The 144179-nt window shown below is 44.4% G+C and overlaps 2 protein-coding genes across 6 annotated transcripts; one reads left to right on the forward strand and one right to left on the reverse strand.

The window, feature by feature from the left end:
- Nucleotides 1-32254: 32254 nt before the first annotated feature.
- Nucleotides 32255-113655, forward strand: LOC124041684 (EMILIN-3-like). 5 transcript variants are annotated; one of them, XM_046359554.1, is made up of 8 exons: nt 32255-32367; nt 71197-71694; nt 96798-96920; nt 98523-98836; nt 98951-99255; nt 99473-99823; nt 100093-102289; nt 102767-103298. In XM_046359554.1, the coding sequence occupies exons 2-7, from the start codon at nt 71495-71497 to the stop codon at nt 101236-101238; spliced, it is 2439 nt and encodes an 812-aa protein (XP_046215510.1). In that variant the 5' UTR covers nt 32255-32367; nt 71197-71494; the 3' UTR covers nt 101239-102289; nt 102767-103298. The 5 variants fall into 5 exon arrangements, with proteins under 5 accessions (XP_046215510.1, XP_046215513.1, XP_046215511.1 ...); XM_046359555.1 differs by lacking the exons at nt 32255-32367; nt 102767-103298 and adding exons at nt 105916-106032; nt 112147-113655 and having other exon boundaries at nt 70990-71694; XM_046359557.1 differs by lacking the exon at nt 71197-71694 and having other exon boundaries at nt 32276-32367.
- A 19899-nt stretch (nt 113656-133554) lies between these two features.
- Nucleotides 133555-139148, reverse strand: LOC124041685 (spermatogenesis-associated protein 2-like). Its single transcript, XM_046359558.1, has 3 exons — nt 138971-139148; nt 135932-136778; nt 133555-135756 (listed from the first exon to the last, which is right to left on the reverse strand). Exons 2-3 carry the CDS (start codon nt 136265-136267, stop codon nt 134416-134418), a joined length of 1677 nt encoding a protein of 558 aa, XP_046215514.1. The 5' UTR covers nt 136268-136778; nt 138971-139148; the 3' UTR covers nt 133555-134415.
- Nucleotides 139149-144179: the final 5031 nt, after the last annotated feature.

A 144179-nucleotide genomic window follows, 5' to 3' on the forward strand; every position in this document is an offset into this window, starting at 1 on the left:
GTGTCTCATGGCTTTGGGCCACCACTAGGACTGTAACTGTAACAGAGGTACTGGTAACTGCCAGAGTAAAATAAACACCAACATAAAGTGTCTCATGGCTTTGGGCCACCACTAGGACTGTAACTGTAACATAGAGGTACAGGTAACTGCCAGAATAAAATAGACACCAACATAAAGTGTCTCATGGCTTTGGGCCACCACTAGGACTGTAACTGTAACATAGAGGTACTGGTAACTGCCAGAATAAAAGAAACACCAACATAAAGTGTCTCATGGCTTTGGGCCACCACTAGGACTGTAACATAGAGGTACAGGTAACTGCCAGAATAAAAGAAACACCAACATAAAGTGTTTCATGGCTTTGGGCCACCACTGGGACTGTAACATAGAGGTACAGGTAACTGCCAGAATAAAAGAAACACCAACATAAAGTGTTTCATGGCTTTGGGCCACCACTTGGACTGCAACTGTAACATAGAGGTACAGGTAACTGCCAGAATAAAAGAAACACCAACATAAAGTGTCTCATGGTTTGGGCCACCACTAGGACTGTAACATAGAGGTACAGGTAACTGCCAGAATAAAAGAAACACCAACATAAAGTGTCTCATGGCTTTGGGCCACCACTAGGACTGTAACATTGAGGTACAGGTAACAGCCAGCATAAAAGAAACACCAACATAAAGTGTTTCATGGCTTTGGGCCATCGCTTGGATTGTAACTGTAACATAGAGGTACAGGTAACTGCCAGAATAAAAGAAACACCAACATAAAGTGTCTCATGGCTTTGGGCCACCACTAGGACTGTAACATAGGGGTACAGGTAACTGCCAGAATAAAAGAAACACCAACATAAAGTGTCTCATGGCTTTGGGCCACCACTAGGACTGTAACATAGGGGTACAGGTAACTGCCAGAATAAAAGAAACACCAACATAAAGTGTTTCATGGCTTTGGGCCACCACTAGGACTGTAACTGTAACAGAGGTACTGGTAACTGCCAGAGTAAAATAAACACCAACATAAAGTGTCTCATGGCTTTGGGCCACCACTAGGACTGTAACTGTAACATAGAGGTACAGGTAACTGCCAGAATAAAATAGACACCAACATAAAGTGTCTCATGGCTTTGGGCCACCACTAGGACTGTAACTGTAACATAGAGGTACTGGTAACTGCCAGAATAAAAGAAACACCAACATAAAGTGTCTCATGGCTTTGGGCCACCACTAGGACTGTAACATAGAGGTACAGGTAACTGCCAGAATAAAAGAAACACCAACATAAAGTGTTTCATGGCTTTGGGCCACCACTGGGACTGTAACATAGAGGTACAGGTACCTGCCAGAATAAAAGAAACACCAACATAAAGTGTTTCATGGCTTTGGGCCACCGCTTGGACTGTAACTGTAACATAGAGGTACAGGTAACTGCCAGAATAAAAGAAACACCAACATAAAGTGTCTCATGGTTTGGGCCACCACTAGGACTGTAACATTGAGGTACAGGTAACAGCCAGCATAAAAGAAACACCAACATAAAGTGTTTCATGGCTTTGGGCCACCGCTTGGATTGTAACTGTAACATAGAGGTACAGGTAACTGCCAGAATAAAAGAAACACCAACATAAAGTGTCTCATGGCTTTGGGCCACCACTAGGACTGTAACAGGGGTACAGGTAACTGCCAGAATAAAAGAAACACCAACATAAAGTGTCTCATGGCTTTGGGCCACCACTAGGACTGTAACATAGGGGTACAGGTAACTGCCAGAATAAAAGAAACACCAACATAAAGTGTTTCATGGCTTTGGGCCACCACTAGGACTGTAACATAGAGGTACAGGTAATAGCCAGAATAAAAGAAACACCAACATAAAGTGACTCATGGCTTTGGGCCACCACTAGGACTGTAACATAGAGGTACAGGTAACTGCCAGAATAAAAGAAACACCAACATAAAGTGACTCATGGCTTTGGGCCACCACTAGGACTGTAACATAGATGTACAGGTAACTGCCAGAATAAAAGAAACACCAACATAAAGTGTCTCATGGTTTGGGCCACCACTAGGACTGTAACTGTAACATAGAGGTACAGGTAACTGCCAGAATAAAAGAAACACCAACATAAAGTGTCTCATGGCTTTGGGCCACCACTAGGACTGTAACTGTAACAGAGGTACTGGTAACTGCCAGAGTAAAATAAACACCAACATAAAGTGTCTCATGGCTTTGGGCCACCACTAGGACTGTAACTGTAATATAGAGGTACAGGTAACTGCCAGAATAAAATAGACACCAACATAAAGTGTCTCATGGCTTTGGGCCACCACTAGGACTGTAACTGTAACATAGAGGTACTGGTAACTGCCAGAATAAAAGAAACACCAACATAAAGTGTTTCATGGTGTTGGGCCACCGCTTGGATTGTAACTGTAACATAGAGGTACAGGTAACTGCCAGAATAAAAGAAACACCAACATAAAGTGTTTCATGGTGTTGGGCCACCGCTTGGACTGTAACTGTAACATAGAGGTACTGGTAACTGCCAGAATAAAAGAAACACCAACATAAAGTGTCTCATGGCTTTGGGCCACCTCTAGGACTGTAACATAGAGGTACAGGTAACTGCCAGAATAAAAGAAACACCAACATAAAGTGTTTCATGGCTTTGGGCCACCACTAGGACTGTAACTGTAACATAGAGGTACAGGTAACTGCCAGAATAAAAGAAACACCAACATAAAGTGTCTCATGGCTTTGGGCCACCACTAGGACTGTAACATTGAGGTACAGGTAACAGCCAGCATAAAAGAAACACCAACATAAAGTGTTTCATGGCTTTGGGCCACCACTTGGATTGTAACTGTAACATAGAGGTACAGGTAACTGCCAGAATAAAAGAAACACCAACATAAAGTGTCTCATGGCTTTGGGCCACCACTAGGACTGTAACATAGGGGTACAGGTAACTGCCAGAATAAAAGAAACACCAACATAAAGTGTCTCATGGCTTTGGGCCACCACTAGGACTGTAACATAGGGGTACAGGTAACTGCCAGAATAAAAGAAACACCAACATAAAGTGTCTCATGGCTTTGGGCCACCACTAGGACTGTAACATAGGGGTACAGGTAACTGCCAGAATAAAAGAAACACCAACATAAAGTGTTTCATGGCTTTGGGCCACCACTAGGACTGTAACTGTAACAGAGGTACTGGTAACTGCCAGAGTAAAATAAACACCAACATAAAGTGTCTCATGGCTTTGGGCCACCACTAGGACTGTAACTGTAACATAGAGGTACAGGTAACTGCCAGAATAAAATAGACACCAACATAAAGTGTCTCATGGCTTTGGGCCACCACTAGGACTGTAACTGTAACATAGAGGTACTGGTAACTGCCAGAATAAAAGAAACACCAACATAAAGTGTCTCATGGCTTTGGGCCACCACTAGGACTGTAACATAGAGGTACAGGTAACTGCCAGAATAAAAGAAACACCAACATAAAGTGTTTCATGGCTTTGGGCCACCACTGGGACTGTAACATAGAGGTACAGGTAACTGCCAGAATAAAAGAAACACCAACATAAAGTGTTTCATGGCTTTGGGCCACCGCTTGGACTGTAACTGTAACATAGAGGTACAGGTAACTGCCAGAATAAAAGAAACACCAACATAAAGTGTCTCATGGTTTGGGCCACCACTAGGACTGTAACATAGAGGTACAGGTAACTGCCAGAATAAAAGAAACACCAACATAAAGTGTCTCATGGCTTTGGGCCACCACTAGGACTGTAACATTGAGGTACAGGTAACAGCCAGCATAAAAGAAACACCAACATAAAGTGTTTCATGGCTTTGGGCCACCGCTTGGATTGTAACTGTAACATAGAGGTACAGGTAACTGCCAGAATAAAAGAAACACCAACATAAAGTGTCTCATGGCTTTGGGCCACCACTAGGACTGTAACATAGGGGTACAGGTAACTGCCAGAATAAAAGAAACACCAACATAAAGTGTCTCATGGCTTTGGGCCACCACTAGGACTGTAACATAGGGGTACAGGTAACTGCCAGAATAAAAGAAACACCAACATAAAGTGTCTCATGGCTTTGGGCCACCACTAGGACTGTAACATAGGGGTACAGGTAACTGCCAGAATAAAAGAAACACCAACATAAAGTGTTTCATGGCTTTGGGCCACCACTAGGACTGTAACATAGAGGTACAGGTAATAGCCAGAATAAAAGAAACACCAACATAAAGTGACTCATGGCTTTGGGCCACCACTAGGACTGTAACATAGAGGTACAGGTAACTGCCAGAATAAAAGAAACACCAACATAAAGTGACTCATGGCTTTGGGCCACCACTAGGACTGTAACATAGATGTACAGGTAACTGCCAGAATAAAAGAAACACCAACATAAAGTGTCTCATGGCTTTGGGCCACCACTAGGACTGTAACATTGAGGTACAGGTAACAGCCAGCATAAAAGAAACACCAACATAAAGTGTTTCATGGCTTTGGGCCACCGCTTGGATTGTAACTGTAACATAGAGGTACAGGTAACTGCCAGAATAAAAGAAACACCAACATAAAGTGTCTCATGGCTTTGGGCCACCACTAGGACTGTAACATAGGGGTACAGGTAACTGCCAGAATAAAAGAAACACCAACATAAAGTGTCTCATGGCTTTGGGCCACCACTAGGACTGTAACATAGGGGTACAGGTAACTGCCAGAATAAAAGAAACACCAACATAAAGTGTTTCATGGCTTTGAGCCACCACTAGGACTGTAACATAGAGGTACAGGTAATAGCCAGAATAAAAGAAACACCAACATAAAGTGTTTCATGGCTTTGGGCCACCACTAGGACTGTAACATAGAGGTACAGGTAATAGCCAGAATAAAAGAAACACCAACATAAAGTGACTCATGGCTTTGGGCCACCACTAGGACTGTAACATAGAGGTACAGGTAATAGCCAGAATAAAAGAAACACCAACATAAAGTGACTCATGGCTTTGGGCCACCACTAGGACTGTAACATAGAGGTACAGGTAACTGCCAGAATAAAAGAAACACCAACATAAAGTGACTCATGGCTTTGGGCCACCACTAGGACTGTAACATCGAGGTACAGGTAACAGCCAGCATAAAAGAAACACCAACATAAAGTGTCTCATGGCTTTGGGCCACCACTAGGACTGTAACTGTAACAGAGGTACTGGTAACTGCCAGAGTAAAATAAACACCAACATAAAGTGTCTCATGGCTTTGGGCCACCACTAGGACTGTAACTGTAACATAGAGGTACAGGTAACTGCCAGAATAAAATAGACACCAACATAAAGTGTCTCATGGCTTTGGGCCACCACTAGGACTGTAACTGTAACATAGAGGTACTGGTAACTGCCAGAATAAAAGAAACACCAACATAAAGTGTCTCATGGCTTTGGGCCACCACTAGGACTGTAACATAGAGGTACAGGTAACTGCCAGAATAAAAGAAACACCAACATAAAGTGTTTCATGGCTTTGGGCCACCACTGGGACTGTAACATAGAGGTACAGGTAACTGCCAGAATAAAAGAAACACCAACATAAAGTGTTTCATGGCTTTGGGCCACCGCTTGGACTGCAACTGTAACATAGAGGTACAGGTAACTGCCAGAATAAAAGAAACACCAACATAAAGTGTCTCATGGTTTGGGCCACCACTAGGACTGTAACATAGAGGTACAGGTAACTGCCAGAATAAAAGAAACACCAACATAAAGTGTCTCATGGCTTTGGGCCACCACTAGGACTGTAACATTGAGGTACAGGTAACAGCCAGCATAAAAGAAACACCAACATAAAGTGTTTCATGGCTTTGGGCCACCGCTTGGATTGTAACTGTAACATAGAGGTACAGGTAACTGCCAGAATAAAAGAAACACCAACATAAAGTGTCTCATGGCTTTGGGCCACCACTAGGACTGTAACATAGGGGTACAGGTAACTGCCAGAATAAAAGAAACACCAACATAAAGTGTCTCATGGCTTTGGGCCACCACTAGGACTGTAACATAGGGGTACAGGTAACTGCCAGAATAAAAGAAACACCAACATAAAGTGTTTCATGGCTTTGGGCCACCACTAGGACTGTAACTGTAACAGAGGTACTGGTAACTGCCAGAGTAAAATAAACACCAACATAAAGTGTCTCATGGCTTTGGGCCACCACTAGGACTGTAACTGTAACATAGAGGTACAGGTAACTGCCAGAATAAAAAGACACCAACATAAAGTGTCTCATGGCTTTGGGCCACCACTAGGACTGTAACTGTAACATAGAGGTACTGGTAACTGCCAGAATAAAAGAAACACCAACATAAAGTGTCTCATGGCTTTGGGCCACCTCTAGGACTGTAACATAGAGGTACAGGTAACTGCCAGAATAAAAGAAACACCAACATAAAGTGTTTCATGGCTTTGGGCCACCACTGGGACTGTAACATAGAGGTACAGGTAACTGCCAGAATAAAAGAAACACCAACATAAAGTGTTTCATGGCTTTGGGCCACCGCTTGGACTGTAACTGTAACATAGAGGTACAGGTAACTGCCAGAATAAAAGAAACACCAACATAAAGTGTCTCATGGCTTTGGGCCACCACTAGGACTGTAACATTGAGGTACAGGTAACAGCCAGCATAAAAGAAACACCAACATAAAGTGTTTCATGGCTTTGGGCCACCACTTGGATTGTAACTGTAACATAGAGGTACAGGTAACTGCCAGAATAAAAGAAACACCAACATAAAGTGTCTCATGGCTTTGGGCCACCACTAGGACTGTAACATAGGGGTACAGGTAACTGCCAGAATAAAAGAAACACCAACATAAAGTGTCTCATGGCTTTGGGCCACCACTAGGACTGTAACATAGAGGTACAGGTAACTGCCAGAATAAAAGAAACACCAACATAAAGTGTTTCATGGCTTTGGGCCACCACTAGGACTGTAACATAGAGGTACAGGTAATAGCCAGAATAAAAGAAACACCAACATAAAGTGACTCATGGCTTTGGGCCACCACTAGGACTGTAACATAGAGGTACAGGTAACTGCCAGAATAAAAGAAACACCAACATAAAGTGACTCATGGCTTTGGGCCACCACTAGGACTGTAACATAGATGTACAGGTAACTGCCAGAATAAAAGAAACACCAACATAAAGTGTCTCATGGTTTGGGCCACCACTAGGACTGTAACTGTAACATAGAGGTACAGGTAACTGCCAGAATAAAAGAAACACCAACATAAAGTGTCTCATGGCTTTGGGCCACCACTAGGACTGTAACTGTAACAGAGGTACTGGTAACTGCCAGAGTAAAATAAACACCAACATAAAGTGTCTCATGGCTTTGGGCCACCACTAGGACTGTAACTGTAATATAGAGGTACAGGTAACTGCCAGAATAAAATAGACACCAACATAAAGTGTCTCATGGCTTTGGGCCACCACTAGGACTGTAACTGTAACATAGAGGTACTGGTAACTGCCAGAATAAAAGAAACACCAACATAAAGTGTTTCATGGTGTTGGGCTACCGCTTGGATTGTAACTGTAACATAGAGGTACAGGTAACTGCCAGAATAAAAGAAACACCAACATAAAGTGTTTCATGGTGTTGGGCCACCGCTTGGACTGTAACTGTAACATAGAGGTACTGGTAACTGCCAGAATAAAAGAAACACCAACATAAAGTGTCTCATGGCTTTGGGCCACCTCTAGGACTGTAACATAGAGGTACAGGTAACTGCCAGAATAAAAGAAACACCAACATAAAGTGTTTCATGGCTTTGGGCCACCACTAGGACTGTAACTGTAACATAGAGGTACAGGTAACTGCCAGAATAAAAGAAACACCAACATAAAGTGTCTCATGGCTTTGGGCCACCACTAGGACTGTAACATTGAGGTACAGGTAACAGCCAGCATAAAAGAAACACCAACATAAAGTGTTTCATGGCTTTGGGCCACCGCTTGGATTGTAACTGTAACATAGAGGTACAGGTAACTGCCAGAATAAAAGAAACACCAACATAAAGTGTCTCATGGCTTTGGGCCACCACTAGGACTGTAACATAGGGGTACAGGTAACTGCCAGAATAAAAGAAACACCAACATAAAGTGTCTCATGGCTTTGGGCCACCACTAGGACTGTAACATAGGGGTACAGGTAACTGCCAGAATAAAAGAAACACCAACATAAAGTGTCTCATGGCTTTGGGCCACCACTAGGACTGTAACATAGGGGTACAGGTAACTGCCAGAATAAAAGAAACACCAACATAAAGTGTTTCATGGCTTTGGGCCACCACTAGGACTGTAACTGTAACAGAGGTACTGGTAACTGCCAGAGTAAAATAAACACCAACATAAAGTGTCTCATGGCTTTGGGCCACCACTAGGACTGTAACTGTAACATAGAGGTACAGGTAACTGCCAGAATAAAATAGACACCAACATAAAGTGTCTCATGGCTTTGGGCCACCACTAGGACTGTAACTGTAACATAGAGGTACTGGTAACTGCCAGAATAAAAGAAACACCAACATAAAGTGTCTCATGGCTTTGGGCCACCACTAGGACTGTAACATAGAGGTACAGGTAACTGCCAGAATAAAAGAAACACCAACATAAAGTGTTTCATGGCTTTGGGCCACCACTGGGACTGTAACATAGAGGTACAGGTAACTGCCAGAATAAAAGAAACACCAACATAAAGTGTTTCATGGCTTTGGGCCACCGCTTGGACTGTAACTGTAACATAGAGGTACAGGTAACTGCCAGAATAAAAGAAACACCAACATAAAGTGTCTCATGGTTTGGGCCACCACTAGGACTGTAACATAGAGGTACAGGTAACTGCCAGAATAAAAGAAACACCAACATAAAGTGTCTCATGGCTTTGGGCCACCACTAGGACTGTAACATAGAGGTACAGGTAACAGCCAGAATAAAAGAAACACCAACATAAAGTGTTTCATGGCTTTGGGCCACCGCTTGGATTGTAACTGTAACATAGAGGTACAGGTAACTGCCAGAATAAAAGAAACACCAACATAAAGTGTCTCATGGCTTTGGGCCACCACTAGGACTGTAACATAGGGGTACAGGTAACTGCCAGAATAAAAGAAACACCAACATAAAGTGTCTCATGGCTTTGGGCCACCACTAGGACTGTAACATAGGGGTACAGGTAACTGCCAGAATAAAAGAAACACCAACATAAAGTGTCTCATGGCTTTGGGCCACCACTAGGACTGTAACATAGGGTACAGGTAACTGCCAGAATAAAAGAAACACCAACATAAAGTGTTTCATGGCTTTGGGCCACCACTAGGACTGTAACATAGAGGTACAGGTAATAGCCAGAATAAAAGAAACACCAACATAAAGTGACTCATGGCTTTGGGCCACCACTAGGACTGTAACATAGAGGTACAGGTAACTGCCAGAATAAAAGAAACACCAACATAAAGTGACTCATGGCTTTGGGCCACCACTAGGACTGTAACATAGATGTACAGGTAACTGCCAGAATAAAAGAAACACCAACATAAAGTGTCTCATGGTTTGGGCCACCACTAGGACTGTAACTGTAACATAGAGGTACAGGTAACTGCCAGAATAAAAGAAACACCAACATAAAGTGTCTCATGGCTTTGGGCCACCACTAGGACTGTAACTGTAACAGAGGTACTGGTAACTGCCAGAGTAAAATAAACACCAACATAAAGTGTCTCATGGCTTTGGGCCACCACTAGGACTGTAACTGTAACATAGAGGTACAGGTAACTGCCAGAATAAAATAGACACCAACATAAAGTGTCTCATGGCTTTGGGCCACCACTAGGACTGTAACTGTAACATAGAGGTACAGGTAACTGCCAGAATAAAAGAAACACCAACATAAAGTGTTTCATGGTGTTGGGCCACCACTGGATTGTAACTGTAACATAGAGGTACAGGTAACTGCCAGAATAAAAGAAACACCAACATAAAGTGTTTCATGGTGTTGGGCCACCGCTTGGATTGTAACTGTAACATAGAGGTACAGGTAACTGCCAGAATAAAAGAAACACCAACATAAAGTGTTTCATGGCTTTGGGCCACCGCTTGGATTGTAACTGTAACATAGAGGTACAGGTAACTGCCAGAATAAAAGAAACACCAACATAAAGTGTTTCATGGCTTTGGGCCACCACTTGGACTGTAACATAGAGGTACAGGTAATAGCCAGAATAAAAGAAACACCAACATAAAGTGACTCATGGCTTTGGGCCACCACTAGGACTGTAACATAGAGGTACAGGTAATAGCCAGAATAAAAGAAACACCAACATAAAGTGACTCATGGCTTTGGGCCACCACTAGGACTGTAACATAGAGGTACAGGTAACTGCCAGAATAAAAGAAACACCAACATAAAGTGACTCATGGCTTTGGGCCACCACTAGGACTATCCTCTTAGGCCGCCCCATCCCGGATCCGGGATCGTGACTACAGCCTCAAGCTCATTACCATAACGCAAAATTAGCGATATCTGAAAATTGCAAATGAAATGAAATAAATATGCCTGTCCTCAAGCTTATCCTTTTCTTAACAATCCTGTCGTCTCAGATTTTCAAAATATGCTTTAGAACCAGAGAAAATCAATAATTTGTGTAAGAGTGGTGATAGCTAGCTTAGCATTTAGTGTTAGCATTTAGCACGCAACATTCACAAAAACCAGCAAAGGGATCAAATAAAATAATTTACCTTTGAAGAACTTCAGATGTTTCAATGAGGAGACTCTCAGTTACATAGCAGATGTCCAGTTTTTCCTGAAAGATGCTTGTGTAGGACACAACATTCCGTTTTGTCACTATGCATTTGGCTACCGAAACTAACCGAAAATTCAGTCACCTAAACGTCAAACTTTTTCCGAATTAACTCCATAATATCGACTGAAACATGGAAAACGTTGTTTGAATCAATCCTCAAGGTGTTTTGTCATATATCTCTTCATTGAAATGCCTTCCCTGGAAGCGTGCATTCTTCTCTGATTCGGATGGAAAAATACTGGTACCTGACTTTTGCGCACCAATTTCCATGCAGACACCGTGCGGGACACTTGGTAATTGTAGGCTCTTATGGTCAATCTTCCAATGATATGCCTACAAATACGTCACAATGCTGCAGACACCTGGGGGAAACGATAGGAAGTGTCCGTTCATTCCTGTCGCATTCACAGCCATATAAGGAGATCATGGAAAACGTGCCTCCAGAAATGCTGTTGATTTCCTGGTCACTCAAACATCTTGGTTTTGCCTGTAGATTTTGTTCTATGGCACTCACAGTGAAAATCTTTGCAGTTCTGGAAACGTCAGAGTGTCTTCTTTCCAAAACTATCAATTCCAAGCATAGTCGAGCATCTTTTCGTGACAAAATATTGCGCTTAAAACGGGCATGTCTTTTTATCCAAAAATGAAATACTGCCCCTAGAGTCTTAGGTACAGGTAACTGCCAGAATAAAAGAAACACCAACATAAAGTGTTTCATGGCTTTGGGCCACCACTAGGACTGTAACATAGAGGTACAGGTAATAGCCAGAATAAAAGAAACACCAACATAAAGTGACTCATGGCTTTGGGCCACCACTAGGACTATAACATAGAGGTACAGGTAATAGCCAGAATAAAAGAAACACCAACATAAAGTGTCTCATGGTTTTGGGCCACCACTAGGACTGTAACTGTAACATAGAGATACAGGTGACTGCCAGAATAAAAGAAACACCAACATAAAGTGTCTCATGGCTTTGGGCCACCACTAGGACTGTAACTGTAACATAGAGGTACTGGTAACTGCCAGAATAAAAGAAACACCAACATAATGTGTCTCATGGCTTTGGGCCACCACTAGGACTGTAACATAGAGGTACAGGTAACAGCCAGAATAAAAGAAACACCAACATAAAGTGTCTCATGGCTTTCAGCCACCACTAGGACTGTGACATAGAGGTACAGGTAACTGCCAGAATAAAAGAAACACAAACATAAAGTGTCTCATGGCTTTGGGCCACCACTAGGACTGTAACATCGAGGTACAGGTAACTGCCAGAATAAAAGAAACACCAACATAAAGTGTCTCATGGCTTTGGGCCACCACTAGGACTGTAACATCGAGGTACAGGTAACTGCCAGAATAAAAGAAACACCAACATAAAGTGTCTCATGGCTTTGGGCCACCACTAGGACTGTAACATCGAGGTACAGGTAACTGCCAGAATAAAAGAAACACAAACATAAAGTGTCTCATGGCTTTGGGCCACCACTAGGACTGTAACATAGAGGTACAGGTAACTGCCAGAATAAAAGAAACACCAACATAAAGTGTTTCATGGCTTTGGGCCACCGCTTGGACTGTAACATAGAGGTACAGGTAACTGCCAGAATAAAAGAAACACCAACATAAAGTGACTCATGGCTTTGGGCCACCACTAGGACTGTAACATAGAGGTACAGGTAATAGCCAGAATAAAAGAAACACCAACATAAAGTGTCTCATGGCTTTGGGCCACCACTAGGACTGTAACATCGAGGTACAGGTAACTGCCAGAATAAAAGAAACACCAACATAAAGTGTCTCATGGCTTTGGGCCACCACTAGGACTGTAACATCGAGGTACAGGTAACTGCCAGAATAAAAGAAACACCAACATAAAGTGTCTCATGGCTTTGGGCCACCACTAGGACTGTAACATAGAGGTACAGGTAACTGCCAGAATAAAAGAAACACCAACATAAAGTGTTTCATGGCTTTGGGCCACCACTAGGACTGTAACATAGAGGTACAGGTAATAGCCAGAATAAAAGAAACACCAACATAAAGTGACTCATGGCTTTGGGCCACCACTAGGACTGTAACATAGAGGTACAGGTAATAGCCAGAATAAAAGAAACACCAACATAAAGTGTCTCATGGCTTTGGTCCACCACTAGGACTGTAACATAGAGGTACAGGTAACTGCCAGAATAAAAGAAACACCAACATAAAGTGTCTCATGGCTTTGAGCCACCACTAGGACTATAACTGTAACATAGAGGTACAGGTAACTGCCGGAATAAAAGAAACACCAACATAAAGTGTCTCATGGCTTTGGGTCACCACTAGGACTATAACTGTAACATAGAGGTACAGGTAACTGCCAGAATAAAAGAAACACCAACATAAAGTGTCTCATGGCTTTGGGCCACCACTAGGACTGTAACATCGAGGTACAGGTAACTGCCAGAATAAAAGAAACACCAACATAAAGTGTCTCATGGCTTTGGGCCACCACTAGGACTGTAACATCGAGGTACAGGTAACTGCCAGAATAAAAGAAACACCAACATAAAGTGTCTCATGGCTTTGGGCCACCACTAGGACTGTAACATAGAGGTACAGGTAACTGCCAGAATAAAAGAAACACCAACATAAAGTGTTTCATGGCTTTGGGCCACCACTAGGACTGTAACATAGAGGTACAGGTAATAGCCAGAATAAAAGAAACACCAACATAAAGTGACTCATGGCTTTGGGCCACCACTAGGACTGTAACATAGAGGTACAGGTAATAGCCAGAATAAAAGAAACACCAACATAAAGTGTCTCATGGCTTTGGTCCACCACTAGGACTGTAACATAGAGGTACAGGTAACTGCCAGAATAAAAGAAACACCAACATAAAGTGTCTCATGGCTTTGAGCCACCACTAGGACTATAACTGTAACATAGAGGTACAGGTAACTGCCGGAATAAAAGAAACACCAACATAAAGTGTCTCATGGCTTTGGGTCACCACTAGGACTATAACTGTAACATAGAGGTACAGGTAACTGCCAGAATAAAAGAAACACCAACATAAAGTGTCTCATGGCTTTGGGCCACCACTAGGACGTTAACTGTAACATAGAGGTACTGGTAACTGCCAGAGTAAAATAAACACCAACATAAAGTGTCTCATGGCTTTGGGCCACCACTAGGACTGTAACTGTAACATAGAGATACAGGTAACTGCCAGAATAAAAGAAACACCAACATAAAGTGTTTCATGGCGTTGGGCCACCGCTTGGACTGTAACTGTAACATAGAGGTACTGGTAACTGCCAGAGTAAAATAAACACCAACATAAAGTGTCTCATGGCTTTGGGCCACCACTAGGACTGTAACTGTAACATAGAGATACAGGTAACTGCCAGAATAAAAGAAACACCAACATAAAGTGTTTCATGGCGTTGGGCCACCGCTTGGACTGTAACTGTAACATAGAGGTACAGGTAACTGCCAGAATAAAAGAAACACCAACATAAAGTGACTCATGGCTTTGGGTAACTGTAACATAGAGGTACAGGTAACTGCCAGAATAAAAGAAACACCAACATAAAGTGTGTCATGGCTTTGGGCCACCACTAGGACTGTGACATAGAGATACAGGTAACTGCCAGAATAAAAGAAACACAAACATAAAGTGTCTCATGGCTTTGGGCCACCACTAGGACTGTGACATAGAGATACATGTAACTGCCAGAATAAAATAAACACCAACATAAAGTGTCTCATGGCTTTGGGCCACCACTAGGACTGTAACTGTAACATAGAGGTACAGGTAACTGCCAGAATAAAAGAAACACCAACATAATGTGTCTCATGGCTTTGGGCCACCACTAGGACTGTAACATCGAGGTACAGGTAACAGCCAGCATAAAAGAAACACCAACATAAAGTGACTCATGGCTTTGGGCCACCACTAGGACTGTAACATAGAGGTACAGGTAATAGCCAGAATAAAAGAAACACCAACATAAAGTGACTCATGGCTTTGGGCCACCACTAGGACTGTAACATAGAGGTACAGGTAACTGCCAGAATAAAAGAAACACCAACATAAAGTGACTCATGGCTTTGGGCCACCACTAGGACTATCCTCTTAGGCCGCCCCATCCCGGATCCGGGATCGTGACTACAGCCTCAAGCTCATTACCATAACGCAAAATTAGCGATATCTGAAAATTGCAAATGAAATGAAATAAATATGCCTGTCCTCAAGCTTATCCTTTTCTTAACAATCCTGTCGTCTCAGATTTTCAAAATATGCTTTAGAACCAGAGAAAATCAATAATTTGTGTAAGAGTGGTGATAGCTAGCTTAGCATTTAGTGTTAGCATTTAGCACGCAACATTCACAAAAACCAGCAAAGGGATCAAATAAAATAATTTACCTTTGAAGAACTTCAGATGTTTCAATGAGGAGACTCTCAGTTACATAGCAGATGTCCAGTTTTTCCTGAAAGATGCTTGTGTAGGACACAACATTCCGTTTTGTCACTATGCATTTGGCTACCGAAACTAACCGAAAATTCAGTCACCTAAACGTCAAACTTTTTTCCGAATTAACTCCATAATATCGACTGAAACATGGAAAACGTTGTTTGAATCAATCCTCAAGGTGTTTTGTCATATATCTCTTCATTGAAATGCCTTCCCTGGAAGCGTGCATTCTTCTCTGATTCGGATGGAAAAATACTGGTACCTGACTTTTGCGCACCAATTTCCATGCAGACACCGTGCGGGACACTTGGTAATTGTAGGCTCTTATGGTCAATCTTCCAATGATATGCCTACAAATACGTCACAATGCTGCAGACACCTGGGGGAAACGATAGGAAGTGTCCGTTCATTCCTGTCGCATTCACAGCCATATAAGGAGATCATGGAAAACGTGCCTCCAGAAATGCTGTTGATTTCCTGGTCACTCAAACATCTTGGTTTTGCCTGTAGATTTTGTTCTATGGCACTCACAGTGAAAATCTTTGCAGTTCTGGAAACGTCAGAGTGTCTTCTTTCCAAAACTATCAATTCCAAGCATAGTCGAGCATCTTTTCGTGACAAAATATTGCGCTTAAAACGGGCATGTCTTTTTATCCAAAAATGAAATACTGCCCCTAGAGTCTTAGGTACAGGTAACTGCCAGAATAAAAGAAACACCAACATAAAGTGTTTCATGGCTTTGGGCCACCACTAGGACTGTAACATAGAGGTACAGGTAATAGCCAGAATAAAAGAAACACCAACATAAAGTGACTCATGGCTTTGGGCCACCACTAGGACTATAACATAGAGGTACAGGTAATAGCCAGAATAAAAGAAACACCAACATAAAGTGTCTCATGGTTTTGGGCCACCACTAGGACTGTAACTGTAACATAGAGATACAGGTGACTGCCAGAATAAAAGAAACACCAACATAAAGTGTCTCATGGCTTTGGGCCACCACTAGGACTGTAACTGTAACATAGAGGTACTGGTAACTGCCAGAATAAAAGAAACACCAACATAATGTGTCTCATGGCTTTGGGCCACCACTAGGACTGTAACATAGAGGTACAGGTAACAGCCAGAATAAAAGAAACACCAACATAAAGTGTCTCATGGCTTTCAGCCACCACTAGGACTGTGACATAGAGGTACAGGTAACTGCCAGAATAAAAGAAACACAAACATAAAGTGTCTCATGGCTTTGGGCCACCACTAGGACTGTAACATCGAGGTACAGGTAACTGCCAGAATAAAAGAAACACCAACATAAAGTGTCTCATGGCTTTGGGCCACCACTAGGACTGTAACATCGAGGTACAGGTAACTGCCAGAATAAAAGAAACACCAACATAAAGTGTCTCATGGCTTTGGGCCACCACTAGGACTGTAACATCGAGGTACAGGTAACTGCCAGAATAAAAGAAACACAAACATAAAGTGTCTCATGGCTTTGGGCCACCACTAGGACTGTAACATAGAGGTACAGGTAACTGCCAGAATAAAAGAAACACCAACATAAAGTGTTTCATGGCTTTGGGCCACCGCTTGGACTGTAACATAGAGGTACAGGTAACTGCCAGAATAAAAGAAACACCAACATAAAGTGACTCATGGCTTTGGGCCACCACTAGGACTGTAACATAGAGGTACAGGTAATAGCCAGAATAAAAGAAACACCAACATAAAGTGTCTCATGGCTTTGGGCCACCACTAGGACTGTAACATCGAGGTACAGGTAACTGCCAGAATAAAAGAAACACCAACATAAAGTGTCTCATGGCTTTGGGCCACCACTAGGACTGTAACATCGAGGTACAGGTAACTGCCAGAATAAAATAAACACCAACATAAAGTGTCTCATGGCTTTGGGCCACCACTAGGACTGTAACATAGAGGTACAGGTAACTGCCAGAATAAAAGAAACACCAACATAAAGTGTTTCATGGCTTTGGGCCACCACTAGGACTGTAACATAGAGGTACAGGTAATAGCCAGAATAAAAGAAACACCAACATAAAGTGACTCATGGCTTTGGGCCACCACTAGGACTGTAACATAGAGGTACAGGTAATAGCCAGAATAAAAGAAACACCAACATAAAGTGTCTCATGGCTTTGGGCCACCACTAGGACTGTAACATAGAGGTACAGGTAACTGCCAGAATAAAAGAAACACCAACATAAAGTGTCTCATGGCTTTGAGCCACCACTAGGACTATAACTGTAACATAGAGGTACAGGTAACTGCCGGAATAAAAGAAACACCAACATAAAGTGTCTCATGGCTTTGGGTCACCACTAGGACTATAACTGTAACATAGAGGTACAGGTAACTGCCAGAATAAAAGAAACACCAACATAAAGTGTCTCATGGCTTTGGGCCACCACTAGGACTTTAACTGTAACATAGAGGTACTGGTAACTGCCAGAGTAAAATAAACACCAACATAAAGTGTCTCATGGCTTTGGGCCACCACTAGGACTGTAACTGTAACATAGAGATACAGGTAACTGCCAGAATAAAAGAAACACCAACATAAAGTGTTTCATGGCGTTGGGCCACCGCTTGGACTGTAACTGTAACATAGAGGTACAGGTAACTGCCAGAATAAAAGAAACACCAACATAAAGTGACTCATGGCTTTGGGTAACTGTAACATAGAGGTACAGGTAACTGCCAGAATAAAAGAAACACCAACATAAAGTGTGTCATGGCTTTGGGCCACCACTAGGACTGTGACATAGAGATACAGGTAACTGCCAGAATAAAAGAAACACAAACATAAAGTGTCTCATGGCTTTGGGCCACCACTAGGACTGTGACATAGAGATACATGTAACTGCCAGAATAAAATAAACACCAACATAAAGTGTCTCATGGCTTTGGGCCACCACTAGGACTGTAACTGTAACATAGAGGTACAGGTAACTGCCAGAATAAAAGAAACACCAACATAAAGTGTCTCATGGCTTTGGGCCACCACTAGGACTGTAACATCGAGGTACAGGTAACAGCCAGCATAAAAGAAACACCAACATAAAGTGACTCATGGCTTTGGGCCACCACTAGGACTGTAACATAGAGGTACAGGTAACTGCCAGAATAAAATAAACACCAACATAAAGTGTTTCATGGCGTTGGGCCACCGCTTGGACTGTAACTGTAACATAGAGGTACAGGTAACTGCCAGAATAAAAGAAACACCAACATAAAGTGTCTCATTGCTTTGGGCCACCACTAGGACTGTAACATCGAGGTACAGGTAACTGCCAGAATAAAAGAAACACAAACATAAAGTGTCTCATGGCTTTGGGCCACCACTAGGACTGTAACATCGAGGTACAGGTAACTGCCAGAATAAAAGAAACACCAACATAAAGTGTCTCATGGCTTTGGGCCACCACTAGGACTGTAACATCGAGGTACAGGTAACTGCCAGAATAAAAGAAACACCAACATAAAGTGTCTCATGGCTTTGGGCCACCACTAGGACTGTAACATAGAGGTACAGGTAACTGCCAGAATAAAAGAAACACCAACATAAAGTGTTTCATGGCTTTGGGCCACCGCTTGGACTGTAACATAGAGGTACAGGTAACTGCCAGAATAAAAGAAACACCAACATAAAGTGACTCATGGCTTTGGGCCACCACTAGGACTGTAACATAGAGGTACAGGTAATAGCCAGAATAAAAGAAACACCAACATAAAGTGTCTCATGGCTTTGGGCCACCACTAGGACTGTAACATAGAGGTACAGGTAACTGCCAGAATAAAAGAAACACCAACATAAAGTGTCTCATGGCTTTGAGCCACCACTAGGACTATAACTGTAACATAGAGGTACAGGTAACTGCCGGAATAAAAGAAACACCAACATAAAGTGTCTCATGGCTTTGGGTCACCACTAGGACTATAACTGTAACATAGAGGTACAGGTAACTGCCAGAATAAAAGAAACACCAACATAAAGTGTCTCATGGCTTTGGGCCACCACTAGGACTTTAACTGTAACATAGAGGTACTGGTAACTGCCAGAGTAAAATAAACACCAACATAAAGTGTCTCATGGCTTTGGGCCACCACTAGGACTGTAACGGTAACATAGAGGTACAGGTAACTGCCAGAATAAAAGAAACACCAACATAAAGTGACTCATGGCTTTGGGTAACTGTAACATAGAGGTACAGGTAACTGCCAGAATAAAAGAAACACCAACATAAAGTGTGTCATGGCTTTGGGCCACCACTAGGACTGTGACATAGAGATACAGGTAACTGCCAGAATAAAAGAAACACAAACATAAAGTGTCTCATGGCTTTGGGCCACCACTAGGACTGTGACATAGAGATACAGGTAACTGCCAGAATAAAATAAACACCAACATAAAGTGTCTCATGGCTTTGGGCCACCACTAGGACTGTAACTGTAACATAGAGGTACAGGTAACTGCCAGAATAAAAGAAACACCAACATAAAGTGTCTCATGGCTTTGGGCCACCACTAGGACTGTAACATCGAGGTACAGGTAACAGCCAGCATAAAAGAAACACCAACATAAAGTGACTCATGGCTTTGGGCCACCACTAGGACTGTAACATAGAGGTACAGGTAACTGCCAGAATAAAATAAACACCAACATAAAGTGTTTCATGGCGTTGGGCCACCGCTTGGACTGTAACTGTAACATAGAGGTACAGGTAACTGCCAGAATAAAAGAAACACCAACATAAAGTGTCTCATTGCTTTGGGCCACCACTAGGACTGTAACATCGAGGTACAGGTAACTGCCAGAATAAAAGAAACACAAACATAAAGTGTCTCATGGCTTTGGGCCACCACTAGGACTGTAACATCGAGGTACAGGTAACTGCCAGAATAAAAGAAACACCAACATAAAGTGTCTCATGGCTTTGGGCCACCACTAGGACTGTAACATCGAGGTACAGGTAACTGCCAGAATAAAAGAAACACCAACATAAAGTGTCTCATGGCTTTGGGCCACCACTAGGACTGTAACATAGAGGTACAGGTAACTGCCAGAATAAAAGAAACACCAACATAAAGTGTTTCATGGCTTTGGGCCACCGCTTGGACTGTAACATAGAGGTACAGGTAACTGCCAGAATAAAAGAAACACCAACATAAAGTGACTCATGGCTTTGGGCCACCACTAGGACTGTAATATAGAGGTACAGGTAATAGCCAGAATAAAAGAAACACCAACATAAAGTGTCTCATGGCTTTGGGCCACCACTAGGACTGTAACATAGAGGTACAGGTAACTGCCAGAATAAAAGAAACACCAACATAAAGTGTCTCATGGCTTTGAGCCACCACTAGGACTATAACTGTAACATAGAGGTACAGGTAACTGCCGGAATGAAAGAAACACCAACATAAAGTGTCTCATGGCTTTGGGTCACCACTAGGACTATAACTGTAACATAGAGGTACAGGTAACTGCCAGAATAAAAGAAACACCAACATAAAGTGTCTCATGGCTTTTGGCCACCACTAGGACTTTAACTGTAACATAGAGGTACTGGTAACTGCCAGAGTAAAATAAACACCAACATAAAGTGTCTCATGGCTTTGGGCCACCACTAGGACTGTAACTGTAACATAGAGATACAGGTAACTGCCAGAATAAAAGAAACACCAACATAAAGTGTTTCATGGCGTTGGGCCACCGCTTGGACTGTAACTGTAACATAGAGGTACAGGTAATTGCCAGAATAAAAGAAACACCAACATAAAGTGACTCATGGCTTTGGGTAACTGTAACATAGAGGTACAGGTAACTGCCAGAATAAAAGAAACACCAACATAAAGTGTGTCATGGCTTTGGGCCACCACTAGGACTGTGACATAGAGATACAGGTAAATGCCAGAATAAAAGAAACACAAACATAAAGTGTCTCATGGCTTTGGGCCACCACTAGGACTGTGACATAGAGATACAGGTAACTGCCAGAATAAAATAAACACCAACATAAAGTGTCTCATGGCTTTGGGCCACCACTAGGACTGTAACTGTAACATAGAGGTACAGGTAACTGCCAGAATAAAAGAAACACCAACATAAAGTGTTTCATGGCTTTGGGCCACCGCTTGGACTGTAACATAGAGGTACAGGTAACTGCCAGAATAAAAGAAACACCAACATAAAGTGACTCATGGCTTTGGGCCACCACTAGGACTGTAATATAGAGGTACAGGTAATAGCCAGAATAAAAGAAACACCAACATAAAGTGTCTCATGGCTTTGGGCCACCACTAGGACTGTAACATAGAGGTACAGGTAACTGCCAGAATAAAAGAAACACCAACATAAAGTGTCTCATGGCTTTGAGCCACCACTAGGACTATAACTGTAACATAGAGGTACAGGTAACTGCCGGAATGAAAGAAACACCAACATAAAGTGTCTCATGGCTTTGGGTCACCACTAGGACTATAACTGTAACATAGAGGTACAGGTAACTGCCAGAATAAAAGAAACACCAACATAAAGTGTCTCATGGCTTTTGGCCACCACTAGGACTTTAACTGTAACATAGAGGTACTGGTAACTGCCAGAGTAAAATAAACACCAACATAAAGTGTCTCATGGCTTTGGGCCACCACTAGGACTGTAACTGTAACATAGAGATACAGGTAACTGCCAGAATAAAAGAAACACCAACATAAAGTGTTTCATGGCGTTGGCCACCGCTTGGACTGTAACTGTAACATAGAGGTACAGGTAACTGCCAGAATAAAAGAAACACCAACATAAAGTGACTCATGGCTTTGGGTAACTGTAACATAGAGGTACAGGTAACTGCCAGAATAAAAGAAACACCAACATAAAGTGTGTCATGGCTTTGGGCCACCACTAGGACTGTGACATAGAGATACAGGTAACTGCCAGAATAAAAGAAACACAAACATAAAGTGTCTCATGGCTTTGGGCCACCACTAGGACTGTGACATAGAGATACAGGTAACTGCCAGAATAAAATAAACACCAACATAAAGTGTCTCATGGCTTTGGGCCACCACTAGGACTGTAACTGTAACATAGAGGTACAGGTAACTGCCAGAATAAAAGAAACACCAACACAAAGTGTCTCATGGCTTTGGGCCACCACTAGGACTGTAACATCAAGGTACAGGTAACAGCCAGCATAAAAGAAACACCAACATAAAGTGACTCATGGCTTTGGGCCACCACTAGGACTGTAACATAGAGGTACAGGTAACTGCCAGAATAAAAGAAACACCAACATAAAGTGTTTCATGGCGTTGGGCCACCGCTTGGACTGTAACTGTAACATAGAGGTACAGGTAACTGCCAGAATAAAAGAAACACCAACATAAAGTGTCTCGTGGTTTTGGGCCATCACTAGGACTGTAACTGTAACATAGAGATACAGGTGACTGCCAGAATAAAAGAAACACCAACATAAAGTGTCTCATGGCTTTGGGCCACCAGTAGGACTGTGGCAGTCATGACATTTTGTCATCTGGTTATTGTCATGCAAAAGACTGCCGGTCTCACGGTAATTCCGTTAATAAACATAAACACGTTTAGGAACTCCAGTCCTCCAAGCATACAAGCCGCATATAAGCCGCTTATGCATGCCTTTGGAACATCTACATTTTAAAAAAGTATAAAATCTAAACTCAGCAAAAACAAAGAAATATCCCTTCAGGACCCTGTTTTTCAAAGATAATTCATAAAAATCCCAATAACTTCACAGATCTTCATTGTAAAGTGTTTCAACACTGTTTCCCATGCTTGTTCAATGAACCATAAACAATTAATGAACATGCACCTGTGGAATGGTCGTTAAGACACTAACAGCTTAAAGACGGTAGGCATTTTAGGCCACAGTTATGAAAACTTAGGACACTAAAGGCCTTTCTAGTGACTTTAAAAAATACCAAAAGAAAGATGCCTAGGTTCCCGGCTCATCTGCGTGAACGTGCCTTAGGCCTGCTGCAAGGAGGCATGAGGACTGCATATGTGTCCAGGGTAATAAATTGTAATGTCTGTACTGTGAGACGCCTAAGACAGCACTACAGGAAGGACAGATGATCGTCCTAGCAGTGGCAGACCACGTGTAACAACACCTGCACCTGGGACAGGTTCAGGATAGCAACAACAACTGCCCAAGTTACACCAGGAATACACAATCCCTCCATCAGTGCTCCTACTGTCCGCAATAGGCTTAGAGAGGCTGGACTGAGGGCTTGTAGGCCTGTTGTAAGGCAGGTCCTGACTAGACATCACTGGCAACAACGTTGCCTATGGGCACAAACCCACCATCGCTAAACCAGACAGGACTGGCAAAAACTGCTCTTTCATTGAGGGGTGATGGTCGGATTCATGTTTATCGTCAAAGGAATGAGCATTACACCGAGGCCTGTACTCGATTTGGAGGTGGAGGGTCCGTCATGATCTGGGGTGGTGTGTCACAGCATCATCGGACTGAGCTTGTTGTCATTGCAGGCAATCTCAACACTGTGAGTTACAGGGAAGACATCCTCCTCCCTCATGTGGTACCCTTCCTGCAGGCTCATCCTGACATGACCCTCCAGCATGACTATGCCACCAGCCATACTGCTCGTTCTCGCGTGATTTCCTGCAAGATGTTTCGGCACTGTTGAAGCTAGGAACACAAGCATTTTGCTTCTCAAGCAATAACATCTGAAAAATATGTGTGGGTGACCAATCAAATTGGATTAGATTTGATGGGAAATACAGCGAGATCCTTGATGAAAACCTGCTCCAGAACGCTCAGGACCTCAGACTGGGGCGAAGGTTACCTTCCAAAAGGACAAGGAATCTAAGCACACAGCCAAGACAATGCAGGAGTGGACAAGTATCTGAATGTCCTTGAGTGGCCTAGCTAGAACCCGATCGGACAACTCTGGAGAGACCTGGAAATAGCTGTGCAGCGGAGCTCCCCATACAACCTGACAGAGCTTGAGGGGATCTGCAGAGAAGAATGCGAGAAACTCCTCAAATACAGGTGTGACAAGCTTGTAGAGTCATACCCAAGAACACTCAAGGCTGTAATCGCTGCCGAAGGTGCTTCAACAAAGTACTGAGTAAAGGAACTGAATACTTTGGAAATTTGATATTACATTTTTTCTATTTTTATAAATTTGCAAACATTTCTAAAAAAACTGTTTTTACTTTCTGAATGCACTGTATGGACTGGTTACTTTCAGCTACGCTCAAATCTTTCTATCCATGAGTCTGGGAGAGAACGTGTAGGCCTAGGCGATGCTGTTGGTTCATTGATTGTGCATGTCATGTTTTGTCATTGGTTATCATGTCTTGTCTCTGTTCTTCCCTTCTATTCGTTTCCCTCTGCTGGTCTTATTAGGTTCTTTCCCTCTTTCTATCCCTCTCTTCCCCTCCCTCTCTCGCTCTCTCTCCCTATCGTTCCGTTCCTGCTCCCAGCTGTTCCTCATTCTCCTAACTACCTCATTTACTCTTTTCACACCTGTCCCCTATTTTGCCCTCTGATTAGAGCCACTATTTCTCCCTCTGTTTTCCGCTTCTGTCCTTGTCGGATCCTTGTATGATGTTCGCTGTTCTGTGTCCTTGTCTCGCCCTGTCGTGTTTTACCTTCTTCAGATGCTGCGTGTGAGCAGGTGTCTTAGTCTGCTACGGTCGGTGCCTTCCCGAAGCAACCTGCAGTCTATGGTCGAGTCTCCAGTCAGTCCTCGCTACTGACGAGTGGATTTCAGTTTTCCTGTTTTGTTTTCTCCTTGATATTTCCAGGATTATTACTTTTGTCAAATACTGGAATAAAGACTCTGTTTTCGTTAAGTCGCTTTTGGGTCCTCATTCACCAGCATAACAGAAGGATCCGACCAAGAATGGACCCAGCGACTACGGATTCTCGTAACACTGCCGTCGAGATCCAGGGAGCAATGCTCGGCAGACACGAGCAGGAATTGTCTGCTGCTCGTCATGCCGTTGAGACCCTGGCCGCTCAGGTTTCCGACCTCTCAGGACAGTTTCAGAGTCTTCGTCTCGTGCCACCAGCTACTTCCTGGTCTTCCGAGTCTCCGGAACCTAGGGTTAATAACCCACCATGTTACTCTGGGCAGCCCACTGAGTGCCGCTCCTTTCTCACCCAGTGTGATATTGTGTTCTCTCTCCAACCCAACACATACTCAAGAGAGAGAGCTCGGATTGCTTACGTCATTTCACTCCTTACTGGTCGGGCTCGAGAGTGGGGCACAGCTATCTGGGAAGCAAGGGCTGAGTGTTCTAACAATTATCTGAACTTTAAAGAGGAGATAATACGGGTTTTTGATCGTTCAGTTTTTGGTAGGGAGGCTTCTAGGGCCCTGGCTTCCCTATGTCAAGGTGATCGATCCATAACGGATTACTCTATAGAGTTTCGCACTCTTGCTGCCTCTAGTGACTGGAACGAGCCGGCGTTGCTCGCTCGTTTTCTGGAGGGACTCCACGCTGAGGTTAAGGATGAGATTCTCTCCCGGGAGGTTCCTTCCAGCGTGGACTCTTTGATTGCACTCGCCATCCGCATAGAATGACGGGTAGATCTTCGTCACCGAGCTCGTGGAAGAGAGCTCGCGTTAACGGTGTTCCCCCTCTCCGCATCGCAACCATCTCCTCCCTCCGGCTCAGAGACTGAGCCCATGCAGCTGGGAGGTATTCGCATCTCGACTAAGGAGAGGGAACGGAGGATCACCAACCGCCTTTGCCTCTATTGCGGTTCTGCTGGACATTTTGTCATTTCATGTCCAGTAAAAGCCAGAGCTCATCAGTAAGCGGAGGGCTACTGGTGAGCGCTACTACTCAGGTCTCTCCATCAAGATCCTGTACTACCTTGTCGGTCCATCTACGCTGGACCGGTTCAGCTGCTTCATGCAGTGCCTTGATAGACTCTGGGGCTGAGGGTTGTTTTATGGACGAAGCATGGGCTCGGAAACATGACATTCCTCTCAGACAGTTAGGGAAGCCCACGCCCATGTTCGCCTTAGATGGTAGTCTTCTCCCCAGTATCAGATATGAGGCACTACCTTTAACCCTCACAGTATCTGGTAACCACAGTGAGACCATTTCCTTTTTGATTTTTCGTTCACCTTTTACACCTGTTGTTTTGGGTCATCCCTGGCTAGTATGTCATAATCCTTCTATTAATTGGTCTAGTAATTCTATCCTATCCTGGAACGTTTCTTGTCATGTGAAGTGTTTAATGTTTGCTATCCCTCCTGTTTCTTCTGTCCCCTCTTCTCAGGAGGAACCTGGTGATTTGACAGGAGTGCCGGAGGAATATCATGATCTGCGCACGGTCTTCAGTCGGTCCAGAGCCAACTCCATTCCTCCTTTTCGTTAAGTCGCTTTTGGGTCCTCATTCACCAGCATAACAGTGCAGGGCGGCTTACAGATTAACCTCTCTGGGATATGTAGGATGCTAGCGTCCCACCTGGCCAAAAGCCAGGGCAAATGCAGAGCACCAAAAACAAATATATTACTATAAGAATCTAACTTTCATTAAATCACTCGTGTAAGATACCCAATTAAAGCTACACGTGTTGTGAATCCAGCCAACATGTCAGATTTCAAAAAGGCTTTTTGAAAGCAAACGATGCTATTATCTGAGGCTAGCACCTCCGTAAACAAAAGAGAGAAAGCATATTTCAACCCTGCAGGCGCGACACAAAACGCAGAAATAAATATATAATTCATGACTTTACCTATGACGAGCTTCTTTTGTTGGCACTCCAATATGTCCCATAAACATCACAAATGGTCCTTTTGTTTGATCAATTCCGTCGATATACACTTCTCAAAAAAATAAAGGGAATACTAAAATAACACATCCTAGATCTGAATGAATGAAATATTCTTATTAAATACCTTTTTCTTTACGTAGTTGAATGTGCTGACAACAAAATCACAAAAAATGTATCAATGGAAATCAAATGTATAAACCCATGGAGGTCTGGATTTGGAGAATGACATGCTGATCCAACTTTGATGTAATGTCCTTAAAACAAGTCAAAATGAGGCTCAGTAGTGTGTGTGGCCTCCACGTGCCTGTATGACCTGCCTACAATGCCTAGGCATGCTCCTAATGAGGTGGCGGATGGTCACCTGAGGGATCTCCTCCCAGACCTGGACTAAAGCATGGATGGAGCGAGACATGATGTCCCAGATGTGCTCAATTGGATTCAGGTCTGGGGAACATGTGGGCCAGTCCATAGCATCAATGCCTTCCTCTTGCAGGAACTGCTGACACACTCCAGCCACATGAGGTCTAGCATTGTCTTGCATTAGGAGGAACCCAGGGCCAACCGCACCAGCATATGGTCTCACAAGGGGTCTGAGGATCTCATCTTGGTACCTAATGGCAGTCAGGCTACCTCTGGCGAGCACATGGAGGTTGTGCTGTGCGGCCCCCCAAAGAAATGCCACCCCACACCATGACTGACACACTGCCAAACCTGTCATGCTGGAGGATGTTGCAGGCAGCAGAACATTCTCCACGGCATCTCCAGACTCTGTCACGTCTGTCACATGCTCAGTGTGAACCTGCTTTCATCTGTGAAGAGCACAGGGCGCCAGTGGCGAATTTGCTAATCTTGGTGTTCTCTGGCAAATGTCAAATGTCCTGCACGGTGTTGGGCTATAAGCACAACCCCCACCTGTGGCCGTCGGGCCCTCATACCACCCTCATGGAGTCTGTATCTGACCATTTGAGCAGACACATGCACATTTGTGGCCTGCTGGAGGTCATTTTGGAGGGCTCTGGCAGTGCTCCTCCTGCTCCTCCTTGCACAAAGGCGGAGGTAACTGGCCTGTCTCCTGGTAGCGCCTCCATGCTCTGTACACTACGCTGACAGCAAACCTTCTTGCCACAGCTTGCATTGCCACTTGCCACAGCTTGCATTGATGTTCCATCCTGGATGAGCCGCACTACCTGAGCCACTTGTGTGAGTTGTAGACTCCGTCTCATGCTACCACTAGAGTGAAAGCACCGCTAATTGCCTATAATTTCTACCTGTCGTCTATTCCATTTGCACAACAGCATGTGGAATTTATTGTCAATCAGTGTTGCTTCCTAAGTGGACAGTTTGATTTCACAGAAGTTTGATTGACTTGGAGTTACATTGTGTTGTTTAAGTGTTCCCTTTATTTTTTTGAGCAGTGTATATCCAAAATGTCTATTTATTTGGCGCGTTTGATCCAGAAAAACACTGGTTCCAACTTGAGCAACGTGACTACAAAATATCTCAAAGGTTACCTGTAAACTTCGCCAAAACATTTCAAACTACTTTTGTAATACAACTTTAGGTATTTTTTAACATATATCATCGATAAAATTTAAGACGGGATGATCTGTGTTCAATACAGGAAGAATACAAACTGAAGCATGCTTTCTGGTCATGCGTCTCTATCTAACACTAACACTTGAAGTGACCCTCGTTCAAGTACTTCTACAAGTACTTCTACATTACACAAAGGAATAACCTCAAACAATTTCTAGACTGTTGACATCCAGTGGAAGCGATAGGAACTGCAAGAAGGTCCCTTAGAAATCTGGATTCCCAATGAAATCCCATTGAGTCCCATCCAAAATTTATTTTTGATACTGTCCAAAGCTAACTAAAAAGCAGCATTCCACAAGTGAGAATGGCTTTCACTTCAGCAGTAATAAATTCATAAACTTCTTTGAGGAAAAGATCATGATTATTAGAAAGCAAATTACGTACTCCTCTTTAAATCTGCGTATTCCTTCAATGCTCAGTTGTCCTGAGTCTGCACAACTCTGCCAGGACATAGGATCAAGAGAGACACTCAAGTTTTTTAGTACTATATCTCTTGACACAATGATAATAATAATCATGGCCTCTAAACCTTCAAGCTGCATACAGGACCCTATTCCAACTAAACTACTGAAAGAGATGCTTCCCTTGGCCCTCCTATGTTGAACATAATAAACGGCTCTCTATCCACCGGATGTGTACCAAACTCACTAAAAGTGGCAGTAATAAAGCCTCTCTTGAAAAAGGCAAACCTTGACCCAGAAAATATTTAAAAACTATCAGGCTATATCGAATATTCCATTCCTCTCAAATATTTTTGGAAAAAGCTATTGCGCAGCAACTCACTGCCTTCCTGAAGACAAACAATGTATAAAAAGTGCTTCAGTCTGGTTTTAGACTCCATCATAGCACTGAGACTGCACTTGTGAAGGTGGTAAATTACCTTTTAATGGCATCAGACCAAGGCTCTGCATCTGTCCTCGTGCTCCTAGACCTTAGTGCTGCTTTTGATACCATCGATCACCACATTGCTTTTGGAGAAATTGGAAACCCAAATTGGCCTACACGGAAAAGTTCTGGCCTGGTTTAGATCGTATCTGTCGGAAATATATCAGTTTGTCTCTGTGAATGGTTTGTCCTCTGAGAAATCAACTGTAAATTTCGGTGTTCCTCAAGGTTCCGTTTTAGGACCATTATGGTTTTCACTATATATTTACCTCTTGGGGATGGAATTTGAAAACATAATGTTAACTTCCACTGCTTATGCGGATGACACACAGCTGTACATTTCAATGAAACATGGTGAAGCCCCAAAATTGCCCTCGCTAGAAGCCTGTGTTTCAGACATAAGGAAGTGGATGGCTGTAAACGTTCTACTTTTAAACTCGGACAAAACAGAGATGCTTGTTCTAGGTCCCAAGAAAGAAAGAGGACTTCTGTTGAATCTGACAATTAATCTTAATGGTTGTACAGTCGTCTCAAATAAAACTGTGAAGGACCTCTGCATACAAGACTGTTTCAAGGACAGCTTTTTTCCATCTACGTAACATTGCAAAAATCAGAAAAGTTCTGTCCAAAAATGATGCAGAAAAAAACTAGGTTAGACTACTGCAATGCTCTACTTTCCGGCTACCCGGATAAAGCACTAAATAAACTTCAGTTAGTGCTAAATACGGCTGCTAGAATCCTGACTAGAACCCAAAAATTTGATCATATTACTCCAGTGCTAGCCTCCCTACATTGGATTCCTGTTAAGGCTAGGGCTGATTTCAAAGGTTTTACTGCTAACCTACAAAGCATTACATGGGCTTGCTCCTACCTATATCTTTGATTTGGTCCTGCCGTACATACCTACACGGTCACAAGACGCAGGCCTCCTAATTGTCCCTAGAATTTCAAATTTCTCCTATAGAGCTCAATTTTTATGAAATGGTCTGCCTCCCCATGTGAGAGATGCAGACTCGGTCTCAACCTTTAAGTCTTTACTGAAGACTCCTCTCTTCAGTGGGTCATATGATTGAGTGTAGTCTGGCCCAGGAGTGTGAAGGTGAACAGAAAGGCTCTGGAGCAACGAACCGCCCTTGCTGTCTCTGCCTGGCCGGTTCCCCTCTTTCCACTAGATTTCTCTGCCTCTAACCCTATTACAAGGGCTGAGTCACTGGCTTACTGGTGCTCTTTCATTTTTTTTTTTTACCTTTATTTAACCAGGCAAGTCAGTTAAGAACATATTCCATATTCTTATTTTCAATGACGGCCTGGGAACAGTGGGTTAACTGCCTAGGCTGTCATTGAAAATAAGAATTTGTTCTTAACTTCTTACGTCGAGCCATGCCGGATCCGGGATCGTGAATACAGCCTCAAGCTCATTACCATAACGCAACGTTAACTATTCATGAAAATCGCAAATGAAATGAAATTAATCTATTTGCTCTCAAGCTTAGCCTTTTGTTAACAACACTGTCATCTCAGATTTTCAAAATATGCTTCTCAACCATAGCAAACTAGCATTTAGCATTTAGCGTTTAGCGTTAGCATTTAGCGTTAGCATTTAGCATTAGCATTTAGCATTTAGCATTTAGCGTTAGCATTAGCAGGCAACATTTTCTCAAAAACCAGCAAAAACATTCAATAAATCATTTACCTTTGAAGAACTTCGGATGTTTTCAATGAGGAGACTCTCAGTTAGATAGCAAATGTTCAGTTTTCCTGAAAGATTAGTTGTGCAGGAGAAATCGGTCCGTTTTCTGCATCATGTTTGGCTACCAAAAAAAAACGAAAACCTAAACAGATAGGGCTGTTTAGGTTTTTCACGGTACGTTTATTGTTTTGTATTGTGTCATCTTTATTAAAGATGTATGAAGATAACCACGCTGCATTTTGGTCCTCCTCTCTTTCGACACAAGAAAACCTTAACAATACCAGTACGTCAGATTAGCACAATTGCCAATTTCTCAACCTCTGAGTATTAAAGCAACACAACACTTTGATTGAATAATTTTGATAATAATAATTTCTATGGATGAAATGTATCTAAATAACTGTTAAAAACATAAAAAACAGCCCAAAACGTATATTTCTAATAATAAAATGTGACTATAAATGTGTGAAAATAACTGTTAAAAACATTTAAAAAATAGCCCAAAATGTACATTTCTAATAATAAAATGTGACTATAAATGTGTGAAAATGTTCTAATATATGTTATTTTGGGGGAAATAAAACCAATAACTTGTGTTACAAAAACGTAATTGAAGGAAAAGTCTTACTGCTTGACAGACAGCCTCTCTTTGCAATCATTACCGATGTAGGGTAAAAAAAATAACCCCTGTGGTGCTTTTAAGACAAAGTACAGTAGGTTTGCACTTTTAGGGTTAAAATACAGGCTCCCAATCCTACACACTCACACACAAATACGCACGCTCCCTTGCACACACCAGACACACACACACACACGCACGCACGCACACACACACACACACACACACACACACACACACACACACACACACACTCGTTTTGGTCCGATAGCTTACAGCCAGCTCTTTGCCCAGCATGGCGAGGGGATAGAGGTACATAGCTTGGTTCTGTCCTTGGATAATAGGAGACATTGCTTGGGTGTTTCAGGGCACTGGGGAGCTGTATAATGAGGTATGGAATATGGATGAGATGATGGCTGTGTTTCTGTGTGAATGTCTTGCTGTTGGCGAGGTTGTGGTAGTCTGGTAATCAAAGCCAGATGCTGAGTAGACTATCGTCCCCCCGGAGAGAGAAGGACTGTACGTGTCTCTGTGTGGAAGTGTGTGTGTGTGTCTAAAATATAATCTAATCTCATATTTTTCCAAACCACAATGGAAGACCAGGGATGTCATGCAAGCTGGAATGAGCTCATGCCTCGTATGGTTTGATCCTATGGAATATGAGGGATTAACTCTCCCGACAAGTACAGCTTCGTATGGTTTGATCCATAAATCATATGGATTACATAGAATAACTCTCCCGACAAGTACAGCTTCGCAAAAAAACATAAATCTATTGATCAATGACTTATTCAGACCTCATATATGCATTAAATCTATTTAGACAAGTTAAATTAACAAGTGACCTGGATTTATTTAATCTATTGGCCCATTTAGATGTAATTTAGCTTAGAGTAGTCCATTTAGATTTTTGGAAAGGGCATTTATTTTTGTACAAATGGTTTTGTGTACCTTTCTTTGTTCACAATGCCACCAGTGTTGCATAGACTGACCTAGAAATCCCCATATCATTTGGTTCGGTATTTAAACTACAAGTAAGTTGAACTCAAAGTTAGTGGAACTGAAAATAAAAATAAAACTATGTGAAAAGTCATCAACATTTTTTTTGAAAGTAGATTAAAAAAAAAACATGTTTTTAATATCTGTGTTTTTGCATTTACATTGAGAGATTGATTGATAATTGTATGCTACACAATGATAAATAACAATTTATTTATCATATACATATGTACTAACTCAATGAAGATTTCTTTTGCACCCATTACTTGTCACGACTTCCGCCGAAGTTGGTTCCTCTCCATGTTCTGGAGACGTTCGGCGGTCGGCGTCGCCGGTCTTCTAGCCATCATCGATCCACTTTTAATTTTCCATTTGTTTTGTCTGGTCTTTCCACACACCTGCTTTCAATTCCATCATTACATGTTGTGTATTTAACCCTCTGTTACCCCCATGTCCTTGTCCGGAATTGCTTATTGTAAGTGCTTGTGCACGTTATTCTGGTGTGCAAAGGGGTTTGTACCCATTGTATTGATTGTTCCTCTTTACGGTGATTTTTATTATTAACTTCTCTAGGGTAGGGGGCAGCATTTGGAATTTTGGATGAAAAGCTTGCCCAAATTAAGCTGCCTTATAGTCAGGGCCAGAAGATAGGATATGCCTATAATTGGTAGATTTGGATAGAAAACACTCTAAACTGTTAAAATAGTGTCTGTGAGTATAACAGAACTGATATTGCAGGCGAAATCCTGAGAAAAATCCATTCAGGAATTAGGATTTTTCTTTTTTTGTAGTTTTCTATTCAATGCCATTACAATATCCATTGACTTAGGATTCAAATGGTTAGTTCCTATGCCTTCTAATAGATGTCAACAGTCTTTAGAAATTGTTTCAGGCTTGTATTCTGAAAAATGAGGGAGTAAGAGTAGTCTGAATGAGTGGACCCTAACATGTCACAGAGCTTTTTCATGAGGGCGACCGAGAGAGTAACTTTCTTGTTTACCTTTTATACGTTATTGTCCGGTTGAAATATTATCGATTATTTAGGCTAAAATTATTTAGCAATTTAGGCTAAAATTTATATTATTGATTATTTAGGCTAAAAACAACCTGAGGATTGAATATAAACATCGTTTGACATGTTTCTATGAACTTTACGGATACAATTTGGATTTTTTGTCTGCCTGTTGTGACTGCGTTTGAGCCTGTGGATTACTGAAGAAAGGTTTTTGGATATAAAGAGAAACTTTATCGAACAAATGGAACATTTATTGAATAAATTAATATCTTCTGAGTGCAACCATATGAAGATCATCAAAGGTAAATTACTAATTTTATCTCTATTTCTATCTTGTGTAACTCTTCTACTTGGCTGGTTACTGTTTGTAATGATTTGTCTGCTGGGCGATGTTCTCATATAATCGTAAGTTATGCTTTCGCCGTAAAGCATTTTTGAAATCTGACATTGTGGTTGGATTCACAAGAAGTTAATCTTTCAACCGCACGTGTCCCACGTACCCTAGAGAGGTTAAACTATGTCATTGAAACACAGTTTTTGCTCTCCTGCACCTGACTTCTTTGCCGCCAGTACGCAACCTTTACAGAATTCCGGACCAAATTTATGGAGTCAGCAGGAGCAGGTACCCCGGGTATAGGGGTGGAGGAGCACATCTAGGTGCACGCAGCAATGCTCCACCATCTTGTCACCGCCATGGACCGCACTGTCCAGACAAAGGCAAACTGGGAGAGTCAGGGAGTTTTACCAGCACCTCCACCAGCACAACCGGGGTCTCCACTACGCGACCCTCCTTCTCCTGGTCTCGGTGGGATTAATCTCTCCCTTCCTCAGGAATACGATGGGATGGCTGCAAACTGCCAGGAGTTCCTGTTGCAGCTAGACATTTACCTGACAACCGTCCACCCAGTTCCTTCAGTCTGTGAGAGAGTGTCCACCCTCATCTCGTGCCTCACAGGGAAAGCTCTGGAGTTGGTCAATACCACGTGGAGAGAGGGAGATGCGATGTTGTACCAGTTTGAGGAGTTCACCCACCGTTTCCGGGCAAACTTTGACCACCCACCTGAGGGTAGAGTGGCAGGTGAATGCCTCATCCATCTGAGGCAGGGGACAAGGAGCGCCCAGGAGTTCGCCCTGGAATTTCGTACCCTGGCTGACGGCGCAAGATGAAAACGACAGGGCCCTGATCGACCATTATCGCTGCAGTCTGCTCGAAGAAGTCCGTCGGGAGTTGGCATGCAGAGACACCACCCTCACATTCGACCAGCTGGTGGACCTGTCCATCTGGCTGGATAACCTGCTGGCTACCCACGGATGTTAAGATCGGGGTCTGTTGGTTCCATCCCCCCGCACCCCCTCACAGGAGGAGGTTCCAGCTCGTGCACCATCTGTGGCTGCAGAGGTCACACTGGAGGTCGGTGCCGGGTTGGTTCCTCTGGGTATCAAGACAGCAGGGAGGGCTTTCTGGCGTCAACCCAGGGGAGTCGACACCATTCTTACCCAAAGCCCTCTGTTTCACATATGTTTTTGTATGTCACCTTTCCTGAGTTTTCCCCGCATTCCCAGCATAAGGCGCTTGTCAATTCAGGTGCGGCTGGGAATTTTATAGAATTTTTATCGTTCGCCCATGGTTTAAGGATCGCCACTGTTCCCGTGGTTGTGCCTTTCCCCGTTGACGCCTTAGATAGTCAACCATTAGGGTCAGGGTTGATTAGGGAGGCCACCGCTCCTCTGGGCATGGTGACGCAGCGAGGTCACAATGAGAGAATTAGTCTCTTCCTTATTGACTCTCCTGCGTTTCCCATGGTGCTAGGCCTACCCTGGTTAGCTTGTCATGACCCCACTATGTCTTGGCAACAGAGGGCTCTCACAGGGTGGTCGCGAGAGTGCTCAGGTAGGTGTTTAGGGGTTTCCGTTGGTGCTACTATGGTGGAAAGTCCAGACCAGGTCTCCATCATGCGCATTCCCCCTGAATATGCCGATTTACCTCTCGCCTTCTCCAAAAAGAAGGCAACTCAATTACCACCCCATCGATGGGGCGATTGTGCGATAGATCTCCTGGTAGACGCTGCACTTCCCAGGAGTCCCCTCTCACAGGCAGAGATGGCGGCTATGGAAACATATTTCTCCAAATTCCTGCGTCAGGGGTACATTCGGTCCTCCACTTCACCCGCCTCCTCAAGTTTATTTTTGTGAAGAAGAAAGGAGGTGTGTTCCCATGTTTAGACTATAAAGGTCTGAACCAGATCACTGTGAGGTTTTGTTACCCGCTACCACTCATAGCCACAGCGATTGAGTCAATGCACGGGCCGCGCTTCTTCACCAAACTAGATCTCAGGAGCACTTACAACCTGGTGCGTATCCGGGAGGGAGGCGAGTGGAAGTCGGTTTTCAGTACCACCTCAGGGCACTATGAGGCCCTCATCATGCCGTATGGGTTGATGAATGCGCTGTCAGTCTTCCAAACCTTTGTAGATTAGATTTTCAGGGACCTGCACGGGTATCGTGTAGTGGTGTATATTGATGACATTCTGACATACTCCGCTACACGCGCCGAGCATGTGTCCCTGGTGCGCAGTGTGCTTGGTCGCCTGTTGGAGCATGACCTGTACGTCAAGGCTGAGAAACGCCTGTTCTTCCAGCAGTCCTTCTCCTTCCTAGGGTAATGCATTTCCACCTCGGTGGTGGAGATGGAGAGTGAACGCATTTCAGCCGTGCATAATTGACCGACTCCCACCAGGGTAAAGGAGGTGCAGCGGTTCTTAGAGTTTGCCAACTACTACCGGAGATTTATCCGGGTTTTTGGTCAGGTACCTCACTGCCGAATGGGGGCCCGGTACATTTGTAGTGGTCGGCTGAGGCGGACAGGACTTTTGGTCACCTGAGGGGTCTGTTTACCTCGACTCCCGCGCTGGCCCATCCGGATCCCTCTTTGGCATTCATAGTGGAAGTGGATGCGTCCGAGGCTTGGATAGGAGCTGTGCTCTCCCGGCGCTCGGGTACGCCACCTAAGCTCCGCCCCTGTGCCTTCTTCTCGAAGAAGCTCAGCCCGGGACCTGGAGCTGTTGGTTGTTATCCAGGCCTTGAAGGCGTAGAGACATTGGCTTGAGGGGGCTAAACACCCTTTTCTCATCTGGACTGACCACCGCAATCTGGAGTACATCCGGGCTGGGAGGAGACAGAAACCTTGCCAGGCAAGGTGGGCCATGTTTTTCACCCATTTTGTGTCCATCCTTTCCTACAGACCAGGCTCCCAGAACTTGAAGGCAGACACATTGTCCCGGCAGTATGACACAGAGGAGTGACCCATGGATCTCACTCGCATACTCCCCGCCTCCTGCCTGGTGGCACCGGTAATGTGGGAACTAGACGCGGACATTGAGCAGGCGTTACGTGCAGATCCCGCTACCGTCCTGTGTCCCATTGGGCATCTGTGCGTCCTGTCTGCTGTTCGTGACCGGTTGATCTATTGGGTTCACACGTCACCCTCCTCTGGTCATCCTGGGATCGGTCGGACAGTGCGCTGTTTGAGCGGGAGGTACTGGTGGCCTACCTTGGCTAAGGACGTGAGGGTTAATGTTTCCTCCTGCTCGGTGTGCACCCAGTGCAAGGCTCCTAGACACCTGCCCAGAGGGAAGCTACACCCCTAGAACCCGTTCCACAATGGCTTTGGTCGCACCTGTCGGTGGATTTTCTTACCGATCTCTCCTCTCACAGGGTAACACCACGATCCTGGTCATTGTGGATCGGTTATCTAAGTCCTGTCATCTCCTCCCTCTGCCTTGTCTCCCTACGGCCCTGCTGACTGCCTTGTTTGCGCAAGTCTTCCGGCCCTACGGGGAGCCTGAGGATATAGTGTCTCATCGAGGTCGCAAGTTCATATCTAGTGTCTGGAAGGCGTTCATGGAACATCTGGGGGTCTCAATCAGCCTTACTTTGGGGTTTCACCCCGAGAGTAACGGGCAGGTGGAGAGAGTAAACCAGGATGTGGGCAGGTTTTATTGCCAGGACCGGCCAGGGGAGTGGGCGTCACCCTGTTCCGAGATGGCACAGAGCTCGCTTCGCCACTCCTCCACTAACCTCTCTCCCTTCCAGTGCGTACTGGGGTACCAGCTGGAGGCTCCTGCGGTGGACAACTGGAGGCTCCTGCGGTGGACAACTGGTTCAGGCACGCGGATGAGACATGGGAAGCTGCCCGTGTTCACCTTCAGCGGATTGTGCTGCGTCAAAAGCAGAACGCAGTGAGCCCCCGGTGTTCGGACTGGATCTGGCTCTCGACCCAAATCCTGCCCCTCCGCCTGCCCTGCCGGAAGCTGGGTCTGCGGTTTGTGGGGCCATTTACAGTCCTGAGGAGAGTGAACGAGGTTTGTTATAGGTTACAGCTTCCACCCGATTACCGTATTAACCCCCCGTTCCATGCGTCTCTCCTCAGGCCGGTGGTGGCTGGCCCGCTCCAGGAGTCTGAGGTGCGGGAGGTTCCTCCGCCCCCTCTGGACATCGAGGGGCCCCAGCGTAGTCCGTTTGCTCCATATTGGATTCGAGGCATCGGGCGAGGGGCCTTCAGTATCTTGTGGAGTGGGAGGGCTATGGTTCGAAAGAAAAAGAAAGGTGCTGGTTTCCGGTCGAGGAGGTGTTGGACCCTTCAATGCTGCAGGAGTTCCACAGTCTTCGTACGGATCTCCCTGCGCCTCTCCTTCCGGGTCGACCCCGAGGCCGGTGTCGGCGTCCTGCTAGAGCCGCGCTTTATTTCTCTGAAATAACTTGAAACTGACAAAAGTAATTAGCATCCACCATTGTTTATTCCATATTTGATAGAAATCACACTTTGCTTTTGATTTTTTATTCAACATAATTTTGAAAATAATAAAACAAATAAATGGCATGGACAAAAATGACTATACCCATAACCTAATATTTTGTTGCACAACCTTGAGAGGCAATCACTGCAATCAAAAGTTTTCTGCAGCTCTCAATGAGACTTCGGCACCTGTTAACAGGTAGTTTGGCCCACTCTTCCTGAGCAAACTGCTCCAGCTGTCTCAGGTTTAATGGGTGCCTTCTCCAGACTGCAAGCTTCAGCTCTTTCCAAAAATGTTAGATATGATTCAGATTAGGACTCATAGAACGTCACTTTAGAATAGTCCATGTTTTGTTCTTATCCATCCTTGAGTGTTTTGGGTCATTATCCTGTTGGAGGATACATGACCTGGGCAGTACGTTTCACTCCAGAATGCCTTGATAGTCTTGAGATTTCATTGTGCCCTGGATAGATTCAAGGCACCCTGTGCCAGGCGCAGCAAAGCAGCCCCGGAATAGAACCGAGCCTCCTCCATGTTTCACTGTAGGTATGTTGTTCTCTTCTTTGAAAACTTGAAAAAAAAATATTTGTCTGTGAACATAGAACAGATGTGACTTGCCAAAAAGTTCCAGATTTGACACATCTGTCCAAAGGACACTCTCCCAGAAGGATTGTCAATATGCGTTTATGCAAATTCCAGTTTGGCTTTTTATGTTTTCCTTTTGAAAGTTGTGTCATCCTGGGTCTTCTTCCATGGAGCGCACATTCACTCAAAAAGCGATGGATGGTGCGATCAGAAACTGACGTACCTTCATCTTGGGGTTCAGCTTGTATCTCTTTGGCAGTTAACCTTGGTTCTTTTTCTACCATTCACACTATCCTTCTTGTCACGTTCTGACCTTAGTTCCTTTGTTATGTCTTTGTTTTAGTGTGGTCAGGGCGTGAGTTGGGTGGGTTGTCTATGTTCATTTTTCTATAATTTGGGATTTCTGTGTTTGGCCTAGTATGGTTCTCAATCAGAGGCAGCTGTCAATCGTTGTCTCTGATTTAGAATCATACTTAGGTAGCCTGGTTTCACTTTTGAGTTGTGGGTGTTTGTCTTCCGTGTCAGTGCTTGTTGCCACACGGGACTGTTTCGTTAATTTACGTTTATTGTTTTGTTCCAGTGTTCTGTTGCGTTTTGATTAAAACTTGTTATGGCTAGGAGTCCCTCGAAAGGAACACCCCCCATTCAGCTGAAAAGGTGGCACGGGAAATATTTTGGGGAAATATTTAACTTTCACACTTTAACAAGTCCAAACATCTTGTTAATCTACCCATCGTGTCCAATTTTTTTATGTTTTACAGTGAAAACACAACATATATTTATGTTAGATCACCACCAAATCCAAAAACACACACAGCTATTTTTCACAGCCAAAGATAGTCAAAAAAGCAGAAATATAGATAAAGTTCATCACAAACCTTTGATTATCTCCATCAGATGACACTCATAGGACATCATGTTATACATGTATTGTGTGTTTTGTTCGATAATGTGCATATATATATATATATATATATATATATAAAGTTTACATTGGTGCGTTACGTGCAGTAATGTTTTGATTCCAAAACATCCGGTAATTTAGCAGAAATTAAAAGATGCAAGTGTTATTCACAGAATTAAAGATAAATGTATCCGCTATGCAACCGCTGTGTCAGATTTCAAAAAACTTTACCGAAAAAGAATAATCTGAGAACGGTGCTCAGAACCCAAATTAGCCCAAGAAATAGCCGCCATTTTGGCGTCAACAGAAGCTACAAAAAACACTATAAATATTCACTTACCTTTGAATATCTTCATCAGAAGGCAGTCCCAGGAATCCCACTCAGTAAAAGAGCTCCTATGAGCCCCTCCTTTATAGTAGAATCATACAACCAGAATCTAAAGATGGTGCATGCACATCCATAACTAACATGGACTTCAAATGGCACTGTTTTGAAAATCGAGTTCTCACTTCCTGTTTGGATTTCTTCTCAGGTTTTTGTCTGCCATATGAATTCTGTTATACTCGCAGACATAATGCAAACAGTTTTAGAAACTTCAGGCTGTTTTCTTTCCACCAGTAATAATAATATGCATATTTTCCCATCTGAGACAGAGTAGGAGACAGTTAAGTTTGGGCACGCAATTCATCCAAAGTGGAAATGCTGCCCCCTATCTCTAACAGGTTTTAAACATTATGCGCATTGGTCCTCCGATCCTTCTCGCTACTCCTCCTCAGAAGAGGAGGACGAGATCCGTTACACTTCTGTTCAATCTGTTTTACTCTTGCGGCCGCGCCCAGGGAGGTTGGCTACAGTTCCATGGACCTTAAACTTCATAATAATATTTACAACTGTTGTCACAGGAACACCAAGCTGCTTGGAGATGGTCTTGTAGCCTTTACCTTTACCATGCTTGTCTATTATTTTCTTTCTGATCTCCTCAGACAAATCTCTCCTCAGCTTTCTCTGGTCCATGTTCAGTGTGGTGACCACAATGATCCCAAACAGCACAGTGACTACTTTTCTCAATTTAAATAGGCTGAATGACTGATTACAAGATTGGAGATGTGTGATACTAATTAAAGAAAATGTTTGTTTGAAATATCACCATAATCTAATTAATAATCTAATGTGTCCAGGCCTTTGTAGAATTAGCAATAATTCATCTCTTTTCACAGCTTCTTTGCTTTATTCTATGACATACCAAAGGCATGCAAGTATACATGATCAAATATCTTTTAATTTACTCACTTTTCAGGAGGAATGAAGCATTATTTCAATGAGCTGTAAGGGTACCAACTAATTTGAGTATGTCTGTACATAACTATGGAGAACATACACAAATTGTATGACAATAAAAATATAAGTTTACACACTCCCAGGAATCTCATATATGAAGGATAATTAGCTTCCCTACAGAAAATACATTAACCTTCACACATCTAGATGGCTGAGCGGGGTGGTTGTGGAGCCAGAGACAGCAGTGGGGTCAAACTGTAGAACCCAGTTCCTACATATGAATGTGTGGGGGATGGAGGACTTAAATGTGGTGCTTTTGAAGATGTCACCCACAGCCACTATTCAGGATAAAATATATATATATACATATTACTATTACTTATTTTTATTTAACCTTTATTTTAGCAGGGGGTGAGCACTACATCAATACATCAAATCCACAACACTTAAATAGTATATATATATATATATATATATATATAGAGAGAGAGAGAGAGAGAGAGAGAGAGAGAGAGAGAGAGAGAGAGAGAGAGAGTATAGGGAACACAATCACTGTACTGAAAAATGTGGATCAATAGGGAATAAGACAAATAGACTATACTAAAATATTGTATGCCTCAGGCATTATAGATACATATATAGAAATTAAATACAAATATCATGAATGAATATGCAATCATGTAAACAACTGGATTAGCAAGAGAAGCAAAAACGTATTTTACTTACTGATCTGGAAAAGTAACGTTACTATCTTCTCCTTCTCTCTTGCGAGCAGGACTCCTCGCGTCTCAATTTCTGCATTAATCTCATTCAAATGTGTATACTTGAAGTTCGATTTAGTGTTTATACTCTTAGTAGACATGTTATACTTCTTACAGTTGCAGAAAACGTTGTATTACTCATCAAGCTGTGCGTAATGCAAACTCTTCTTTCTCTCGATTTTCAATGGACAATTAATCTTGTTGGGTTTAGTACAATGGCTTTTACTTATACAAAGGACTCATGAAAAGCCCTTTTGGCTATCTAGCTAGCTATGCTTCAAAATGATAGGTGGTTGGACCAAGTACAGTCAACAAAGTGAACACCGCCCGTCTCATTGGTTCGTAATGATTTCTGTGGGCTTAAAGAGGTGTTGTGTAGCCAATACATAATGTAAAATGATGCAGGACATTTTGGTTGCCTTCTAGGGTGTCTAAGGATTGCACAGAAACCAAACTTGACTGGGTGAAACAAGGTTTAGTGTTTAAATTACATCGATTATTTTGTTGCAAGTTGAAAGTGATGGAATTCATGAGAAATGCTGTATACAACATGGATCATGTTAGGATATAAAAATTGATTTTATTAAACAAAACTATGCTACATTTCATCTCTGGGACCCTGAGGATGACAGATCAGAGCAAGAATACTGAATGTCAGTACATTATTTACCTTCAGAGGTAAATGTATCAAAGCAGTGGCCATGATAAAAGTGTTTTGCTGTTGTGCATTCTCCTCAAACAATAGATATGGTTATTCTCTCACTGTAATAGCTACTGTAAATTGAACAGTGCAGTTAGATTAACAAGAATTTAAGCTTCTGCCCATATAAGACATGTCTATGTCCTGGAAAGTTGGCTTTTGTTTCCAACATCATTCCTGTCACATTATCGCATATTGAGCAACAAATGTCCTGATTTCGGGACACCGATCCTTAATGCATTTATTGTGTGCACACACACACATACACTATGAACGCAAGAACAAACACCCTCCTCCTTCTCCCTCACACACCATGAGGTGTCAATGGCCCATGTCCATTGGAAAAAGCATGGCAAAAGTAACTCAACATACTGTGTCTCCATCTAATAGGGCTGATTGTGTACACACCTAACCCAGGCCAATTGCTTTCCTCTGGCAGCAGCTGCTAAACTGGAGAGAAATCCACATGCATATGAAATCCACAATAAGTGAAAGAAATACTTCCTTTTCCACCTCCCTCTCTTTATAGAGGCGGGTAATTTCCCAGGTCACTACTGAGAGAATGGATAAGGTGTCTTAACTCTGGGATACATTGCTGATGTCACAACTCAGGGATGTAAACTCTCTCTCTCTCTCTCTCTCTCTCTCTCTCTCTCTCTCTCTCTCTCTCTCTCTCTCTCTCTCTCTCTCTCTCTCTCTCTCTCTCTCTCTCTCTCTCTCTCTCTCTCTCTCTCTCTCTCTCTCGAGTAGCTTTATGGCTGCATCTAATAAGATCATGTCCAGTAAAAGTGCCTAAGAAAGAGCCAGTGACGGGTCACAGCAGGGTTAAAGTAATGAAACTAACTGAGTGGTATGCTGTTTCGCTAAAGTGCTTTCATTAAGTCAGTCTCTGGTGGCTCTATCAGCAAAGGACTGCAGTGTGGGTCACATAGTCTACTGTATTGTGGGACCATAGCTGACAGTTGTGCTCAGGGAGTTCTCTAGGCTGAGAAGTCTTAAGTCTGGAAAGCATTTCACATTAACAGTACAGTAGAAGGCAATACATGGATACAATCGTTTTGTTTTTTTCTCTCCCCAGGGAATTGGTCCCAGATGTTTTAATGATCTATGAAGCTACAAGGAATCTGAGCACCATATTTAACTTCTTTCGGCTCATTGGGATGCCAGTGCCCCACCTCAACAACATCCGGTGAAATTGCAGAGCGCCAAATTCAAATTACAAAAATAGTAATAATAAACAATCATGAAAATACAAGTGTTATATATTGGTTAAAAGATTCACTTCTTGTTAACAAACAGAAGACACAACCGATGCCTTGTTTATACTATGGATTCCAAGATGTTTCATGTCACGGTTATTTGTTTCTCTTTATGTCATTTTTTTTACAACAATTTACCAATTAGATGACTCCACATAGCTCAAGGAAATGTTATAAAAATGTCCTTCAAATAGGAGAGTCTGTATGCACACCTGCAATGATTAAAGAATAAAGCCCGCATTTAGTAGAAAGCTCTGCTACAGAACACATTCACAAATGTATTCCTCTACTATTTTATCTACAATACCCCATAATGACAAGGCAAAAAAATCATTTCTTTGCAAGTGTATAAAAAAAACAGAACTATCACTTATACATAAGTATTCAGATCCTTCACTCAGTACTTTGTTGAAGCACCTTTGGCAGCGATTACAGTGTCGAGTCTTGGGTATTATGCTACAAGCTTGACACACACTTATTTGGGAAGTTTCTCACATTCTTCTCTGTAAATCCTCTCAAACTCTGTCACGGTGGATGGGGAGTGTCACTGCAGAGCTATTTTCAGGTCTCTCCAGAGATTGCATCTTGCCTATATATTCATATTCCATTAATTTACATAGATTTGTGTGTATTAGGTAGTTGTTGTGGAATTGTTAGATTACATGTTAGATATTGCTGCACTGTCGGAACTAGAAGCACAAGCATTTCGCTACACTCGCAATAACATCTGCTAACCATGTGTATGTGACCAATAAAATTTGATTTGAGTTGAGATGTTCGATCGGTTTAAGTCCGGACTCTGGCTGGGCCACTCAAGGATATTCAGACTTGTCCCGAAGCCACTACTGCATTGTCTTGGCTGTGTGCTTAGGGTCATTGTCCGGTTGGAAGGGGAAACTTCACCCCAGTCTGAGGTCCTAAGCACTCTGAGGCAGGTTTTCATCAAGGATCTCTCTGTACTTTACTCTGTACATCTTTCCCTTGATCCTGACTAGTCTCCCAGTCCCTGCCGCTGAAAAACATCCCCACAGCATGATGCTGCCACCACCATGCATCACTGTAGGGCGGTAGCGTGCCGTGGTTCTGGGGCCTGGGCCTTCAGTGAAGTCCTACACAGTCCCACCCGAATTAATCCACCTCTTATTACCATCATTATGATGCCATGGCTCTAGACACTATACATTTAGACAGAAACGCAGTATAACCAGGCGTTGCGTCACCTTGAAATTGACATTTTTATTCAGAGAATTGCAGGGGAAGAGTACAATACCTTTCATTGTGCAGCTTCGTTGCCCTGCGTGCTTGTTCGTTGAGCTGTAGATCCACTCGGGTGTCCCCAAAAGTTTTCAAAAGCACCATTGCTTGTAAGTGCCCAGCCGTACGTTGGTGTCTCGTTGCTGCCTTGGTAAGACAACTCAGGTTTGCAAAGCCAGTGTGGCTCCAAACACCAAATCGATCACTTGCAAATAATAGGCATTCCCAGCAGTACAGTTTGCAATGCTTCTCGGAGCCTGTGAGTCATTCATAGTTGAAAGTGGCGAACGAACCCCTTTCCCGCCTGTGACAGGCTTTGTAGCGTCGGCGTCTACCTCTCCTGACAATGTCTAACTTTTCTTGAAAAGGCATTTTAATTATATCCTCGACCAAATCGATATCTTCTCCTTCCGCCATTGTGGGTTGAAAAAACAGCTTAGTAGTACGCAAATTAATTCGTTGATCAATTTCAGTTTCCTAGTTCTGAGACCTGCCCATATAGGACCTGCCTCTCAATATTGGTAATCCAATCAAAAGACGTGCACGCACTACGCCTGCTAGCTGGCTCCTGTGTAACACTGGAGCCAGCCAGCAGGCGTACAATAGCCAACTCTAAAGCTGATTGGTTGACACTAAATTTTAATTCCCATTCACTTTAAGCTACAAGCGCCCGCACTGTTGATTCTGAAGGCCTGAGCAACACATGATGGCTGAATATGATTGGATAAAAGATCTAATATAAAGATCAGCCCTCCAAATCTCAACCTGGGCATGGAAGCAGTGCAACCAAGAGGAACGCTATGAAATGAAGAGTGTAACTCTTACTCTGGGGAATAATTTAATACATATTTGTGGGAATATATATATATATTTTTTTAAATTATATTCTGATAATGTTTAGGCCAGCAGAGAAGACCTTGCTGGCCCTGACGGCCCACCACTGCTGTAGGGATGCTGCCAAGATTCCTCCAGACATGACAATTGGCATTCAGGCTAAAGAGTTCAATCTTGGTTTCATCAGACCAGAGAATCTTGTTTCTCATGGTCTGAGAGTCTTTAGGTGCTGTTAGGCATAATCCAAGCGGGCTGTCAAGTGTCATTTACCGAGGAATGGCTTCAGTCTGGCCACTCTACCATAAAGGCCTGATTGGTGGTGCTGTAGAGATAGTTGTCCTTCTGGAATGTTCTCCCATCTCCACAGAGGAACTCTGGAGCTCTGTCAGAGTGACCATCAGGTTCTTGGTCACCTCCCTGGCCAAGGTTCTTCTTCCCCGATTGATCAGTTTGGCTGGGTGAACAGCTCTAGGAAGAGTCTTGGTGGTTCCAAACTTCTCCCATTTAAGAACGATGGAAGCCACTGTGCTCTTGGGGACCTTCAATGGTGCAGATATGTTTTAGTACCCTTCCCCAGGTCTGTGCCTCGACACAATCCTGTCTCTGAGCTCTAAGAACAATTCTGTTGACCTCATGGCTTGGTTTTTGCTCTGACATGCACTGTCAACTGTGGGACATTATATAGACAGGTGTGTGCCTTTCCACCTTTTCCACAGGTGGACTCCAATCAAGTTGTAGAAACATCTCAAGGATGATCATGGGAAACAGGATGCACCTGAGCTCAATTTCGAGACTCTTAGCAAAGGGTCTGAATACTTATTATTATTATTATATACTTATGTAACCAAGGCATCTCTGTTTTCCATGTTTAATTAAATTTGCAAACATCTCTAAAAACCTGTTTTCACTTTGTCATTATGGGGTTTTGTGTGTAGTTTAATGAGGGAAAATGTATTTTATCCATTTTTAGATAAGCCTGTAACGTAACAAAATGAAAGGGTCTGAATACTTTCCAAATGCATTGTACTTTTAATCTACGATCTCAGAAGCAGCAGAGACGTGAAAATTAATTAGTGAGTTACTGTCACGCCCTGACCTGAGATATCTCTGTTTCTTTATATTTTGGTTAGGTCAGGGTATGACTAGGGTGGGTACGCTAGTTTTTGTATTGTCTAGGGGGTTTGTATTGTCTAGTGTTTTGTATGTCAAATCAAATCAAATCAAATGTATTTATATAGCCCTTCGTACATCAGCTGATATCTCAAAGTGCTGTACAGAAACCCAGCCTAAAACCCCAAACAGCAAGCAATGCAGGTGTAGAAGCACGGTGGCTAGGAAAAACTCCCTAGAAAGGCCAAAACCTAGGAAGAAACCTAGAGAGGAACCAGGCTATGTGGGGTGGCCAGTCCTCTTCTGGCTGTGCCGGGTGGAGATTATAACAGAACATGGCCAAGATGTTCAAATGTTCATAAATGACCAGCATGGTCGAATAATAATAAGGCAGAACAGTTGAAACTGGAGCAGCAGCACGGTCAGGTGGACTGGGGACAGCAAGGAGTCATCATGTCAGGTAGTCCTGGGGCACGGTCCTAGGGCTCAGGTCCTTCGAGAGAGAGAAAGAAAGATAGTATTAGAGAGAGCATATGTGGGGTGGCCAGTCCTCTTCTGGCTGTGCCAGGTGGAGATTATAACAGAACATGGCCAAGATGTTCAAATGTTCATAAATTACCAGTATGGTCCAATAATAATAAGGCTGAACAGTTGAAACTGGAGCAGCAGCACGGCCAGGTTGACTGGGGACAGCAAGGAATCATCATGTCAGGTAGTCCTGGGGCATGGTCCAAGGGCTCAAGTCCTCCGAGAGAGAGAAAGAAAGAGAGAAGGGGAGAATTAGAGAAAGCACACTGAGATTCACACAGGACACCGAATAGGACAGGAGAAGTGCTCCAGATATAACAAACTGACCCTAACCCCCCGACACATAAACTACTGCAGCATAAATACTGGAGGCTGAGACAGGAGGGGTCAGGATACACTGTGGCCCCATCCGAGGACACCCCCGGACAGGGCCAAACAGGAAGGATATAACCCCACCCACTTTGCCAAAGCACAGCCCCCACACCACTAGAGGGATATCTTCAACCACCAACTTACCATCCTGAGACAAGGCTGAGTATAGCCCACAAAGATCTCTGCCACGGCACAACCCAAGGGGGTGGCGCCAACCCAGACAGGATGACCACATCAGTGAATCAACCCACTCAGGTGACGCACCCCTTCCAGGGACCGCATGAGAGAGCCCCAGTAAGCCAGTGACTAAGCCCCTGTAATAGGGTTAGAGGCAGAGAATCCCAGTGGAAAGAGGGGAACCGGCCAGGCAGAGACTGCAAGGGCGGTTCGTTGCTCCAGAGCCTTTCCGTTCACCTTCCCACTCCTGGGCCAGACTACACTCAATCATATGACCCAGTGAAGAGATGAGTCTTCAGTAAAGACTTAAAGGTTGAGACCGAGTTTGCGTCTCTGACATGGGTAGGCAGACCGTTCCATAAAAATGGAGCTCTATAGGAGAAAGCCCTGCCTCCAGCTGTTTGCTTAGAAATTCTAGCGACAATTAGGAGGCCTGCGTCTTGTGACCGTAGCGTATGTGTAGGTATGTACGGCAGGACCAAATCAGAGATATAGGTAGGAGCAAGCCCATGTAATGCTTTGGAGGTTAGCAGTAAAAACCTTGAAATCAGCCCTTGCTTTAACAGGAAGCCATTGTAGAGAGGCTAGCGATGGAGTAATATGATGGAAAAAAGATGTCCTTGAAATGGTCTTGATATGTTCTTTAAAAGAGAGATCAAGGTCCAGAGTAACGCAGAGGTCCTTCACAGTTTTATTTGAGACGACTGTACAACCATTAAGATTTTATTTTTTATTTTATTTTATTTGTATGTTTATGGTGGCCTGATATGGTTCCCAATCAGAGGTAGCTGTTTATCGTTGTCTCTGATTGGGGATCATACCCTGCTCAAAAAAATAAAGGGAACACTAAAATAACACATCCTAGATCCGAAAGAATGAAATATTCTTATTAAATACTTTTTTCTTTACATAGTTGAATGTGCTGAAAACAAAATCACACAAAAATGATCAATGGAAATCAAATGTATAAACCCATGGAGGTCTGGATTTGGAGTCACACTCAAAATTAAAGTGGAAAACCACACTACATGCTGATCCAACTTTTATGTAATTTCCTTAAAACAAGTCAAAATGAGGCTCAGTAGTGTGTGTGGCCTCCACGTGCCTGTATGACCTCCCTACAACGCCTGGGCGGTCTCCTGAGGGATCTCCTCCCAGACCTGGACTAAAGCATCCGCCAACTCCTGGACAGTCTGTGGTGCAACGTGGCGTTGGTGGATGGAGCGAGACATGATGTCCCAGATGTGCTCAATTGGATTCAGGCCTGGGGAATGGGCGGGCCAGTCCATAGCATCAATGCCTTCCTCTTGCAGGAACTGCTGACACACTCCAGCCACATGAGGTCTAGCTTTGTCTTGCATTAGGAGGAACCCAGGGCCAACCGCACCAGCATATGGTTTCACAAGGGGTCTGAGGATATCATCTCGGTACCTAATGGCAGCCAGGCTACTTCTGGCGAGCACATGGAGGGCTGTGCGGCCCCCCAAAGAAATGCCACCCCACACCATGACTGACCCACTGCCAAACCGGTCATGCTGGAGGATGTTGCAGGCAGAAGAACGTTCTCCACGGCGTCTCCAGACTCTGTTACATATGCTCAGTATGAACCTGCATTCATCTGTGAAGAGCACAGGGCGCAAGTGGCGAATTTGCCAATCTTGGTGTTCTCTGGCAAATGCCAAACGTCCTGCACGGTGTTGGGCTGTAAGCACAACCCCCACCTGTGGACGTCGGGCCCTCATACCACCCTCATGGAGTCTGTTTCTGACCGTTTGAGCAGACACATGCACATTTGTGGCCTGCTGGAGGTCATTTTGCAGGGCTCTGGCAGTGCTCCTCCTGCTCCTCCTTGCACAAAGGTGGAGGTAGTGGTCCTGCTGCTGGGATTTTGCCCTCCTACGGCCTCCTCCACGTCTCCTGATGTACTGGCCTGTCTCCTGGTAGCGCCTCCATGCTCTGGACACTAAGCTGACAGACACAGCAAACCTTCTTGCCACAGCTCGCATTGATGATCCATCCTGGATGAGCTGCACTACCTGAGCCACTTGTGTGGGTTGTAGACTCCGTCTCATGCTCCACTAGAGTGAAAGCACCGCCAGCATTCAAAAGTGACCAAAACATCCGTCAGGAAGCATAGGAACTGAGAAGTGTTCTGTGGTCACCACCTGCAGAACCACTCCTTTATTGGGGGTGTCTTGCTAATTGCCTGCTAATTTCCACCTGTTGTCTATTCCATTTGCACAACAGCATGTGAAATGTATTGTCAATCAGTGTTGCTTTCTAAGTGGACAGTTTGATTTCACAGAAGTGTGATTGACTTGGAGTTACATTGTGTTGTTTAAGTGTTCAGACGGCATCCCCAGCCGCGCCCTCAGAGCATGCGCAGACCAGCTGGCCGGTGTGTTTACGGACATATTCAATCAATCCCTATACCAGTCTGCTGTTCCCACATGCTTCTAGAGGGCCACCATTGTTCCTGTTCCCAAAAAAGCTATGGTAACTGAGCTAAAGGACTACCGCCCCGTAGCACTCACTTCCGTCATCATGAAGTGCTTTGAGAGACTAGTCAAGGACCATGTCACCTCCACCCTACCTGACACCCTAGACCCACTCCAATTTGCTTACCGCCCAAATAGGTCCACAGACGATGCAATCTCAACCACACTGAACACTGCCCTACCCCATCTGGACAAGAGAAATACCTATGTGAGAATGCTGTGCACGACTGCGTGGCCATGCACACCTCCAACTCAATCATCAAGTTTGCGGACGACACAACAGTGGTAGGCTTGATTACCAACAACGACGAGATGGCCTACAGGGAGGAGGTGAGGGCCCTCGGAGTGTGGTGTCAGGAAAATAACCTCACACTCAACATCAACAAAACTAAGGAGATGATTGTGGACTTCAGGAAACAGCAGAGGGAACACCCCCCTATCCACATCGATGGAACAGTAGTGGAGAGGGTAGTAAGTTTTAAGTTCCTCGGCATACACATCACAGACAAACTGAATTGGTCCACTCACACAGACAGCATCGTGAAGAAGGCGCAGCAGCGCCTCTTCAACCTCAGGAGGCTGAAGAAATTTGGCTTGTCACCAAAAGCACTCACAAACTTCTACAGATGCACAATCGAGAGCATCCTGGCGGGCTGTATCACCGCCTGGTACGGCAACTGCTCCGCCCTCTGCTTCGCCCCTGGGTCTCGACCCCGCCCTGTGCAACTGGGTACTGGACTTCCTGACGGGCCGCCCCCAGATGGTGAGGGTAGGCAACAACATCTTGTTATGCAGGTGAATGAGGACCCAAAAGCGACTTAACAGAAACAGAGTTTATTCCAGTCTTAACAGAAAACGACTAATCCTGAATTCTTTCACAGGTAATGTCCAAACAGGAATAACTGAAATCCTCTAGTCTGTAGAGGGGAACAACAGGAGAAGCGGCCACAGACTGCAGGTCGCTTCGGGTTGGCGCAGGCCGTAGCTGATAGAGACACCTGCTCACACGCAGCATCTGATGAAGGCAAAAACACGACAGGACGGAACAAGAACACAGTACAGCAAACAAGGATCCGACAAGGACAGAAGCGGAAACAGAGGGAGAAATAGGGACTCTAATCAGAGGGCAAAATAGGGGACAGGTGTGAAAGAGTAAACGAGGTAGTTAGGAGAATGAGGAACAGCTGGGAGCAGGAACGGAACGAGAGAGAGAGAGAGAGAGAGAGAGAGAGAGAGAGAGAGAGAGAGAGAGAGAGAGAGAGAGGGAAAGAACCTAATAAGACCAGCAGGGGGAAACGAATAGAAGAGAAAGCACAGGGACAAGACATGACAATCTATGACAAAACATGACAGTACCCCCCCCACTCACCGAGCGCCTCCTGGCGCACTCGAGGAGGAACCCTGGCGGCAACGGAGGAAATCATCGATCAACGAACGGTCCAGCACGTCCCGAGATGGAACCCAACTCCTCTCCTCAGGACCGTACCCCTCCCAATACACTAAGTACTGGTGACCACGTCCCAGAGAACGCATGTCCATGATCTTCCGTACCCTGTAAATAGGAGCGCCTCGACAAGGACGGGGGGAGGGAAGACGAACGGGGCGCGAAGAAAAGGCTTGACACAGGAGACATGGAAGACTGGGTGGACGCGCGAAGATGTCGCGGAAGAAGAAGTCGCACTGCGACAGGATTAACGACCTGAGAAATACGGAACGGACCAATGAACCGCGGAGTCAACTTGCGAGAAGCTGTCGTAAGGGGAAGGTTACGAGTGGAAAGCCACACTCTCTGACCGCGACAATACCTAGGTCTCTTAATCCTACATTTATTGGCGGCTCTCACAGTCTGCGCCCTATAACGGCAAAGTGCAGACCTGACCCTCCTCCAGGTGCGCTCACAACGTTGGACAAAAGCCTGAGCGGAGGGAATGCTGGACTCGGCGAGCTGGGACGAGAACAGAGGAGGCTGGTACCCAAGACTACTCTGAAAAGGAGATAGCCCGGTAGCAGACGAAGGAAGCGAGTTGTGAGCGTATTCTGCCCAGGGGAGCTGTTCTGCCCAAGACGCAGGGTTTCGAAAAGAAAGACTGCGTAATATGCGACCAATCGTCTGATTGGCCCGTTCTGCTTGACCGTTAGACTGGGGATGAAAACCGGAAGAGAGACTGACGGAAGCACCAATCAAACGACAGAACTCCCTCCAAAACTGAGACGTGAATTGCGGACCTCTGTCCGAAACGGCGTCTAACGGGAGGCCATGAATTCTGAACACATTCTCAATGATGATTTGTGCCGTCTCCTTAGCGGAAGGAAGCTTAGCGAGGGGAATAAAATGAGCTGCTTTAGAGAACCTATCGACAACCGTTAGAATCACAGTCTTCCCCGCTGACGAAGGCAGACCGGTAATAAAGTCTAAGGCGATGTGAGACCATGGTCGAGAAGGAATGGGAAGCGGTCTGAGACGACCGGCAGAAGGAGAGTTACCTGACTTAGTCTGCGCGCAGTCCGAACAAGCAGCCACGAAACGGCGCGTGTCACGCTCCTGAGTAGGCCACCAAAACCGCTGGCGAATAGAAGCAAGCGTACCCCGAACGCCGGGGTGGCCAGCTAACTGGGCAGAGTGAGCCCACTGAAGAACAGCCAGACGAGTAGAAACAGGAACGAAAAGAAGGTTACTAGGACAAGCGCGCGGCGACGGAGTGTGAGTGAGTGCTTGCTTTACCTGTCTCTCAATTCCCCAGACAGTCAACCCGACCACACGCCCTTCAGGGAGAATCCCCTCGGGGTCGGTAGAAGCTACAGAAGAACTGAAGAGACGGGATAAGGCATCAGGCTTGGTGTTCTTAGTACCCGGGCGATAAGAAATCACGAACTCAAAATGAGCGAAAAACAACGCCCAACGAGCTTGACGCGCATTGAGTCGTTTGGCAGAACGGATGTACTCCAGGTTCTTATGGTCAGTCCAAACGACAAAAGGAACGGTCGCCCCCTCCAACCACTGTCGCCATTCGCCTAGGGCTAAGCGGATGGCGAGCAGTTCGCGGTTACCCACATCATAGTTGCGTTCCGACGGCGACAGGCGATGAGAAAAATACGCGCAAGGATGGACCTTATCGTCAGAATGGGAGCGCTGGGACAGAATGGCTCCCACGCCCACCTCTGATGAGTCAACCTCGACAATGAATTGTTTAGTGACGTCAGGAGTAACAAGGATAACAATTCTTAACCGTTATGTCATTCAGCCCTCGATAATCCACGCAGGGGCGCAGGGTACCGTCCTTCTTCTTAACAAAAAAAAACCCCGCTCCGGCGGGAGAGGAAGAAGGCACAACGGTACCGGCGTCGAGAGAAACAGACAGATAATCTTCGAGAGCCTTACGTTCGGGAGCCGACAGAGAGTATAGTCTACCCCGGGGGGGAGTGGTCCCCGGAAGGAGATCAATACAACAATCATACGACCGGTGAGGAGGAAGGGAGGTGGCTCTGGACTGACTGAAGACCGTGCGCAGATCATGATATTCCTCCGGCACCCCTGTCAAATCACCAGGTTCCTCCTGAGAAGAGGGGACAGAAGAATCAGGAGGGATAGCAGACATTAAACATTTCACATGACAAGAAACGTTCCAGGATAGGATAGAATTACTAGACCAATTAATAGAAGGATTATGACATACTAGCCAGGGATGACCCAAAACAACAGGTGTAAAAGGTGAACGAAAAATCAAAAAGGAAATGGTCTCACTGTGGTTACCAGATACTGTGAGGGTTAAAGGTAGTGTCTCACATATGATACTGGGGAGGAGACTACCATCCAAGGCGAACATGGGCGTGGGCTCCCCTAACTGTCTGAGAGGAATGTCATGTTTCCGAGCCCATGCTTCGTCCATAAAACAGCCCTCAGCCCCAGAGTCTATCAAGGCACTGCAGGAAGCTGCCGAACCGGTCCAGCGTAGATGGACCGACAAGGTAGTACAGGATCTTGATGGAGAGACCTGAGTAGTAGCGCTCACCAGTAGCCCTCCGCTTCCTGATGAGCTCTGGCTTTTACTGGACATGAAATGACAAAATGTCCATCAGAACCGCAATAGAGGCAGAGGCGGTTGGTGATTCTCCGTTCCCTCTCCTTAGTCGAGATGCGAATACCTCCCAGCTGCATGGGCTCAATACCTGAGCCAGTGGGAGGAGATGGTTGAGATGCGGAGAGGGGAGACACCGTTAATGCGAGCTCTCTTCCACGAGCTCGGTGACGAAGATCTACCCGTCGTTCTATGCGGATGGCGAGTTCAATCAAAGAATCCACGCTGGAAGGAACCTCCCGGGAGAGAATCTCATCCTGAACCTCAGCGTGGAGTCCCTCCAGAAAACGAGTGAGCAACGCCGGCTCGTTCCAGTCACTGGAGGCAGCAAGAGTGCGAAACTCTATAGAGTAATCTGTTATGGATCGATCACCTTGACATAGGGAAGCCAGGGCCCTGGAAGCCTCCTTCCCAAAAACTGAACGATCAAAAACCCGTATCATCTCCTCTTTAAAGTTTTGATACTCGTTAGTACACTCAGCCCTTGCCTCCCAGATAGCTGTGCCCCACTCCCGAGCCCGTCCAGTAAGGAGTGATATGACGTAGGCGATACAAGCTCTATCTCTTGAGTATGTGTTGGGCTGGAGAGAGAACACAATATCACACTGGGTGAGAAAGGAGCGGCACTCAGTGGGCTGCCCAGAGTAACACGGTGGGTTATTAACTCTTGGTTCCGGAGACTCGGAAGACCAGGAAGTAGCTGGTGGCTCGAGACGGAGATTCTGAAACTGTCTTGAGAGGTCGGAGACCTGAGCGGCCAGGGTCTCAACGGCATGACGAGCAGCAGACAATTCCTGCTCGTGTCTGCCGAGCATCGCTCCCTGGATCTCGACGGCTGAGTTGCAAGGATCCGTAGACGCTGGGTCTATTCTTGGTCGGATCCTTCTGTTATGCAGGTGAATGAGGACCCAAAAGCGACTTAACAGAAACAGAGTTTATTCCAGTCTTAACAGAAAACGACTAATCCTGAATTCTTTCACAGGTAATGTCCAAACAGGAATAACTGAAATCCTCTAGTCTGTAGAGGGGAACAACAGGAGAAGCGGCCACAGACTGCAGGTCGCTCCGGGTTGGCGCAGGCCGTAGCTGATAGAGACACCTGCTCACACGCAACATCTGATGAAGGCAAAAACACGACAGGACGGAACAAGAACACAGTACAGCAAACAAGGATCCGACAAGGACAGAAGCGGAAACAGAGGGAGAAATAGGGACTCTAATCAGAGGGCAAAATAGGGGACAGGTGTGAAAGAGTAAACGAGGTAGTTAGGAGAATGAGGAACAGCTGGGAGCAGGAACGGAATGATAGAGAGAGAGAGAGAGAGAGAGAGAGATAGAGAGATGGAAAGAACCTAATAAGACCAGCAGGGGGAAACGAATAGAAGAGAAAGCACAGGGACAAGACATGACAATCTATGACAAAACATGACACATCTCCTCCCCGCTGATCCTCAACACGGGGGCCCCACAAGGGTGCGTTCTGAGCCCTCTCCTGTACTCCCTGTTCACCCACGACTGCGTGGCCACGCACGCCTCCAACTCAATCATCAAGTTTGCGGACGACACAACAGTGGTAGGCTTGATTACCAACAACGACGAGACGGCCTACAGGGAGGAGGTGAGGGCCCTCGGAGTGTGGTGTCAGGAAAATAACCTCACACTCAACGTCAACAAAACTAAGGAGATGATTGTGGACTTCAGGAAACAGCAGAGGGAACACCCCCCAATCCACATCGATGGGACAGTAGTGGAGAGGGTAGTAAGTTTTAAGTACCTCGGCGTACACATCACAGACAAACTGAATTGGTCCACCCACACAGACAGCATCGTGAAGAAGGTGCAGCAGCGCCTCTTCAACCTCAGGAGGCTGAAGAAATTCGGCTTGTCACCAAAAGCACTCACAAACTTCTACAGATGCACAATCGAGAGCATCCTGGCGGGCTGTATCACCGCCTGGTACGGCAACTGCTCCGCCCTCAACCGTAAGGCTCTCCAGAGGGTAGTGAGGTCTGCACAACGCATCACCGGGGGCAAACTACCTGCCCTCCAGGACACCTACACCACCCGATGTTACAGGAAGGCCATAAAGATCATCAAGGACATCAACCACCCGAACCACTGCCTGTTCAGCCCGCTATCATCCAGAAGGCGAGGTCAGTACAGGTGCATCAAAGCTGGGACCGAGAGACTGAAAAACAGCTTCTATCTCAAGGCCATCAGACTGTTAAACAGCCACCACTAACATTGAGTGGCTGCTGCCAACACACTGTCATTGACACTGACCCAACTCCAGCCACTTTAATAATGGGAATTGATGGGAAATTATGTAAATATATCACTAGCCACTTTAAACAATGCTACCCTATATAATGTTATTTACCCTACATTATTCATCTCATATGCATACGTATATACTGTACTCTACATCATCGACTGCATCCTTATGTAATACATGTATCACTAGCCACTTTGTGCCACTTTTGTTAACTATGCCACTTTGTTTACTTTGTCTACATACTCATCTCATATGTATATACTGTACTCGATACCATCTACTGTATGCTGCTCTGTACCATCACTCATTCATATATCCTTATGTACATATTCCTTATCCCCTTACACTGTGTATAAGACAGTAGTTTTGGAATTGTTAGTTAGATTACTTGTTGGTTATCACTGCATTGTCGGAACTAGAAGCACAAGCATTTTGCTACACTCGCATTTACATCTGCTAACCATGTGTATGTGACAAATAAAATTTGATTTGATTGGATTTGTTCCCTTTATTTTTTTGAGCAGTGTATTTAGGTAGCCATTTCCCTTTGGTGTTTGTGGGATCTTGTTCTATGTTTAGTTGCCTGTCTGCACTTTTCGTATAGCGTCACGTTTCGTTCGTTTTGTTGTTTTGTTAGTTTGTTCAGTGTTCTTTTTTTAATGAAAGAAGAATGTACGAATACACGCTGCACCTTGGTCTCCTTCGTATAACGAACGTGACAGAAGATTCCAAAAAAGGACCAAGCAGTGTGTTCAGGAGGAATGAACCTGGGAGGAGATCCTGGATGGAGCAGGACCCTGGACGCAGGCTGGGGAGTATCGCCTTCCGAAGGAGGAAATAGAGACAGTGAAAGCGGAACGGCGACGTTACGAGGAGTTTTACCAACGAGATAGGCCACAGAAACCGCATGGAACATGGGACAGTAGGCGGAGCCGAGGAGCGAACCAGAGCCAGGGTGAGGAGCGGTTTTAGTGCCAGAATACGTTTTTGTGGTGGTAAATAGACAGCTACGAAAAATAGAGATGAAAACTCTCATGGTTAATAGTAAACAGTATTATCTAACAGCTTATCATTAGGTATTCTAACTTAGATGAGCAGAACTTTGAGACTTCCCTAATATAAGAGATCGCCCACCAGTCTTTGTTGACAAAGAAACACTCCCCACCCCCACGGATCTTACCGGACGATGCTGATCTTTCCTGCTTATACATGGACAACCCAGCTAACTGTACATTATCCTTGTCCTTGTTCAACCATGTCTCCATATAATATATAATACTTTATAGATAATATATAATGTATAATACAGTTCTTTATGTCATGAAAAACAATATCGGATTTTTGATTTAGCGGTCACCAAAATGTCTTTAAACCATTTAAAAGCACAGCAATATTCAAATGGGAAAACAAATAAATAACATTTCTACATGTACCACATGAATCTGTTGATCAGTTCCATCATTCATTGAATCAGATGGCTCATTCATCACAAAACCCACTGGCACGATAAGCAAATTCAAGCATGACATGCCAGCAACAAACGCTGACAACACACATCCAAGTATAACTGATCAAATTATGAAGGACAAGCATTGTCATTTTGAATTCAGTGAAGTGAGTGAGTAAAAGGTGAAAAAATATTGAAAGTAATGATAAAAAAGATTGTGGGGGCTGTTTTGTTAGACTTCAGTGTGGCTTTGACATGATTGATGATAGTCTGCTGCTGGAAAAATGTAGGTGTTATGGCTTTATACCCCCTGCTATATTATGGATAAAGAGTTACCTGTCTAACAGAACACAGAGGGTGTTTAATGGAAGCCTCTCCAACATAATCCAGGTGGATTCAGGAATTCCCCAGGACAGCTGTCTTGGCCACTTATTTTTTTCAATCTTTACTAATGACATGCCACTGGCTTTGAGTAAAGCCAATGTGTCAAATCAAATCAATTCAAATTGTATTAGTCACATGCGCCGAATACAACAAGAACTCACTGCAGCCCTTTCATATTACATTGCAAAGGACATGATGCCATTTCATATTGATGCCTTACAGAGAAACGCTTACTTTCGAGCCCCTAACCGATGCTGCAGAGTCGCTCTGGATAAGAGCGTCTGCTAAATGACTTAAATGTAAATGTAATGTAAATGTAAAAAAAGACAGATAAGAATAAGAGATAAAAGTAACAAGTAATTAAAAAGCTGCAATAAAAATAACAATTTATATAGGGGGGTGCCGGTACAGAGTCAATGTGCAGGGGCACCGGTTAGTTGAGGTAGTATGTACATGTAGGTAGGTACTTAAAGTGACTGGATAGATGACAACAGAGTGTGGCAGTGTTGTGGCGAAGGGGGGAGGCAATGTGAATAGTCTGGGTAGCCATTTGACTAGATGTTCAGGAGTCTTATGGCTTGGGGGTAGAAGCTGTTTAGAAGCCTCTTGGACCAAGACTTGGCGCTCCAGTACCACTTGCCGTGTGTTATTAGGGAGAACAGTCTGTGACTTGGATGGCTGGAGTCTTTGACAATTTTTAGGGCCTTCCTCTGACACCGCCTGGTATAGAGGTACTGGATGGCAGGAAGCTTAGCCCCAGTGATGTACTGGGCCATTCTCACTACCCTCTGTAGTGCCTTGCGGTCAGAGGTCGAGCAGTTGCCATACCAGACAGTGATGCAACCAGTCAGGATGCTCTCAATGGTGCAGCTGTTGAACCTTTTGAGGATCTGAGAACCCATGAAAATCTTTTCAGTCTCTTGAGGGGGAATAGGTTTTGTCATGCCCGCTTCACGACTGTCATGGTGTGCTTGGACCATGTTAGTTTATTGGTGATGTGAACACCAAGAAACTTGAAGCTCTCAACCTGCTCCACTGCAGCCCCCGTCGATGAGAATGGGGGCATAATCGGGCATATTTTTCCTGTAGTCCACAATCATCTCATTTGTCTTGATCACGTTGAGGGAGAGGTTGTTGTCCTGGCACCACACGGCCAGGTCTCTGACTTCTTTCCTATAGGCTGTCTCATTGTTGTCAATGATCAGGCCTACCACTGTTACTTCGGAAAATGTAAAATTGGTGTTGGAGTTGTGCCTGGCCGTGCAGTCATGAGTGAACAGGGAGTACAGGAGGGAGCTGAGCACGCACCCCTGAGGGGCCCCTGTGTTGAGGATCAGCATGGCAGATGTGTTGTTACCTACCCTTATCACTTGGGGGCGCCCTGTCAGGAAGTCCAGGAACAAGTTGAAGAGGGAGGGGTTTAGTCCCAGGATCCTTAGCTTATTGATGAGCTTTGAGTGCACTATTTGTTGAACGCAGAGCTGTAGTCAATGAATAGCATTCTCACATAGGTGTTCCTTTTGTCCGGGTGGGAAAGGGAAAGTGTGGAGTGCAATGGAGACTGCATCATCTGTGGATCTTTTGGGGCTGTATGCAAATTGTAGTGGGTCGAGGGTTTCTGGGATGATAGCGTTAATGTGAGCCATGACCAGCATTTCAAAGCACTTCATTTTTTTAAATATATTTTTTTATTTCACCTTTATTTAACCAGGTAGGCTAGTTGAGAACAAGTTCTCATTTGCAACTGCGACCTGGCCAAGATAAAGCATAGCAGTGTGAACAGACAACACAGAGTTACACATGGAGTAATCAATTAACAAGTCAATAACACAGTAGAAAAAAAGAGGAAAAAAAAGAGAGTCTATATACATTGTGTGCAAAAGGCATGAGTAGGTAGGCGAATAATTACAATTTTGCAGATTAACACTGGAGTGATAAATGATCAGATGGTCATGTACAAGTAGAGATATTGGTGTGCAAAAGAGCAGAAGTAAATAAATATAAACATTATGGGATGAGGTAGGTAAAATTGGGTGGGCTATTTACCGATAGACTATGTACAACTGCAGCGATCGGTTAGCTGCTCAGATAGCAGATGTTTGAAGTTGGTGAGGGAGATAAAAGTCTCCAGCTTCAGCGATTTTTGCAATTCGTTCCAGTCACAGGCAGCAGAGAACTGGAATGAAAGGTGGCCAAATGAGGTGTTGGCTTTAGGGATGATGAGTGAGATACACCTGCTGGAGCGCGTGCTACGGGTGGGTGTTGCCATCGTGACCAGTGAACTGAGATAAGGCGGAGCTTTACCTAGCATGGACTTGTAGATGACCTGGAGCCAGTGGGTCTGGTGACGAACATGTAGCGAGGGCCAGCCGACTAGAGCATACAGGTTGCAGTGGTGGGTGGTATAAGGTGCTTTAGTAACAAAACGGATGGCACTGTGATAAACTGCATGCAGTTTGCTGAGTAGAGTATTGGAAGCTATTTTGTAGATGACATCGCTGAAGTCGAGGATCGGTAGGATAGTCAGATTTACTAGGGTAACTTTGGCGGCGTGAGTGAAGGAGGCTTTGTTGCGGAATAGAAAGACGATTCTAGATTTGATTTTAGATTGGAGATGTTTGATATGAGTCTGGAAGGAGAGTTTACAGTCTAGCCAGACACCTAGGTACTTATAGATGTCCACATATTCTAGGTCGGAACCATCCAGGGTGGTGATGCTAGTCGGGCGTACGGGTGCAGGCAGCGAACGGTTGAAAAGCATGCATTTGGTTTTACTAGCGTTTAAGAGCAGTTGGAGGCCACGGAAGGAGTGTTGTATGGCATTGAAGCTCGTTTGGAGGTTAGATAGCACAGTGTCCAAGGACGGGCCGGAAGTATACAAAATGGTGTCGTCTGCGTAAGGGTGGATCAGGGAATCGCCCGCAGCAAGAGCAACATCATTGATATATACAGAGTAAAGAGTTGGCCCGAGAATTGAACCCTGTGGCACCCCCATAGAGACTGCCAGAGGACCGGACAGCATGCCCTCCGATTTGACACACTGAACTCTGTCTGCAAAGTAGTTGGTGAACCAGGCAAGGCAGTCATCAGAAAAACCGAGGCTACTGAGTCTGCCGATAAGAATATGGTGATTGATATATGGTGAATCGAAAGCCTTGGCATGGTCGATGAAGACGGCTGCACAGTACTGTCTTTTATCGATGGCGGTTATGATATCGTTTAGTACCTTGAGCGTGGCTGAGGTGCACCCGTGACCGGCTCGGAAACCAGATTGCATAGCGGAGAAGGTACGGTGGGATTCGAGATGGTCAGTGACCTGTTTGTTGACTTGGCTTTCGAAGACCTTAGATAGGCAGGGCAGGATGGATATAGGTCTGTAACAGTTTGGGTCCAGGGTGTCTCCCCCTTTGAAGAGGGGGATGACTGCGGCAGCTTTCCATTCCTTGGGGATCTCAGATGATATGAAAGAGAGGTTGAACAGGCTGGTAATAGGGGTTGCGACAATGGCGGCGGATAGTTTCATGGCTACAGACATGAGTGCTACAGGTCAGTTGACATTTAGGCAGGTTACCTTCATGTTCTTGGGCACAGGCACGGTGGTGGTCTGCTTAAAACATGTTGGTATTACAGACATGGACAGGGAGAGGTTGAAAATGTCAGTGAAGACACTTGCTAGTTGGTCAGCATTTGCTCGCAGTACATGTCCTGTTAATCCGTCTGGCCTTGAGGCCTTGTGAATGTTGACCTGTCTAAAGGTCTTACTCACATCAGCTGCGGAGAGTGTGATCACACAGTGGTACAGCTGGTGCTCTCATGCCTGTTTCAGTGTTATTTGCCTCAAAACGAGCATAGAAGTAGGTTAGCTCGTCCAGTAGGCTTGTGTCACTGGGCAGCTCTTGGCTGTGCTTCCCTTTATAGTCTGTAATAGTTTGCAAGCCCTGACACATCCCACGAGCATCAGAGCTGATGTAGTACGACTCAATCTTAGTCCTGTATTGATGCTTTGCCTGTTTGATGGTTCGTGAGAGGGCATGGCGGGATTTCTTTTAAGCTCCCGGTTAGAGTCCCGCTCCTTGAAAGCAGCAGCTGTAGCCTTTATCTCAGTGTGGATGCTGCCTGTAATCCATGTCTTCTGGTTGGGGTATGTACGTACGGTCACTGTGGGGATGACACCATCGATGCACTTTATGATGAAGCCAGTGCCTGATGTGATGTACTCCTCAATGCCATCGGAGGAATCCCGGAACATATTCCAGTCTGTGATAGCAAAACAGTCCTGTAGCTTAGCATCTACTTCATCTGGCCACTTTTTTATTGATCTAGTCACTGGTGCTTCCTGCTTTAATTTTTGCCTGTAAGGAGGAATAAGGAGGATGGAATTATGGTCAGATTTGCCAAATGGAGGTCAAGAGAGAGCTTTGTATGTATCTCTGTGTGTGGAGTAGAGGTGTTCAATAGTTATTTTCCCTCTGGTTGCACGTTTAACATGCCGATAGAAATGTGGTAAATCAAATGTAAGTTTCCCTGCATTAAAGTCCCTGGCTACTAGGAGCTCTGGGTGAGCGTTTTCTTGTTTGCTTATGGCGGAGTACAGCTCATTCAATGCTATCTTAGTGCCAGCCTCTGACTGTGGTGGTATGTAAACAGCTACAAAGAATATAGATGAAAACTCTCTCGGTAGGTAATGTGGTCTGCAGCTTATCATGAGAAACTCTACCTCACGCGAGCAATAGCTCGAGACTTCCTTAGATATCGTGCACCAGCTGTTGTTTACAAAAATACATAGACTGCCGCCCCTTGTCTTACCAGACGTCGCTGTTCTATCCTGCCGGTACATCATATAACCAGCCAGCTGTATGTTGATATTGTCGTCGTTCAGCCACGACTTCGTGAAACATAAAATGTTACATTTTTTAATGTCCCATTGGTAGTTTAATCTTCCCAATAACTCGTCCATTTCAATGTCCAAAGATTGCATGTTTGCTAGCAGAATTGAGGGTAGTGGGGGTTTATTCAATCGCCTCCGACTCCTCAGAAGGCAGCCCGCCGTCTAGCCTCTCTCCACCTCATCACGCAGATCTACAGTGAGTGAAATAACTGCTGCAATTAGTTTCAGTATGGGTGACAAGGAATAAGTTATTTCTAAATATTGAAAAAAAAGCATTGTATTTGGGACAAATCATTCAAAAAACCCTAAACTAAATATTGTAATGGATAATGTGGAAATTGAGCAAGTTAAGGTGAATACACAGCTTGGAATAAGCCTGGATTGTAAACTGTCATGGTCATAACATGTTGATACAACAGTAGCTAAGATGGGGAGAAGTCCATAATAAAGCGCTGCTCTGCCTTCTTAACAGCACTATCAACAAGGCAGGTCCTACAGGCCCTAGTTTTGTCACACCTGGACTACTGTTCAGTCATGTGGTCAGGTGCCACAAAGAGAGACCTCAATTACAATAGGCTCAGAACAGGGCAGCACAGCTGGCCCTTAAATGTACACTGAGAGATAACATTAACAACATGCATGTAAATATCTCATGGCTCAAAGTGAAGTGTTGACATACTGAATGCACCGAGGTGTCTGTTTAAACTACTAGCAGACAGCTCGGACACCCATGCTACACTATTCCACCCATGCTACACTATTCCACATCAGGTAAGCCATGTATACCATACACCCACACATACCCCACAAGATATGCCACGAGGTCTCTTGACAGTCCCCAAGTCCAGAACAGACTATGGGAGACGCACAGTACTACATAGAGCCATGACTACATGGAACTCTATTCCACATCAGGCAACTGATGCAAGCAGTAGAATCAGATTTTAAAAAACAGCTTATGGAACAGTGGAGACTGTGAAGCAACACAAACATAGGCTCAGACACATTCATGCATACACACATGATAACATACGCATTATACACACACGTACACATTGATTTTGTGTTGTAGATATTTGGTAGTGGAGCAGGGCACACACCTAGTGTGTTGTGACATTTGTTGTAAACGTATTGCAAAGATTTTTAAATTGTGTAACTGCCTTAATTTCGACAGACCCCAGGAATAGTAGCTGATGCCAAGGGGATCCATAATAAATACAACATGATTACTTTACAGGTAAGACCCAGATGTAGACGACATTGAATTAACAGTTTATTAAAAGGCTAGGCATCACGTCAGCGGGACAACTTCCAGGGAAACTGGAGGGTGCGCAATTTAAATAAATAATCATACATTTTGGGGATATTAAACATTTATGAACATACAAGTGTCTTATATCGATTCAAATATTAAATTCTTGTTAATCTAACTGCACTGTCCAATTTACAGTAGGCTTTACAGTGAAAGCATGCCATGCGGTTGTTTGAGGACGGCGCCCCACATCAAAATATTTTTCCTCCAGCACAGGTTTCATAAATTCACAAATAGCGATGAAATATTCACTTACTTTTTGAAAATCATCGTCTGATTTGTCATCCAACGGGTCCCAGCTATAACATGTAGTGTATTTTTGTTCGATAAAATCCTTATTTTTATCCCAAAAATCTGTTGAGTTGGCGCCATCGATTTGAGTAATCGACTCTTAACAAATCTTCCCCTAAACTTTGTTTCAACAAGTCAAAATATGTTTCTATTTAATCCTCAGATACCCTAAAATGTAATTAAACTATAATATTTCATACGGAAAATAAGTATGTTCAATAGAAAAATGATATTAGCAGGTGCGTGTCCTCTTCCTCGCTCTCGCATACACAAATTTCCAAGTCTGTGTCCCTGTGGTAAAAATCATTATTCTTACTCGTTTTGGAATAAACAAGCCTGAAACCTTGAAATTTGAGTGCTGACACCCAGTGGAAGCCATAGGGATTGCATCCTGAGAGCTAGATTTCAGAATGCCCATATTCTTTCCAGTGAAAGAGCATAGGCTCTAAAAAAAAAAAAATTCAGGTTGGTTTTTCTTTGGATTTTTTCCTACCATATCTATTGTGTTATAGTCTCCTACATTATTTTAACATTCATACAAACTACCAAGTGTCGTCTGTCCAATGGTACAAATTACATGCATATTCTGACTTCAGGGCCTGAGCAACAGGTAGTTTACTTTGGGCACGTCAGTCAGGCGGAAATTGAGAAAAAAGCCTTATTACTTATTAATCCAACAGGGGCAAGCGAAAGACAGGTCAAGGGCAGGCAGGGATCAGTAATCCAGATAGGAGGGGCAAAGGTTCAGGACTGCAGGTAGGATCAGGGTAGGCAAGAGGTCAGTATTATAGGTGGGCAAAGGTACAGGACGGCAGGCAGGCTCAGGGTCAGGGCAGGCAGAAAAGGTAAAAACCGTGAAAACTCGAATACAGGAACAATCAAGAGACAGGAATAGAGGGAAAAATGCTGGTAGGCTTGACGAAACAACACGGACTGGCAACAGAAAAACAAAGAACACAGGTATAAACACACAGGGGATAATGGGGAAGATAGCCAACACCTTGAGGGGGGTGGAGACAATCAAAAAGACACGTGAAACAGATCATTTTGTGACAGTACCCCCCCTCTAGGGGGCGCTACCTGGCGTCCTTCCTGGGCGCATACCTGGTTGACCGGGGTGCCGGCATTGGAAATACGCCATTAGGCCTGGGTCCAGGATGTCCCTGGCAGGGACCCAGTACCTCTCCTCTGGGACATAGGACATAACCCTCCCAGTCAACCAGGTACTGGAACCCCCTGCTCCGATGTCGAACCTTCAAGAGAAGATAACAGGAGGCAAAGGGGTGTGAGACATGGGTTTAACTCTGAACACATGAACGGTAGGATGTATACGAAGGGTACGGGGCAACAGAAGATGAACAGCAGAGGCGCTAATGATGTTGGAATTTGGGAAAGGGCTGATAAACCAGGGGGAGAGTTTACGGGATTGCACCCGGAGAGGAAGATCCCAGGTGGATAGCCATACCTTCTGCCTGAGACGATACAGGCCAGCCGGCATCCGATGGCAATCCACTTGTCATTGATACCTGGAGGTGGTCTTTAGGAGGGCCAACCAGGCTCTCCTCCAGTGGCAGACAAACATCTGGGCTGTAGCCAACGTTTTCTTCATGCTCTGGGAAGAGCTGGGGCTGATACCCTAGGGAACACTAAAATGGCGATAGGCTCGTGGCAGTGCAGAGAAGTGTTGCGGGCGTATTCCACCCACACAAGCTGCTGGCTCCAGGTGGTGGATTTTACGGAGACCAAGCAGCGCAGAGTAGTCTCGAGGTCCTGGATGATCACTCCGACTGGCCATTGGACAGGCCGGCCGGCGCCAAATGAGGGTGCAGTACGCCTTCCAAAACTGAGTAAGACGTGCTCCGGATCTGGAAGATGTGCTGCACCAGGAGCTGGGGAGTCTCCTTGACCGAGTGTAGTTTGGGGAGAGGAATGAAGTGGGTGACTTTGGAAAACCGGTCGACCACAGTCAGGATGGCAGTGTTTCCCTCAAAAGGGACCCATGATGAAATCCAGGGATATGTCGGAAAAGGGACAATGAGGGCCAGGCAGTGGTTGAAGAAGACCAGCCGGAGCTAGCAACGAATCATGTTCTGAGCACAGACCATGCAGGCGGCGACACGCAGCGATATCAGGAACCATAGTAGGCCACCGCGTTGTCACATGAAGGCCAGGGCAGGCCAGCCTGGACAAATGGGCCCACTACAGGACTGAGGACAGCGTCAGGCACAAACAACCTGTCATCTGCCCCCCCCCAGGGTTCAGCTGGGACTGCTGCGCCTCCCAGACCTGTTTCCCTATACCCCAGCTGAGTGCCATCACCAGGCAAGCAGTGGGAGGATGGTTTCGGGCTACGGGGTAGTAACCGTGGGGCTATAGCGGCGAGACAGGGAATCCGGTTTGACGTTCTTGGACACCCGGCCAGGTTCCGTCCATTCCAGCTAGTGCCTCCATTCCTCCAATGGCATCTTCAACGCTAGAAGGTCTCAATTCTACACCTCTACAACCAAAGTTGCGCCCCTGCTCTAAATAGACATCAAGGAATACATCAAATAACATGTAAGACAATCATACACTTATCCATACACACCCTTATGCACTCACACATACATACACTGCTGACAAATGCATACATTCCATATATAACCTCGTTGTATCTCACCTATTTAATGTTGTTACATGTATACAATGATCTCACTGTACGTCTTCTTTTTGATGTTTTGTTTACTTATCAAAATGCTTTTTTAGATCATCACATTATCATTAATAATAGATCATTTAATTTATTGTATTTCTATTCATAAAGAAATATACAGTACCAGTCAAAAGTTTGGACACCTTCTCATTCAAGCGTTTTTCTTTATGTTTACTATTTCCTACATTGTAGAATAATAGTGAAGACATCAAATTCTATGAAATAGCACATATGGAATCATGTAGTAACCAAAAAAGGGTTAAACAAATCAAAACATATTTTATATTTGAAATTCTTCAAAGTAGCCACCCTTTGCCTTGATGACAGCTTAGCACACTCTTGGCATTCTCTCAACCAGTTTCATGAGTTGGTCACCTGGAATGCATTTCAATTAACAGGTGTGGCATGTTAAAAGTTAATTTGTGGAATTTCTTTCCTTCTTAATGTGTTTGAGCCAATCAGTTGTGTTGTGACAAGGTAGGGATGGTATACAGAAAATCGCCCTGTTTAGTAAAATATCAAGTTCATGTTATGACAAGAACAGCTCAAATAAGCAAAGAGAAACAACAATTCCATTATTACTTTAAAATACATAAATGTCAGTCAATGCGGAAAGTGCAGTCGCATAAACCATCAAGCGTTGTGATGAAACTGGCTCTCGAGGACCGCCACATGAAAGGAAGACCCAGAGTTACCTCTGCTGCAGAGGATAAGTTCATTAGAGTTAACTGCACCTCAGATTGCAGCCCAAATAAATGCTTCACAGAGTTCAAATAGCAGACACATCTCAACATCAACTGTTCAGAGGAGACTGTGTGAATCTGGCCTTCATGGTTGAATTGCTGCAAAGAAACCACTACTAAAGGACAACAATGACAAGAAGAGACTTTCTTGGGCCAAGAAACACGAGCAATGGGCATTAGACCGGTGGAAATCTGTCCTTTGGTCTGATGAGGTAAATTTTTATATTTTTGGTTCCAACCGCTGTGTCTTTGTGAGATGCAAAATAGGTGAACGGATGATCTCTGAATGTGTGGTTCCCACCGTGAAGCATGGAGCGGGAGGTGTGATGGAGAGGGGTTGCTTTGCTGGTGACACTGTCAATGATTAATTTAGATTTCAAGGCGCACTTAACCAGCATGGCTACCACAGCATTCTGCAGCGATACACCATCCCTTCTGGTTTGCTTGGTGGGAATATCATTTGATTTTTAACCGGATAATAACCCAACACATCTCCAGGCTGTAAGGGCCATTTGACCAAGAAGGAGAGAGATGGAGTGCTCCATCAGATGCCCTAGCCTCCACAATAAAAATACATTTTAAAAAGTAACCTTTATTTAACTAGGCAGTCACCCGACTTAAACCCAATTTAGATGGTTTGGGATAAGTTGGACTGCAGAGTGAATGAAAAGCAGCCAACAAGTGCTCAGCATATGTGGGAACTCCTACAAGACAGTAGGGAAAACATTCCTCATGAAGCTGGTTGAGAGAATGCCAATAGTGTGTAAAGCTGTCATCAAGGCAAGTGTCACACCCTGATCTGTTTCACCTGTCCTTGTGCTCGTCTCCACGCCCCTCCAGGTGTAGCCCATCTCCTACTTATCTCCTGGGTATTTATACCTGTTTTTTCTGTCTGTCTGTGCCACTTCATCTTGTTTGTTCAAGTCTACCAGCGGTTTGTCTCAGCTGCTGCTCTTTCTCTTTTTCTCTCCCTCCTGGTTTTGACCCTTGCCTGTACTTACTCCGCGCCTGCCTGCCGTCCTGTACCTTGGTCCCACTACTCTGGATTATCGACCCCTGCCTGACTTGACCTGTCGTTCGCCTGCCCCTGTTGTTGCAATAAACATTGTTACTTCAACACAGTCTGCACTTGGGTCTTACCTGAAACCTGATACAAAGATTGGCTACTTTGAAGAATCTCAAATATAAAATATATTTTGATTTGTTTAACACTTTTTTGGTTATTACATAATTGGGGCAGCAGCGTAGCCTAGTGGTTAGAGTGATGGACTAGTAACCGGAAGGTTGCGAGTTCAAACCCCCGAGCTGACAAGGTACAAATCTGTCGTTCTGTCCCTGAACAGGCAGTTAACCCGCTGTTCCCAGGCCGTCATTGAAAATAAGAATGTGTTCTTAACTGACTTGCCTGGTTAAATAAAGGTAAAATAAAAAATCCATATCTGTTATTTCATAGTTTTGATGTCTTCACTATTGTTCACAATGTACAAACATGGAAAAGGAAAAACCCTTGAATGAGTAGGTGTGTCCAAAATTTGGACTGGTACTATATATATATATATATATTCCCCTTTCTCTAATCACCAATTGTATTGTTATTTTTTTACTGTTATTGTTGATGTCATATAGCATTAGCAACAGTGGCCTTGCCATTCATGCTAATAAATCTTATCTGAATTTGAGAGAAAGTATGGGGTTGTTCCCCTGTGTCTGGGCTGGGTAGCATTTCAGGGCAGGGCTAAGGATAGGGGTAGGGCCTGGGGAGGGACAGGGGATATACAAATGGCTACTGCCTGTCAGCCTGCCCCCTCATAGTCAGTAGTAGAGCACGCTGCTCCACACACACACCGTCATACACACACAGAGCACAGAAGACGGAAGAAGCTGAGTCAGAAACGTCCACACTTTCACACACACACACTTGCATGTGTATATGGATATGTGGCATTCCTAGACACCATCTCTATCTCTCCCTCTCTCCTTTAGTTTACCGTTGGTTGTGCTCTCTCCCTCCCTCTTTCCCTCTTCCCTTCTCCTTCTCTAGTTTTCCTTCTGCTCTGCCTGTCGCTGGCAGTTGTCTGAGAGAGTGTGTGTTGAAGAAAACAGAAGAGAAGAGGTGCAGGACGGGTCAGGATGCTGTGGACTCTGCAGATGTATGCGTCTACAGGTTTCCCTCAGGGCTGACTGAAGACAAGACAAAAACACTCGAGGCACCAGGATCCTAACACACAGCTGTCTGTTTTTTTCTCCTTTGGTTCTCAATCGGTCCATCAGTTGTTCATCTTTGTCCTCCTTTTTGGTGCTTTTCCACGTGTTATTTTGGAAGCCACCCAGAAGAGAAAATGAGGTCCAGGTTGCCTCAAGCCGCTTTGCAGCCCTTTTTTCTAGGACTGTTGCTGTCACTGGTGGACGCCAAAGGAACCTTCTATGGAACAGGCCATGGGAACCCGCTCTATGGAGGAGGCCATGGCAACAGATACAACCTGTACAAGTCTGGAGCCAACTCACACTACAGCCCGGGCAAACCCTTGGGCCGTCACAAGTAAGTGCACCTCCTGAAACTGTCTCTAGCCTCACCTGTACAAGGAATACTTTGGAATGACTTGGATTCATACAGCACCTCGCCAAGTGCTCAAAGTGATTTACATGGCAATAGGGATTTCCATTGATTTCCATCTTATCCAAAGCCATTTACAATACTACAGGGGATCAAATGTTTTTATTGTTAACGTTTAGACAAGTACACGTGAACAAAGAAACAACCTCCTCCCCCCACAGGACTTCCTAACCCATAGTTAGATTCCTGGGTCACAATAGCAGTCTTGCAGAGATACGCTGATGTAAGAACCATTATGTGTCTTTCACTTGCTCCATGCGTATATGCTACAGATATTTCCATGTTTATAATATCCATGAGTTACAGAAGCCACTGCTGTCTGTTAAAAGAATGAGGAGCCTGCCAACACGAGGCTCTCGTTTTTCTGGCCCTTGAATGTTTTGGTACACCTACTGGAGAGCTCTTCTTTATCTACACCCATTCAGCATCGTTCAGACCCTCATAAGCCTTAGTGGTAAAAGTAGTAGGTTACAATAAGGAAGAACTCCAGGTAAAACTACCCAATCCTTGGCCTATATCCTAATCTGACAATGGTGCATGTCATGTTGTTTATCACATTACTGTCTCTGGTAAGCACACACTATCAACAAATAGCTACGTTGATTTGACTCATGCACAAAGATATAAAGTGTCCAAATAAAAATATTGTATAAATATTTTGTAATTATTAGATGACACATGCCCAACATGCTTGTCTAAATTGATAAATCATGTGAAGGAAATGCTATACCCACCCCTAGACATGTACACATGTTCATGAAATACAATAGATGGCCGTAATCACCCGCAGACACACCTGGCTAACTTGACGTGTCATGTAATCATCTGGCGAAGTGGAGTTTGTTTAGACATGTAGCTAAACGATGAGCCGGCATAATCCCAACTCATTCTACTACTAATACAAACTGTAAGGGATTTCCTTCTTTTCTTCCGAAGAAGAGAGGCGAAAAGGATTAGAGGACCAATGTGCGGCGTGGTAAGTGTCCATGGTTCTTTTTAATAAGAAATAGTACACATGAACAACTAAATACAAAAACAATAAACGGGGAATGAACGAAACCCAAAACAGTACCGTGTGGTGAAAAACACAGACACGGAAACAAACACACAGTGAAACCCAGGCTACCTAAGTATGATTCTCAATCAGAGACAACTAATGACACCTGCCTCTGAGAAGCATACTAGGCCGAAACATAGAAATAACCAAATCATAGAACAAACATAGACTGCCCACCCCAACTCACGCCCTGACCATACTAAATAATGACATAAGAAAGGAAATAAAAAGGTCAGAACGTGACACAAACATTGTCATAGATTTAGTATTAATCTGCAGGTAGCTACAGAGCTAACCAGCTAGGTTCAACGTTAGCGAGCTAACATTAAGCTATAACTGTAAAATATACACAGGGAGTCAGGAAGCAGGTGCAGAAGGTGAGTTTAATAATAGTAAACATGAAGATCATACAAAACAAGAGATGCTAAATTAAGGGTATAAATATTGATGAGAAAAATAAAAGGTTTTAGTTTTTTTGCCCTCATCAATCTACACACAGTACCCCATAAAGACTAAGCAAAAGCTGTTTTTTATACATTTTTGCCAATGTATTACAAATAAAAAACATAAATATTACATTTACTTAAATATTCAGACCCTTTACTCAGTACTTTGTTGAAGCACCTTGGCAGCGATTACACCCTTGAGTCTTCTTGGGTATGCTGCTGCAAGCTTGGCACACCTGTATTTGGGGAGTTCTCCCATTCTTCTCTGCATATCCTCTCAAGCTCTGTCAGGTTGGATGGGGAGCGTCGCTGCACAGATATTTTCAAATGGGTTTAGGTCTGACTCTGGCTGGGCCACTCAAGGACATTCAGAGACCTCTCCTGAAGCCACTCCTCGTTGTCTTGGCTGTGGGCTTAGGGTCGTTGGTTTTTTGGAAGGTAAACCTTCGTCGCAGTCTAAGTTCCTAAGTGCTCTGGAGCAGGATTTCAGAATCTCTCTGTATTTTGCTCCTTTCATCTTTCCTTCAACTCTGACTGGTCTCCCAGTCCGTGCCGCTGAAAAAAATCCCCAAAGCATGATACTGCCACCACCATGCTTCACGATAGGGATGGTGCCAGGTTTCCTCCAGATGTGACGAATGGCATTCAGGCCAAAGAGTTCAATATTGGAGTCTGAGAGTCTTTAGCTATCTTTTGGCAAACTCCAAGTGAGCTGTCATGGGCCTTTTACTGAGGAGTGGATTCCGTCTGTCCTCTCTACCATAATGGACAGATTGGTGTACTCCTGCAGAGATGGTTGTCCTTCTGGAAGGTTCTCCCATCTCCACAGTGAAACTATGGTGCTCTGTCAGAGTGACCATCGTCTTCGCGGTCACCTCCCTGCCCAAGGCCCTTCTCCTCTGATTGCTTAGTTTGGCCGGGTGAACAGCTCTAGGAAGACGCTCTGTGGTTCAAAACTTCTTCCACTTAAGAATGATGGAGGCCACTGTGTTCTTGGGGACCTTCAATGCTGCAGAAATGTTTTGGTGCTCTTCCCCAGATCTGTGCCTCGACAATAGCCTGTCTCAGAGCTCTACGGACAATTGCTTCAACCTCATGGCCTGGTTTTTGCTCTGACATGCATTGTCAACTGTGGGACCTCATATAGACAGGTGTGTGCCTTTCCAAATCATGTCCAATCAACTGAATTTACCACAGGTGGACTCCAATCAAGATGTAGAAACATCTCAAGCATAATCAATGGAAACAGGATGCAAATGAGCTCAATTTCGTGTCTCATAGCAAAGGGTCTGAATACCTATGTAAATAAGGTTATTTTTATTTAAATTTGCAAAAATGCTCTGTTTTACAGAGAATGCTGCGACAAACAAAAAACATTCATTCAGCGGCAGTCCTGTGGGTCGAAAACACCTCGTTGATGAGAGGTCAAAGGAGAATGGCAAGAATCGTGCAAACTAACAGGCTTTCTGACCACCAACAGGAATATAACAGCGCATTACAACAGTGGTGTGCAGAACAGCATCTCGGAATGCATAACTCGTTGGTCCTTTTCACGGATGGGCTATTAGAGCAGACGACCACTCTGGGTTCCACTCCTATCAGCTAAATACAAGAAGTAGTGGCTGCAGTGGGTACGAAATCACCAACACTGAACAATTTAGGATTGGAAAAACATTGCCGGTTCCTGTTACGTCGTGCAGGGTCAGGATTTGGCGTAAGCAACATAAGTCCATGGCTCTATCCTGTCAGGTGCCAACAGTATAGGCTGGTGCTGGTGGTGTAATGGTGTGGGGTATGTTTTCCTGGCACACGTTAGGTCCCTTCATACCAATTGAGCAATGTTTCCATGCCCAGAAGAATTTATGCTGTTCTGGAGGCAAAGGGAGGTTTGACCAGGTACTAGATGGGTGTAACTAATAAACTGGCCACTGATTGTATTTTGGGTAGGTTAAAACCTTACTACTACCAGGCAGGATCTCCTCAACGTCAGCCTTGAGGCTTGTGACAAAATAACAACCCACCGGGAAAACTACGTAATTTCAAACGTGGATAATTGGGTCATATTTGGCTGAGACCGATCGTTGTAATCGATGAGATTACAACATGGGAGACCAAAGGGTAGCTGTAGATAGATTTGATTCTCCATTAGGCGTTGCTGCCCAACCTATTGTATTTTTTCTAATAGTGGATATAATGCTGAAGATCTGACCAAACATTAGATACCCCCCACCCCCCCCCCCCTTGTCTTCAAAACAGCCTTAGTTTGTCAGGGCATGGACTCTACAAGATGTCGAAAGCGTTCCACAGGGTTGCTGGCCCATGTTAACTGCAATGCTTCCTTCAGTTGTGTCAAGTTGGCTGGATGCCCTTTGGATGGTGGACCAAAAGACACACATGGGAAACTGCTCAGTGTTAAAAACCCATTGCAGTTCATTACACAAACCGATGCGCCTGGCACCTACTACTACCCCGTTCAAAGGCATTTAAATCCTATTTTCTTGCATATTCACCCTCAGAATACACAATCCATGTCTCAATTTTCTCAAGGCTTAAAAATCCTTCTGTCTCCTCCCCTTCATCTACACTGATTGAAGTAGATTTAAGAGGTGACATTGTCACGACTTCCGCCGAAGTTGGTTCATCTCCTTGTTCGGGCGGCGTTCAGCGGTCGGCGTCGCCGGTCTACTAGTCATTATCGATCCACTTTTAATTTTCCATTAATTTTGTCTTGTCTTCCCACACATCTGGTTTCAATTCCGTCATTGCACCCTCTGTTCCCCCCCATGTCCTTGTCTGGAATTGTTTATTATAAGTGCTTGTGCACGTTATTCTGGTGGCAACGGAGGGTTTTGTACCCCATTGTAGTTATTATTCTGTTTATGGGGATTTTTATTGTTAAACTGCACCGTTGTAACACAGTTTTTGCTCTCCTGCGCCTGACTTCTTTGCCGCCTGTATGCACCCCAGAATTCCGGACCAAACTTATGGAGTCAGCAGGAGCAGGTACCCCGGGTATAGGGGTGGAGGAGCACGTCCAGGAGCACACAGAAATGCTCCACCATCTTGTCACCACCATGGACCGCATTGTCCAGACAAAAGTAAACTGGGAGAGACAGGGAGTTCTACCAGTGCCTCCACCAGCACAACTGGGGTATCCACTACACGCCCCTCCTTCTCCTGGTCCCAGTGGGATTCGTCTCTCCCTTCCCCAGGAATACGATGGGACGGCTGCGAACAGCCAGGAGATCCTGTTGCAGCTAGACTTGGCAATCATCCACCCAGCTCATTCCGGCCGTGAGAGGGTGTCCGCCCTCATCTCGTGCCTCACCGGGAAAGCCCTAGAGTGGTCCAACACAGTGTGGAGAGAGGGAGATGCTGCATTGGACCAGTTTGAGGAGTTCATCCACCGTTTCTGGGCAGTCTTCGACCACCTGTGCGTGGGTAGAGCGGTGGGTGAACGCCTCTTCCATCTGAGGCAGGGGACGAGGAGTGCCCAGGAGTTTGCCCTGGAGTTTCAGACCATGGCTGCCAGCGCGGGATGAAGCGACAGGGCCCTGATTGACAATTATCGCTGCAGTCTGCGCGAGGATGTCTGTCGGGAGTTGGCCTGCAGAGACACCACCCTCACATTCGACCAGCTGGTGGACCTGTCCATCCGGCTGGATAACCTGCTGGCTACCTGCGGACGTCCAGATCGGGGTCTGTTGATTCCATCCCCCCGCACCCCTCTCTCTGATACCCATGGAACTGGGAGGGGCGGTGCACAGAGAGACCGGAGGGGGTTCCAGCTCGTGCACCATCTGTGGCCGCAGAGGTCACACTACCGGTCGGTGCTGGGTTGGTTCCTCTGGGTATCGAGGCAGCAGGCAGGGCGCTCTGGCGCCACCTCAGGTGAGTCGGCACCATTCTCACCCAGAGCCCTCTGTTGCACATATGTTTTTGTATGTCACTTTTCCTGAGTTTTCCCCACATTCCCAGCATAAGGCGCTCGTCGATTCAGGCGCGGATGGGAATTTTATAGATAGATTGTTCGCCCAAAGTTTAGGGATCCCCATTGTTCCCGTGGCTGTGCCTTTTCCCGTTGACGCCTTAGATAGTCGACCATTGGGGGCAGGGTTGATTAGGGAGGCCACCGCTCCTCTGGGCATGGTGATGCAGGGAGGTCACAAGGAGAGAATTAGTCTCTTCCTTATTGATTCTCCTGCGTTTCCTGTGGTGCTAGGCCTACCCTGGTCGGCTTGTCATAACCCCACTGTTTCTCGGCAACATAGGGCTCTCACGGGGTGGTCGCGAGAGTGCTCGGGGAGGTGTTTAGGGGTTTCCGTTGGTGCTACTACGGTGGAAAGTCCAGACCAGGTCTCCATCATGCGCATTCCCCCTGAATATGCAGATTTGGCTCTCGCCTTCTCCAAAAATAAGGCGACTCAATTACCACCCCATCAACGGGGCAATTGTGCGATAGAGCTCCTGGTAGACGCTGCACTTCCCAGGAGTCACGTGTATCCCCTCTCACAGGCGTAGATGGCGGCTATGGAAACATATTTCTCCAAATCCCTGCTTCAGGGGTACATTCGGTCCTCCACTTCACCCGCCTCCTCGAGTTTCTTTTTTGTGAAGAAGAAAGAGGGAGGTCTGCGCCTGTGTATTGACTATCGAGGTCTGAACCACATCACTGTGAGGTATAGTTACCCGCTACCGCTCATAGCTACAGCGATTGAGTGAATGTACGTGGCGAACTTCTTCACCAAACTAGATCTCACGAGCGCTTACAACCTGGTGCGTATCCGGGAGGGAGACGAGTGGAAGATGGCTTTCAGTACCACCTCAGGGAACTATGAGTACCTCGTCATGCCGTACTGGTTGATGAATGCACCATCAGTCTTCCAAACCTTTGTAGACAAGATTTTCAGGAACCTGCATGGGCAGGGTGTAGTGGTGTATATTGATGACATTCTGATATACTCCGCTACATGCGCCGAGCATGTGCCCCTGTTGCGCAGAATGCTTGGTCGGCCTGTTGGAGCTTGACCTGTACGTAAAGGCTGAGAAATTCCTGTTCTTCCAGCAGTCCTTCTCCTTCCTAGGGTACCGCATTTCCACCTCATGGGTGGAGATCGAGAGTGACCGCATTGCAGCCATGCGTAATTGGCCGACTCCCACCACGGTAAAGGAGGTGCAGCAGTTATTAGGGTTTGCCAACTACTACCGGAGGTTTATCCAGGGTTTTGGTCAGGTAGTGGCTCCCATTACATCAATGCTGAAGGGGGGCCTGGTACGTTTGCAGTGGTCGGCTGAGGCAGACAGGGCTTTTGGTCACCTGAGGGCTCTGTTTACCTCGGCTCCCATGCTGGCCCAACCGGATCCCTCTTTGGCATTCATAGTGGAGGTGGATGCTTCCGAGGCTGGGATAGGAGCTGTGCTCCATCAGAGCTCGGGTACGCCACCGAAGCTCCGCCCCTGTGCCTTCTTCTCGAAGAAACACAGCCCGGCGGAGCGAAACTATGACATGGGGGACCTGGAGATGTTGACTGTCGTCAAGGCCTTGAAGGCGTGGAGACATTGGCTTGAGGGAGCTAAACACCTTTTTCTCATCTGGACTGACCACCGCAATCTGCAGTGCATCCAGGCAGCGAGGAGATTGAAACTTTTCCAGGCAAGGTGGGCCATGTTTTTCACCCATTTTGTGTTCATCCTTTCCTACAGTCCAGGCTCCCAGAAGGCAGAAACATTGTCCTGGCTGTATGACACAGAGGAGCGGCCCATGGATCCCACTCCCATACTCCCCGCCTCCTGCCTGGTGGCGCCGGTAGTGTGGGAGCTAAACGTGGACATTGAGCAGGCGTTACGTGCAGAGCCCGCGCCTGTCCAGTGTCCCGCTGGGCGTCTGTACGTACCGTCTGCTGTTTGTGACCGGTTGATCTATTGGGACCACACGTCACCCTCCTCTTGTCATCCTGGGATTGGTCGGACAGTGCGCTGTTTGAGCAGGACGTACTGGTGGCCTAACTTGGCTAAGGACGTGAGGGTTTCCTCCTGCTCGGTGTGCGCCCAGTGTAAGGCTCCTAGGCACCTGCCCAGTGTGAAGCTACACCCATTACCCGTTCCACAACAACCTTGGTCGCACCTGTCGGTGGATTCTCCCCCCTCACAGTGTAACACTGCGATCTTGGTCGTTGTGACGTTTTCCGTCACTACTGGGTGCCTGAGGATATAGTGTCTGATCGAGGTCCCCAGTTCACATCTAGGGTCTGGAAGGCGTTCATGGAACGTCTGGGGGTCTCGATCAGCCTTACTTTGCGGTTCCACCCCAAGAGTAATGGGCAGGTGGAGAGAGTAAACCAGGATGTGTGGCAGGTTTCTGTGGTCTTATTGCCAGGACTGGCCGGGGGAGTGTGCGGCGTTCGTGCCCTGGGCCGAGATGGCACAGAACTTGCCTGGGGAGGATGTACTGTCACGACTTCTGCCGAAGTTGGTTCCCCTCCTTGTTCGGGCAGTGTTCAGCGTCGCTGGTCTTCTAGCCATCATCGATCCACTTTTCATTTTCCATTTGTTTTGTCTTGTCTTCCCACACACCTGGTTTCAACTCCATCGTTAAATGTTGTGTATTAACCCACTGTTCCACCCATGTCCTTTTCCAGAATTGTTTATTTTAAGTGCTTTTGCACGTTATTCTGGTAGGCGACGGCGGGTTTTGTACCCATTGTATTGATTATTCTGTTTATGGGGATTTTTATTATTAAACTACACCTTTGTTTTTGCTCTCCTGTGCTTGACTTCTCTGCCGCCAGTCGCACCCCTTACAGACATCAATAAAGGATCATAGCTTTCACCTGAATTCACCTTGTCAGTCTATGTCATGGAAAGAGTAGGTGTCCTTAAAATGTTGTATATTCAGTGTATTTTATAGGTTTGTCTATGTTGAAATTTGGTTACTATGATGACATAATCCTGTGGTTGAAATGTCACCCTCAAAACAGCATATTATTTTGATGACTTTTTTTAACTCCAATGTATTTTCCACATAGATTCCACATCACAATAGCTTGAACATTACGTTGAAACGACGCTGATTCAACTATTTTGTGCCCTGTGGGAAGTGTGTGTGTGTGTGTGACTTAAGTTTGTCAATGAAGTTATGACTGTGGTAAATTTGACTGAATTCCAGCCTCAGAGTAATTCAACTGTACAGTAGATCGACAGTAAGGGGCCAGAATGTGGCTACATTGTTTGTGCTCTAATGCTAGTAAAGCTTTTAATATTTTCTTGTCACCACCAAATACTTACTCAAGTGATAACATACAGTAGCTGGATCTGGGGGTTTTCTCCCTTTTCCTCATTTGATCATAAAACTTAAAATAATTGTCATTGCAATTAAATTATTACATACAAGAAGAACATAGGAATTGTTAGGAGTGATGCTGAAAGATAGGACTGTGAAAAACATTGCTGTGATGACTGTGAAGAACATTGCGATGTTCTGCATTGTAGAGAAAGAGAGTTCCACATGGCAGGTTGTTGTTTGGCCCTGGGGGTTTTCCGTTCTTTCCTTTTCTGTTGCTTGGCTTCCCCTGAGAGCTGTACCACTCTGGACAGCAGCCCACCTACCTGCTGCTTTCCTCTACCAGCCCCAGCAGACAGACCCTGACCTGGCCCTACTTAGTCTTTACCCTCCCCCTCCCTCCTCACCCCTCATTACCCTAATTCACCAGGGAGACAACCCCTTTCCTCTACCAGCCCCAGCAGACAGACCCTGATCCAGCCCAATTTAGTCTTTACCCTCCCCCCTCCCTCCCCACCCCTCATTACCCTAATTCACCAGGGAGACTAACCCTGACCCAGCCCAACTTAGCCTTTACCCCCTGTTTTACCCACCTCATCCTTATTTCTCCTCATTTTAATTCCCTCGGAGAGAGGGTCTGACTTAACAGTTTTCATCCCGACCCTCACCTACACTATATACTCACCATACCATTGCCCACTATATCTCACACCCCCTCTCTCCCTTTCCTCAGTCACTCTCTCCCCTCAACTTCTCCTTCCTGCCATCGCTCGATCTCACCCTCAACCTCCCCCTTCCTCCCTATCCCTCAACCTACCCTTCCATCTCACCCTTAAGCTCGCCCACCCCCCTCCATCTCACCCTCAACCTCGCCCTTCCTCCATATCCCTCCGTCTCACTCTCAACCTCCCTCTTCCTCCCTATCTATCCATCTCACCCACAACATTCTTATTGGCAGACTCGACAGCCTTGGTTTCTCAAATGATTGCCTCGCCTGGTTTACCAACTACTTATCTGATAGAGTTCAGTGTGTCAAATCGGAGGGCCTGTTGTTCGGACCTCTGACAGTCTCTATGGGTGTGCCACAGGGTTCAATTCTCGGGCCGACTCTCTTTTCTGTATACATCAATGATGTTGCTCTTGCTGCTGGTGATTCTCTGATCCACCTCTATGCAGACGACACCATTCTGTATACTTCTGGCCCCTCCTTGGGCAATGTGTTAACTAACCTCCAGACGACCTCTTAAACGTAAGTAAAACCAAATGCATGCTCTTCAAATGATCACTGCCCGCACCTGCTCGCCCGTCCAGCATCACTACTCTGGACGGCTCTGACTTAGAATACGTGGACAACTACAAATAACTGGGTGTCTGGTTAGACTGTAAACTCTCCTTCCAGACTCACATTAAGAATCTCCAATCCAAAATGAAATCTAGAATCGGCTTCCTATATTGCAACAAAGCATCCTTCACTCATGCTGTCAAACATACCCTCGTAAAACTGACCATCCTACCGATCCTCGACTTCGGTGATGTCATCTATAAAATTGCCTCCAACACTCTACTCAACAAACGGGATGCAGTCTATCACAGTGCCATCCGTTTTATCACCAAAGCCCCATACACTACCCACCATTGCGACCTGTACACTCTCGCCAAACCCACTGGCTACAGGTTATCTACAAGTCTCTGCTTGGTAAAGCCCCGTCTTATCTCAGCTTACTGGTCACCATAGCAGCACCCACTCATAGCACGCGCTCCTGCAGGTATATCTCACTGGTCACCCCCAAAGCCAATTCCTACTTTGGTCGTCTTTCCTTCCAGTTCTCTGCTGCTCATGATTGGAACGAATTGCAAAAATCTCTGAAGCTGGAGACTCACATCTCCCTCACTAGCTTTAAGCACCAGCTGTCAGAGCAGCTTACAGATCGCTGCACCTGTACATAGCCCACCTATCTACCTACCTACCTCATCCCCATACTGGTATTTATTTATTTTGCTCCTTTGCTGTTACAGGAATTAAATTCCTATGTCTTTTTCTTCTCAATCTCGTGGTATCCAGTTGTTGTAGTATCTATCTTGTCTCATCGCTACAACTCCCATACGGGCTCGGGAGAGATGAAGGTTGAAAGTCATGCGTCCTCCGATTCACAACCCAACCAAGCCGCACTGCTTCTTAACACAGCGCGCATCCAACCCGGAAGCCAGCCGCACCAATGTGTCGGAGGAAACCCTGTGCACCTGGCAACCTTGGTTAGCGCGCACTGCGCCCGGCCCACCACAGGAGTCGCTGGTGTGCGATGAGACAAGGACATCCCTACCCGGACGACGCTAGGCCAATTGTGCGTGGCCCCACGGATCTCCCGGTCGCGGCCGGTTACGACAGAGCCTGGGCGCGAACCCAGAGTCTCTCATGGCACTAAATTCCTATGTGTTTTAACACCCAATTAAAATTAAACACTCTGTCAATTCCTAAGAATTTGTAAGACTCTTATTTGCATGAAATGGACAGAGATCAGTCTCAAAATCTATCAGCAGCGTTTATTCTCGAGAGTACTGAACATGATACAGTTTACCCCAGGTTATAAACTGAAGATGACGTCATTAGTTTTCGTACTACCCCGTCTCATCTCCCCTCGAGGACAATGGCTGTATGGTTCTCAAGACTTACATAATTTATGACCAGAGCCAAGGTCTGCCTGTGTAGATAAGCATTCTAGCCAGTCTAGCGATAACTTCATTCATTTCTACCAAGGAACAGACAGTCATTGTTCTAATTCTTGATTATAATTACACACATTATATTCAGTACTAGGGTTAAAAGAAAATTCATACATCTATAGTAACATAATAGTATTCTGATTAGTCTGTCCTGATTGAAATTTATTGATAAAAAGTCCCTTAACGTTTGCACCCCAGTATCTCTACCTGCACATTAATCTTCTGCCCATCTACCATTCCAGTGTTTAATTGCAATATTGTAATTACTTCGCCACCATGGCCTATTTATTTCCTTAACTTACCTCATTTGCACTCACTGTATATAGACTTTTTGTTTTCTTTTGTTCTACTGTATTATTGACTGTATGTTTTGTTTATTCCATGTGTAACTCTGTGTTGTTGTATGTGTCGAATTGCTACACTTTATCTTAGCCAGGTCGCAGTTGCAAATGATAACTTATTTTCAACTAGGCTACCTGGTTAAATAAAGGTGAAATAAATAAAAATAAAAAACCTCCCCTTTCCTCTCTATCCCTCCATCTCACCCTCAACCTCCCCCTTCCTCTCTATCCCGCCATCTCACCCTCAACCTCCCCCTTCCTCTCTATCCCTCCATCTCACCCTCAACATCCCCTTTCCTCTCTATCCCTCCATCTCACCCTCAACCTCCCCCTTCCTCTCTATCCCTCCATCTCACCCTCAACCTCCCCCTTCCTCTCTATCCCTCCATCTCACCCTCAACCTCCCCCTTTTCAGTCTCTCGGTCCCTGCTTTGATGCACCTGTACTGACCATGCCTTCTGGATGATAGTGGGGTTAACAGGCAGTGGCTCGGGTGGCTGGTGTCCTTGATGATCTTTATGGCCTTCCTGTGACATCGGGTGGTGTAGGTGTCCTGGAGGGCAGGTAGTTTGCCCCCGGTGATGCATTGTGCAGACCTCTCTACCCACTGGAGAGCCCTGCAGTTGAGGGCGGAGCAGTTGCTGTACCAGGCGGTGATACAGCCCGACGGGATGCTCTCGATTGTGCATCTGTAAAAGTTTGAGTGTTTTTAGTGACAAGCAAAATTTCTTCAGCCTGCTAATGTTGAAGAGGCGCTGGTGCGCCTTCTTCACCACGCTGTTTGTGTGGGTGGACCATTTCAGTTTGTCTGTGATGTGTACGTCGAGGAACTTAAAACTTTCCACCATCTCCATTACTGTCCTGTCGATGTGGATAAGGGGGGCTCCCTCTGCTGTTTCCTGAAGTCCACGATCATCTCCTTTGTTTTGCTGACGTTGAATGTGAGGTTATTTTCCTGACAGCACACTCCGTGGGCCCTCACCTCCTCCCTGTAGTCCGTCTCATCGTTGTTGGTAATCAAGCCTACCACTGTAGTGTCTTCTGCAAACATGATGATTGAGTTTGAGGCGTGCATGGCTACGCAGTCGTGGGTGAATAAGTTGTACAGGAGGGGGCTGAGCAGGCACCCTTATGGGGCCCCAGTTTGGAGGATCAGCGGGGTGGAAATGTTATTTCCTACCCTCACCACCTGGAGGCGGCAAGTCAGGATGTCCAGGACCCATTTGCACAGGGAGGGGTCCCTTTGTATCTCTGTTCTTTACTGACCAGATCTGTCACTCAATATAGTCTTCGTTCACAGTCGCTGCTGTCCTTGTCTGTTCCTAAGGGATATGTCACAGGCAGACCACAACAGCAGATATATGACTTGAGTTAGCTGTCTCCAGGGCAGTGGAAATATAGGTGGGGTTATGGTTAGGTATGGTTTTGAATGGAAATCAATTTTAGGTCCACGCAAGAATAGAACAAAACATGTGTGTATGTGTGTCATTATCTGGAATTTATAACACATACAAACACAACCAAGAACATAACACACATGTATAAATGCTAGGTAACAAAATATATAGCCTAGAAATCACTACATAGAATGAACAGATCACAGCATTCTCTGTCAAGTCTTCAGCTGTGGGTCTGTTGGTGTTCTTTTCTTTTTCACATTTTTCAGTATTGTTGCAATGGAACATGTGATTCAACAGCTGACTGGGAGGGAATGTGCCCGCTCCTCATTGTTAGTGACAAGGGAGACAATGATCACAATGGCTCCAACTAAACTTGCATGGGATTTACACAAACCACCGAGGGCTACAGGGGGAGTGTTGGTGAAAGGTTGTGTTTTTCACTCCAATCCTGCTCATTTGTATGTTGTCGGAGTCAAACAGACAGGCCTGGGTGAGATCTTTAAAGATCTCACAAAATCATTTTCGACCCAAGCCACCCTCTGTACCCAGACTTTGAACTACTCCCCTCTGGGCGCAGATATAGGGCACCCCTCAGCAGGAATAACAGAACGAGACAATAATTTGTGCCAGGTGTGATATCCCTCCTAAATAGCTCAGTCTATTGTTCCTATCGACTCAGTAAGGCCGGCAGGCTAGTCTCTTTTTATTGGTATGTGCAGTTGAAGTCAGAGGTTTGCATACACCTCAGTCAAATATATTTGAACTCAGTTTTTCACAATTCCTGACATTTAATCCCAGTAAAGATTCCCTGTTTTAGGTCAATTCCTTGTTTTAGGTCAGTCATTTTAAGAATGTGAAATGTCAGAATAATAATAGAGAGAATGATTTATTTCAGATTTTATTTCTAATATCCCATTCCCAGTGGGTCAGAAGTTTACATACACTCAATTAGTATTTGGTAGCATTGCCTTTAAATTGTTTAACATGGGTCAAACGTTTTGTGTAGCCTTACACAAGCTTCCCACAATAAGTTGGGTGAATTTTGGCCCATTCCTCCTGACAGAGCTGGTGTAACTGAGTCAGGTTTGTAAGGCCTCCTTGCTCGCCTACGCTTTTTCAGTTCTGCCCACAAATTTTCTAAAGGATTGAGGTCAGGGCTTTGATGGCCACGCCAATATCTTGACTTTGTTGTCTTTAAGCCTTTTGTTGTCCTTGCCACAACTTTGGAAGTATGCTTCGGGTCATTGTCCATTTGGAAGACCATTTTGCGACCAAGCTTCAACTTCTAGAATGATGCCTTCAACATATCCACATCATTTTCCTCCCTCATGGTGCCATCTATTTTGTGAAGTGCACAAGTCCCTCCTGCAGCAAAGAACCCACACAACATGATGCTGCCACCCCCGTGCTTCATGGTTGGGATGGTGTTCTTCGGCTTGCAAGCATCCTCCTTTTTCCTCCTAACATAATGATGGTCGTTATGGCCAAACAGTTCTATTTTTGTTTCATCAGACCAGAGGACATTTCTTCAAAAAGTATGATTTTTGTGCCCCGGTTATGTCGATATAGGACTCATTTTACCGTGGATATACATACATTTGTACCCGTTTCCTCCAGCATCTTCATAAGGCCATTTGCTGTTTGCTGCTGGACTGATTTGCACTTTTCCCACCAAAGTACGTTAATCTCTAGGAGACAGAATGCGTCTCCTTCCTGAGCGGTATGACAGCTGAGTGATCCCATGTTGTTTATACTTGCGTACTATTCAAATCAAAATCAAATCAAATTTATTTCTATAGCCCTTCATACATCAGCTGATATATCAAAGTGCTGTACAGAAACCCAGCCTAAAACCCCAAACAGCAAGCAATGCAGGTGTAGAAGCACGGTGGCTAGGAAAAACTCCCTAGAAAGGCCAAAACCTAGGAAGATACCTAGAGAGGAACCAGGCTATGTGGGGTGGCCAGTCCTCTTCTGGCTGTGCCAGGTGGAGATTATAACAGAACATGGCCAAGATGTTCAAATGTTCATAAATGACCAGCATGGTCCAATAATAATAATCACAGGCAGAACAGTTGAAACTGGAGCAGCAGCACGGCCAGGTGGACTGAGGACAGCAAGGAGTCATCATGCCTGGTAGTCCTGAGGCATGGTCCTAGGGATCAGGTCCTCCGAGAGAGAGAATGAAAGAGAAAGAGAGAGAGAATTAGAGAGAGCATACTTAAATTCACACAGGACACCGGATAGGACAGGAGAAGTACTCCAGATATAACGGACTGACCCTAGCCCCCCGACACATAAACTACTGCAGCATAAATACTGGAGGCTGAGACAGGAGGGGTCAGGAGACACTGTGGCCCCATCCGATGACACCCCCGGACAGAGCCAAACAGGAAGGATATAACCCCACCCACTTTGCCAAAGCACAGCCCCCACACCACTAGAGGGATATCTTCAACCACTAACTTACCATCCTGAGACAAGGCTGAGTATAGCCCACAAAGATCTCCGCCGCGGCACAACCCAAGGGGGGGCGCCAACCCAGACAGGAAGATCACATCAGTGACTCAACCCAATCAAGTGACGCACCCCTCCTAGGGACGTTATGAAAGAGCCATAGTAAGCCAGTGACTCAGCCCCTGTAATAGGGTTAGAGGCAGAGAATCCCATTGGAAAGAGGGGAACCGGCCAGGCAGAGACAGCAAGGGCAGTTTGTTGCTCCAGAGCCTTTCCGTTCACCTTCACACTCCTGGGCCAGACTACACTCAATCATAGGACCCACTGAATAGATGAGTCTTCAGTAAAGACTTAAAGGTTGAGACCGAGTTTGCGTCTCTGACATGGGTAGGCAGACCATTCCATAAAAATTGAGCTCTATAGGAGAAAGCCCTGCCTCCAGCTGTTTGCTTAGAAATTCTAGGCACAATTAGGAGGCCTGCGTCTTGTGACCGTAGCGTACGTGTAGGTATGTACGTCAGGACCAAATCAGAGAGATAGGTAGGAGCAAGCCCATGGAATGCTTTGTAGGTTAGCAGTAAAACCTTGAAATCAGCCCTTGCCTTGACAGGAAGGCTAGCACTGGAGTAATATGATCAAATTTTTGGGTTCTAGTCATGATTCTAGCAGCCGTATTAAGCACTAACTGAAGTTAGTGCTTTATCCAGCAATCCGGAAAGTAGAGCATTGCATGCAGTAGTCTAACCTAGAAGTGACAGAAGCATGGATTCATTTTTTCTGCATCATTTTTGGACGGAAAGTTTCAGATTTTTGCAATGTTACGTAGATGGAAAAAAACTATCCTTGAAACAGACTTGATATGTTTGTCAAAAGAGAGATCAGGGTCCAGAGTAATGCCGAGGTCCTTCACAGTTTTATTTGAGATGATTGTACAACCATTAAGATTAATTGTCAGATTCAACAGAAGATCTCTTTGTTTCTTGGGACCTAGAACAAGCATCTCTGTTTTGTCCGAGTTTAAAAGTAGAAAGTTTGCAGCCATCCACTTCCTTATCTCTGAAACACAGGCTTCTAGCGAGGGCAATTTTGGGGCTTCACCATGTTTCATTGAAATGTACAGCTGCGTGTCATCCGCATAGCAGTGGAAGTTAACAGTATGTTTTCGAATGACATCCCCTGGTGGTAAAATATATAGTGAAAACAATAGGGGTCCTAAAACGGAACCTTGAGGAACACCGAAATTTACAGTTGAATTGTCAGAGGACACACCATTCGCAGAGACAAACTGATATCTTTCCGACAGATAAGATCTAAACCAGGCCAGAATTTGTCCGTGTAGACCAATTTGGGTTTCCAATCTCTCCAAAATAATGCGGTGATCGATGGTATCAAAAGCAGCACTAAGGTCTAGGAGCTCGAGGACAGATGCAAAGCCTCGGTCTGATGCCATTAAAAGGTCCTTTACCACCTTCACAAGTGCAGTCTCAGTGCTATGATGAGGTCTAAAACCAGACTGAAGCATTTTGTATACATTGTTTGCCTTCAGGAAGGCAGTGAGTTGCTGCGCAATAGCCTTTTCTAAAAATGTTGAGAGGAATGGAAGATTCGATATAGGCCGATAGTTTTTTATATTTTCTGGGTCAAGGTTTGGATTTTTCAAGAGGCTTTATTACTGCCACTTTTAGTGAGTTTGGTACACATGCGGTGGATAGAAAGCCATTTATTATGTTCGAAATAGGAGGGCCAAGCACAGGAAGCAGCTCTTTCAGTAGTTTAGTTGGAATAGGGTCCAGTATGCAGCTTTGAAGGTTTAGAGGCCATGATTATTTTCAATATTGTGTCAAGAGATATAGTACTAAAACACTTGAGTGTCTCTCTTGATCCTAGGTCCTGGCAGAGTTGTGCAGACTCAGGACAACTGAGCTTTGAAGGAATACGCAGATTTAAAGAGGAGGCCATAATTTGCTTTCTAATAATCATGATCTTTTCCTCAAAGAAGTTCATGAATTTATTACTGCTGATGTGAAAGTCATCCTCTCTTGGGGAATGCTGCTTTTTAGTTAGCTTTGCAACAGTATCAAAAAGGAATTTCGGATTGTTCTTATTTTCCTCAATTAAGTTGGAAAAATAGGATGATCGAGCAGCAGTAAGGGCTCTTTGATACTGCACGGTATTGTCTTTCCAAGCTAGTCGGAAGACTTCCAGTGTGGTGTGGTGCAATTTCTGTTCCAATTTTCTGGAAGCTTGCTTCAGAGCTCGGGTATTTTCTGTATACCAGGGAGCTAGTTTCTTATGAGAAATGTTTTCAGTTTTTAGGATTCCAACTGCATCTAGGGTATTGCGCAAGGTTTAAGTTGAGTTCCTCAGTTAGGGAGTTAACTGATTTTTGTCCTCTGGCGTCCTTGGGTAGACAGAGCGAGTCTGGAAGGACATCAAGGAATCTTTGTGTTGTCTGTGAATTTATAGCACAACTTTTGATGTTCTCTCTCTCTTTCTGTGGTTAGGATGGATACTCCAGAGTACCATTCAGAAATGTTCTCATAGAATAGATGTTTCGGCGGTTGTCTGTATTTGCATCCCAGGTTTACATAATTTCTAGCTGCAGACTAGTAATTAGTATCTTAGATTTTCTCTTATTCTGTATGGATCTATAGTCTCAGAGTTTAATCATTTCCAGCCTTGTAGCCAATTCTCCATGTGGTATGGTTAGGAACTAAATAACTATTTGCAATCACAGCTCATGCTGAGGGTTGGCTCAGTCTTGGTTCTCAAACCTGTGCCACCTCAGCTCACACCGAGGTATGCGTAGTCTGAAGAGGATTTCCTCAGGAGGGGGTTTTGTTCGTAACAATAGAAAGGACGCCTGGTCTGTGCTCACGGGGGCCAATGACTTAGTTAAAGGGAATACAATTCTCTCACATTAAAGGTTTAACATCACATTACATCACTTCACAAATAGTTTAATCTTTACTCATTAATTTTATACGTGAATTAGATGCAAACCCCATAATTGAGAAATGTACACATTCAGAGATATAGTTATGTGTGTTTTCTGTCCTCTCTGAGGTCACCAAATGAAACACACTCGTCATACCCGTCCCTTAAGTGTCCACGAACCATTCCCACAAGTGGGCATTTTGTTTCATATACCCATTTTGGGGATTTAGGAGTTTGCCAAGTGAAATCCTTTGTTCTCTCTGTGTCTCTCTTTCTGCATGACCAGAGGGAGAGAGTCTCCGCCAGGAATTTATGACCTGAGATAACAGAACCTGGAATTAGGAGAGCGTGAGAGAGGGGGAAGCCACGATCTACAACCAGAAAGGGCCACATCATGAGAGGGACAAAAAAGTCAGTCAACTTATAGTGTATTCTGCAGCTGCCATGATTCTGTTTCAATTATCATCGATTATCTCCATAAATATAGTGACTGCAGACAGAGCACGCAGAGGGAGGGGTCCACATGAAATATATGAGCACAGCCCCAAGATAGGTACATATGGGAACGTATGGTCCTGTGTCATTCATCTCATTGGCCCAACAAATGCATCTTTCAAACTCAGAAGCAGGAGTCAAGTCAGGTCAATGCCAGTTCAGTCTTTTTAGCTATTTGCATGTGAAAATATCTTGTAATCCTATTTTAATATTGCTTGGTAGTGTTTTGTTTTGTTGGTGGACCTACTTATTGATGGTTAACAAATATCACAGAGTGTAGCTTAAAACTTATTTGGGACTGGAGGGCAGTATTGAGTAGCTTGGATAATAAGGTTCCCAGAGTAAACTGCCTGCTACTCAGGCCCAAAAGCTAGAATATGCATATCACTAGTATATTTGGATAGAAAACACTCTGAAGTTTCTAAAACGGTTTGAGTGATGTCTGTGAGTATAATAAAACTCATATGGCAGGCAAAAACCTGAAAAATCCAACCAGGAAGTGGGAAATCTGAGGTTTGTAGTTTTTCAAGTCATTGCCTATCGAATATACAGTGTCTATGGGGTCACTTCCTACGGCTTCCACTAGATGTCAACAGTCTTCAGAACCTTGTGTCAGGCTTTTACTGTGAAGGGGGAGCGAATGAGAGCTGTTTGAGTCAGGTGTCTGGCAGAATGCCATGAGCTAAATCATGCGCGTGCCAGTGAGAGGTAGCTGCGTTCCTTTTCATTTCTAAAGACAAGAGATAGAGATTTTGTTTAACAAGTAATATTTATATTTATATTTAATATAAAAGGTAGGGGTAAAGGTTATTGACATCTCTGTTTTCAATTCTTTCAGTACCTTACCTTACAAAGATAACGGCACTGATCCTTTTTCTCAAATGTTTTGTGAGACGAAGAACACATTGAGATGAATCATTCCTCCGTCCAGAATCCTTCCAGATTCTTGATATCTTTTGTCTGTGCTTATCGACTGTCCTCTTCAATTCAAACCACACAATTTCAATGGGATCCAAGTCGGGAGACTGAGATGGCCATTTCAAACTGTCAAAAAATCTCAGTGAACAAATCCATTGAAGAGGCCCAGACTAATACATTGCGGAGGCTGTGGGAATGGCACAGTCTAAGACAAAGGGGAGTGGCTAAAATGCACATCTCTCTCCAGAATGTACTCGTTCCCGTCAATTTGTGCACATTCATTGTTTCATAACTTTATTGTGTGAATTGTTTGCGTTTGATTGTTAGTGTCTATCAATTCCACATTACATACAGTACCAGTCAAAAGTTTGGACACATCTACTCATTTCAGGGTTTTTCTTTATTATGTGTGCTTCCCACCTTGAAGCATGAAGAAGGAGGTGTGATGGTGTGAGGGTGCTTTGCTGGTGACACTATGATATATTTACAATTCAAGGCACACTTAACAAGCATGGCTACCACAGCCTTCTGCTGTGATGCCATCCCATCTGGTTTGCGCTTGGAAGGACCATCATTTGTTTTTAACTGGACAATGACCCAACACACCTTCAGGCTGTGTAGTGGCTATTTGACCAAGAAGCAGAGTGAAGGAGTACTGCATTAGATGACCTGGCCTCCACAATCACCTGACCCAAATGAGATGGTTTGGGATGAGTTGGACAGCAGAATGAAGGAAAAAGCAGCTAACAAGTGCTCACCGTACGTGCGAACTTCAAGACTGTTGGAAAAGCATTCCTCATGAAGCTGGTTGAGAGAATGCCAAGAGTGTGCAAAACTGTCATCAAGGCAATAGGTTAATATTTTGAAGAATCTAAAATCTAAAATATACACTACCAGTCAAATGTTTTAGAACACTCATTCAAGGGTTTTTGTTTATTTTTACTATTTTCTACAATATAGAATTATTGTGAAACAGATCAGGGTGTGACAAAATTAACTTTTAAGAAGGCCTACCTGTTAAGTGAAATGCATTCCAGGTGACTACCTCATGAGAGAACGCCAAGAGTGTGCAAAGCTGTCATCAAGGCAAAAGGTGGCTATTTGAAGAATCTAAAATTAAAAATATAATTTGATTTGTTTTACACTTTTTTGGTTACTACATAATTCCATATGTGTTATTTCATAATTTTGATGTCTTCACTATTATTCTGCAATGAAGAAAATAAAAGAGGTACTCATTCAAGAGTTTTTGTGTCCAAACTTTTGACTGGTACTGTGTACTAGCAGTAGTACATTTACCATTAATTCCTGTCATTTCTACAAAATGAATAATCTACAACGCTTGTTTGGAACGTCTTGTTCTTCTCCCGGATCCGGGAGCGTAATCATCGCCTGACACTAATTAGCATAACGCAATGGACATAAATATCCCTAGAAAGTATTCCTATTCATGAAAATCACAAATGAAATATATTGAGACACAGCTTAGCCTTTTGTTAATCACCCTGTCATCTCAGATGTTCAAAATATGCTTTACAGCCAAAGCTAGACAAGCGTTTGTGTAAGTTTATCGATAGCCTAGCATAGCATTATGCCTTGCTAGCAACAGACAGAAATCAGAAAAGCAATCCAATTAAATCGTTTACCTTTGATGAACTTCAGATGTTTTCACTCACGAGACTCCCAGGTAGATAGCCAAAGTTCATTTTTTCCCAAAATATTATTTTTGTAGGCGAAATAGCTCCGTTTGTTCTTCACTTTTGGCTGAGAAATCGCCTGGAAATTGCAGTCACGAAAACTGCAAAAAATATTCCAAATTAGCTCCATAATATCGACAGAAACATGACAAACATTGTTTATAATCAATCCTCAAGGTGTTTTTCTAATATCTATTCGATAATATATCCGTCGGGACAATTAGTTTTTCAGTAGGACCGATTGGAGTAATGGCTACCTCTGTATTTTACGCAAGAATCTCTCTGGGAGCCATCATGTGACCACTTACGCAATGTAGCCGCCTACGGCTATTCTTCAACATAAATGTGTAAACCTACGTCACAATGCTGTAGGCACCTTGGGGAATACGTAGAAAGTGTAAGCTGGTTGATAGGGCATTCACAGCTCAATAGGGACTCATTGGAACGCAGCGCTTTCAAAATATGGGGCACTACCGGATTGGATTTTTCACAGGCTTTCGCCTGCAACATCAGTTCTGTTATACTCACAGACAATATCTTTACAGTTCTGGAAACGTTAGAGTGTTTTCTATCCACAGCTGTCAATTATATGCATATTCTAGCATCTTGTCCTGACAAAATATCCTGTTTAAAACAGGAACTTTTTTTTCCAAAAATTAAAATACTGCCCCTAGAGTCACAACACAGGAGACAGGTAATTTCTGTAAATGCATTCAATATATTATTTTTGCTCTCATTGTCGAAGTGGACAAGTTGTTTGCAGACCGCACAGCCTATGTTACGCTTATGAGAAACACGTTTTGGTTTATTTTATTTCTTTTCAGTTTTGTCAATTTATTCATTCTCTTTTGTTTGCAGCGCTCCTATCAATGTTGATTATGCTCACCTGATTTCACATAGAAGTAGGCCTATAGGCCCATTCGGGGATCTGATAGTATTTCTGATTCTCTTAATGCACCACCACTAAGGAGCTGTGGAGCTTCTCAAATAGCAAACAAACAAAGTCTGTTTTTACATCTATTGAGAATGACAGAATGACAATTGTTCATCAATGTATCTGAAAGATCTTTCCCGCTCTCTCCCTTTCGATAACCACTCAGCGTGAAAGGGGAAAATGTCATCCTCTGATCCAGTGGAAACTTCATAAAATAGGCCTGCCTGATTACTTCTTATCCCTTGCGCAAATAGCCTACAGCTATGTCTGTCCCGTGCTCACTGGCAAGGGAAACTCTAAGGGCCCAGATTATTTTCTACAATGCTTCAGGCCAGACCGAAATTAATTCAAGATCATTGCAGACAGGCCATGCGTAGCCAATGTGATTTATAAGGCATTTATTTTTATCGGGATATTTTCTACCTGCAGGCTGAAATGTTTTATGTAGGCTACTTTTACAAAGTTGGTAATAACAATAGAAGTTACTTTTTAGGTTTGTACATTACATGACCAAAGTATGTGGACACGTGCTCGTCAAAACATCTCATTCAGAAATCATGGGCATTAATATGCTAACATAATTGCAAAAGGGTTTTCTAATGATCAATTAGCCTTTTAAAATTATAAACTTGGATTAGCTAACACAACGTTGCTGATAATGGGCCTCTGTACTCCTATGTAGATATTCCATTTAAAAAATAATCTATTTCCAGCTACAATAGACATTTACAACATCAACAATGTCTACACCGTATTGCAAATCAATTCGATCTTATTTTAAATGGACAAAAAAAATTACTTTTCTTTCAAAAACAAGGACATTTCTATGTGGCCCCAAACTTTTGAACAGTAGTGTACTTTGCAATTCTTTTGAATGAGCGTAGTTATCAACTGTATGTAGTGGATCCATTCTGTCTTTCGCCTTCTTTATCTGTCCCCACCCATTTCCATTGTGTACCAAGTCATCATATCAGGTTTAGTCCACTAGGGACTTTTCATTACATTATGTTGTAATCAAGGTATAAATTATTAAATTATTAAGTCAAGTTGTATATCGCTGATTCATCATTTATGCTAGGGTTCATGCAGACATCCAAGGATTTTGTGCAATTCAGAATGAGACTGAAGGTAAGAATTAATTAATTGACTGATGTAAGAGATATTTGTCTTTATAGTTTAGTTGGGAGATAGTAACTCGTTAAATAACTTTTCCTATGGTGCCCCAGATTACTACTTAATTAATTGTTGCATAATAATTTCACATGGTATGTAATTATTTTATAAAATAACAGTCAATCACATTAATGATAGTCAAGACACAACAATGGCTACCGACGTGAGCGCTACGGGCGGTAATCATTTAGGCAGGTTACCTTCGCTTCCTTGGGCACAGGGACTATGGTGGTCTGCTTGAAACAGGTATTACAGAAATAGGTATTACAGACTCGGTCAGGGAGAGGTTGAAAATATCAGTGAAGACACATGCCAATTGGTACGCACATGCTTTGAGTACACATCCTGGTACTCAAAATATACAACAACGAACTATATTCAGGAAGTACACAGAAATTCCAATTCTAATTACCGTAAAATGTCAAAGTGGATTTTGGTTTACTTTCTGAATTGACTGGAATGTAAATGGAACTGACCTCAACATTGGTTAGCACACTTGGACACAACCACACCTGGGATTTGAACTCATAACCTCTAGGATGCCATTAAGAGGAATTTCCTGCATTGCCAGCAGACATGTGGCCATGACAGAGATCAACCACAGATGTATTGGCAAGAATACATTTCTGCATTTTGCAAGTTGCCCGGAATCAAGTCGATAATTGTGTGATTGTCACGTGAAGTCTGATGTTATCAGATGTTGAGATTTTGCATCCCCATGTTGTCACATGTATTTCACATCAATTTCACATGAGATCATGTTCTCACATGTGCTAACATGTTGTCACATGTTAAATTTCATGTTGACATATGAACTTCACATTAAATCACATAAATCGCTCGATTAGTATGTGTTATTTTCATGAGGGAAACCTCAATGACACATACATGTCTTCACATTTTATTTTGGCCTAAAGTATAGTGCACCGAATGGGGGAATCAAGTGTCATTGGAAATTTCATCACTAAACGTTCAGAAAGTGTGGTACATAATGATCGAATTCCTTGGTCGTTATGAAAAGCAGCTGTGTGTGTTGGATTAGCAACCGTCTCTAATGTTGTTATAGACACAGCTCTAGTACACAAAGTCCTACAGGAGACACAACGTCGGATTGAGCACTTTGATGATGCTGTATTTTGTTGTTGTTCTCTTCTCTCTTTCGATCTCTAACAGAAACCACTGTGCGTATGTGGTCCAGAAGAACATCACGTGTACGATTGAGGACGGCATGGCCACCTACGTGAAGGCAGAGTACACCACCAAGTGCATCTGGGGTCAGAAGTGTCCTGTCGTCATGTAAGTCTACACTCTTCGAAAAAATATTCACATCCAATTTAATTCAATTCCAAAGATGTTTTGTTTTTACAATTCAATTCCCATTCAAAAAGTCCAAACAGTTGAATTCCAATTCAGTTCCAATTCCATGAGTTGAAGATTTTTTTTAATTGGAATGTAATGCTATGTAATTTCTTCACTTCATGAGTGAATTCAATCATTTCATTGGAATTTCAAATTCAATTGGAATTGACCCCAACCCTGATAGTTACTCAATTCAGACCCACCAGCCTCTGACACTACTTATCGTAACATGAGAGAGGATACATACAGGGACATAATAGATACTGATAGTAGCTAGCTTTCCATCCAGTTTGCAACATATTTTCATGCGAATATTCTATAATCTGAAACCCACCAGTGGTGTTTCCAACAAACTGGCTCATTGCAGATGAAAACATGCCAGTGATTACGTCTTGGTACTTTCGCTCTAGCCAACATCTCGCGGATACAGTGGTCTGCAGGTAGGCTAGTTTAGACGATGATATTATAGATAAGAGCCAGAATGTTTTTATTTGTAAAAACAGCAGCCAAGCATCGATCATCATGTCACTAGAATAAAACCCTTAATATTTATTGGAAAGGAGCATCAGGCTCATCACCTTGCACTTTCACCACCCTGTGAAGTTCATCGTAACTTATTTCATCTGTAGCCTAATAAACTGCATGGTAGGCCAATCCCTAGTCGTAGTAGGAGGACCACACACCATCACTCCACATTTACTCACCCCACAACTGTACACTTTCCGTATAGTTTTGACAGGCACAGCAAAGTAGGTGGTGTACCATGCATTGGGACTCATGTATATGTGCTGCCCTCTGGTGGTGTCAGTTTGTATTACTAGTTAACTCCACACTGTCCCTCCAGCTGCACTTCCAGCTGTGTTTGTAGTTAGTGGCTCTGTGACTCTGCTCAGGCCTCAAAGGTTGGAAAGTGTTAATGGTCTGCTAGTTTTCATAATAATTGGATTCTTGTCAAATTTGACCATTTATTTCCATCTCAGTGGATTATAAACAAACTCACATTATGGTTATTACAGAGGCCACCTTTTCAGTATACGTTTACAGTGAAATTGTGCTGTGTCCGTTTGTGTGCATGCATGAGTGCGTATGTGTTTGTGTGTCTATAGCTCATCTCTGTAATGAGTGTGTGAGCTGGGATGTCAGATTCTCTCTGATGTGACTGAAGCCTCTCAAAGGTCCTCTGTAGTGACATCACAGAGAGAAAGCATTTCTACTTTTTGTTAAATGTAGGGAATGAGATAGAAGCGAGAGAGGAAAGAGAGAGTAGAGAACACTATTCTTCAGTAGAAGAGTAGACACCTTAAGACATAACCGTCTCAGTGAGGTGAATGACCCTTGTAAACAATCCTTCATCTGAGAATGCATCATCATCATCATCACACTAAAGTGTCTCTTTATCTCCAAATCTACTGTTCATACCCTCCCCAGTATCAATATACAAACCTTGATCCTTTGATCTACCCTCTTATCTCCTCCCATCTCACTTTCTAAGATAGTCACTGACCTCTTGTTATCTTCTCTCCTCTCCATCCACTCCAGGTACCGGACCTTCTACAAGCCCAAGTATAAGGTGGGCTATAAGAGAATTACTGCGCTGGAGTGGAGGTGTTGTCCTGGCTACTCTGGGGAGAACTGCTACGATGGACCCACCACTCTGCCCCCTTTCAAAGGGGGTGCCCCACACCGACCAGGGATCAAGGGGTACCCCCATGGGCACCCCCAACCTCCCCTGATCCAAAAACCTGTCCCTGGTGGGGCTAATCTGGAGCCAGGGAGCCCCTTCCCAAATCAGCCTAATAGCAGACCCATCCCCACTGGACAACTGCCCACCGGGAACGGCAAATCCAACTATGGTGAGTCCAGACAGTGGGTGAAATATTTGCCCATTTATATTTTCAAACTGTGGTTCACTTCTCCCTCCCTTGCCCTGTGTAATAACGTTTTCTCTTTCTCTCTGGGTCATAAAGTTGGTGGAGACCGTCTCGATCGTATGGAGGAGGACCTGCTTCGTCTGACCCAGGATCTGGACATTCTGAACGGGGTGATGGCCAGCCTAGAAGACCGCCTGCACCTCTCTCTCCGGGAGGACACAAAAAATATGCTGGGCTCCTTGCTCTCCACCGTGCCCCGTCTTTCAGACACATCTGTTGGCTTTGGGGTGATCCCAGACGGGACCCCAGATGGCCTGGAGGGGGGAGAGGGACTGGCTGGGAGGGTGACAGAGGTAAAGGATGAGCTCAAAGCCAAAGGACATGTGCTTGAGGAGATACAGGTGGGTGCTACGGTTTTGTTAATGTTATTAGACTGGTTTATGCTAGCTTATGGAAATGTAGCAGATGTCTAAATCAATAATATCACTTTTGCTGATTGGTAACATTCTGAATCTCACACTGAGATTCTGAGACTGGGCTATTTCCACACAATGTCATTCATTTACAGTATCAAAGAATTTGAGGTGTTCCTAAAGCCAAACCATTGTCTTTCCTCAGGGCATGGTTCTGGGCCATGAAGGGCAGCTGAAAAAGTTGTTGGAAGCTGTGACTGGCAGGCCCATCACTGGGTCAGTCTCTCCCTCCACCCTGGAGGAGCTGCTGGATGCTAAACTAGCAGGTGTCCGCGCTGACATCCTGGACGGCTTTGAGAGGCGTCTGTCTGGCCTGGAGAACCACTGTGAGGAGAGGATAGGAGAGGTCCAGAGACAGTGCCATAATGAACACATGAACGGCCAGGAGCACATACAGCAGTCTCTGGACGGCAGAGAAACTGGACTGAGAGAGGAGCTGGGTACCCTGCAGGCCCAGATACAGGGACTGACCCTCACTGAGAGCTGCTGTGGACAGGTACCAATGAACTTTGGTGTTTCTCAATGCTACTGGACATGGCATGTTTTTATTGAGGCAACAGAAATGCATCAATACTTCAAACAGTAGCTACCACATCAAATGTTATGGGCATACACACCTTGAAAAATGCACTAGGAAAATTGGGTTACAGTTATTCAATGTAAATATGAAATATTATCTTCTAAATGGCTAAAACTTGTATATTACTCAAATATTTGCAAAATGTCTTATTGCTACACTGTATGCCTGACATGTGACTGTCCCAGCAGGTGAACAGCCTGTCGCAGAGGATGTTGATGCTGGAGGAGTCAGTGAAGGGCTTAAAAGAGTCCCAGCTGGAGCTTCAGGCTTCTCTCACTGACCAGACCATCCACTTTGAGACCCTGATAGAGGCCCGTCTGGAAGACATGGATGCCAGGCTCAATGTCACCGAGTCTGGGGACGTAGGGGTTGGCAAGGTGCCTGGGGGTCTGGATGGCTTCAAGACCCTGCTGAAGGACAATCTGAAGTCCCTGGAGGAGAGGGTGTTTGTGGCTTTGGAGGAGCTGAGTAACACCACCGCCCCAGCTCTGCTGAAGGGTCAGGTGATGCCCGCCCTGGAGACAGAGATTGAGTCGGTCAGGAGGAGGGTGGAAGGAGACCTGGACTGCATCCAGAGGAAACTCACAGACCTGGAGCTCCTCTGCACCTCCTCCTGCTCCCACGCCACTCCCCCTGGAGGAGGCGCACGGACAGGCCTAGTGGAGGAGTGTGAGACGGTGGAGAAGAAGGTGTCAGGCCGTCTGGACTCCCATGCTGACCAGCTGGACCGTCTCAATACCACCCTGCAGACCCTACTGAGCCGCATTGCCCAGGAGGACGAGGAAGGCTCTGTCCAGGGAGAGATCACCCTCCTCAAGATCAAAGTCAACTCAGTCAACCGCACCCTGAAGGGCCTGAGGGACTCTGTTAGCCTGTTCAGTAAGGAAGTGGGCCATGCTAATGCCACATGGACACACAGGGAGAATCAGCTAGCCACCCAGGTCCAGGGTATCACCCAGCTGGTGGGACACCAGGCCTACCTCCTGGGGGCCGGGGAGCACCGACTAGCCCAGCTGAAGGGGGAGCTGGTGAGCATGAGGAGGAGACTGGCTGGGGAGCTGCAGGGCTGCCGGAGTACGGCCCTGGGGGTGCAGAGGGAGGTGGAGGAGGTGGATAGTCGAGTGGCCCAGGTGGAGGGACAGTGTGGTAGCCTGGGGGAGCTGGCGGACAACCTGGAGAGGATCAGGACAGAGCTGGAGAGACACTCAGACTTGCACCTGTCACAGGTCAAAGGAATGATGGCCAGTCACTCCACACAGCTGGCCAAACTGAAGGGAGAAATGAAAGACTGTGCCGGAAAGGACTCAGCCAATCAGAGGGGAGACCAGTAACACTTGTGCTACGGAGAAAGACGTATGTCCTCTCATCTTCTGCTCTCCTTCATCTGCTCAAATGGGAAACTTGAGGACAGATTTATTCCTGCATTTTCAGATCAGTGAAGGAGAGGAGATGAGTAGAATAGGCCATTTGAAGCTATTGAAATGCACCCTTGGTTGTATAGTTGGGCAATATTTTCCCTCAAGTTTTTCTTCAAAAGGGGCATTTAGTTTTTTTCTTATAGTTTTGTTTTCACATTTTATATTGATATTAACTGACTTTTTAACTTATTTGAAGAAAAGATGACTTCATTGTTATACTGTATTAGACATATTTGTGAAAAATGAACAACAAAAACAAAGCAAATGATATCCCACTGGGCACAGACGTCAATTCAATGTCTATTCCACATTTGTTCAACGTAATTTGATTGAAATGAACTGGAAACAACGTTGATTCAACCAGTGGGTTGGGACTATGGGTTTCTACCCTGCAAGCACACTCACCTCTCTGTGTGGACTGTCCTTTAAAAATACTGTATGTCAATATGAAAGGTGCTATACATTTGGTTAACATTCATTTGAGTATTTCTCCTTAAAGGTCCCGAACATCATCAAAATGATTGTTGCTTCTACATTGATAAAGTTGGATCATAAAGTCACTGGTCCCCTCCCCCATGTCAAACGCTTGGATTCAGGAGGCAGGCCAGATACTCCTTCCTCTATCTCTGGACAGGCATAACCAAGGCTTTATGAAACGTCACATGAAGCAGGAAGTGTAAAGCCCCAACGGTAGCGTCTTATCATATCAACATATTATGTTCTGCCTTAAAACCGACATCACGTGCGCCTACGCCTTGATTTGGTCTTGTCAACAAACCATAAGCCAGTATCTCGCTCAAACAGAACGTATGAAGACATCAGATAGCCGTGGCTGCATTTCATTTCGGGTGGGCAGGCGGCAGCTTTACCAATTGGGGAGAACATTCGATGAGTCGTGCCAAGAAGCTCGTCCTGAAAACGGATGCCATCATAGACAGTGGATCTTGGAAGCGCTGACCGTAATGTAAGTATCAGAGTTTGATGTCTGACACGGTAGCCAACATTGTTGGAGATCATAGGCCTAACGTCAAATAATGAAACTGTGGCTGCTTTGACTTGTAAACTGTATATTTTCTATAACACAGCTGAGTCACTACAGTATATGGTTTTTATCTTTCATCCCTAAGCCCCCTGTGTCATTGGGGCTAGTCATGATGATTTTTTTTGGGGGGGGGGATTATAGTTATTCATTTCAAATCTGCATCAGTTGAGCAATTCACACACACTAAAATTCAAAATAAAACATTGAAAAGTTTCACAAAAACTGCGCAACCAAATATTGCATATTTCAAATAAAAAAACACCTTGTAGAATGAGAAAACAAATAGAAAACACATTGTAGAATGAGTAGATTGCTACATTAACAAATTGATAGAATCATAAAATACAATAAAATGCACTACCCATTTAACAAACATTTCCCCATTCAAAAACATTACAGGCTACGTAGAGAGGCTCCTAGGTCTCCTCTTCAATCTATCACCTTTGATCCAGCTCCACAGGCGAGGAAGCTGTGCGAGCTGTCCGTCGCAGGACACCTGTCTGCCCAGTGTGAGCTGTTGTCTCCCGCTTCAATCTTTAGGGTGACTGAAGACAAGTGGGTGACTGAAGCCTGCTTGATTGAAGTGGGGTATATGGGTTCCTCGCCCCTCCCCATCAATCTCTGTAGTTGTATTTCCTGAATCATAAGTAATTAACTTTCACGTGATATGATATCACATTTTGTTATACATTTTTTTTTTTAAGCATTCGGACAGGAGATGAGTGTTACAAATTACACAAATCAATGGGTCCTGCACACTGTAGGGTGGCCGGGTGCCTATATCAGGCACATGGCTCTAATTATGTATCTTCTGTCAAATTATGTCTCACCATTACTTCTCACCTTTAGTTCTCATGAGTGTTCTTGTTGATCTTTTTGCTATGCTGGCCTATCATAGAATATAAAATATATATCTGATCTTTACATACAATCTTGACCATATTGTCACTTATGATGCTAATGCAGAGGCACCAATAAATTGTCCAGTACACTTATTGTATGCTGTTTCCATGTACAGTCCCTTATGTCTATGGGTTGAGGCATACTATTTAGGCTTGGAATGACTTGTCCCATTGTTTACCTTGTTAACTGGCAGTGACCTCAAGGCCATTTCAAAGAGCGGTCATGAGTATATAGAATCTCTCTGCCCACTCAGACTGTTCTTAGGGTAAAAATATTCTGGGTGATGTTTTGGTCATTCAAAAGGCTATTTTTACTTTTAAAGTGTTTTGGTTTATTTTCTGGTCATTCTGATGTCAAAGACATAATATTAGTATGCTGAAGTGTTTTGGTAATAGCCTGGTCCAGATCGGATTGTGCTCTTACCAGGAAGTTGACATAATAGCAAAAACAGACTGGCACTTGTAAAAGAAAGAAAGAAAAGAAAATCTAATTTCTCATGTTCTGATGCAGTTCGAAGATTAACCAGCAGGAGGTATCAAATCCTCTGATAACAGAGATTTTATGGTTTGTTATTTAGTATTTCAGTGGTATTTTCAAAACAAAGGGAGGGTCAGGGACTAATCTCCCCCATTTCACAGAAGAAGACCATTTTTCCATGTCAGGTGGACTAGAGAGTAAACGGAGGGATAGGATTTGATTCAGTGCACGAGAGCTGCACTGTCGGCAGGTTTACTGCATCAGCACGTATCACAGACCACTGGTTCGAAGTCGCCAAAGATTAACTGTCAATCCTTGTTTTAAAGAATGGTTAGAAGTTGCCAAGATATTACAATGAGAACCAAAGATGCACTGTGAGTCCTTATTTTGGTGGAGTGAGAGAATTTCAATTTCTTTAGGTAACCTTTATTTAAGGATGCAGTCAGAGAAAGGATGGGCAGGCTACAGCTCTGACCTCTGACCTCTGACCGCTATCTTCCTCTTCTCCTTCCTCCTACCCCCTCTTTCTAGCCCTTTTCTGAACCAATCCCCCCCCCCCCCAAACTACACTATTCGGAAAAAAATGTTCTAGTGTATAATCTAGAACCTAAAAGAGTTATTCAGCTGTCCCCATAGAAGAACCCTTTGAAGAACCCTTTTGGGTTCCATGTAGAACCCTTTCCACAGAGTTCTACAGGGATCCAAAAGGATTATGCTATGGGAACAGCCTAGCAAATCTTTTTTTCTAAGTGTGTACAATAATTTCATGCAATATCTTCTACTGCAGGACAAGGGGAAAGCATTTGTCATTCCAAACTATTCAAGAATTCTGATTCCAAAGCTGATGGACAAATCCTCACGTTGCTCTTTATTTAAAATGAGTGATGAACTAATCATGTGAAAGTGTTACAGTATGTAGCTGGATGAGGTTGAGTAGTTCCATGACACCAGACAACCCTCAGATGACTCTTTATTTAAAATGAGTGATGAACTAATCATGTGAAAGTGTTACAGTATGTAGCTGGATGAGGTTGAGTAGTTCCATGACACCAGACAACCCTCAGATGACTCCTTATTTAAAATGAGTGATGAACTAATCATGTGAAAGTGTTACAGTATGTAGCTGGATGAGGTTGAGTAGTTCCATGACACCAGACAACCCTCAGATGACTCCTTATTTAAAATGAGTGAGGAACTAATCATGTGAAAGTGTTACAGTATGTAGCTGGATGAGGTTGAGTAGTTCCATGACACCAGACAACCCTCAGATGACTCCTTATTTAAAATGAGTGAGGAACTAATCATGTGAAAGTGTTACAGTATGTAGCTGGATGAGGTTGAGTAGTTCCATGACACCAGACAACCCTCAGATGACTCCTTATTTAAAATGAGTGAGGAACTAATCATGTGAAAGTGTTACAGTATGTAGCTGGATGAGGTTGAGTAGTTCCATGACACCAGATAACCCTCAGATGACTCCTTATTTAAAATGAGTGAGGAACTAATCATGTGAAAGTGTTACAGTACGTAGCTGGATGAGGTTGAGTAGTTCCATGACACCAGACAACCCTCAGCGAAACCATTCTAAACTCTTGTTCGTTAAGGTAGCATCTTTAGTGATTTAAGACCTTTTTGTTTATCTTTTCTATAATACAATACACAATAATATTGGACAATACAATTGGCCATTTATATGATATGCAATTTTTGTATTTAATTTAAATATATTAGCTGATGAACCATTTAAACTTTTTTGAAAACACTGAAATAAATTAGAGGTTTTTAAGGCTTGCCAGTTAGTCAGTGCTTACCTCTGCAACAGGTCACCTACCAGATTATCCAATATATTTCCTGTGTAATAATAGAGGTTAGCTGTACCAAGGCTGAGCAGCACTGGGCCCTTCATTTGGACTAGCCCAGAATGGATCAGAATGGGTCAGATCATGGCTCTGCTAGGACAGAGAGGAACCTGACAAGACAGGGGCCTTGAAGCACAGCGACTCACCTGGCTAAGCTTTGGGTTTACAACATACTAACACAAGATCAGTGAGAACAACAACCTAAACCCAAGTGTTCCCAGTCCTAGAACTCCAGGGCTGCAGCACTGTAAAGACCAACCAATGTCACTGACAGGCCAGAGAATACTGCATGTTCACTTTGTTTCCCAGGTCTAAGTCACTCTCTGGTTCAAGGCAAAGGAAGAGAACCAGTGGCTACAGGCCTCAAGAGCTGGGGTGGGGTTTACCCAGATCTGACACCAGGGGGCTTCAAACCCATTCCTTCAGGTCAGTACCACCACACGTTGTATTCCACCTCTTCCACCAGGCTTGTAAACCTTTCGACTTGTATTGGAACATTCTGGCCTACAAACTCAGCCAAAGACATTCTGAGCATGTCTCAGTGCTTGAAAACAAACCATCTTTTCATGCAAAAACAACAGTCTCTTGTGGATGGGCCCTGGCATTGACAGGCTCCGCCATTTCAATAAAACACACGGAGGAAGACTTTAGAAACTAGCACCTCCAAATTGGCTACAATAGGTAAACACGTACTCCAGGTTGGGTGATGTTAAAAAGAGGAAGGTTGGATGAACCAATAAGAGGGTACTTCCTGTAGCTATCTAAGTACAGATTGGTTTCCATGTAGCACGTAATTAGTGACTCTCCCAATCTGAGGTCTGGCATGTCAGCATCACTGATTACAGATCAGGAAATTGAAGTTGCCTAGTGGGAGGAAGTGACATCAAGAACATTCAGATTAGGCATCTCCTTCCACAATGTCTGTTCAGCAGATTAATAAACATCCCAAATCAACCCATAGACCCTAATCTCTATGTATTTCCGTAAATCTGGCAGGATTGGAAAGGTTTAAGCAATATGGCAGACAATCCAACTAGCAAATTAAAAGGCATGGTGGAGCTGTTACCATTTTGGTTATATTTATACAATTCCTTCAGATCTAAGTGTATAGAGTTTAGGGGCTAGCAGTTGATTTTGGACATCCTTCCACACAGTCTGGACTCTGACACTAAGTTTCAGTGCTTCAAACACAGCCTGTCTCACAGCAAGTCTCCTCATCATCACAATATCAACCACAACAAAACCCATCACAGGAAGTAATCCATAAAATAGTAAATAAATAAGGTCCTGTCATATTATCATGGGACCTGAAAATGAACGGTTATTGTCTTTTTCCCATCTGATACATCTGAAGAAAGTCAATGTTTCGACATGGTGATGTGTGTGAAATGAAGTAGCTGTATATGGAGGCTAAGGGAACTGCAACGCTCCGGGTGTCGTCGGTGTGGAGTCAGACGCAGGAAACAGAGAGTGCAATACTGTGCTCTTTAATGCACTCACGCAACACTGGGTGCTCAAAACCAAAATGCCCCAAACACGGGGGACGAAAATAGTACAGCTTAATACACGACCAGGAACAAACACGTTCCTCTACTACATAACCGAAGGTCACAATAAATATTCCCGCACAAAGAAACAGGCTGTCTAATAAAGCCCAACTAATGATTCACTAACAGGTGCTAACAATAAACATACAAGGAGGGGGAAGAAAGACAATCAGTGGCAGCTAATAGGCCGGCGACGACGACTGCCGAGCGTAGCTGTATATAGAGGCTAAGGGAACAGAGAGACATGGTGATGTGTGTGAAATTAAGTAGCTGTATAAGGAGGCTAAGGGAACAGAGAGACATGGTGATGTGTGTGAAATGAAGTAGCTGTATATAGAGGCTAAGGGAACAGAGAGACATGGTGATGTGTGTGAAATGAAGTAGCTGTATATAGAGGCTAAGGGAACAGAGAGTCATGGTGATGTGTGTGAAAGGAAGTAGCTGTATATAGAGGCTAAGGGAACAGAGAGACTTGGTGATGTGTGTGAAATGAAGTAGCCTCCAGCTATACCCCCTCTAGCACCAGGGTCAGCTGTACCCCTTCAAACATTCAACCTCCAGCTGTACCCCCTCTAGCACCAGGGTCAGCTGTACCCCTTCAAACATTCAACCTCCAGCTGCGTACCCCCTCTAGCACCAGGGTCAGCTGTACCCCTTCAAACATTCAACCTCCAGCTGTACCCCCTCTAGCACCAGGGTCAGCGTTAGAGGTCGACCGACTAAAGTTTTCATAACAATCGGAAATCAGTATTTTTGGATGCTGATTTGGCCGGTTAAAAAAAATCTATATATTTTTTTTGTACAACTTTATTTAATGAGGCAAGTCAGTTAAGAACACATTCTTATTTTCAATGACGGCCAGGAACGGTGGGTTAACTGCCTTGTTCAGGGGCAGAACGACACATTTTTACCTTTTCAGCTCAGGTATTCAATCTTGCAACTTTACAGTTAACTAGTCCAACGCTCTAACCACCTGCCTCACGAGGAGGTGTTACGCAAGTAAGAAGCCAAGGTAAGTTGCTAGCAAGCATTAAACTTATCTTATAAAAAACAATCAATCAATCATAATCACGAGTTATAACTACACATGGTTGGTGATATTACTAGTTTATCTAGCGTGTCCTGCGTTGCTTAAAATCGATGCGGTGCGCATTCGTGAAAAAGGACTGTCGTTGTTCCAACGTGTACCTAACCATAAACATCAATGCCTTTCTTAAAATCAATACAGGGAGTATATATTTTTAAACATGCATATTTAGCTACAAGGGTCTACAGTCAATCACGGATTACAAAAAGAGAACCAGCACCGTCACAGAACAGGATGTCTTGCTCCCAGGCAGACTAAATAACTTTTTTGCCCGCTTTGAGGACAATACAGTGCCACTGACACTACCCGCAACTAAAACTTGCGGACTCTCCTTCACTGCAGTCGAAGTGAGGAAAACATTTAAACGTGTCAACCCTCGCAAGGCTGCAGGCCCAGACGGCATCCCCAGCCGCGCCCTCAGAGCATGCGCAGACCAGCTGGCTGGTGTGTTTATGGACATATTCAATCAATCCCTATCCCAGTCTGGTGTTCCCACATGCTTCAAGAGGGCCACCATTGTTCCTGTTCCCAAGAAAGCTAAGGTAACTGAGCTAAATGACTACCGCCCCGTAGCACTCACTTCCGTCATCATGAAGTGCTTTGAGAGACTAGTCAAGGACCATATCACCTCCACCCTACCTGACACCCTAGACCCACTCCAATTTGCTTACCGCCCAAATAGGTCCACAGACGATGCAATCTCAACCACACTGCACACTGCCCTAACCCATCTGGACAAGAAGAATACCTATGTGAGAATGCTGTTCATCGACTACAGCTCGGCATTTAACACCATAGTGCCCTCCAAGCTCGTCATCAAGCTCGAGAGCCTGGGTCTCGACCCCGCCCCGTGCAACTGGATACTGGACTTCCTGACGGGCCGCCCCCAGGTGGTGAGGGTAGGCAACAACATCTCCACCCCGCTGATCCTCAACACTGGGGCCCCACAAGGGTGCGTTCTGAGCCCTCTCCTGTACTCCCTGTTCACCCACGACTGCGTGGCCACGCACCCCTCCAACTCAATCATCAAGTTTGCGGACGACACAACAGTGGTAGGCTTGATTACCAACAACGACGAGACGGCCTACAGGGAGGAGGTGAGGGCCCTCGGAGTGTGGTGTCAGGAAAATAACCTCACACTCAACGTCAACAAAACTAAGGAGGTGATTGTGGACTTCAGGAAACAGCAGAGGGAACACCCCCCTATCCATATCGATGGAACAGTAGTGGAGAGGGTAGTAAGTTTTAAGTTCCTCGGCGTACACATCACAGACAAACTGAATTGGTCCACCCACACAGACAGCATGGTGAAGAAGGCGCAGCAGCACCTCTTCAACCTCAGAAGGCTGAAGAAATCCAGCTTATCACCAAAAGCACTCACAAACTTCTACAGATGCACAATCGAGAGCATCCTGTCGGGCTGTATCACCGCCTGGTACGGCAACTGCTCCGCCCACAACCGTAAGGCTCTCCAGAGGGTAGTGAGGTCTGCACAACACATCACCGGGGGCAAACTACCTGCCCTCCAGGACACCTACACCACCCGATGTCACAGGAAGGCCATAAAGATCATCAAGGACAGCAACCACCCGAGCCACTGCCTGTTCACCCCGCTATCATCCAGAAGGCGAGGTCAGTACAGGTGCATCAAAGCTGGGACCGAGAGACTGAAAAACAGCTTCTATCTCAAGGCCATCAGACTGTTAAACAGCCACCACTAACATTGAGTGGCTGCTGCCAACACACTGACTCAACTCCAGCCACTTTAATAATGGGAATTGATGGGAAATGATGTAAAATATATCACTAGCCACTTTAAACAATGCTACGTAATATAATGTTCCCTACATTATTCATCTCATATGTATACGTATATACTGTACTCTATATCATCTACTGCATCCTTATGTAATACATGTATCACTAGCCACTTTAACTATGCCACTTTGTTTACATACTCATCTCATATGTATATACTGCACTCAATACCATCTACTGTATCTTGCCTATGCCGCTCTGTACCATCACTCATTCATATATCTTTATGTACATATTCTTTATCCCCTTACACTTGTGTCTATAAGGTAGTAGTTTTGGAATTGTTAGCTAGATTACTTGTTGGTTATTAGGGCATTGTCGGAACTAGAAGCACAAGCATTTCGCTACACTCGCACTAACATCTGCTAACCATGTGTATGTGACAAATACAATTTTATTTGATTTGAAGAAAGGTTAGCAGGCAATATTAACCAGGTTAAATTGTGTCACTTCGCATACAAGTCAGTCACACAGAATTTTGCGTAATTATGACACAACATTGAAGGTTGTGCAATGTAACAGCAATATTTAGACTTAGGGATGCCATCTGTTAGATAAAATACGGAACGATGCTGTATTTCACTGAAAGAATAAACGTTTTGTTTTCGAAATGATAGTTTCCGGATTCGACCATATTAATGACCTAAGGATCGTATTTCTGTGTGTTATTATGTTATAATTAAGTCTATGATTTGATAGAGCAGTCTGACTGAGCGATGGAAGGTAACAGCAGGATCGTAAAGCATTCATTCAAACAGCACTTTCGTGCATTTTGCCAGCAGCTCTTCGCAATGCTTCAAGCATTGAGCTGTTTATGACTTGAAGCCTATCAACTCCTGAGGTTAGGCTGGTGTAACCGATGTGAATGGCTAGCTAGTTTGCGGGGTGCCAAGCTAATAACTCGCTCCAAGACTTGGAGTAGTTGTTCCCCTTGCTCTGCATGGGTAACGCTGCTAAGAGGGTGGCTGTTGTCGATGTGTTCCTGGTTCGAGCCCAGGTAGCGGCGAGGAGAGGGATGGACGCTATACTGTTACACTGGCAATACTAAAGTACCTATAAGAACATCCAATAGTCAAAGGTATATGAAATACAAATCGTATAGAGTGAAATATTCATGTTAAAAGGAACCACCAGCTTTCATATGTTCTCATGTTCTGAGCGAGGAACTTAAACGTTAGCTTTCTTAGATGGCACATATTGCTCTTTTACAAACCAACACTGTTTTTGCATTATTTAAACCAAATTGAACATGTTACATTATTTATTTGAGGCTAAATTTATTTTATTGATGTATTATATTAAGTTAAAATAAGTGTTCATTCAGCATTGTTGTAATTGTCTTTATTACAAATAAATAAATAAATAAATAAATTGTCATCGGTCGACCTCTAGTCAGCGCACTCTCAAATGTTGTTTTTTTGCCATCATTGTAAGCCTGCCACACACACACACTATATGATACATCTATTAAACATAAGAATGGGTGAGTTATTCACAAACAGGCTCGTGGGAAGTGACAAAGAGCTCTTACAGGACCAGGGCACGAATAAGAATATAATAATCAATCATTTTGCTCTTTATTTAGCCATCTTACATTTAAAACATTATTTGTTCATCAAACATTATGAATAGCTCACCACAGGTTAATGAGAAGGGTGTGCTTGAAAGTATGCACATAACTCTGCAAGGTTGGGTTGTATTGGAGAGAGTCTCGGTCTTAAATCATTTTCCACACACACACACCATGCCTGTATTTAGTTTTCATGCTAGGGAGGGCCGAGAATCCACTCTCACGTAGATACATGGTTGCAAAGGGCATCAGTGTCTTAACAGCATGATTTGCCAAGACAAGAAACTCTGAGTGCAGCACTATCCAAACATCTGGCAGTGGCTTCTGATTAAATTCAATTTTCACAGAACCGCTTATTTCGATGAGGCTCTCTGTTCAGATATCAGATAACGAATCCAGTTGTTTGTGTCATCTGTGAAAGTACCTGTGTAACTGAGCAACCAACTCATTCAGGTGCTTCGCTATATTACATTTGACATTGTCCGTAAGCTTGAGCTTTGTTTTGTTCTATTCCCCAGAGATATAGGTCTAATTTCTTGATCCTTGGCTCTACGATGGAGTAGACAGTGAGATGGGGAGTATAAACCAATTTGAAAGAATAGTTTCAATAGAATGTTTTGATATTCTCTGTGAAATATGTTTAGATATGTGTGTTAAGAATAATTGGTAAAAGTAATCATTTATCATGTCGTTAATGAACTGAACTAAACTGTTGTTCTGATCTGTTCTTTCGAGGTTATCATAAAAAGTGACATCAGACGGTATCTTAATGCATGGAAGAGATCATTTGGACCGAATGGTGTGTGTACCTCAAAACCCCCTGTACCTGGCTGAAGAAGAGAGACAAAGGCATTGAAGGAGGCTTTCCAAACCACTTCTACCGAGAGAAAAGAACCAAGACAGAAATTGGTGTACAGTATCAGATCTAAGCTATCAACTGCTTTTCTTTCATGGTTCTGTCATACTGTGGTGAGTCCACTTGGAGTGATCATGGAGAAAGATCTGTTCTAACATTTTCTTATGATGCTGGTATATTGGTTGACGAATGGACAAGACATGAGTGGTAAAGATGAGACATTGAAATTGGGACATTATCATGGGCCGTCCATTTTGAACTGTATAGCTATCTGAAGAAAAACGAAGATGCCAGAAGATGCTGTGCCTGTGTAAGGGGGGTTTAATCAAACTGTGCCATTAAAATTGTTTATACTTTTGTGGTATCAGATTGATTGAAGAGGTCTACACCATGTAAATTGTAGTAATTTAGATTAAGAATGCATTGAGATACTGATCTGTATTAATATCATGATTAAAAAAGTTAATAGTAGAATTATGGGATGATTATACTGTATGTAAATCTGCTAATATTGATGTGTGTTAAATGACCCATTTGAATCACTGAGGAATGTTGGATAAATAGTTGGGTTGTTACTTATGATTTGGAATATGAATGATTTCACTGCCCTATTCTCTATTCCTGAGTATATTTCTGAGCATGAGGACTTAGAGGGATGTCTGTCCTATATGTTGTGAGGAGGCCTGTGTTTAGACACTGTTTCTCATGTAACGTAAAGAGCATAAATATGTTAAGTTTTTATTCTCCTCAAATGGATTATTCTATATGTTTAAACAGGTGCAAGTCTGTATTATGGTATAAACATTGTAAACTCAGTTTCTGACAGGCGAATACTTACATTGAAGGGATTTGATTCTTTATTATCTTTAAAATTTGATTATGGATTTTTTAATTGTATTATATACTCTACTGTTAGTAAGGTGCCATGTTACTATTCTGATTCTTCAGAAGTGACTGAGTCCCTTGAGAGGGGAATGTTGTGGAATTATCAGAATTAGTTGAGTAACATAGTTAAGATGTGTTATTTTCATGATATGCTTATGAGTTATTTCTCATAAGAATGTATTTTGTTGTACTATAGTGGTGGCCATTGGCCATTGTGTGTGTGTGGTTTGCTCCCATGATTTGGTAAATAGAGGAAATTTCCACGGCAGACACCAAGGAACTTAAGCGCTCCCTACAGCCCCGTCAATGAGAATGGGGGTGTGCTGCTCGGTCCTCCTTTTCCTGAAGTCCATAATCATCTCCTTTCGCTTGATCACGTTGAGGGAGAGGTTGTTGTCCTGCCACCACACGGCGAGGTCTCTGACCTCCTCCCTATAGGCTGTCTCATTGTTGTCCGTGATCATGCCTACCACTGTTGTGTCATTGGCAAACTTAATGATGGTGTTGGAGTCGTGCCTGACCATGCAGTCATGAGTGAACAGGGAGTACAGGGGGGGGGGGGGGGGGGACTGAGCACTTACCCCTGAGGGGCCCCTGTGTTGAGGATCAATGTGGCGGATGTGTTGTTACCTACTCTTACCACCTGGTGCTGGCCCTTCAAGGAAGTCCAGGATACAGTTGTAGAGGCAGGTGTTTTGTCCCGGGGTTCTTAGCTTAGTGATGAGCTTTGAGGGCACTGTGTTGTTTAGAACGCCCTCGCTGCAGCCAATGAATAGCAGTCTAACATAGGGCTTCATTTTGTCCAGGTGGGAAAGGGCAGTGTGGAGTGCAATAGAGATTGCATAATTCATGGATCTGTTGGGGCGGTATGCAAATTGGAGTGGGTCTAGGGTTTCTGGGATAATGGTGTTGATGTGAGCCATGACCAGCCTTTCAAAGCACATCATGGCTACAGATGTGAATGCTATGGGTCGGTCGTCATTTTTGGCAGGTTACCTTAGTGGTCTTGGGCACAGGGACTGTGTGCTTGAAACATGTTGTTATTACAGACTCAGTCAGGGAGAGGTTGAAAATGTCAGTAAAGTCAACTTGCCAGTTGATCAGCGTATTCTCCGAGTACACACCCTGGTAATCCGTCTGGCCCTGCAGCCTTGTGAATGTTGACCTGTTTAAAAAGTCTTACTCACATTGGCTGCGGAGGTCATTATAACGCAGTCGTCCGGAATAGCTGATGCTCTCATGCATGTTTCAGTGTTACTTGCCTCGAAGTGAGCATAGAAGTAATTTAGCTCGTCTGGTAGACTATTGTGGGCAGCTCGCGGCTCTGCTTCCCTTTGTAGTCTGTAATAGTGCTTTGCCTGTTTCATGGTTCGTCAGAGGGCATGGCGGGATTTCTTTTAAGCTTCCGGGTTAGAGACCCGCGACTTTGAAAGCAGCAGCTCTACCCCTTATCTCAGTGCGGATGTTGCCTGTAATCCATGGCTTCTGGTTGGGGTATGTCTGTTGGGTATCACTGTGGGGATGACATCATCGATGCACTTATTGATGAAGCCAATGCCTGATGTGATGTACTCCTCAATGCCATCGGAAGAATCCCGGAACATATTCCAGTCTGTGATAGCAAAACAGTCCTGTAGCTTAGCATCTGCTTCATCTGACCACTTTTTTATTGATCTAGTCACTGGTGCTTCCTGCTTTATTTTTGCTTGTAAGCAGGAATCAGAAGGATATAATTCAGATTTGCCAAATGGAGGGCGAGGGAGAGCTTTGTACGCCTCTCTGTGTGTGGAGTATAGGTGGTCCAGAGTTTTTTTCCCTCTGGTTGCACATTTAACATGCTGATAGAAATTAGGTAAAACGGTTTTAAGTTTCCCTGCATTGAAGTCCCCGGCCACTAGGAGCACCGCCTCTGGATGAGCGTTTTCCTGTTTCCTTATGGCCGTATACAGCTCATTGAATGTGGCCCTACTGCCAGCGTCGGTTTGTGGTGACAAATAGACAGCTACGAAGAATATAGATGAAAAAATAGTGAGGGCTACAGCTTATCATGAGATATTCTACCTCAGGTAAGACTTCCTTAGATTTTGTGCACCAGCTGTTGTTTACAAATATACACAGACCGCCAACCCTTGTCTTTCCAGATCTATGTTATACATGTCGTCGTTCAGCCAAGACTCGGTGAAACAGTTTTTAAAGAGATGGGTGGGGCTAAAGCTTAACAGGGTGTGAACGATGCTGGGTGAAATGGGTGTAGAGAAGGAAGAGATCTCCAGTAAGTGTACCAAAACATTCACAGGCCATTTTCTCAAAAGTGGGGTTTATAAGTTGATCAACTTTCAAAGCAAAATTACTTCGACATTGTTCCTCAATTGCAGGGTATTATATACCATTTTTAGCTCTGAGTCTTTAGTTTTGTCCAATGTAAAAAATAAATAAAAAATGTTGCTACATGAGACCGAATCCAGGTGGTCGGTCACATATGGTGTTTAGTTTAGGCTGCTATGGTGTTCACTTTGAACCAGGTCCAAATGTAGCATGCCATGGGTCTAGCTGTTATCCCAGTCTAAATATAGCCCAGAATGTCCTGGTGATGCTGGGTGATGAGGGGTGCTGTGAGTCCCTTGCACATGACACAGAGGAGCCCACTGTCTCTGAGGGAAACCCACGGCACGAGGTGCAGCACGCATCACCGGCACATACACATACTGCACGGACACACGCTGCACAGGCACACACACATGCTGCAAAGGCACACGCCCATTGCATACACACACACACCCATTTGCTGCACACAAAACACTCGGCACACAGAGCAGTGACCTAGCTGCACTTCTTAGATTAGAAAATAATTAATTGGTATAATTATTAGGATGAAAGCTCCACCTAGCATTATGGTAGAGTAATGTTCCATCCCAAATCTACCCCTAAAGTTTACATCAATTTATACGCAACTGCTGTATTGTTATGGCAACCCTTTATCATCCATGACTCAATAACCAATCAGACTGCTGTATTGTATGCCTGTGTATTGTTATGGCAACCCTGTATCATCCATGTCTCAATAACCAACCAGACTGCTGTATTGTATGCCTGTGTATTGTTATGGCAACCCTTTATCATCCATGTCTCAATAACCAATGACTGCTGTATTGTATGCCTGTGTATTGTTATGGCAACCCTGTATCATCCATGACTCAATAACCAATCAGACTGCTGTATTGTATGCCTGTGTATAGTTATGGCAACCCTTTATCATCCATGTCTCAATAACCAATGACTGCTGTATTGTATGCCTGTGTATTGTTATGGCAACCCTGTATCATCCACGTCTCAATAACCAATCAGACTGCTGTATTGTATGCCTGTGTATAGTTATGGCAACCCTTTATCATCCATGTCTCAATAACCAATCAGACTGCTGTACTTTATTGTTCACACCAAATCCGATCATATTATGACAAATTATTTGATGAATCAAATATATTGTTGCCATGCTGACAATACTGTATGTATATTATGTATTGGTCACTTATACGCTACTATAATTTAAAATGTAATATTATTTAAAGACAAATAGGATGCCTTATATTTAGTACTTATTTTGTCCGAAGTGAAGTCCAACAAGCTGTGGTCTGTAGGTACCTACCACCCTCTGCTGGTCACAAGGACAGATTGCAATTGCATTCAAGGTGAGCGTCGATATCACAGGTATCTACGTCTGAAATTAGAAAAACTAAAATGTAAATGTATTCCTACTTGTCATAAATTATGGAAAATCTACAATGTGCGTATACATGTGATGATTAAGTTTTGCGCCACCACAGAATTGTGAAGACATTTAATTAACTTAATTCACAATCCTCCTTTTTCTCCCACCAAAGCATTCATTTGATGGGGTAACTAGCCTACCCTTATGGTAAACTTTACACCACTCCAGCCGACGCTTGGCATTGAGCACTCGGCCATAGAAACATCTCATGAAACTCCCGATGAACAGTTCTTGTGCTGATTTTACACGTTTCAGCACTCCACAGTCCCATTCTGTGAGCTTGTGTTGCCTACCACTTCACAGCTGAGCCATTGTTGCTCCTAGACATTTCCACTTCACAATAACAGCACTTAGAGTTGACCGCGGCAGCAAGAAGCAGGGCAGACATTTGACGAACTGTTGGAAAGGTGGAATCCTATGACCGTGCCACGTTAAAAGTCACTGAGATCTTCAGTAAGGCCATTGCACTTCCAATGTTACCTATGGAGATTGCATGGCTGTGTGATCAATTTTATACACCTGTCAGCAACGGGTGTCGCTGAAATAGCCTAATCCACTCATTTGAAGGGGTGTCCACACATTGTGTATACATACACACACAACCGTTCAAAAGTTTTGCGTCACTTAGAAATATCCTTGTTTTTTTTCTTGTCCATTAAAATAACATCAAAATGATCAGAAATACTGTAGACATTGTTAATGTTGTAAATTACCTTTGTAGCTGGAAATGGCAGATTATTTATGGAATATCTACATAGGTGTACAGAGGCCCCTTATCAGCAACCATCACTCCTGTGTTCCAATGGCACGTTGTGTTAGCTAATCGAAGTTCATCATTTTAAAAGGCTAATTCATCATTACAAAACCCTTTTTAAATTATGTTAGCACAGCTGAAAACTGTTCTTCTGATTAAAGAAGCAATAAAACTGGCCTTCTGTAGACTAGTTGAGTATCTGGAGCATCAGCATTTCTGGGTTGATTACAGGCTGAAAAGGGCCAGAAACAAATACATATCTTCTGAAACTTGTCCGTCTATTCTTGTTCTGAGAAATGAAGGCTATTCCATGAAAGAAATTGCCAAGAAACTGAAGATCTTGTATAACGCTGAGTACTACTCCCTTCACAGAACAGCGCAAACTGGCTCTAACCGGAATAGAAAGAGGAGTGGGAGGCTCCGGTGCACAACTGAGCAAGAGGACAAGTACATTAGAGTGTCTAGTTTGAGAAACAGACTCCTCACAAGTCCTCAACTGGCAGCTTCATTAAATAGTACCCACAAAACACCAGTCTCAATGTCAACAGTGAAGACTCGACTCCGGGACTGTGGATGCTGGCCATCCACAAGTAACTTCCAGTTACCCCGGTACTTTTCTGAAAACAACATTTCATTAAATAACAAAAAAAGTTTTTAAAAACTAGCCACTTATTTGCCTTCATAGTTTGTTTTTTCATCATATCACATTTTTACCAAACTTAGCTTTTTTTGCATCAGCATTTGAACATATTTCTTAGGGTGTCTAGTTACACCATGTTACCCTACCTGCTGCCACATTTATGTCCAAATCTAGCCTATTATGCTGTAGGATTACACTAGTATTTTTAACATGATCATTTCAGAACAAATATCAGAGATCGCCAGCTCATAGTTTCAATCTTTCTGCCGCTTCCTGCAGTCTCTCCCTGTTTGTTATTTTAATAATATAAATTATTTTGAGGTGATGAATAACAATGGGTAATTTCCTCTATTCTAATTCATGTATGATTATCATGCAAGCAATAGGTCTACTGTGATTTAGTTTAGAGAGATAATGTCGTCATTCTGGCTAATTGAGCTGGTATAATTGACATTTTGTAACCACAATTTTGTAACCACTCCTTCTTTCATTTAGGACTAATTGGAAAAGCTGTTCAAAAGAGGACATTGCATTCCTTTTTTTTTGTACTCCCTGAAGAAGGCCATGCAGCCGAAACGCGTCTGTGTTTTAACACTTTTTTTTCTATTGAACATACCATTCTAATAAAGGCATTTTAATTAATTATATGAAGAGTGACTTGGTCCTCCTTTCTTTTTGATGACCAAGATATATTAATGTTGTATTTTTCATTATTCTTACAAGTTTTACCATCTCAATTGGGTTGAAGTCGGGGGATTGTGGAAGCCAGGTCATCTGATGCAGCACTCCATCACTCTCCTTCTTGGTAAAAGAGCCCTAACACAGCCTGGAGGTGTGTTTTGGGTCATTGTCCTGTTGAAAAACAAATGATAGTCCCACTAAGCACAAACCAGATGGGCTTGCGTATCGCTGCAGAAAGATGTGGTAGCCATGCTGGTTTAGTTTGTCTTCAATTCTAAATACATTACAGACAGTGTCACCAGCAAAGCATCCCCACAACATCACACCTCCTCCATGCTTCACGGTGGGAACCACACATGCAGAGATCATCCGTTCACCTATTTTGCTTCTCACAAAGACACAGCGGTTGGAACCAAAAATGTAAAATGAACCTCATCAGACCAAAGTACACATTTCCACCAGTCTAAATGTCCGTTGCTCATGTTCCTTGGCCCAAGCAAGTCTCTTCTTCTAATTGGTGTCCTTTAGTAGTGGTTTATTTGCAGCAATTCGACCATGAAGGCCTGATTCACACAGTCTCCTCTGATCAGTTGATGTTGAGATGTGTCTGTTTCTTGAACTCTGTGAGCATGTAATTGGGCTGCAATTTCTGATGCTGGTAACTCTAATGAACTTATCCTCTGCAGCTTCCTTTCCTGTGGCGGTCCTCATGAGAGCCAGTTTCATCATAGCGCTTCATGGTATTTGTGACTGCACTTGAAGAAACTTTCAAAGTTCTTGAAATTCTCCGAATTGACTGAACTTCATGTCTTAAAGTAATGGACTGTCATTTCTTTTTGCTTATTTGAGCGGTTTTTGACCAAATATGGACTTGGTATTTTACCAAATAGGGCTATCTTCTGTAAACCACCCCTACCTTGTCACAACACAACTGATTGCTTCAAACACATTAAGAAGGAAAGAAATTCCACAAATTAACTTTAAATAAGGCACACCTGTTCAATGAAATGCATTTCAGGTGACTACCTCATGAAGCTGGTTGAGAGAATGCCAAGTGTGTAAAGCTGTCAAAGGCAAAGGGTGGCTACTTTGAAGAATCTCAAATATAAAATATATTTTGATTTGTTTAAAACGATATTGGTTACAACATGATTCTATGTGTAATTTCATAGTTTTGTTGTCTTCACTATTATTCTACAATGGAGAAAATAGTAAAAAATAAAGAAAAACCCTTGAATGAGTAGTTATGTCCAAAATGTTTACTGGTACTGTGTGCGCATATATACACACACACATACACACTACCGTTCAAAAGTTTGGAGCCACTTAGAAATGTACTTGTTTTCCATGAAAACATACAGTTGAAGTTGGAAGTTTACATACACTTAGGTTGGAGTCATTAAAACTCGTTTTTCAACCACTTTCTTGTTAACAAACTATAGTTTTGTCGGTTAGGACATCTACTTTGTGCATGACAAGTAATTTTTCCAACAATTATTTACAGACAGATTATTTAACTTATTTTTCACTGTATCACAATTCCAGTGGGTCAGAAGTTTACATACACTAAGTTGACTGTGCCTTTAAACAGCTTGGAAAATTCCAGAAAATTATGTCATGGCCTTAGAAGCTTCTGATAGCTTCTGATAGGCTAATTGACATTATTTGAGTCAATTGGAGGTGTACCTGTGGATGTATTTCAAGGCCTACCTTCAAACTCAGTGCCTCTTTGCTTGACATCATGTGAAAATCAAAAGAAATCAGCCAAGACCTCAGAAAAACAAATTGTAGACCTCCACAAGTCTGGTTCATCCTTGGAAACAATTTCCAAATGCCTGAAGGTACCACATTCATCTGTACAAACAATAGTACGCATGTATACACACTATGGGACCACGCAGCCGTCATACCACTCAGGAAGGAGACGCGTTCTGTCTCCTAGAGATGAACGTACTTTGGTGCGAAAAGTGCAAATCAATCCAAGAACAACAGCAAATGACCTTGTGAAGATGCTGGAGGAAACAGGTACAAACGTATCAATATCCACAGTGAAAGGCCGCTCAGCAAGGAAGAAGCCACTGCTCCAAAACCGCCATCAAAACACCAGACTAAGGTTTGCAATTGCACATGGGGACAAAGATCATACTTTTTGGAGAAATGTCCTCTGGTCTGATGAAACAAAAATAGAATTGTTTGGCCATAATGACCATAGTTATGTTTGGAGGAAAAAGGGCGAGGCTTGCAAGCCGATGAACACCATCCCAACCGTGAACCACGGGGGTGGCAGCATCATGTTGTGAGGGTGCTTTGCTGCAGGAGGGACAAGTGCACTTCACAAAATAGATGGCATCATGAGGATGGACAATTATGTGGATATATTCAAGCAACATCAAGACATCAGTCTTGAAGTTAAAGCTTGGTCTCAAATGGGTCTTCCAAAATGGACAATGACCCCAAGCATACTTCCAAAGTTGTGGTAAAATGGCTTAAGGACAACAAAGTCAAGGTATTGGAGTGGCCATCAAAGTCCTGACCTCAATCCCATAGAAAATGTGTGGGCAGAACTGGAAAAGCGTGTGCGAGCAAGGCCTACAAACCTGACTCAGTTACACCAGCTCTGTCAAGAGCAATGGGCCAAACAAAATTCACCCAACTTATTGTGGGAAGGTTATGGAAGGCTACCCGAAAAATGTGTCCCAATTAAACCATTTAAAGGCAATGCAACCAAATACTAATTGAGTGTATGTAAACTTCTGACCCACTGGAAATGTGATGAAAGAAATTAAAGCTAAAATAAATCCCTCTCTACAGTCGTGGCCAAAAGTTTTGAGAAGGAACCCAATATAAATGTTCAAAGTTTGCTGCTTCAGTGTCTTTAGATTTTTTTGTCCGATGTTACTATAGAGTACTATAGTATAATTATAAGTGTTTCATGTCAAAGGCTTTTAGTGAGGGGGAAAAAATAATTTGATCCCCTCCTGATTTTGTACGTTTGCCCACTGACCATGAAATGATCAGTCTATCATTTAATGAACAACAACAAAATCCAGAAAAAAAATGTCAAATGTCAAAAATGTTATAAATTGATTTGCATTTTAATGGAGGGAATAAGTATTTTACCCCTCTGCCAAACATGACTTTGTGATTGCCAACAAGGGTTTTGCCACCAAGTACTGAGGTCAGACGTTTCTTGTAGTTGGCCACCAGGTTTGCACACATCTCAGGAGGGATTTTGGCCCACTCCTCTTTGCAGATGTTCTCCAAGTCATTAAGGTTTCGAGGCTGACGTTTGGCAACTCGAATCTTCAGCTCCCTCCACAGATTTTCTATGGGATTAAGATCTGGAGACTGTTTAGGCCACTCCAGTACCTTGAGCCACTACTTTGTTGCCTTGGCCGTGTGTTTTGGGTCATTGTCATGCTGGAATACCCATCCACAAACCATTTAATGCCCTGGCTGAGGGAAGGAGGTTCTCACCCAAGATTTGACGGTACATGGCCCCGTCCATCGTCCCTTTGATGCGGTGAAGTTGTCCTGTCCCCTTAGCAGAAAAACACCCCCATAATGTTTCCACCTCCATGTTTGACGGTGAGGATGGTGTTCTTGGGGTCAAAGGCAGCATTCCTCCTCCACCAAACACGGCAAATTGAGTTGATGCCAAAGAGCTCCATTTTGGTCTCATCTGACCACAACACTTTCCCCCAGTTGTCCTCTGAATGATTCAGATGTTCATTGGCAAAATTCAGACGGGCATGTATATGTGCTTTCTTGAGCAGGGGGACCTTGCAGGCAATGCAGGATTTCAGTCCTTCACGGCGTAGTAAGTTACCCATTGTTTTCTTGGTGACTATGGTCCCAGCTGCTTTGAGATCATGGACAAGATCCTCCAGTGTAGTTCTGGGCTAACTCCTCACCGTTCTCGTGATCATTGCAACTCCATGAGGTGAGATCTTGCATGGAGCCCCTGGCCGAGGGAGATTGAGAGTTATTTTGTGCTTCTTCCATTTGCGAATAATCGCACCAACTGTTGTCACCTTCTCACCAAACTGCTTGCCGATGGTATTGTAGCCCATTACAGCCTTCTGTGGGTCTACAATCTTGTCCCTGACATCCTTGGAGAGCTCTTTGGTCTTGGCCATGGTGGAGAGTTTCGAATCTGATTGATTGCTTCTGTGGACAGGTGTCTTTTATACAGGTAACAAACTGAGATTAGGAGCACTCCCTTTAAGAGTGTGCTCCTAATCTCAGTTTGTTACCTGTATAAAATACACATGGGAGTCAAAAATATTTCTGATTGAGAGGGGGTCAAATACTTATCTCCCTTATTAAAATGCAAATCAATTTATAACATTTTGGACATGCGTTTTCCAGGATTTTGTTGTTGTTATTCTGTCTCTCAGTGTTCAAATAAACCTACCATTAAAATTAGACTGATCATTTCTTTGTCAGTGGGAAAACATACAAAATCAGCAGGGGATCAAATACTTTGTTCCCTCACTGTACATGAAGTTGACGCAAGAGTCAATATTTGCAGTGTTGACCCTTCTTTTTCAAAGCCTCTGCAATCCACCCTGGCATGCTGTCAATTAACTTCTGGGCCACATCCTGACTTGATGGCTGCCCATTCTTCCAAAATGAATGCTTGGAGTTTGTCAGAATTTGGGGGGGGGTTATGTCCACCCGCCTCTTGAGGATTGACCACAAATTCTCAATGGGATTAAATTCTGGGGGAGTTTCCTGGCCATGGACCCAAAATATTGAAGTTTTGTTCCTCGAGCCACTTAGTTAACATTTTTGCCTTATGGCAAGGTGCTCCATCATGCTGGAAAAGGTATTGTTCGTCACCAAACTGTTCCTGGATGGTTGGGAGTAGATGCTCTCGGAGGATGTGTTGGTACCATTGTTTATTCATGGCTGTGTTCTTAGGCAAAATTGTGAGTGAGCCCACTCCCTTGGCTGAGAAGCAACCCCACACATGAATGGTCTCAGGATGCTTTACTGTTGGCATGACACAGGACTGATGGTAGCGCTCACCTTGTCTTCTCCGGACAAGCTTTTTTCCGGCTGCCCCAAACAGTCGGAAAGGGGATTCATCAGAGAAAATGACTTTACCCCAGTCCTCAGCAGTCCAATCTCTGTACCTTTTGCAGAATATCAGTCTGTCCCTGATGTTTTTCCCGGAGAGAAGTGACTTCTTTGCTGCCATTCTTGACACCGGGCCATCCTCCAAAAGTCTTCGCCTCACTGTGCGTGCAGATACACTCACACCTGCCTGCTGCCATTCCTGAGCAAGCTCTGTACTGGTGGTGCCCCGATCCCGCAGCTGAATCAACTTTAGGAGACGGTCCTGGCCCGTGCTGGACTTTCTCGGGCGCCCTGAAGCCTTCTTCACAACAATTTAAACGCTATCCATGAAGTTCTTGATGATACGATAAATGTTTGATTTAGGTGCAATCTTACTGGCAGCAATATCCTTGCCTGTGAAGCCCTTTTTGTGCAAAGCAATGACGATGGCATTTGTTTCCTTGCAGGTAACCATGATTGACAGAGGAAGAACAATGATTCCAAGCACCACCCTCCTTTTGAAGCTTCCAGTCTGTTTTTCAAACTCAATCAGCATGACAGAGTGATCTCTCTTCAGGGCTGAAATGCAGTGGAAATGGTTTTTGGGGATTCAGATCGTTTGCATGGCAAAGAGGGACTTTGCAATGAATTGCAATTCATGTTTTGCCAGTCCTGTCTGGTCCAGCGACGGTGGTTGCCCATAGGCGACTTTGTTGCCGGTGTTGTCTGGTGAGGGTCTGCCTTACAACAGGCCTACAAGACCTCAGTCCAGCCTCTCTCAGCCTATTGCGGACAGTCTGAGCACTGATGGAGGAATTGTGCATTCCTTGCGTAACTAGGGTAATTGATGTTGCCATCCTGTACCTGTCCCGCAGGTGTGATGTTCGAATGTACCGATCCTGTGCAGGTGTTGTTACACATGGTCTGCGACTGCGAGGACGATCAGCTGTCCATCCTGACTCCCTGTAGCTCTGTCTTAGAAGTCTCACAGTAAGGACATTGCAATGTATTGCCCTGGCCACATCTGCAGTCCTCATGCCTCCTTGCAGCATACCAAGGCACGTTCACGCAGATGAGCAGGGACCCCGAGCATCTTTCTTTTGGTGCTTTACAGAGTCAGTAGAAAGGCCTCTAGTGTCCTAACCTTTCATAACTGTGACCTTAATTGCTTACCGTCTGTAAGCTGTTAGTGTTTTAACGACCGTTCCACAGTTGCATGTTCATTAAATGTTTATGGTTCATTGAACAAGCATGGGAAACAGTGTTTAAACGCTTTACAATGAAGATCTGTTTAGTTATTTGGATTTTTACTAATTATCTTTGAAAGAGACGGGCCTGAAAAAGAGACGGGCCTGAAAAAGGGACGTTTCTTTTTTTGCTGAGTTCACACACAATCTAGTTGAAGTCGGATGTTTACATACACTTAGGTTGGAGCCATTAAAACTTGTTTTTCAACCACTCCACACATGTATTGTTAAACTATAGATTTGGCAAGTCGGTTAGGACATCTACTTTGTTCATGACAAGTCATTTCTCCAACAATTGTTTACAGACAGATTATTTCACAATTCCAATGGGGCAGAAGTTTACATACAGCAAGTTGACTGTGCCTTTAAATTTTTTTTTTACTTTAGAAGCTTCTGATAGGCTAATTGACATTATTTGAGTCAATTGGAGCTGCATCTGTGGATGTATTTCAAGGCCTACCTTCAAACTCAGTGTCTCTTTGCTTGACATAATGGGAAAATCAAAAGAAAATCAGACAAGACCCCAGAAAAACTAATTGTAGACCTCCACAAGTCTGGTTCATCCTTGGGAGCAATTTCCAAATGCCTGAAGGTACCACGTTCATCTGTACAAACAATAGTACGCAACTATAAACACCATGGGACCACGAAGCCATCATACCGCTCAGGATGGAGACGCGTTCTGCCTCCTAGAGATGATGAACATAATTCGATGGGAAAAGTGCAAATCAATCCCAGAACAGCAGCAAAGGACCTTGTGAAGATGCTGGAGAAAACAGGTACAAAAGAATCTATATCCACAGTAAAACGAGTCCTATATCAACATAACCTGAAAGGCTGCTCAGCAAGGAAGAAGCCACTACTCTAAAACTGCCATAAAAAAAACAGACTACGGTTTGCAACTGAACATGGGGACAAAGATTGTACTTTTTGGAGAAATGTCCTCTGGTCTGATGAAACAAAAATATAACTGTTTGGCCATAATGATCATCATTATGTTTGGAGGAAAAAGGAGAGGCTTGCAAGCCGAAAAACACCCTCCCAACCGTGAAGCACGAGGGTTGGCAGCCTCATGTTGTGGGGTCTTCCAAATGGACAATGACCCCAAGCATACTTCCAAAGTTGTGGCAAAATGGCTTAAGGACCACAAAGTCAAGGTTTTGGAGTGGCCATCAAAGCCCTGACCTCAATCCTATAGAAAATTTGTGGGCAGAACTGAAAAAGCATGTGCGAGCAGAGGCCTACAAACCTGACTCAGTTACACCAGCTCTGTCAGGAGGAATTAGCCAAAATTCACCCAACTTATTGTGGGAAGCTTGTGTAAGGCTGCCCGAAACGTTTGACCCAAATTCAACAATTTAAAGGCAATGCTACCAAATACTAATGGAATGTATGTAAACTTCTGACCCACTGGGAATGTGAAGAAATAAATAAATAAAAGCTGAAATATATAATTCTCTATTATTCTGACATTTCACATTCTTAAACTAAAAGTGGTGATCCTAACTGACGGAAGACAGGGAATTTTTACTAGGATTAAATGTCAGGAATTGTGAAAAACTAAGTTTAAATGTATTGGGCTAAGGTGTATGTAAACCTCCGATTCCAATTTACAATGTTGGCTATTTTCCCCCTCCTCTCCCCCTGTATGGCCGTGTAGGGATAGTGGGGATTGAATCCCTCTACACAGATATTCTGCGATGCTCCTCAGTGTCAACGGGTGGGGGGGGGGGGGGGGGGGGGGGGGGGGAGGTAAAGTTAGGGTTCCGGGTTGGGTCTACAGAGCATGCCGGGTGAGGAGAGGATTTGTGGGTCGGGGCAACACCACCACTTTTCATACTGGTAAGATAACCACAAAGAGAGAAAAGGGATGATTGATTTCTCTGTCACATAGGAAGTTTCATGTGTGAAAAAATATATACAAATGACAGCGAATCAAATTGGCGGCATCAAAGCTGCTCAATGACATTTTGTCATGGGCTTGCTGTGACTACTAGTTCGTCATTTGTTTTTATTTCTCTACTGGCTAGAATATAGAGGTTATGCCCAATGGCCTCTTCTCTCTGTGTTCCTTTTGGTCTGTGAAGACAATGGATGTTTCTTTCATGCATATTCAGTACAGATTCTGCAGAGATTTTAATGGTGTCCTATTGGTTCCTGAGATGTTAACATGTTTCTAACCATGTTTCTAGCCAGACATTGGAAAGATATGATACTCTGCACAGAAGCTGTGTCTGTGACAGAAACACACTCAGTGGGAGGTGAGAGCCAACTAGACATCACATTTACATTACATTTAAGTCATTTAGCAGACGCTCTTATCCAGAGCGACTTACAAATTGGTGCATTCACCTTATGACATCCAGTGGGACAGTCACTTAACAATAGTGCATCTAAAACTTAGGGGGGGGGTGGGGTGAGAGGGATTACTTAACCTATCCTAGGTATTCCTTAAAGAGGTGGGGTTTCAGGTGTCTCCGGAAGGTGGTGATTGACTCCGCTGTCCTGGCGTCGTGAGGGAGTTTGTTCCACCATTGGGGGGGCCAGGGCAGCGAACAGTTTTGACTGGGCTGAGCGGGAGCTGTACTTCCTCAGTGGTAGGGAGGCGAGCAGGCCAGAGGTGGATGAACGCAGTGCCCTTGTTTGGGTGTAGGGCCTGATCAGAGCCTGGAGGTACTGAGGTGCCGTTCCCCTCACAGCTCCGTAGGCAAGCACCATGGTCTTGTAGCGGATGCGAGCTTCAACTGGAAGCCAGTGGAGAGAACGGAGGAGCGGGGTGACGTGAGAGAACTTGGGAAGGTTGAACACCAGACGGGCTGCGGCGTTCTGGATGAGTTGAAGGGGTTTAATGGCACAGGCAGGGAGCCCAGCCAACAGCGAGTTGCAGTAATCCAGACGGGAGATGACAAGTGCCTGGATTAGGACCTGCGCCGCTTCCTGTGTGAGGCAGGGTCGTACTCTGCGGATGTTGTAGAGCATGAACCTACAGGAACGGGCCACCGCCTTGATGTTAGTTGAGAACGACAGGGTGTTGTCCAGGATCACGCCAAGGTTCTTGGCGCTCTGGGAGGAGGACACAGTGGAGTTGTCAACCGTGATGGCGAGATCATGGAACGGGCAGTCCTTCCCCGGGAGGAAGAGCAGCTCCGTCTTGCCGAGGTTCAGCTTGAGGTGGTGATCCGTCATCCACACTGATATGTCTGCCAGACATGCAGAGATGCGATTCGCCACCTGGTCATCAGAAGGGGGAAAGGAGAAGATTAATTGTGTGTCGTCTGCATAGCAATGATAAGAGAGACCATGTGAGGTTATGACAGAGCCAAGTGACTTGGTGTATAGCGAGAATAGGAGAGGGCCAAGAACAGAGCCCTGGGGGACACCAGTGGTGAGAGCGCGTGGTGAGGAGACAGATTCTCGCCACGCCACCTGGTAGGAGCGACCTGTCAGGTAGGACGCAATCCAAGCGTGGGCCGCGCCGGAGATGCCCAACTCGGAGAGGGTGGAGAGGAGGATCTGATGGTTCACAGTATCGAAGGCAGCCGATAGATCTAGAAGGATGAGAGCAGAGGAGAGAGAGTTAGCTTTAGCAGTGCGGAGCGCCTCCGTGATACAGAGGAGAGCAGTCTCAGTTGAATGACTAGTCTTGAAACCTGACTGATTTGGATCAAGAAGGTCATTCAGAGAGAGATAGCGGGAGAGCTGGCCAAGGACGGCACGTTCAAGAGTTTTGGAGAGAAAAGAAAGAAGGGATACTGGTCTGTAATTGTTGACATCGGAGGGATCGAGTGTAGGTTTTTTCAGAAGGGGTGCAACTCTCGCTCTCTTGAAGACGGAAGGGACGTAGCCAACGGTCAGGGATGAGTTGATGAGCGAGGTGAGGTAAGGGAGAAGGTCTCCGGAAATGGTCTGGAGAAGAGAGGAGGGGATAGGGTCAAGCGGGCAGGTTGTTGGGCGGCCGGCCGTCACAAGACGCGAGATTTCATCTGGAGAGAGAGGGGAGAAAGAGGTCAGAGCATAGGGTAGGGCAGTGTGAGCAGAACCAGCGGTGTCGTTTGACTTAGCAAACGAGGATCGGATGTCGTCGACCTTCTTTTCAAAATGGTTGACGAAGTCATCTGCAGAGAGGGAGGGGGGGGGGGCGGAGGATTCAGGAGGGAGGAGAAGGTGGCAAAGAGCTTCCTAGGGTTAGAGGCAGAAGCTTGGAATTTAGCGTGGTAGAAAGTGGCTTTAGCAGCAGAGACAGAGGAGGAAAATGTAGAGAGGAGGGAGTGAAAGGATGCCAGGTCCGCAGGGAGGCGAGTTTTCCTCCATTTCCGCTCGGCTGCCCGGAGCCCTGTTCTGTGAGCTCGCAATGAGTCATCGAGCCACGGAGCGGGAGGGGAGGACCGAGCCGGCCTGGAGGATAGGGGACATAGAGAGTCAAGGGATGCAGAGAGGGAGGAGAGGAGGGTTGAGGAGGCAGAATCAGGAGATAGGTGGGAGAAGGTTTGAGCGGAGGGAAGAGATGATAGGATGGAAGAGGAGAGAGTAGCGGGGGAGAGAGAGCGAAGGTTGGGACGGCGCGATACCATCCGAGTAGGGGCAGTGTGGGAGGTGTTGGATGAGAGCGAGAGGGAAAAGGATACAAGGCAGTGGTCGGAGACTTGGAGGGGAGTTGCAATGAGGTTAGTGGAAGAACAGCATCTAGTAAAGATGAGGTCGAGCGTATTGCCTGCCTTGTGAGTAGGGGGAAGGTGAGAGGGTGAGGTCAAAAGAGGAGAGGAGTGGAAAGAAGGAGGCAGAGAGGAAAGAGTCAAAGGTAGACGTGGGGAGGTTAAAGTCGCCCAGAACTGTGAGAGGTGAGCCGTCCTCAGGAAAGGAGCTTATCAAGGCATCAAGCTCATTGATGAACTCTCCGAGGGAACCTGGAGGGCGATAAATGATAAGGATGTTAAGCTTGAAAGGGCTAGTGACTGTGACAGCATGGAATTCAAAGGAGGCGATAGACAGATGGGTAAGGGGAGAAAGAGAGAATGACCACTTGGGAGAGATGAGGATCCCGGTGCCACCACCCCGCTGACCAGACGCTCTCGGGGTGTGCGAGAACACGTGGGCGGACGAAGAGAGAGCAGTAGGAGTAGCAGTGTTGTCTGTGGTGATCCATGTTTCCGTCAGGGCCAAGAAGTCGAGGGACTGGAGGGAGGCATGGGCTGAGATGAACTCTGCCTTGTTGACCGCAGATTGGCAGTTCCAGAGGCTACCGGAGACCTGGAACTCCACGTGGGTCGTGCGCGCTGGGACCACCAGAGTAGGGTGGCCGCGGCCACGCGGTGAGGAGCGTTTGTATGGTCTGTGCAGAGAGGAGAGAACAGGGATAAACCGACACATAGTTGACAGGCTACAGAAGAGGCTACGCTAATGCAAAGGAGATTGGAATGACAAGTGGACTACACGTCTCGAATGTTCAGAAAGTTAAGCTACGTAGCAAGAATCTTATTGACTAAAATGATTAAAATGATACAGTACTGCTGAAGTAGGCCAGCTGGCAGTGGGTGCGTTGTTGACACTACACTAATCAAGTCGTTCCGTTGAGTGTAATAGTTTCTGCAGTGTTGCTATTCGGGGGCTAGCAGGCTAGCTAGCAGTGTTGTTTACGTTACGTTGCGTTAAAAGAACGACAATAGATGCACCGGTGAAAGAGCTCCTGGAAAGAAGAACATTTAATTATTGGAACATATCCATTAGGCCATCTCTTTGGCCTGTTCGGAAACATCACTAGATGAACGAGGAGAAGAGGTCAAAAGTGAATTGCACTGCTCCTTAAGGCCACTAGAAAGACATTTCAACCAAGTTCCAAAAAATGCAGTAGCACACTTCCTTGAGGTAATGACTAATGTAATGCATTCCTCTATATAGCTTTCACCAAGTTATAGAACAAGCAATTACAGTACATCATTGAGGAAAGGATTTCAGTTGGCCTTTTTAAAACTGACTCCATTGGGGATCTGAAATTCAGAGCTGAAATTTAGTATACTTTAAATGCCGGGATGTCATACTCATTTCTTCTTTTAATCAAGTTGAATTCGCTGCGCACGAGGAAGAGTCGTCGTCTTTTGAGATCCACGTGTCTCACAGAAGCTGATAATCATCTGAGGGGGACGCACTTCACCAAAATGAACGTATGGTGGGAAATAACACAATTGCACATTAGATGGCACATTAGGCGTCACCACAGTAGGATGAGCCTAGTATCCTGACATGTTGCTTACTGCATTTGTTTTTACAACACTGTACATTAACGCTCTAACCACTTGGCTACCTGCCGCCCCAATAGTGCATAGACGCTAGTGCATAGACGCTGACAAAATCACCCTTCTCTAGCTAGAGCGGTTGTTGAAAGGATAATGTAAGGCAGCAGGGGTCAATTGGGTTCATCAGTCAGAAACAACACACTTCCCTTTTCGTGTGTTGTGTATTTTTCTAACTCAGAACCTTATCCACAAGTCTCTTTATTAAACTGGGAATTTTACAGTCCTGTGTTCTTCATCACTCACCACAGAAGGATTTCAGCATGGCCTGAACATTTGACTTTGTATGTGTGAAGTGTCATTGCCCACAAGTAGACCTATGTGTAAGGATTTCAGCATGGCCAGAACGTTTAACTTTGTAAGTGTGAAGTGTCATGACGTTTGCCCACAGGTAGACAGACCTATGTTTAGCAGAGTCTAAATCACCCCTGCAGCTCCTGCTTGCCCATATTAAGTAAATGGACTGAACTGTGGGTCAGGGTATAGAGTATTTTACCCCAATGTACACCCTTTACAAAGATTAGCAAAAATGTATTAAATCAATTAAAATACTGAGCAATATTTTATGCTACAAAAACAAATGGGAATTTATATTTTATACTAATATAACTGTTTAGAGAAATAAAAATCCCCAAAATGTTTCATGAGTGGGAGAACACGTTCAAAGGGATGATAGACCATTCCTCTATACAGAATCCTTTGTCTGTGTTTATGGACGTTCCTCTTCAATTCAAACAAACCACAGGTTTTCAATTGGATAGAAGTCCTGAGACAGATTGCCATTGCAAATTGTTGATTTTGCCAATTAACAATTTTTGTGAATTTTGATGTGTACTTGGGATTATTGTCTTGCTGAAAGTTCATGATACTGTTGACCTTTTTATTTAACTAGGCAAGTCAGTTAAGAACAAATTCGTATTTACAACGATGGCCTAAGAACAGTGGGTTGACTGCCTCGTTCAAGGGAAGAGCGACAGATTTTTACCTTGTCAGCTCGAGGATTTGATCTTGCAACCTTCTGAATCAAATTTTATTGGTCACATACACATGGTTAGAAGATGTTAATGCGAGTGTAGTGAAATGCTTCCGGCTTCTAGTCCAATGCTCTAACCACTAGGCTACCTGCCACCCCCACCTTAAGGGCCCCAGGACAAGTGGAAGCCAAATAGCCCCATAACATCAAAGATCCACCACCATATTTTACAGTAGGAATGGGGTTATTTTCTGTATTCTCATTTCAACGCCAAACCCACCACTGGTGTGCATGGCCAAAGACATTTATTTTCACCTCTGACCAAAGCAGCAGCTACAATCCAAATGCCAATGTCATTCAGTAAACTCCAAGTGTTTACATTAGTTAATTGACATGAAAATAGGTATTCTTAGCACATTCTTTTCAGCATACAGTATAGCTCAGTATTTGATTTATTTTGCTTATCTTTATCAAGGGTGTCAATCATTTCAAACCCCACTGTAAATAGGAGAAGGAACAGGTTGTAAAACACTAACTGAAGATCAGTTGGGAGAATTACCATCTGGGTAAGCTGTCATAAACAGAAACTTCTCCCGGTCATAAACAGAAACTTCTCCCGGTCATAAACAGAAACTTCTCCCGTCATAAACAGAAACTTCTCCCGGTCATAAACAGAAACTTCTCCCGTCATAAACAGAAACTTCTCCCTGTAGTGTCTAAATGCCAGTGTAGCAAAGAGTGAAGTTCATATATATTTTCGGGACTGCCACTGGCTTTAGACTTAATTTCTTAGGGTCCTCCAGTTTATTGGATTAGTCAAAACAACAGCCACCTCCAAGAAGCTGGGTGACATATCAGCATGATAGCAATGAGATTGAGAATTTAGGTGTGTTGTGAAAATGTAAGTGATATGATAAACTGATACAACAAAACATCTCCAATTTCCACAGCAGCATGTAAACCTCAGCCATACACTTTAAATATTTAAGGGTAAATGTACAAGTGATTGTTCTTTAAATAGTGGTCAGTTACCATGGTAGTCTGTCTCAAAATATCCCTTTAAAGCATCAACCCCCACACCAAATGTTCACTTCAGCCTCTCACCACCCAACTAACAGTCTTACATTGATCTACGGAATGAACCATTGAAAATATATACTATTTAATTCCAGTGTAAGTTCAGTGTTCTTTCCTATTGGTTTTCAAGGTTAAAAAGTTCATCAGTGCACACAATCCAGTTTCAGAAGTCTTCTGTACGACACATCTAACGGAGTCTCCTCGGCTGACAAGTTATGTCAGCTTGTGTTTTGTTTGGGCGGCTTTCCTTCGAGCCGTCTGGCGCGTTTTTGTTTGAAGGAGGAATAGATTTAAGGGATTGGGAAGCCCTACGACGTCACATGACTAAGCTAGAGGGGGTGGAGCAGTAAGGAAGAGGAGGAACCAGTTTTAAAAAAAGCATGATCTTTTACAAGGCAGAGAGAGGACTCCCTATTAACATGTGTAATGTATGTATTCCAGAGGTATACATCTGATAGAGATGATATGAGGGAGGGGAGGAAAGAAAGGGCAGGGGAGAGTGCAAGGGTACAAGGGAAGGGAGAGAGAGGAAAGTGAGAGAGTTCACTCCCTGCTCATCGGTACACCAGGTGTGATATGGTTCCAGACTTAAAGTTGAGCTGATGGTTGGGGACAAAGCTGTGCTGGGGGTTTTTACGTGTGCACAAGTCTTTGCCGTACAGGCTCATGCACGAGTCACACGATACCTTGGAGCAGTTCACACAGGTGTGAGACGCCCCCGGCTTGTTACAGAACCCGCACCGCGACCCCCCCAGACTTGCTCGGTCAGCATTGGCTACCGACTTGCTGGGAAACAGCTTGGTGGCCATAAGGGGTTTCTCTACCATCTGGGGGTGGGGGTGGGTGTGCTGTTGGGTGAGGGTGAGGGGATGAGGGTGCATATGGGGGTGGGGAGAGTGGGTGTTGGAGTATACTGACAGCTTCTCCTTGACGGGGAGGTAGCCATCCATGGGGCGGGGTGATTTGGGGGTTGGGTACTCCTGCAGGCCACAACAGGGGGAGGGGTCGATGTCGCGACAGGCCGGGCACAGGATCATGTCACACCTAGGGCAGGAGGCCAGGCTGGAGCAGCCCAGGCCACAACCCTGACACTTCACCCCCAGAGAAGAGAGTCCGCCATGGGCTTTGAACGCCCAGCCATCCCTGGCATCCCAGGGTTCCCTGGATGAAGGTCTGGAAGGCGTCTGTCGACCTCCAACCCCAGGCCCACCCCTCTCTGTGTACAGATCAATCTCATCCAATGAGGAAAGGTGGTAGGAGGAGTAGGCATCAACAGAGGGCGGTGATTGGATAGGGAAGAAGTCAGCCAAGGGGCTGTAAGAAGGCTGGGCAGCCACAGAAAACATGGATATGGAGGTGCTGGGCCTGATGATCTCATCCTTCATGTCCTCCTCTGCATCCACAAACAGAGGTTCCTTCCTAAGGCTCAGAGAGGCTTTCAGGACAGGCTTACTGGCTGTGTGCCAATGCCCAGCTCCATCCGTCACATCCACTGACTTGGACGGCCTTCCCCCTCTCCTCAGATGGTGAGGGTGACCTATGTCCACTGGTCGCACAGAGAGCCGGGCCATGTCAGCCCCGAGGCTGTCCCGCCGCCGAAGGACCTCGGCACAGCCGGCTGCGTCGTCCCGACAGCCCCTCCGTTGCTCCAGGGCCTCCAGCTCAGAGGCTGAGCCCCGGGCCAGAGCCACCACCTCCCCAAGGAGACGACACTCTGCCTGGGCCAGGAAGAGCTCGAAGGCTAGCTGCCGGAGGTGGGCCGGGCCACCAGGGTGGTCCCGGACATGGAACTGGAGCTCGTGTTCATGGGAGTAGCCCATGGAACGCAGGAGGGAACGGAGATCGGCGTCACACAAGACAGCCTGAAGGTGGTAGACATACGGGCCTGTGAAAGTCTAGAAGGGGGAGACAAAGGAGGACACAATTATTAAGGACTGTTCCAGCAAATTCATTGAAATGCAATACAATGTTTAACCTCAGGAACCATATTAATATAGGACAACAATCCTGCCATCAGAACAGTCAGATGAGAGAAAACATGTCCATTCAAGAAGCTTTAGATGATGGTACCTTGATGCAGCGGAACTCTTTCTTCCAGGGGAAGAGCAGCAGGTTGGTGCAGACCGTCTCCAGGGTGAGGAAGGCTCTCTCCAGGCCACGCAGACTGCAGCCTCTCAGGCAGCGCATGGCATTCTCCACCACCTCATAGAAGCGCACCATGCGGAACCTCTGGCCCGGGTCTGGCTGGTAGGCCCCCAGCAGGGCTGTGGCCGTGGAGAGTAGGGCCTCGCTGCCCCTCTGTGATGTGCCTTTCCCAGGGCCCGCATTCCCCCCTCGGTCCTCCAGCCGCCTCTCCAGGCATGCCACGTACCTCCGGAACAGGTCCTCTTGCAGTTTAGCATCCATTGGCGGCGCAGCGGTGAACTGCTCAGCCGTGACACTCCTCTCTCACTCCCTCTCTCATGCCAAGGACCGGGACGACACTCAGCAGCCCCTCTCTGCCGCCATCTCAGGACATGCACACAAATAGACTCCGCTGAGGATTTTGAGAAATGCACTAGAAAATGCCTCTGGCCTCAATCAGGAAGCCGTCACCATTCTAAAGACGAAAGGGGATCGGTAGTAGTATTGAACTTAACTGCTTCCTGGTTTAGGGTAATTGGGGTGGTTAGGCTTTTGCCTGTAAGACCACCCTCTGCTTTGGGGCATCTCTGGTAATTTTATTAGCAGTCTATGTGAGCTCTCCAGGGAAAATGTGGGAACTAAAATAAGGTCAGAGGGGGCAGGTGGTTCACAGTTTGGTGGTCCTGAGTTGCATCCCGAGCTCTAGCCTCTGCCCTGTCAAAAGTAGTGAATTCAAGGTCACCAGGCAGAGAAGGTCACGATCATGATGCTGTGCATTTTTTTTAACTCCAAGCTGCAACGACAAAAGAGGGATATGCGGTAGGATATTAAACACACATGCCCACACCACACACACTTCACTGTGCCAATAAAGATGACGTATTGAGCTTGGGACGCTTCCCTTCTTTCTCTGCATTCATGCAATGCTGACATCAGGTGACACAGAAGCAGCCAAATATGTTCCAAACATGCTAAATGGCCCATTGAAACAAAGGGGGTAGAGAACATCGATCTCAGTGTGTGTGTGCGTGATTGAGGGGAAGGGAATATGTATCCTAGTGAGTGACACACCCCCTCTGTTACTGACACTAAATGTGCAGTGTAGCACGGATGGATGTTTTGCCCCACAGTGCACTAAATAGCTAGCTAACCATTTAGCAAAAAACTGCACTCACATCCACTTTGCATGAATGATCAACAGAAAAAGTAACAGCTCAAAATGCAGATGGCTACATGGTATGCTGATTCATGAATATAGCAAGCTCTGAAGTTACCTATATTACCTGCACAATTGTATGGATTTCAAAATAGAGAAATATAATTGACAATGTTTTACCATGCAGTCTGACCTAAAAATGTAATTTAATCTCAAATCTGCATTTCACAGCAATATCCTTTTGACATTCAAATTAGTGTTTGCGTCAGTGTAAGGTTTAGCTAACTACAGGGCTGCAAATATTCTGGCAAATTCTAGGGCAATGAAGTCCAGAGTTTTCCCCCATCCCCCCAAAAACTCCAGGCCAAAAATGAAAACAAAGCAGACCAAACTCTTTGTCCTGTAAAAAAGCCCGCTGTATGTAAAATGTTGTGCGCTATAGCTTGGAAAATAAATACATGTGACTCTGGATGACAACATAATGACGTTAGTTTCCAACATTAGGGCAGTTTTCCTAAAGAAATTAAATATGCCTTGTGTTTCCTTCCCATGATACTAACTACTTTCACAATACTTGTATCATCCCAGCACTTGCTAAATCTGCAATTCCTTTCATCGAGATCGCTGTAAATAAAATGATCAACATGAAACAATTTCAAAATAGAAAGGCATAACTAAGCAATGGCTATATTTGAATTGAAAAGGGAATCAGCAAATCACTGCTACTGCCTTGTTTAGTATTGGCCATCTACCATAAACATTGTCCCACAAGGAGATTAGTTGATAAATGTTCTAATCTATCGACAGGTAGTATACCCAAGTGTGTTGTGTGTTTTTTTTTTTTTAGAAGAGTGCAAATGGCACATAGCAGCAGCCAATTATCCCAGTTCCATTGATTTCCATACATTCTTGACATGAGTGATTAATATGTGTGTGCAATTGATAGTAGAACAACCTAGTCAATTTCAGTCTGGAGTACCACTTGGTAAATGTTAAACTGCATGAGCAGTTTAAAAGGTACTAATTTGGCAAAATACAAGTCATCTGAACACAAGTGTGACAGGTGTTTATAGGGAGTATCTTTTATACATTAGTCTTCAACATAACACAACATATTTCAGAATAAAGATTGTGAATTGGGACATTTAAAACCGTTGTTTCGACACTCACTACTATAAATTATATTTAAAAAAATAAACAACAGGAAGCAGAAACAGTATCATTTTCAACTTGTGTTCTAGGAATATAAAAATGGTACTTCATAGATAATTATTTCACATGAAACCACTGAATGAACCCAAAAAACGTGCTATGATTTAATATTAGTGATAATGTGTTTGACCTGGCTAAGCTATTTGGTGACCGAAATTGAAGGCAAAAAGGACCAGCTGCGCAAGGGACGAACTTCTAGTACTCCGCTTAGCAAGCTAGCTAACTAGTTAGCATCTGAAAACACACAACCACCTGGGTTAGCTTGCCGACTATGTTAGCCTGCGTTGTTCCCACCAGTTAACCACGACTAAAACGTTATTATACATCGAATTGAACAATAACGCCTTGCAACGTTAACAATGATCAGCTGGGTACGCAGTGGAAGTGTCATGTACAAGCCAGTTGCTGTGGTGCTAATGGGCGTTAGCCACAGGAGCTAACTACCGTTAGCTAGGAACTGTTTGATGGTCCCCAGCCGCACAGAGAACGGACATCTCTGGGCCCTTCATACATGTCCAGACAGACGCGTCAAAGGCGAGCTATGCATGTTTCATGTTCTGCTGTTGTAAAACCTGTTTCATCAGAGTGAGAGACGCCACGGACATTCAGCATCTTACCTTTTCCGCTGTACTGCTGGAAATCCCCGTGGCCTCAGTGCGCAGGCTCCCGGTTGTGACAGTTCATCCGGATCAGCTGGCGCACGGGCACTCTCCGGAGAGGGGCTTGGCCCTGCTCAGGAACGCGCCTGGAGACGACGGTAGAACGGCCACTCGCCCGGGATAAAAGACGGGTTGATTGCTGTGGGTGAGGCTCCACTTTAAAGAGGAGGGAGTACAGGGCTGTCTCTCGAGGAGGCTAAGAAATCATTTAGGCTGGGAAAAGTTGAACCTTTTCAGAAGGGGGAGGATTGGAGGGAAAGAGAGAGGAGGTTGAAAAGACTGAGGGAGGCAGAGGATGGGTTTGAGTCTGTTGAAACAAGCAATAACAGAAAAAAGACTCATTTTACAGTGGGTCCGCCATGGTTATGTATAGCATACTTATGCTAATATATTTGAGACCAGTGTATAGCAGTAAATTTCGTCTTCGACTTAATAAGTAAAATCTCTTTGAGTAGTAAACAGGGAAACAACGAGTCACAGACAGGTCGCAATATAACATGCCAGGGGGAGTAACGTTTATTAGGCTACCTAAATTATTGGGATCATCTGTTTTTGGAAAACATTGAGCTCGTTGGCAAAACTGACCATGGAACGCCTTTTCACACGAAGTTCCGCAGTGGGTCTGTGTAAATTATCCGATTATATTGGAGAAAGGTTTATAGCAGTGAATGTCGTCTATTAATTTACTCGGATAGTATCTCTAAGTAGAAGCCATATCAGACAGGGAAACTAATTGTTGTCACTTTATGAAAGAACATTCAGATTTGTCTGCCTGACTGTGGGACTCTTTATTGAATTGTTAGGATGTTATTGTGATCACAACAGAAACTCATATATAACTCAAATAGAGATATAATCCATATTGTCATGAATGAAATATTCAACAGACTGAACATATCATGTACCAGTGAGATTAATTAGGTGCATTGTGGTTGTGTGTGGTGTTGTGTCCATTCAGGCTCATCTAGCGTTGGTATGGAATAGGCCTTAGGAAATCATTGGGAAAAGAAGTCACACATCCAGTTTGAACAAATCTGTATTTGATTTGTGAGAGAGATGGAGAGATAGGCAGTATAAAAGCAATCTAACAATGTCTTCATTGTGTTTGAATTGAAAATGAAAGCATAGTCTTCCTTTATCCACCATTTCAATAATACCAGTATCAGTGGCCAGCAGGCTCAGACAATATCCATAATGACCATAGAGAAAGAACTCACACTTCAAGATCCTATGGCTAGATGGCTTTTAATAAAGTCATATGGTAAGTAATGAAATCCAAGTTTCTGGGTGTGTGGGGAGTGGGTCAGGCCAGGGTGTCCTCAGTCACATGGTCAGTAATGAAACCCAAGTTTCTGGGTGTGTGGGGAGTGGGTCAGGTACATCCAGGTGTCAGGCCAGGGTGTCCTCAGTCACATGGTCAGTAATGAAACCCAAGTTTCTGGGTGTGTGGGGAGTGGGTCAGGCACATCCAGGTGTCAGGCCAGGGTGTCCTCAGTCACATGGTCAGTAATGAAACCCAAGTTTCTGGGTGTGTGGGGAGTGGGTCAGGCACATCCAGGTGTCAGGCCAGGGTGTCCTCAGTCACATGGTCAGTAATGAAACCCAAGTTTCTGGGTGTGGGGAGTGGGTCAGGCACATCCAGGTGTCAGGCCAGGGTGTCCTCAGTCACATGGTAAGTAATGAAACCCAAGTTTCTGGGTGTGTGGGGAGTGGGTCAGGCACATCCAGGTGTCAGGCCAGGGTGTCCTCAGTCACATGGTCAGTAATGAAACCCAAGTTTCTGGGTGTGTGGGGAGTGGGTCAGGCACATCCAGGTGTCAGGCCAGGGTGTCCTCAGTCACAGTCCAAGAGCCTCAGGCCACCTGGGAGGGGAGAAAGACATAATATGAGGGTTAGTGAGAGCATGGCTAAGACCACAGTAAACCACATTCACTGGGGGCAGATAATAATTATTAGTGTTGCTGTGGACACGGGATAATCTGACTAAGACACACACACACATACCTGTTTGACCTCCCTGAGAGGTAGGCATACTTATTGCTACTTGAATTCAAGTAGGATTGAATGTCCTGCGTTTGTGTTAACCATGGCAGCCAGCATGGTAAATAAGGAGATGTGCAGAAAGTTAATCAGCCTCTGTGTCTTTGGATCCTTTCCCCTTAATGCATTTTTATGTCAGACAGGACTATCCTTTCAAAGAAAAAAACTGTTTCTCTAGTTGAGTAAGGACGCTTCAGTCCTTGTATATGTTTTGATTCTTGCTACCTGGTAAATTACCAACAACCATGGATACAAGGAGAATAAGGTGAGGAACCAATCCATGTCAGCCAGGTCCCTATTTTTAAAGAAATACCATTTAGTTCAATCTTTAGTTAAGTGAAATAAGTAGTTTTGTTCTGGTCGTAAGAAAATTCAGGAAATTGCAGTTAACAGTAGTGTCCCGTCCTCTCAGCTCGTGGGCGTTGGGTAGGATCAGATAGGGTTAAAGTAGTAGAATAAGGTGGTTGGTTTTAATGAGTGTTGGGTAATGAAAAAATGATATACACACCTACTCATTCAAGGGTTTTCATTTTTACTATTTTCTACATTGTAGAATAATAGTGATGACATCAAAACTATGAAATAACACATATAGAATCATGTAGTAACCAAAAAAGTGTTTAACACAGCAAAATAGATTTGAGATTCTTCAAAATAGCCACCCTTTGCCTTGATGACAGCTTTGAACACTATTGGCATTCTAAGGGCTATTTGACCAAGAAGGTGGATGGAGTGCTGTGAGTGAGATGCCGTGGGGGAGATCTTCGTGGGCTATACTCAGCCTTGTCTCAGGGTACCACATTGGTGGTTTGAAGATATCCCTCTAGTAGTGTGGGGGCTGTGCTTTGGCAAAGTGGGTGGGGTTATATCCTTGCTATTTGGCCCTGTCCGGGGGTATTGTCGGACTGGGCCACAGTGTCTTCCGACCCCTCCTATCTCAGCCAGTATTTATGCTGCAATAGTTTGTGTCGGGGGGCTAGGATCAGTCTGTTATATCTGGAGTATTTCTTATTGTTACTTCAATTCAAGTAGAATTTATCCGGTGTCCTGTGTGAATTTAAGTGTGCTCCCTCTAACTGTCTCTCTTTCTCTCTTCTCTCGGAGGACCTGAGCCCTAGGACCATGCCTTAGGACTACCTGGCCGGATGACTCCTTGCTGTCTCCAGTCCACCCCAGTCCACCTGCTGCTGCTCCAGTTTCAACTGTTCTGCCTGTGGCTATGGAACGCTGACCTGTTCACTGGATGTGCTACCTTGTCCCGGGCTTGCTGTTTTCGACTCTCTCTATCGCACCTGCTGTCTCTAACTCTGAATGATCGCCTATGAAAAGCTAAATTACATTTTCTCCTGAGGTGCTGACCTGTTGCCCCCTCTACAACCACTGTGATTATTATTATTATTGACCCTGCTGGTCATCTATGAACGTTTGAACATATTGGCCATGTACTGTTATAATATCCATCTGGCACAGCCAGAAGAGGACTGGCCACCCTTCAGAGCCTGGTTCCTCTCTAGGTTTCTTCCCAGGTTCCTGCCTTTCTAGGGAGCTTTTCCTCGCCACATTTTTCTACATCTGCATTGCTTGCTGTTTGGGGTTTTATGCTGGGTTTATGTAAAGCACTTTGTGACATCGGCTGGTGTAAGAAGGGCTTCATAAATACATTTGATTGATTGATTTGACCTGGTCGCCACAATCACCCGACCTCAACTGAATGGAGATGGTTTGGGATGAGTTGGACCACAGAGTGAAGGAAAAGCAGCCAACAAGTGCTCAGCATATGTGGGAACTCCTTCATGACTGTTGAGAAAGCATTCCAGGTGAAGGTGGTTGAGATAATTCCAAGAGTGTGCAAAGCTGTCATCAAGGCAAAGAGTGGCTACTTTGTAGAATCAATGTTATGTTTTGCACATACCTATGTTATGTGCTATATGTATCCATGTTTTGTGAGGATACTATCATTGCATCCGTTCCAACATCATGCATTTGTCATTACTTTTTGCTGAGGGGCCACTAGTGAGCTACCAGTGAAGCTAGGTTTAAATGTCTGTAGCTTCCTCTTTCCATGTAAATACTTTGAATGGCTACAATAGTTTAATGTATGTATCGTAATTTCTGGACTATTAAGCGCACCTGAATATAAACCGCACCCACTGAATTATTAAAAATAAATAAACCGCACATGTCTATAAGCCGCAGGTGCCTACCGGTACATTGAAACAAATGAACTTTACACAGCCTTTAAACGAAACACGGCTTGTAACAAAAATAAATAGGCCTTTCAACGAAACACGGCTTGTAACAAAAATAAATAGGCTTTAACGAAACACGGCTTGGAACAAAAATTAAACAGAAGCCTACCAAGAAAGTCATTGGTCACTATCTTCCTCCTCCTGTGCACTGAAACCACTGAAGTCATCTCCTTCGGTGTCGGAGTTTGAATAGCCTCAGAATTGCTTCATCCGATGTTGGATCATTTTCATTGTCACTCCCCTCACTTTCATCCGGAGGCAAATTCCCCGCTGAGCTCATCCTGCCCCTTCAACACGCAGCAGTCCAGCCTTTCGAAACCCGTTGATGATAGTGGGTTTTTTGACAATGCTCCACGCTGTCACCACCCACTGGCAGACTTGACCATAAGTTGCTCTTCGCATGCGGCCCGTTTTAGTGAAGGATTTCTCCCCACTTGTCATCCAAGCCTCCCACTGAACACGGAGCGCCACCTTAAATGCACGATTTACACTGATGTCGAGTGGCTGCAAATACTTTGGGCCATCTGCTTTTCTTCCCTCTGAAAGCTTTTGTTGTCTTTTTGCACTGAGTCAGTTCCTCACGATGCTGTTTCCAACGTCTTATCATCAAATCATTAAGGCCAAGCTCCCGTGCAGCAGCTCTATTTCCTTTTCCAACTTCCAAATCGATCGCCTTCAACTTGACAGCTGCATCATATGCATTTCTCCGTGTCTTTGCCATGATGAGGGTTACAAAATTACTACCGTAATCAGAATGATGGGCAGTTTGAGCGCGCTCTGTGACGGTGCTCAGTTTTTTGGCTACATGAATCTTGTGAAAGCGGGAAAAATCCATAAATTAGTCAGGTCATTGGGAATAAAGTAGCGGCTTATAGTCC

The sequence above is a fragment of the Oncorhynchus gorbuscha genome, linkage group LG08 (genome assembly GCF_021184085.1).
Source record: "Oncorhynchus gorbuscha isolate QuinsamMale2020 ecotype Even-year linkage group LG08, OgorEven_v1.0, whole genome shotgun sequence".
Taxonomy (NCBI): domain Eukaryota; kingdom Metazoa; phylum Chordata; class Actinopteri; order Salmoniformes; family Salmonidae; genus Oncorhynchus; species Oncorhynchus gorbuscha.

Coding starts and splice junctions, on each gene's coding strand:
- LOC124041685 (XM_046359558.1), bottom strand. CDS start 136,267: ATGGATGCTAAACTGCAAGAGGACCTGTTCCGGAGGTACGTGGCATGC. Junction 135,757..135,931: donor AAGAGTTCCGCTGCATCAAG/GTACCATCATCT, acceptor TCCCCCTTCTAG/ACTTTCACAGGCCCGTATGT.
- LOC124041684 (XM_046359554.1), top strand. CDS start 71,495: ATGAGGTCCAGGTTGCCTCAAGCCGCTTTGCAGCCCTTTTTTCTAGGA. Junction 71,695..96,797: donor AAACCCTTGGGCCGTCACAA/GTAAGTGCACCT, acceptor GATCTCTAACAG/AAACCACTGTGCGTATGTGG. Junction 99,824..100,092: donor CTGAGAGCTGCTGTGGACAG/GTACCAATGAAC, acceptor TGACTGTCCCAG/CAGGTGAACAGCCTGTCGCA.